We start from the raw sequence: 144,179 nt of genomic DNA, 5'->3' as shown, positions 1-144,179 counted from the left end.
GAGGTGCATGTATCCCTTCAAATTAATATTTTTGTATTTTGGGGGTAAACACCTAGTAGTGCAATTGCTGGATTGTTCTATTTTTAACTTTTTGAGGAACTTCCATACTGTTTTCCAGAGTGGCTGCACCAGTTTTCTTTCCTACCAACATTGTAAGGGGGTTCCACTTTTGTAACATCCTTGCCAAGGCTGTTGTTTCTTGTGTTTTTAATATTTTTAGAGATGATTCTTCTGAAGAAATAGGAGACACATTCTAGCTGGAAAATAAGTGCTAAAGGTACACAAAGTTTAAAGATTGAGATGATGGAAATATTGGTTTTAAAATAGGTTATCAATCAGAACAAAACCTTATCATTGACAACACAAGTCAGCCAGGGGGAAAAAAGGCTTAATTTGTTTATTTTCATCAGTAATGTGAAGAAGATAGGCAAATAACTTAGATTACACCAACTTAGACTTTGGAAGAAATTACAGAAATATGAAACATGTGCTCCCTTATACTAACACACAAACATTCTGTGGTAACAGCTTTTATATAGGAACAAATAATAAGTATTCATGCATCTGAGGGGCTGATTATGAATAAATAATTTAGGCAAATAGCAGCATTGGTCAGCTGTGACATGCTGTGGTTATTCCCTATCCTTACAGAATGTTCTAAGACTGAGAACAATTCTGTTCCTCTCCAGCATGAGAATGATGCCTATGTATATAGCTAAGCTAAAGGCCAAGGACAGCATTTAAGAGCACACCTGATGCAAACCATATATATTCCAAGGTAATGGGTGCTATGACCATTATTTCCTTGGGCTAAGGATGAAGGGAATGTAGACCCAAGCATTGGTACTATTTCTGTCATTTTCTTCATAACCACAACCTAATATACAAGCATCTATCATTTTAGCTATCTAAATGCCTTTGGTAAATATTTATTAATTCTGTTGAATCATATTCATGGCTAGATAGAAATGAAATAAAAATAGTATAAATCACTAAATTTTAGAAATTTCAAGCACATGGTTTATATCAGAGATAAGAATCAAAATTCAGTAAAGGATCTTGCAATTAATCGATTGTCATCAATATGTGGAATATTTAGGGACAGTAGGGTGGTTCAGTTGGTTAAGTGTCTGACTCTTGATTTTGGCTCAGGTCATGATCTCACAGTCATGGGATCCAGCCACACATTGGGCCTCCATGTGGGGTTTGGACCCTGTCAAGATTCTCTCTCCTTCCCTCTCTCTCTCTGAGCTTCCCTGCCCCCCATCTCTCTCTCTCAAATTACAGAAATAAACATTTTCAAAACATATATGTGGGATATTTAGGGAGAGATAGTTTTGCACATCCAAGTAAAATGTGGCCTAGAAAATAGATTTCTGTTTTGCTAGGGATGTACAAAGGGGAAGTGACATCTGCCAGAGACGCAGCACTACAACCCTATGGATGTCACATTGGCAAGAATGAAGACGATGATTCTCTGAAGACTTCCATGCCAAGGCCATATAATTTTTTTATCTTGATACTTTCATTCTGCACATTGTCTCCCTCAGAGCCTGGTGGACCTGCTTGTTCCGCAGAGTGTAGATGACAGGATTCAACAGCGGGGTCACCACTGTGTTCACAAGGGCAGCCTCCCTGTTGGAGTCCAGCTTGTTCATTTGCTTTGGTTTCACGTATATAAAGACACAGCTGCCGTATATCATGGAGAGGACAATGAGGTGAGACGAGCAGGTGGAAAAAGCTTTCTGTCGCTCCTTGGCTGATGGGAGTCGCACAATTGTGACTACTATGTTGCTGTATGCGATGACGGTTATGATAAGGGATGTCAAAAGGATCAACAAAGCAAGGACAAAGACCAACATTTCAACAGACCTTGTATCAGAACAGGAGAGATGAATCAGGGCACCAGTGTCACAGAAGAAGTGGGGAATGACATGGGGGCCACAGAAGGATAACTGGGAAACCATTACTAGTGGACCAGTGATGAGAATGAAGGCCAAAGTGAAGCAGGCAGTGACCAAGAGGAAGCAAGTCTTGAGGTTCATGATGGTTGGGTAATGCAGAGGCTTGCAAATGGCCATGTACCGATCCACAGACATCACTGCTATGAGGAGGAAACCTGCTGCTCCCAGATAGACAAACACAAAGGCTTGTATGAAACAGGCAAGAAAGGAAATGGTTTGCCGGCCTAAAAGAAAGATGACCAGCAACTTAGGAATAACAGCACTTATGAAACAACACTCAAAGAAGGAGAAAATGCTGAGGAAAAAGTACATAGGTGTCTGGAGCCGGGAGTCAGCACAGATGATGGTGACTATGACAGCATTGCCTGTAATGGATGCCAGGTAGGCCAGCAGGTGCACCAGGAAGAGGACCTTTCCCAGGTGTTGGATGGCAGGAAACCCCTCCAAGGTGAATTCTTGGACGGTGGTCCCGTTCCCCATTTCCATGGGCATCTCTTTCCACAGCATCATCCCTGCTGGTCTTAACCCAAAATCAGCAACCACAAGCTTTTAGAGGAGCATGCTTAAGGTATTTGCCTATCCAAGAAGGTGGCTAGACTGATGGCTAAGTAGTTTAGTCAATTGGTTCTTGAATCAGATGGACCTGAATTCAATACTAGTTCAACAGTGTGTTCTAACCCCTGAGATGGGTCATCTTTGGAAAGTTAGCTAACCTTGTGAACTTCATTTTCACCCTCAGCAAAATGAAACTGATAAGATCTACCTGTTCATGTTCTTGTGAGAATTAAAGCGTGTAACTCACTTGACATATGATGCTAATGTTTCCTGTTGCTCCTCAAGTCTAACTGTAATGCTATGATCTTTAATATAATGCTTAAATATAGCATCAGCCATAGGCAGGGTTATTGACATTTTTGTAGTTATATATTTTATTGTTTTTAATGATATTATCAGTTTGTAAGTAAACATAAGAGTAATGTTAGTAACATTCCTTTTGAATATCCCTTTTAATAATGCAACACATTCTGTTGTCCAAGCTGTCATCATCATCATCTGTTGAGGATCTATGCTTGTTCTGTGTTGGGTCATTGAAATTCAGTATTTCTATGACTCTTCACAATAACCATGAACCCCTTATTTTATAGAAGCAGAAACTGAGGTTTAGAGAGTTCCAGAGAACTTGGGTCACATAGCTAGGACTTTAGCCAGAATACCTGACTCCAGAGTACCTGCTGTTTCCAAATGCAGTGACAAAACATTTTAAAATGGGAGTAAATTTATTGTTGATGATTTCTTAACCTTAAGTGAAAGATTAGCTTCATAGCTTACTTGTTTCTACCCTTAGTTATAACCACTGATGAGTTACTGGCCTGTGGAATGACACAGGGCTTAGAGAGCATCTACTTTAGCTCAAGAATTTTATAGAAGAAACTAGAGACCAGAGACATTGGATGCTGCTCAACAACAGGACATGAACTGTAAGTCCAGAATTGACCACCCACCCCTTGGGTTCATGCTGGCCTGTGAGGGCAGTGGGACTGACAGTAGGTCACAGGATTAACCTACTTAAGAGGATATTCTGGGAACCTGGCACACATACACTGACTCTTCCATGAAACTCAGTGAACATTCTTCTCTCTTCAGTCCTCTCAATCAATGACTTTTCTTAAGCTTCTTGGCTCTAGTATCTCAAAAATAGGCTAAACACTGGGAGTGTGAAATGTGTCATTCTCACTAACCCACTGTGGGCCAGATCCCCTAAAGTGCTGCTTGTGAAACCAAAGTGCTCACCCCCAGCCTGAAGGAGCTTCTGCTTCTGTTCCAGTTGTCCCCAGTAAGTCCACAAATCACCACGGTCCCTGAGGCCAGTCACACATAGGAGTCACCTCATGGCAGGCAGGACTTCCTCCTCTTGCAACTATTATCTTCCAAGAAATCGAGAGCTTGCTGTGGGCTGAGAGGAAAGGAGAGAAGTAAATGCATTTATCATAGCCTGTTGTCCTACAGTAGGGTGAATATGCATCCCATGTTGCCAGTGTCTGGCTGACAAAGCTCTCTTTCTATAGCCCAAAATGTTTCGTACCACAGCAAGGCTACATGGCAGCCTACACCACTGAAACCCCAGAAAGGAGCAGCTGGAGTAAAACAACCACATTTCACTACCACCAATTCTGGGCTAGAGCTGGAATCTCAGACTTAGGGTTCTTCTCCCAAGTGGGTAAAAGTCCGCCTAACATGCAACATTGTGGTCTACCTCATTCACCGGCTTCTTATAGGTTTATCCCTGGGTCCTGAGACAAGGTCCTTCTGCCGTAGTGCTCCACTGTCACTGGTGCACCTGCTCCAAGATACCTTGTACTCCACCATGCTCCTCCATCATATCTTCACCTTTCCATATAGAGAAGCATCCTTGTTTTACTGCATTGACAATGAGAATCTGCTGACATGCAAGTCTGAGGCTCTCTGATATTTTTTATACAAGACTGGTCACCAAACCAGGATGGACCCAGCCAGTGAGCAGAGAGTGCAGTCCCCTAATTTTACTAGATGATGAAGACACAGGGGCAGAAAGTAAAGGCACAGCTGGTGTTCTGGGGGCAGCTAATTGGTCACTGTTGAGAACAAGTTACTAGGGCAACCCTTATTTATTTTATTTATCTTCTCATTATTTATGGTGACACTGATTCCCAGATGTCCACACTGTTCTCTGCCAAGAGTTTTCAAGAAAACTATATGACAATTTCCCAAGGGTTTCTAAAATCCCAAGCTGAATGTTGCTACTAATTTGAGGTACAAGTCCAGAGTACAATTTTCTACATGTGGTGTATGCCAGAGCATACACCCTGGCTTTCATCAGTCTTTTGGGAAGATACTGGTGAAGTCCACCTTTCTTGGTCAATCATTCTTCATGCTTCTACCAATGTTATGATTCTTTTCATTGCATATTTTCATCTAAAAGATATCTTAATTTTGTTCCACAATCTCCTTGAAAAGGAAAGCACACACTTCTTCCTCTTCGGGGAAGAAAAGGAATACTTGGTGATTTCTATAAAATCTCTAGCCTGGCAGGACCCTCTCTCTTTGAAAGTATCTGGGAAGTGGATCCTCAGATTCTTTCTAGATGGAATAGAGGAAGAGATGTGAGCCTTAGGGTGGAGAAGCTGTATCCATAGCAACCATTGGCTTGAAAAACTGCTTCCTCTCCTCGGTACCTCAGCTAGGCTGCAGTGGCAGGAGTGATCCATTTTTCCGTGGCCTTGGCTTCCCATTGAAATACAGAGAAGTGGACTACACTCCCAAATGTATTTGCAGGCAACCCTGGGGCATATGGTAGCTGTATGGAAATTTGTTCTGCTTGAATCTTCCCTCATAAGTATTGAACTTACAAGGTCAAGACAAATATTACAGAAACTTTCACGAGTTTCATGTGGGTTCCACCTTCCCACTAATAGACAAAATCGTTTTTATAACATCTCTCCATCAACACACTTTACTTTCAATCCAGGCCAAACCTGGACTCCATGGTAATATTCTCAGTTGGAAGTTAGGAAAAATAAAGAATATGGGAGATGAGTTACAGAAGCCAGAGCAAAGTGAGACTATACATTTTAATGCTCAGATAAAGGATCCTTTGCATGGGGTATTAATTTTATTCAGTGCCATATTCATGGTGCAGAAATACCTTACACCTGGGGAGCACCAATGCCAACATGACAGTGGGAGGGTGGGAGGAGAGGGTCTCCATGTGGTTTGATGGAAAGGTTTAGAAAGGGGACACTCAAAGAAATGAGCTGAACTAATTACACTTTGTATCTAGCATAAGGGGTGGTGAACTGACACCAACAAATATTTCAAATTGTTCCACTTTTCTGGATAGTGCCTTCATGGCTCTCCAATACCAATATTTCTTCATGTTTTTTGATGCAGTCTCAATGCAATATTTTTGCTTTTTTTACCTTGCCTCAGCAACATTTCTAGAAAGAAATTGCTATGGCCTATGTCAAAGAGGTAACTGCCTGTATTCTCCTCTAGGATTTAATGGTTTCCTGTCCCACGTTTAGATCATTCATCCATTTTGAATTTATCTTTTTGTATGGTGAAAGAAGGCGGTGCAGTTTCATCCTGTCGCATGTTGCTGTCCAGTTTTCCCAAACACCATTTGTTGAAGAGACTGTCTTTTTTCCATTGGCTATTCTTTCCTGCTTTGCCAAAGATTAATGGACCACGTAGTTGTGGCTCAGTTCTGCATTTTCCATTCTGTTCCATTGATCTATGTGTCTATTTTTGCTCTATTACCATATTGTTTTGATTACTACAGCTTTGTAATATAACCTGAAATCCAGAATCATGATGCCCCCATCTTTACTTTTCCTTTTCAAGGTTGCTGTGGCTATTGTGGTTCCATACAAATTTTAGGATTGTTTGTACTCCTCTGTGAAAAATACTGTTGGTAATTTCATATGGATTACATTAAATGTGTAGATTCCTATAGGTAATATAGACATTTTAACAATATTTGTTCTTCCAATCCATGAGCATGAATGTCTTTCCATTTCTCTGTGTCCTTTCAGTTTTCTTCATCAGTGTTTTATAGTTTTCAGAGTACAGGTCTTTCACTTCTTTGGTTGGTTTATTCTTCAGTATCTTATTGCTTTTGTTGCATTGGTAATGGAATTGACTTCTTAATTTCTCTTTCTCCTGCTTCATTATTGGTGTCTAGATATGCCACAGATTTCTATACGTTGATTTTGTATCCTGCAATGTTACTGAATTTGTAAGTCAGTTCTAGCAATTTTTTGGTGGTGTCTTACGGGTTTTCTCTATAGAGTATCATGCCACCTGCAAATAGTTAGTGAAACTTTGTCTTCTTCCTTGCCAATATGGGGGCCATTATTTCTTTTTGTTGTCTGATTGCTGAGGCTAGGATTTCCAGTACAATGTTAAAGAACAGCAGTGAGAGAGGACATCCCTGTCTTATTCTTGACCATAGAGGAAAAGCTCTCAGTTTTTCCCCATTGAGATTCATATTAGCTGTGGGTTTTTCATATTTGGCCTTTAAAATGTTGACGTATGTTCCCTCTTACCCTACATTGTTGAGGGTTTTTATTATGAATGGATGTTGTACTTTGTCAAATGCTTTTTCTGCATCTATTGAGAGGATCGGATGGTTCTTATCCTTTCTTTTATTAATATTGTATATCACATTGATTGATTTGCAAATATTGAACCACCCTTGCAGCCCCAGAACAAATCCCACTTGATTGTGGTAAATGATTCTTTTAATGTATTGTTGGATTCAATTTGCTATTATTTTATTTAGAATTTTTGTTTTTGTTTTGTTTTAAATATAATTTATTATCAAATTGGCTCACATACAACACCCAGTGCTCATCCCAACTAGTGCCCTCCTCAATGCCCATCACCCATTTTCCCCTCTCCCCCCACACCCATCAACCCTCAGTTTGTTCTCCGTATTTAAAAGTCTCTTATGGTTTGCCTCCCTCCCCCTCTGTTTGTAACTATTTTCCCCCTACCCTTCCCCCATGGTCGTCTGTTAAGTTTCTCAAGATCCACATATGAGTGAAAACATATGATATCTGTCTTTCATTATTTAGAATTTTTGAATCCACGTTCATCAGGAACATTGGCCTGTATTTCCCCTTTTTAGTGGAATCGTTGTCTGGGTTTGGTGTGAAGATAATGCTGGCCTGATAGAATGAGTTTGGAAATTTTCCTTCTATTTCTATTTTTGGAACAGTTTGAGAAGAATAGGTATTAATTCTTCCTTAAAAGTTTGTTAAAATTCACCCGTGAAGCCATCTGGCCCTGGACTTTTTTTGTTGGGAGCCTTTTTTTTTATAATTCAAATTGTATTTGAATTTTATGATTCAAATTCTTTGCTTGTTATCAGTCTGTTCAAGTTTTCTATTTCTGCCTGCTTCAGTTTGGGGTGTTTATATGTTTCTAAAAATTTATCCATATCTTCCAGATTGTCCAATTTATTGGAATATAATTTTTTGTAATATTGTCTTCTTTTTTGTTGTTCTAAAAAATGTGATTTATTTTATTTTTAAATGTTTATTTATTTTCAGAGAAAGTGCATGTTCATGAGCAGGGAGGGGCAGAGTAAGAGAGAGAATCCCAAGCAGGCTTCACACTGTCAGTGCGCAGCCTAATGTAGGGCTCTATCTCATGAACCATGAGATCATGATCTGAGCCAAAATCAAGTGTTGGACGTTTAACTGACTGAGTCACTCAGGCACTCCCATAATATTCTCTTCTGGATGGTTATATTTCTGTGGTGTTGGTTTTTATTGCTCCTCTCTCATGTGTGATTTTATTTATTTGGGTACTTTCTCTTTTCTTTTTGATAAGTCTGGCTGAAGGTTTATCAATTGTACTAATTTTTTCAGGGAACCAGCTCCTAGTTTCACTGATCTGTTCTACTCTTTTTGGGGGGTTTTCTATATCATTTACTTCTCCTGTAATCTTTATCTCCCTGCTTTTGCTGGCTTTAGGTTTCATTTGTTGTTCTTTTTCTAGTTCCTTTAGGTGTAAGATTTGGTTGTTTATTTGAGATTTTTCTTGACTCTTGAGGTAGGCCTGTATTGCCATATAATTTCCTCTTGGAATTGCTTTTGCTGCATCCCAAAAGTTTTGGACCACTGTGCTTTCATTTTATTTTGTTTCCATATATACTTTTTAAATTTCTTTTTAAATTTCCTGGTTGACCCATTGATTCTTTAGTAGCATGTTCTTGAACCCCCCATGTATTTGTGGGGTTTCCAAACTTTTTCTTGTGGTTGACTCCAAGTTTTGTAGTATTGTGCTCAGAAAAAAAATGTGTGGTATGATTTCAATCTTTTTGTGTTTGTTGAAGTCTGATTTGCTACCACTGTGTGATCTATTCTGGAGAATGTCTCATTTGCACCTAGTCTCTTTGTATTTGTCGAGGCCTTATTTGTGACCTAATATGTGATGGATTCTGGATACTATCCCATTTGCACCGAAAAGAATGTGTATTCTGCTGTTGTAGGATGGAATGTTGTGAATATTTCTAAGTCCATCTGGTCAGTGTATCATTCAGAGCCATTTTTTCCTTGTTTGTTTTCTGTTTAGATGATCTGTACATTGATGTAAGGGTGGTGTTAAAGCCCCTTACTATTACTGTATTATTATCAATGAGTTGTTACTGTATTATTATCAATGGTTGTTATTGTTTTATATATTTGGGTGTCTCCATGTTGGGTGCATGAATAGTAACAACTTTTATATCTCATTGTTGGATTGTCCACTTTGTTATGATATGGTGCCCTTTTTCATCTCTTGCTAGTCTTTGTTTTATAGTCTATTTTGTCGATATAAGTATTGCTACTCAGGCTTTCCTTTGATTTATATGCATAATAAATGGTTCTCCATCCCCTCACTTTCAATATGCAGGTGCCTTTAAGTCTAAAATGAGTCTCTTCTAGGCAGCGTATAGGTGGGTCTTGCTTTTTGATCCATTCTGGCTCCCTATGTCTTTTGGTTAGAGAATTTAGTCCAATACAGAGTAATTATTGATAGATATGTATTTAGTGACATTTTATTACTTGATTTGTCATTGCTGTTGGAGATTCTTTCTCGTCTTTGTCACTTTTGGTGTTTCTTTACACTCAAAGAGTCCCCTTTTATATTCCTTGCAGGGCTGGTTTAGTGGTCACGAACTCCTTTAGTTTTTGTTTGTCTAAGAAACTCTTCATCTCTCTTTCTATTCTGAATGATAGCCTTACTGGATAAAGCATTCTTGACTGCATATTTTTCCCATGCAGTACTATAAATACATCATGCCACTCCCTTCCAGTTGCCAAGTTTCTATTGAGAAATCTACAGCTAGCCTTATGAGTCTTCCCTTGTAAGTTAAGGACTTCTTTTGTCTTGCTGCTTTTAGGATTTTTTTTAATTGCTGTATTTTGCAAATTTAACCACAATACATCTTGGTGTTGGCCTACTTTTGTTTATTTTGATGGGAACTTTCTGTGCCTCCTGGATTTGGATATCTGTTTCTTTCCCCAGGTTAGGGAGATATTCAGCTATTATTTCCTCAATTTTCTGCCCCCCTTTCTCTCTTCTTCTTCTTCTGGGACTCCTATAATATGAATGTTATTGTGTTTGATGAAGTTGCTGAGTTCCTTAAGTCTATTCTCGTATTCTATAATTTTTTACTTCTCTATTTTGTTCAGCTTATTTTCCATTATTTTGTCTTCTATATCACTAACTCATTCCTCTGTTTCTTCCAGCATACTGTTCGTTGCATCAAGCCTGTTTCCAATCTCAGGTTTTGCATTCTTCATTTCTGACTGATTCTTTTTTAACAGTGTGAATTTAAGGTGGTGGGCAAGTGAATCTAATTAGTGTAAAGGGTGGATTGAAGAAGACACTGCTAGGCCCCACCCATATTACCTTGGATTCAACTTGACAGGCAGCCTATAGGTTGTTTACTATAAATTCCTGCAAACTCTGTCGGTGCACTATTTTTGGCCCTGGGAGCACATTTTTCTGAGCATAAGACAAGCCAGAAGGGCTAGCGAAAGAACACTCCCACAAGCAATCCTCAATGGATGATGGGTGCAGAATTGTTATATACATACCCCATCTTCTTTTATTCTGGGTTTGAATAATTCATAAGAATGTATTATACTGCTACACAGAATTCCACAGTGAGATTGGGCTCCAATTTCCCAGAAGGGTAACTGGCTTGGTAATACACAATTCTTTTTACTATAGCACTTTCCCTCCTCCCTACTGGTCATTCATGGAATAAACTCTCCAGTAAACTACTTGTCTTCAAATTCTTGCTTCTGGGTCTGCTTCTGGAGTAACTCAAACCAAAACATTGAATTTTTTTCAACTCCCTAGTTTATTTCTCCTGAAATTGACACCTTCTCTGCAAATTGTATACCTACTAATACTAAGAAGTTTCCTCTGTGAATCAATCCTTCAATTTTCATGGGCTGTCATATGAGAAACATCTTTAATAAAGTAATACTTTTCATTCTAAAATAACTGATTTCAAGGAGTTCATTAAGGACTTTCTGTTCCACCAAGGTGAAATAACCCTTCCCCCCCCCCCACCCCAGGTCTTCCCTCTTTAAATTAGAATACCCTGGACATAACACAACAAAGAATGATAGAAAGATTCTGAAAAATAGAAAGAAGATAGTAGATGGCCTAGGGACCTTGGGACTTGAGGAATGATATGGCAGTCGTTTCCCTGGGTTTCTTTATTGCCTTTCTTTTTTTTTAATTTGTTTATATTAAATATAATTTATTGTCAAATTGGTTTCCATACAACACCCAGTGCTCATCCCAACAGGTGCCCTCCTCAATGACCATCACCCACTTTCCCCTCTCCCCCACCCTCCATCAACCCTCAGTTTGTTCTCAGTATTTAAGAGTCTCTTATGGTTTTCCTCCTTCCTTCTCTGTAACTTTTCCCCTGTCCCCTCCTCCGTAGTCTTCTGTTAAGTTTCTCAGGATCCACATACTGAGATACCTCATTGCCTTTCATATATCCCAGACAGGGTGCTCCAGAACCCTCCAACTCAGAACCGACAGATTTTTTTAAATAGTTAAAAAAAAAATAAAACTTTTCCCCCTAACCCAAACTTGGAGAAGAATGCCCTAATAACAGAATTTTTATCAATACTAACCCTACTCCATCCAAATACCAACAGAAAAACCATACCTTCTTCTAGTGGCTTCATCTGAGTCGAGCAAGGAGTATCTTCCCTGCTCATTCATGATAAAAAACAAAAATAAACTCCTAATAAGCTAGGACTACAGGGTAACTACCTCAACTTAATAAATAGCATCTACAAAAATACCTAGAGGTTCATCTCCTACACTAGTCTGGTTCATGAGGTCAGGCTGTGAAAATTGGAAGAGGTGGCTATTTTATCTAATGCACAGAAACCAAAAGCAGAGAATTCTCAGGAGTTCCCTGCCTTTAGATTAGGTTCAGAAATTATCTTCTTCTTTGGAGAAAGGAGGGACATAGACACAACAGTCCTTGGAAGACCATAACGCCCAGGACAGTTTATAATCAGACCATTCCCAGACATAAAAATCTAAATCACTCAACATTCTTTGATAGTCTAAAGTTCTTCCTAATCAGAATATGCCTTAAATATAAGAAATTCTCAAATCAAGCAGGAAAGGAATATACACAATCAAATCAGACACAGTAAAAATCAAATGCACACCATGTACATGTCATGTCAGATGTGACAGGTACTACTTCCCATTAGGGCCAATTGTCTTCAGTGGGGAGGGAGCCACCTACTCCAAGAAGCTACAAACACAATAACTGACCCAATTTTAATCCATTTTTTAATTATCAATGCATTCATTTTCCTTTTAAACTTTCCTAATTAGGAGTTCTGTTAGTTTGCTGCATAAAATGTTGACCATAATTTAGCTTAACCTGAAAGATGGTGGCAGCTCCCACACCTAAAATCACATTGGGAGAAAATATCTCTTACATGTGGGGAGAGAATCTGGTAGTGGGATCACCTATTTTTCAGTAACCTACTGGGACCAAGGCTTGGCAATATCAATTACAGGGGGAAAAGTTGAACAAATTAAAAAGTTTTGCCTTTTATTTATGTTTCAAGAAAGAATTAAAGACAATTTTATTGGTTACATTTGATACACTAGAAGATGACAATGTCAAAGTGCCTAACCACCTCTAGGTTACCCTGAGCTACTTATGCCTCTAAAACCAATTGACCCAAAGAAAGAACCAGCTTACTGCTGGTTCATTTACATAAAAGATACAATTAATGAAATACCATTAATTTTAATTAGGCTATTATATGACTTTATGTAATTTTCAGAAACAATTTGTTTCTAAAATTTCAAACCATGAATACATAAAATGGTAATGTTTTCTATGTTTTCTTAGGTATCAGAAAACTCAAGCATAAGAATGTACCAGCAATTATTATTATTATTATTTTATTGATAACTTTTTAAATTCTTAGCTTAAAAAAATTATATTATATGATTTATGTATACTAGGTTCTCCATAGAGAACCTAGTTGTTTGAATTGAATTCATAAAAGACCACTGAGTAGAAAATCAAGATATCCTTCAGCATAATATAGAGAACTAAGATGAATTTTCAAATAGTGAAAAGTATTGCATTGCAAAGTAAGATAGTACCATCTAGATGAAATTAGCATATGCTAGATCACTATATGTAGAGATTCTATAGGAAAGATTTCTGCAATAATGGGAAATTGAACTAGAAGACCAAGAAGATCCACTTACCCTCCAAAGCTCTGTTTCTGCAACCTCACCCTGGACAGAGCATCCCTCAGAGCCTGATGGACCTGCTTGTTCCGCAGAGTGTAGATGACAGGGTTCAACAGTGGGGTCACCACTGTGTTCACAAGGGCAGCCTCCCTGTTGGAGTCCAGCCTATTTGTTTGCTTTGGTTTCACGTATATAAAGACACAGCTGCCATACATCAGAGAGAGGACGATGAGGTGAGAGGAGCAGGTGGAGAAAGCTTTCTGTCGCTCCTTGGCTGATGGAAGTCGCACAATTGTGACTACTATATTGCTGTATGCAATGATGGTTAAAATGAGAGATATCAGAATGACAAGCAGAGCAAGGAAGAGGACATATATTTCAACAGACCCAGTGTCAGAACAAGAGAGATGAATCAGGGAGCCGAGGTCACAAAAGAAATGAGAGATGACATTGGGGCCACAGAAGGACAACTGAGAAACCTTGAGCACCAGACCAGTGATCAAGATGAAGGACAAAGCATTGCAGAAGAAAGCCAGAAGGAAACTAACCCTCAGGTTCATGATGGCCGGGTAGTGCAGAGGTTTGCAAATGGCCAGGTATCGATCCAAGGACATCACAGCCATCAGGAAAAAAATTATTGACCCAAAAAACAGAAAAGAAAAGGCTTGTGTGAGACAAGAAGTAAAGGAAATTGTTTGCCTTCCTGAAAGAAAGATGGACAGCAGTTTAGGAATAACTGTGGTAATAAAACAGCATTCAGAGAAGGAGAAAGTGCTGAGTAAAATATACATTGGTGTCTGGAGGCGATGGTCAGCCCAAGTGATAATGATGATCACCATATTTCCTGTGATAGAGGCCAGATATGCCAGCAGATGCATCAGGAAGAAGATGTTCCCCAGGTACTGGATGGCAGGAAACCCTTCCAGAATGAATTCTTGGATTGTTGTCTCATTCCTCACCTCCATGTTTATCTCCATTTCTCTGTCATCAACTCTGTTGGATCTGTTAAACAGAAAACACTATCATCAAAGGATTCCTATCATCAAAGAATAAAAAATTTAAATCATGGCCACTATTAAAAAAATAACTACTACTTGCAGCTACAACTCTGAATGAGGGCTTATTTTGTATCATTTAAATGCTGTATTATAAAAGATTTTGAACTTTTTCTATTATTAAATTGTAAAAATTGAAGGCTTATTGTTTATTTTTGAAAATAAATTTTAATGTGCAACAATTGAAGGCTTATTGTTTATTTTTGAAAATAAATTTTAATGTGCAACTTTACTTTTTTGGAAAATATTTTTTTTAATATTTTATTTTTTTTTTTAATTTTTTTTTAACGTTTATTTATTTTTGAGACAGAGAGAGACAGAGCATGAACGGGGGAGGGTCAGAGAGAGGGAGACACAGAATCTGAAACAGGCTCCAGGCTCCGAGCTGTCAGCCCAGAGCCCGACGCGGGGCTCGAACTCATGGACCACGAGATCATGACCTGAGCTGAAGTCGGCCGCCCAACCGACTGAGCCACCCAGGCGCCCCATATTTTATTATTTTTAAGACAGAGAGAGACAGAGCATGAGTGGGGATAGGGCAGAGAGAGATGGAGACACAGAATCTGAAGCAGGATCCAGGCTCTGAGCTATCAGCACAGAGCCCAACGTGGGGCTCGAACTCAAACTGTGAGATCATGACCTGAGCCGAAGTCGGATGCTCAACCGACTGATCCACCCAGGCGCCCCGGAAAATATTTTTAATAAGTCCATAAGGTAAAGAATGCAAATTGAAAATTATTGTTTACACATAATGTATACAACTAACAGATAACAATGAAGATTATCATCCCACAAAGAATATTTTTATGGGGTCACAGTTTTAATTTCTATACTTCAGGTATAATATGCAATATATGAAGCTCTCCTATGTACTGACTTCAGTCCTCTGAAAATAGAAACTGTGGCGGGGGGGCACCTGGGTGACTCAGTCGGTTTAGCATCCAATTCTTGATCTGGGTTCAGTTCACGATCTCACAGTTCATAAGTTCCAGCCCCACATCAGGTTCTGCACTGATGGTGTGGAGCCTGCTTGGGATTCTGTCTCTCTTTATCTCTGCCCCTCTCCCACTTGTGCACACTCTACACATACAAGAAAGAAAGAAAGAAAGAAAGAAAGAAAGAAAGAAAGAAAGAAAGAAAGAAAGAAAGAAAGAAAAAAGAAAAGAAAAGAAAAGAAAAGAAAAAGAAATTGGCAAGGAGATCATTTTCCTATTAGCATGTTCCAAACCAGTTATTTTCCTGACCTGAAGTTGGTTCAGCCTGAGTTCTTTACCCAAGACCTTAAGAGTAAGCAAGAGAGTGTTATGCTAAGTGAAATAAGTCCTACAGAGAAAGACAGATACCGTATGTTTTCACTCTTATGTGGATCCTGAGAAACTTAACAGAAGACCATGGGGGAGAGGAAGGGAAAAAAAAAGTTAGAGAGGGTGGGAGGCAAACCATAAGAGACTCTTAAAAACTGAGAATAAACTGAGGGTTGATGGGGGGTGGGAGGGAGGGGAAAGTGGGTGATAGGCACTGAAGAGGGCACCTGTTGGGATGAGCACTGGGTGTGGTATGGAAACCAATTTGACAATAAATTTCATATTCAAAAAAAGAGTAAGGAGGAAACCTAGTTTAGCACAATATCTCATAACTACCCAGTCTTTGGGTTTAAGAGAAACTATGTCTAAAGGTTGGGGGCTAGAGGCATGGTTACATGACTTGGTTGTTCAGAATCAATGAATAAACATTTAATGGGTGAGTCAGTTTCCCTCTCACTCTACCCACCTGACAGAAAAATTCTTCCTTCTGCTCTTAGTCATAAATTACCCTTCAATATTGTTTTCTGGTAATATTTTTGTTACACCAGAAGATTTTGGTGTGATGGAATTACACCTGTATCCCCTTTGCAATCACTAGAGGAACATTGTTTTGTTTTGCTTTGTTTTGTTAATGCCAGTGTGTACCTAGAAGCCAGATGAATTGATATGTTATCTTTGGGGAACGAATCTGGGCATCCATTGGAAATCAGTGCTCTAGTGAGTAAGTCACCATAATTAAATTGTACTTTACTTAATTCTTTGATTTAGCTAAACCTATTACAGTAACTATGCATGACCCACAATACAAACTTAAACATAACAAGTCTCTGCTTTAAATATGTGACCTGTTAGGTTGCAAGTATCCTCATAGTCAAGTACTCACCAAGAAGCAGCTTACAGGAAACAGTTTCTTTGACAATATGCTTCTCTTTTCTTCTGACAAGCCAGGAATTTTCTCCTAGGCTAATGGAACGCAGGGTGGGGAAGAACACTCTTAAATGAGACGTACTTTTCCTTGAACTATTGAAGAAATCAATAAATGCCTTATGTCTTAAATTAATAGGAAATGATTAAGGCTGATTTTTTTTTTCATGGAAGACAGAGATTTCTAAACTCTGGAGGACTGACAGTCATAGTTTTCCCCTATAGCAACTGGACTGATAAATCCTAGATCAAGACAACAGAAAGTATCACAAATATGCACCAGAATTTGCTGATGCAACCATTTAAAATTCCTGAACATATTTATATCCAGTCTATGGCATACGATGACCCAGTCCATCATAAACATCAAATTTGGTCAGTTATGCATCCATACCACAAGAAAGTCAGGAAGAAGAGACAACAAAGGTCACTTTCCTTTGGACTCTTGTTAGTCACTTTCCCATCAACCAGTTGCTCCCCACCTTTCAGAGTAGCTGAGGATCATTGCAGTCATAAATGAGAATACATTCAAATGCCCTGATGATATATTTACTACAGGATTATTTACCATCCCCAATGAGACACACAGGGTCCAAAAGGACAAACCTCTGGAACACTGAGAATTCATTTAGAGGAGTATGAAAAAAGGAAGCAGGAACTAAAATCATAAGAGTCCCAGAGGACATTTAATTGTCCATATTTGGAAATGAGAAATTTCAGCAGAAATATAACATAATTGCCATTTCACTGCATATGGTAACATACAACTGTCATTACCAATAGCCCACACAATTCTTTGTACAAGTCTTCAAAGGTATATTTTCCATGAGTGGTCTAGAGTGGTAAAATTTACAAAATCCCGAATTACATATGTCAAGAAAGACAAGCTTAAATTTTTACAATTGTCTTTGCTTGTTTCCCTTTTTAACTTGGTATTTTATTGAATGAGGTATAATTTACATTCTGTAAAATGAACAAATTTTAATTGTACAGGTTGATAATTTTCTAAGTATATATAAATAGCCATGTAACCGCTGTTCAAATCAAACTATAAAACAGTGCCCTCCTTAATACCATCACCCATTTAGCCCATCCCCTGTCCACCTCCCCTCCAGCAACCCTCAGTTTGATCTCTATAATTAAGAGTCATTCTTATGGTTTGCCTCTCTTTTTTCTCTCTCCATATGTTCATCTGTTTTGTTTTCTTAATTCCACATATGAGTGAGATCATATGATATTTGTCTTTCTCTAACTGACATATTTCACTTAGCATAATACACACTGGCTTCATCCACATAACTGCAAATGGCAAGGTTTCATTCTTTTTTACTGCTAATATTCCACTGTATATATATACCATATCTTCTTTATCTGTTCATCAGTCTATGGACATGTGGGCTTTTTCCATAATTTGGCCACTGTTGATAATGATGCTATAAACATCAGGGTGCATGTATCCCTTTGGATAAATATTTTTGTATCATTTGGGTAAATACCTAGTAGTGCAATTTCCATGTACACATGAAAATAATGTGTATCTTCAGGTGCTAAATATAACAATCTACAATTATCAATTAAGTGCACTTAGTTGATAGTCATGCAAACCTCTATGTGTACTGATTTTTTTGTCTGTTGTATTAATTACTGAAATAATGATGTTAAAACCTCTATATTTGTGGATCTTTTTACTTTAGTTCTTCCAACTTTTCTTTCATGAATTTTAAGCTCTATCATTATGTGAATATACATATAAAATTATGTCTTCCTGGTGATTTAATTTCTTTATCATTATAAATTTACCTCTTAATCTCTGAAAATACACTGTGAAGTCTATTTTTTTAATATATATTACTATGGTCACACAAGCTTTCTTTTGCTTGATGTTTCTTGGAATTTCTTACTGTATATATTTAAATGTTATTCTTATAACCAGCACATGGTAAAGTCTTCCTTTTTACCGGGTGTAGTTCTCTCTCTCTCTATCTCTGTGTGTGTGTGTGTGTGTGTGTGTGTCCCCTTTTTTAATTGGAGTGCTTAGTCCATTTACATGTAATGTCATTATAAGGTTAGATATAACTCTACCATCTTTTTATTTTTGAGAGAGAGAGAGAGAGAGAGAGAGAGAGAGAGAGAGGAGAGGGGTGGAGGGAGAGGGAGAGACAGAATCTTAAGCAGGCTCCACACCCAGCATTGAGCCTGATGCAGGGCTTGATCTCATGACCATGAGATCATGACCTGAGACAAAATCAAGAATCAGTCACTTAACTGGCTGAGCCACCCAGGTGCCCTAACTACCATCTTGATGTTTCCTTTTATTTGTCCCCTGCTATATATTTCATATTCTTCTTTCCTATTTTCTTTTGAATTCACCATGCATTTTTAATATTGCATTACAATCAGCTCTATTATCTTTTAAACAGCTTTAAGTGATCATTGATATAAATGGACATATTTAAAGTGTATAATTTGAGGGGCGCCTGGGTGGCGCAGTCGGTTAAGCGTCCGACTTCAGCCAGGTCACAATCTCGCGGTCCGTGAGTTCGAGCCCCGCGTCAGGCTCTGGGTTGATGGCTCAGAGCCTGGAGCCTGTTTCCGATTCTGTGTCTCCCTCTCTCTCTGCCCCTCCCCCGTTCATGCTCTGTCTCTCTCTGTCCCAAAAATAAATAAACGTTGAAAAAAAAAATTTTTTTTAAATAAAGTGTATAATTTGATACATTTTGGCATGTTATTTTTTTAATGTTTTGGGTTTTTATTCAAATTCCAGTTAGTTAACATATAGTGTAATATTAGTTTCAGGAGTAGAAATTAGTGATTCATCACATACATACAACACCCAGTGCTCATCACAACAGTGCTCTCCTTAATCTCCATCACCCATTTAGCCCATTCCCCACCTATAACAACCCTCAGTTTGTTCTCTGTAGTTAAGAGTCTCTTTTATGGTTTGCCTAAGAGAGCCATATTGTTTTAAGGGCTTGGTGATGGGTTTTGAATTCAGTCAGGGTAATGAAACGCTTTATCACTGGAACAAATTGTACATCTACCGTGGATCATTTGGGATTGTCTTCTTTTCTGGATGGGTCATAATGGGGATTGTTTTTCTCAAACTGTGTGTGGTCTGGGTAAGCCTCTTTCATAAGCTTCACAAATTCTGTGATATCTGGCTCTTTGCAGTTGCTATGGTAGAAGGTTTCTCCCCCCCAGCTTCATGGCTTGAAGGAAGTTCCAGGCCTGTCCTGGTTGTTTTGAAACACCATCCCAGTATGCTGTCTGCTTGGACTGTGCTTTAAGATGCTCAGTACTTAAGTTTACAGCTACACCTTTCTCTGGTTGGCTGTCTGGCTCTGACTTTCATCAGCCAGTAACTGTTTAGATACCTCTCACATTTTTTAAGGGCTGATCTTCCTAGGGCTGAAGTTTCCTACTTTAGCTGATGTCTCTGCTAGTTTCTTCATCTTAATCTGTTTCCATGCTGGCCTCTTATTGTCTGGCCCAGCAGGCTCAGCAGCCCAGCCAGCCTTTTCCAGGGACTTGGCATGGCATTTTCACATGTTTAAGTACTGATGAAATCACCACCATAATGAATATAATGAAGATATACATCAATCCAAGTTTCCTACTGCCCCATTGTGATAATTCCATTTTATCTCTTCTGTTGGCTTCTTAGCTATAACTTTTTACTTTTATTTCAGTGGTTGCTTTAGTGTTTACAGTATACATCTTTAACTTATCATTACCTACGTCCAAGTGATAGTTTTACCACTTCACATATAAGAAACTTATAATAGTATACTTCTATTTCTACCCCCTCAGCTTTTATGATATTATTGTCATATATTTTCCTTCCACATATGTTATGAACTCCACACTGCATTGTTACTATTTTTGTGGAGTCTATTATCTTTCAGACATTTAAATAATTAAAATAAATACCTTAAATACCTACCATATAGTTACTATTTCCAATGCTCTTCATTCTTTTTCATAGCTCTGCATATTTTCATCTGGTGTAATTTTCTTTCTCTTGGAAGGACTGACTTTATCAGTTATTATTCTGTAGGCTTCCTAGTGATTAATCCTTTTATCTTTTGTAAGCCTTCATTTTTGACAGTTTTACAGGTATCAAATTCTAGGTTGGCAGATTTTTATTCACAGTCCTTCAAAAGTGCCTGTATCACTGAATTCTCATTCACTTCTCTCCAAAGAGAATTTTATGTCATCTTTATCTTTGTTCCTCAGTATGAAACATGTAATTTTTCCTTTTGGCTGTTTTTAAGATTTTCTCTTTATCACTGGTTTTGAGCAATGTATTATGCATTTTGGTGTGGATTTTTTCATGTTTCTAGTGCTTGGGTTTTGCTGAGACCTTTGGTTCTGTTCTCAGAAAATTTGGAAAATTTTGGCCATCGTGTCCTTAAATCTTTTTTTGTCATCCCTCTCCACATATAAACTTCTGTTTCAGAAATCGAATTATATGCTCGTTGGATTGCCTGAATTTGTCCCATATTTCACTGATGCTCTTATCATTTTAGTTGGATTAGTTTTTCTTTGTGTGTGTGTTTTTAAGTTTCTGTATCTTCGAATATGCTATTTTTTCATCTGGCATGTCTAATATTCTACTCATCTCATCTATTAAAACTATTCAGTAAAATTTTGAATCAAAAAAGTGCAATTTTCTTTTTAAAAGCCATTTTATTCAATTATGATTAACATACAGAAAGCTGTGCACATTTTCTTTATTCATTCATCCATCAATGGACACTTATGTCATCTCTATATCTTGGCTATAATAAATAACGCTGCAGTGAACATGGGAGTGCCGATATGTCCTCAATATCTTCATTTCAACTCCTTTGGAGATATATCCAGAAGTAGTATCATTGGATTATACAGTAGTTTTCTTATATATTTTTAAATTTTCAACCATTTTTATTCAAGTATAATTATCATGCAGTGTTATATTCATTTCAGGTGTACAATATAGTGATTCAACAATTCTATAGATAACTCAGTGCTCATCATGAAAGTGTACTCTTAATTCCCTTCATTTATTTCACCCATTCCCCCCCGCCACCCCGCCACCTCCTGTCCAGCAATCACCAGTTTGTTCTCTATTTAAGAGTCTGGTTTTTTGTCTCTCTTTTTTGTTCACTTATTTCTTAAATTCCACATATAAGTTAATTATATGGTATCTGTCTTTCTCTGAATGACTCATTTCGCTTAGCATGATATCCCCTAAATCATCCATGTTGTTGCAAATGGCAATATTTCATTTTTTGTGCCTGTGTATTATTCAATTGTGTGTGTGTGTGTGTGTGTGTGTGTGTGTGTGTATGCACCAAAGCTTCTTTATCCACTTATCTATGGATGGACACTTAGGTAGCTTCCTAAGGAACCTCCATATTATTTTCCACAGTGATTGCACCAGTTTAAATTCTCATCAACAGTGTCCAAATTCCCCTTTCTCCACATCCTCACCAATACTTCTTTTCCTTTCACTTTTTTATGATAGCCATTCTAACCTAGCTTAGGTGTGAGATAATATCTCATTGTGATTTTGATTTGTATTTCTCTGATGATTAATGATGTTGAACATCTTTTCATATACCTATTGGCTATTTATATGTCTTCTTTGGAAAAAATGTTTATTCAGGTCCTTTGCCAATTACTTTATTTGAGTTGTGTTTTTTTAATCATTGATTTGTGTGAGTTCTTTATATATTTTGAATTAGCTGCATGTGGCCCCAGATTTGGCCTTGAGTCCGTCACTAGCTTGCACCACTGGGCTCACCTTCAGCTAGGCCCCCAAGCTGCATGCTACAGCCCAACTGCCATCACCAGCCTCCACTGACATGTGCATTCCTATGGGGAGACCTTTATGCCGATAACTGTACCGTTAATTGGCCATTCTGGGAAAAATCATTGACAATGTGATGCTTTGAGCAAAGGGAATATACCAAATGTCATAAAAAGAGATAAGCCGACACAAAAAAAATACTTGGAAATTTTTATATGTGCATAGGGTGAACAAAAATGTGTTGTGTTAATTGAGTAGTCTATTCTTCAAATTCATTCGTAATTGTATGCCAGAAATCTTCATAACACAGTCAATTATTATGCCTGAAACCACAGAATAATGTGGTCAGAGCAAAGCATGATAGCCAGCTATGCCAAACAAACATCAGCTCCAGGACTTTTCTTACTGTGTCTTGTGTCCAAATCTATCCTTTCCTACCAAAATCTTGAATAACTAAATTATAGTTGTAATTCTTCATTAAAATATCTCATCACTTGCACAGCATAGGAAACCATCAACAAAACCAAAAGGTAACCTACTGAATGAGAGAAGATATTTGCGTATGACATATCCAATGAGGGGTTAATATCCAAAATATATTTAAAAACTTAACACCCAAAAAAACCCAAAAAATAATCTGATTTTAAAATGGGTAGAGGACCTGAACTGACATTTTCCCAAAGAAGACATACACATGGCCAAAAAACACATTAAAGATGTCATGCGTGAACTTAACACTAAACAAAATTAAAACAAACAAAAACATCTCATCATTTTCTCTTTTCTACACTCAAATTGTATTTCTATTACAGTGTGTCTTTGTGTCATGTTTGGTATCAGTAGTGTCATTTCACACTAGTACTAATAATGGACACCCAGAGATTATCACAATAAAGCTCTCATTTCACAAATAAAGATACTTGCTTATAGATTTACTTAGAAAGACTCTACAGTCACAATCAGACTCCTTTCCACCTTTGATTAGATTCCCCCCAATTCCTTTTCTGTAGTAGGGAAACAATCTTAACCACTCAATTCCTTGTTCCAGAAATCATAATGCTTCTCTCTCTCTGGTACTCCATCCTCGGGTCTTTAGTACTGAAATCAGTACTAGCAGATGAGCGTAACCAAAGGAAACTTTCAATTTCAATTAGAGACATTTATATGTCTTCATTATAGTGTAAACTAGAATTGTAAAGATTTATATTCTATTTATATACAGACAATGCACAATTGAAAGCAATTGCATTGAGTCATTTCAAGTAATGCTATTAATATCATGAGAGTTATGTACATGTGTCCTTCAAAAATCAATATAGTGACCATATTACATCTATCCTTGAGCCAACTTGATATTCTTAATTCTTGTGAATTTCATTTTCCATCCCTATGTACTTACCATAAGTAGATACATGAAACCACACCTTCTCAACTTTGAGATTTCACATGCATCAAACAGAATCATGGATATGTGACTCCTCATTAAAATTTGTTGAATCCTATCGAGTTAAAACTCGTGAACAGAAGATCACAGAACAGGAAGATAATTTCATTTCGATATGAACAAGAATGTTAGAGCTTTCAAGTAGTGGAGTACATTGGATTATAAGATAAATTGGCCCTTATTCTAAGAATAAACAAGCAGAAACTTTAAAAACACAGTTGCAAGACTATGTAAGAGATTCCAGAAATAGGATGGAGATTGCATTAGATGGAGAAGAGGCATTCTCCCTCTGACAGTCTATGGTTCTATTTCTGCAATCTAACCCTGGACAGAGCATCCCTCAGAGCCTGATGGACCTGCTTGTTCCGCAGAGTGTAGATGACAGGGTTCAGCAGCGGAGTCACCACCGTGTTCACAAGGGCAGCCTCCCTGTTAGATACCAGCCTGTTTGTTTGCTTTGGTTTCACGTATATAAAGACACAGCTGCCATACATCAGAGAGAGGACAATGAGGTGAGAGGAGCAGGTGGAGAAAGCTTTCTGTCGCTCCTTGGCTGACGGAAGTCGCACAACTGTGACTACTATGTTGCTGTATGCAATGATGGTTATGATAAGGGATGTCAAAAGGATAAACAAAGCAAGGATAAAGGCCAACATTTCAGTAGATCTGGTGTCAGAACAAGAGAGATGAATCAGTGGCCCAAAATCACAAAAGAAGTGAGGGATGACATGGGAGCCACAGAAGGATGACTGGGAAAGCATTATAATTGGAACCACCATGAGGAAAAATCCCAAAGATAAGCAGGCAGTGACCAGAAGGAAACACATCCTTGGGTTCATGATGGTTGAGTAATACAGAGGTTTGCAAATGGCCAGGTACCTATCTAGGGATAATACCGCCATAAGGAAGAAAACAGTTGTTCCCAGGAAAAGAAAGACAAAGGCTTGTGTGAAGCAAGCCACAAAAGAAATTGATTGCCTCCCTGACAGAAAGATGGCCAACAATTTAGGAATAACAGTGGTTACAAAACAGCATTCAAAAAAGGAGAAACTGCGGAGGAAGAAGTACATGGGTGTCTGGAGGCGATGGTCAGTCCAGGTAATGGTGATTATGAGTGTATTTCCCATGATGGAGGCCAGGTATGCCAGCAGATGTACCAGGAAGAGAACCTTTCCAAGGTTCTGGACAGCAGGAAAGCCCTCCAGAGTGAATTCCTGAACTTCTGACCAGTTTCGTGTATCCCCTATTACTGACTTTTCCATTTCTTCAACTCTCTGAGCTATTTTGTAGAATATCATGACTGAAGAATTAAGAACTTTGTGAAACATATAAAACAGTGTCATCAAATGGATGAAGGGGAGTGGGAGATACAGGCTTCCAGTTATGGAATGAATAAGTCACAGGGATGAAAGGTATAACATAGGGAATACAGTCAATGATATTGCGATAGTGTTGTATGATGACAGATGGTAGTTACACTTGTGGTAAACATAGCATAACATATAGAGTTGTTGAATCACTATATTGTATACCTGAAATTAATGTAACATTGTGTGTCAACTATAATTTTTTTCAAATTTAAGAAATGGGAAAAAACTAATAAAAAATAAAATAGTATAAGCGTGGTGACTGGATTTTTTAATTATTTTAAATATTATATTTTATGTCTAGTTTTTATACTTTATTAAGTAAAAATAAATTATTTTATCTTGAATATATTTATGTTAAATGATAAAAAAAAAGAACTGTGCACATGGTTACAAGTTTTCATAAAGGATAATGTAATTTTAAGAGTGTTAGCCATTTTTTCTGTACTCTATTGCCAAGCAGGAAAAAAAACCCCTTCTTTTACTTTTATATCTGATCATGCAACATATTATTGGTAAGATACCACTGATATCATCAGTATCATCAGGGTGAATATTGCAAAAGGAAAACTGTAGCCTTAGGGGAAAAAAACTTACAGTCATGAGTAGGTCATCCCACAAAAAGTTATTCCCCCATGATGTTCTTAGGATTTTTTATCCATATTTGATGTCGTAACATTACTTATAGGAAAACTTCCTATGGTCCAAGATGCAGCCCTCTAAAGTGAGAGTACTAGAGTATCAGATGGACTTTAATTATACTGTGGGAGATAGAAGCCAGGTCATTTTCCCACAGAGCTTGAGACCAGTCAGTAAGAAAGGAGAGTTTTCCCTTCCTCCTGTGCTAAGCGGTCAGTCTAAGGGAGAATCTCTATCTTCTGACCCTTTTAGTACATACTTTTAGAGATACTAGCCTGAGGACAGAAAGAGAAATTACATGCCTTGACTCTGGCAATTATTTTCTGATTCATTGTCTCTTCTACTGTCTACCTAAATAAAATACTCCATTACCCTTTAAATCCATAAACTTCTCTATGTGAGGCTTTGTCGTTCTGGTCAACTAGTGTTCATCTCAGATTTCTGAACTAGTTCTGATTTAGCCAAACCCCATTATTTTAAGTATAGTAAATCAGCTTGAAGAGGAACGGGTTCTGCTTCAATTTACAATAAATTTAATGGCAAAATAACTCAATCACACTAAGGCCATGAACTTACCCAGATGCAACCCACAGTAAGCAGAACTTGGTCTCCCTCTCCTCATTCTTCCAGCAAACCAAAAGGCTGGTCTAGGAACTTAGAAGTGTGTGTGTGTGTGTGTGTGTGTGTGTGTGTGTGTGTGTGAGAGAGAGAGAGAGAGAGAGAGAGAGAGAGAGAGAGAGAGAGAGAAGGAGAGAAAGAGAAATATTTGCATTTGAAATGACCCTAATTTGTCCTAGAGAAAAGTCCAAAATGTGCATCACGTTGACTAAGTATGCTTCTTCATACAAAATCAGAACTTACCAAAACTGGGGTAAACCAAAGGGAAAGCTCCATGGCAATCTTGCCTGATGAAATCCTGGGAAAGAAAGGAGAGCACATACATATAGTCCTCAGTGTTCTACTGGAATCTGGGAATGAGTTCATTTGGAATTCCAAAAACTTTCATACCTTCCTTGCAGGCTCCAGGTTCCCCAAACTCGCATTCTGCTCCTACATCAGCCACCACCAGCAGGAGACCCTGCTTGCTGGGCAAATGCTCTGGGGCATGGTGGAAGACATTAGCCTCCTCACTCAAACTGGTCTCTTGTACACGGTATTCTTCTTAAATGAATTCCAGGGCAGGTAAAATGCATTTCCGCTTCCTGACCTCTCTAGGTTGAGAAGAACACACATGTCATTGGAAGCCGAGATGAAAGTGAATTTAATTTTCACCATCATATTTTTAGCAATGGACTCTCTTAACACCAATCAGGATCAACCAGGGCCAGGGGGCGGGCCCCAGACATGCTAGGCCTCGTTAGAAGACAGAACAAAGCTATTTAGAGGTCAATGTCCCTCTAGGATCCCTATGGCTACTAATTGGGCATTGTTAAATAAAAGAAAATTATAATATAAAAATCATAGCTACCCTTTCATTACATACACAAATATAATAACATGGACTCCCAAATGTCCATTATCCTCCATGAAAATCTTCAAAGATAGGGTACATATAATCCTCCCAGAATTTACAAAGTAAATTGCATTATGTTACTAAGGTAGTAACATACCAACTTCAGTTACTCCCAACTGCATTATGTTACTAAGGTAGAGTTGAAAGCTCAAGTGGGAAATCCATCTGTAGTAATAAGATGAAGCTCTCTCTTACTCTGCCAGAATAGTGTCAAAGAACACCAGATAAAACCCAAAGTTTAAATAAGAGCTAAATGCCCAGGTTTCAGTTGGTAATAATTTGTCATACCAAGAACAAGGAAGAACTCAACTTAAATAAAAGAAGACAATTAATGTACATCAAGATGTTAGAATTACTTGACAGAGTGTGAAGCAGCCATCACAAAAATGCTTCAATAAGCAATTACAAACATGCTTGAAACAAATTTAAAAATAGAAATTCCAGTCAAGAGGGGCACCTGGGTGGCTCAGTTGGTTGAGTGTCCGACTTCAGCTCAGGTCATGATCTTATGGTTTGTGAGTTCCAGCCCCGCGTCAGGCTCTGTGCTGACAGCTCAGAGCCTGGAGCCTACTTCTGATTCTGTGTCTCACTCTCTCTCTGCCTCTCCCCCATTCACACTCTGTCTTTCTCTCCTTCAAAAATAAATACACATTAAAAAAATTTAAAAAAAAGAAAGAAATTCCAGTCAAGAAATAACAGGCATAAATTAGAATGAAAATTCCAAATGAACATTTTGCAACTGAAAAATATCATAACTAAATTTCTTAAAAAATTCAATGGATGTACTGAATAGCAGCATGCAGAAGATAAAGGAACAAATCAATGAACTCAAGATAGAATAATAGAGAGGCGCCTGGGTGGCTCAGTCAGTTAAGTGTCCAACTTCAGCTCAGGTAATGATCTTGCAGTTCGTGAGTTCAAGCCCCGTGTCAGGCTCTGTGCGGACAGCTTGGAGCCTGGAGCCTGCTTCTGATTCTGTGTCTCCCTATCTCTCTGCTCCTCCTCTGTTCACTCTTTCTCTCTCTCTCTCTCAAAAATAAATAAACATTTTTAAAAATTTAACAAGATAGAATAGAAATTACCAATCTGAAAGAAAATGGACTGAAAAAAAAAGATATAACCTCATGGACCTGTGGAACTATAACAAAAGAGCTAACATTTGTGTCATTGGAGTCTGAAAAAGAGGAGAAACAGAGTGGGACTGGAAAAGGACTTGGAAGAAACAAAGGCTGAAAACTTCTTAAGTTTGGCAAACAATACAACTTACAAATTCAAGAAGATGAATAAATTCTAAATAGGATAAATTCAAAGAAATCCATACCAATACATGTCATATTCAAATTTCTGGTAATTGAAGAGAAAGAAAAATTTGAAAGCATCAAGAGAGAAACAACACATTACCCAGGGTAAAGAACAATTCAAATGACAGTAAATTTCTCATTACAAACCATGGAGGCTAGAGGAAGTAGCACAATATTTTTCAAGTGCTGAAAGAAAAGTATTATCAATACACAGAATCCTACATCCAGTGAAAATAACCTTTAGGAATGAAGGGGAAATAAAGACATTCTCAAATGAAGGAAAACTAAAAGAATTTGTCACCAGTTTATCTATCCTAAAAGAATGACCAAAGGAAGTTTTTTAAACATAGGAAATGATACCTAGAGCAACCACTAAAAAGATATAAAAAGATACACTCAAAAGCATTATAGATAAATAAAAATTGAATTATTAAAAAATTCAAGTAACCCACATGAAGACAGGAAAAAGAAAACATGGAAATGAAAAACAAGCAGAAAACAAAATGTAAAATAGCACACTTAAACCCTAAAACATCAAAAATTACATTAAATATGAAAACACCAATTTAAATACTGATAAAATGGATTTTAAAACATCATCCAATTATATGATATCTATAAGCACTCACTTTGGTTTTTTTTTTTATTTTTTAAAAAAAATTTTTTTTTCAACGTTTATTTATTTTTGGGACAGAGAGAGACAGAGCATGAACGGGGGAGGGTCAGAGAGAGAGGGAGACACAAAATCGGAAACAGGCTCCAGGCTCTGAGCCATCAGCCCAGAGCCTGATGCAGGGCTCGAACTCCCGGACCGCGAGATCGTGACCTGGCTGAAGTCAGACGCTTAACCGACTGCGCCACCCAGGTGCCCCCATAAGCACTCACTTTGAATACAGCAATATAGGCAGTTTGAAAGTAAAAGGATAGGAAAAGACTTCCATGCAAATACTTATCAAATGAAGGCAGGAGTGGTTATATTAATATCAGACAGAGGACACTTCAGAGCAAAGAAAATTACCAAAGTCAAAGAGGGACATTACGCAATAATGAGAATGTCAATATATCAAGACACAGCAATCCTAAATGTGTGCACCAAACAAGAGAGCTGCAAAATACATAACCTAAAAACTGATAGAACTGAAAGGCAAAAAAGACAATTAATAATTACATTTGGATACTTCACCATCCTTCTCTCAACAATTGATAGAACAAGTAGACAAAAAAAGAAAAATGCAGTAAGGATATAGACAAACTCAACATCATCAACCATCAGGTTCTAACTAATAATTAGAATACCCACCCAACAACAAAGAAATCACATTACTTTCAAGTGCCTATAAAAACATGCTGATCACTTGATCTTGGTCAAGTTCTGGTGAGAGCTCTCTTCCTGGCTTGCAGACAACTACCTTCTCACAATATCACATGATAGAGATAACTCTGGTGTCTCTACCTCTTCTTGTAAGAGCATCAGCTCTAGCAAATTAAGACTGTACCCTTATGATCTCATTCAACCTTAATTACCACCTTAAATTTCCTGTATCCAATATAGTTACATGGGGGGTGAGGGCTCCAACATATAAATTTGGGGGGACACAGTTTAGTCCATATCATGCCCTGATACTAAAACGAAAGACAGTATATAAAGAAAACTGCAGGCGGAATTTCCTCATAAATATAGATACAAAAATCTTTAACACAAAATTAGCAAGAATTCAGCAATACATACAAAGAATTCTATACCATGGCAAAATGAGGTTTATTCCAGGGAATACTGCTCAGCTAGGTGGTTCCCACTCAGAATCTTTCATGCAGTTGCAGTCGAAGGTCTCATCACTTACATGACTGGTATCTGAACTACAAAGATTCAAAGAGCTGAAGGCTCCTCCAGTATCTAGGTCTCCATACAGTTTTTCTAGATGGTCTCTCTAGATGGTCTAGGTGGTGGCTTCAAAGTAGATATCTTATGTGATGGCTTAAAAGTGAATATCCCAAGAGACAGAACCAGACAGAATAAGCTATACTGCTTCTGTTCTCCTAGACTTGGATATCGTGCCACATCACTTCCACCATATTCTATTCTTTCCCTTTCTCTGTCTTTGATTATCTTTGTCATAGCCTTTTCTTAACCCCCTCAAAATTCCCTCTTCCATCCCCCATCAAACCACCAAATTCTTCTTATATTCTCAGACAAAGATTCTCTTTTTTCTAGTTCTTCTTTATGGATTTTGTTTGAGACAAAGTCAGAGGAAATAGGAGGTAGCATTCACCTTTCACAACTGAAAGAGGGTTATCAAGGAGGACCAGTTTATTATTCCCAATTCTTCACCTCTTCCCTGTAATAAGTATATATCCATGTCCTTTGCCATGTGATGTAGCAGTACTTGTTTCTAGAGCAGGCCAAGTATGTTTCCTCATCCCACTGATGTAGGGCTTGATTAGTGGAATGTTAGTAGACATGATACAAGTCAAGGCTTTAAATGGATTGGTTTGGTTTGGTTTAGTTTCTTGCAATACATCCATCCATCAGCCATGAGCAGATCATGCTCCAGTTGGCCACATATCTCTGAAATCTGAGAAGACATGTGCAGCACCCCTGAAGCTAATCTTCAGCCAGAGCCACGGCTATCATATCGCATCGTATCCAGCCAATCTACAACCTGTGTGTGAGTAAAAGACCTATTTGTCCCTGAAGCTACTGAATTTGGGGATTAGTACATAATATTGCCACAGAAAAAAATTACCAAAACCCATAGTAATAGTGAGGATTTAACTCCTCTAAGTGCAAAAGAGGATGACAGCAGTCTGTTTAAATTAGCAAATACTTCCTTTTATGTTTGTGGGTAAAGAATTATCAAAGTTCCTTCCTTTTCTGCATGTTGACTTGATCTTCTGTTTACTTTCTAGAATTGTTCCTCTGTAAATCTCATAAATTTGAAAAGCCAATTGTGACCCATGAGTGGTTGGCTGCTTCTCCATATAAGGAACTAATACCTGATGAGAAGCCATAATTTTGGGCTTCCCTTACCTTAGAAGTCACCTGTACTAGTTTGCAAGGGATGACATAACAGTTACCACAAACTGGGTGGCTTAAAGCAACAGCAACTCATTTTCTCATAGTTCTAGATGTTCAAAGTTTGAAATCGAGGTATCATTAGAGCCATGCTCTCTCTGAAGGCTCAAGGAAAGGATCTTTCCCTTTTATAGCTTGTGGTGGTTGATGGCAGTCTTTGACACACTCCAATGTCTTTCTCTCTCTCTTCATCTGTATGTCTGTATGAATAGACATACAGAAGGACGCCAGTCCTCTGTAGAAGGTCCTCTTCTTAGAAGGACACCAGTAATATTGGAGTAAGGACCCACTTACTCATCTTGACTATTTACATCTGCAACAACCCAATTCCCAAGTAGGTTCACATTTAAAGTCCCAGGATAAACATGAATTTTGAAAATACATTATTCAAGAGATATTGACCTTTGTGGGACATGTAGATCTTGTCTCCTTCCACCTGAGATGTCATCTTGGAGAGCCAAAGATAATAGCTCCTGGGTGACTATGTAGACTACCGCAAGGACAACTCCCACTGAAGAAGGATGCTTGACACTGCCCTTCAAGTAAGCTATGGTTCCTATTGTATCCTTCTAAGTGAATTCAGCCAATGATCTGAATGCTATTAAGTCTTACTTGATCGCTCAGTTGGGCACCGTTACAAGTTTAACTTAACAATGTTAAGAAATTACTTTTGTTATCCATTTTACATTCTGTACGTATATGAAGCAAATGTCCAAATTGACTACAGGAAAACTTAGGGGTGCATATGTTAGCACTGTATCAGTGGGAGGTTGAATGAGGACTTCAGTCATATATAAAACCAAATCCTATTTACATAGCAGTAACAACTAAATTGTGTACTTTTATCATAAGAAATCATATGTCCAAATATTAAAAAAGACTGGAAGGGGCGCCTGGGTGGCCCAGTCGGTTAAGCGTCCGACTTCAGCTCAGGTCATGATCTCACAGTCCGTGAGTTCGAGCCCCACGTCAGGCTCTGTGCTGACAGCTCAGAGCCTGGAGCCCGTTTCGGATTCTGTGTCTCCCTCTCTCTCTGCCCCTCCCCTGTTCATGCTCTGTCTTTCTCTGTCTCAAAAATAAATAAACGTTAAAAAAAATTAAAAAAAAAAAAAAGACTGGAAGATGGACCTTATTTCCTGTTCATTTACACTGGGCCCGGGGGGATAGCCATAGCAACTGCTCACGTACTATTAAGAACTATTTCTTTGTTTGCTATAGTTCTGTGAGTCTCATGGACACAAGCTTCACTGGCTTTCAGAAATAGGTGTTTTGGACCCCATCACTTTGGTGGGAGTCTTATAAATTGGGATACTAAATGTCGTCCTGTTTATGGTGAGAGTACGTCTTAGCTTTTCTACCCATTTTGCTGTGGGTATTTTCACATTTGCTTGATGTGTAGGAGTCCCTCAGCTACTTTTTGGATTTCTTTCACAGGGAATTTCTGTATGTGTGGCTGTACATTTAGTGTGTCTGTGGGAGGAGGGAAGTTCAGGAGCCTCCTATGTTATCATCTGAGTCAACTCCCACTATTCTTAATCTGGACCAACCATTCTTATGTTCCACAATCACTCTTGCCTGCATGTTCTTGCCAGGAATCTAAGCCTGGAATAGTCTCTCCTTTCTCCATTCTCACTCAAAAGTAGCCCTTCTAGCCATGACTTATCCTTTAGATATCAGCTTAAATGACATTTGTTAGAGGAGGCCTATAGGTGAAATCTCTTGCTGTGGTTAAGCCTTCCCTTTGATGACATTTTACTTTCATTATTTGTTAAACTGCCTTCCCAACCACATGGTAAGATAATGTTTACCCATCTTTCTCACTGCTGTATCCTCAGGAGGTATTACAGAGATTGATGAAGACAGAATAAGTATTTGTGATAAGAGAACAGGATGAAATGGAAGTCTATAAGGAGACAGAACTGAGATAATGATAACAGTTGATCCTAGCCAAATAGTAATACCAGCAGAAAAAGAATATTTTGGGAGAAAATTATGTAGGTTTTATAACACATATTGATCCAATTAATACCCTAATAGTTGGTTTTATTTTCAATTTGTTTATACACATTGCATAATAATCTCTGAGTCCTCTCAAATCTATAATTAGCCTCCAGCAATAAGAGAACAGTGGCCCTAAGTCTTTAACCAAAGAACCAAGGACACTGACATGTAATCATGTAACTGGATCCTAAGATTTATGAAAGACCCCCAGAAAGGATGATAAGGGAGACTTTAATTCACAAAGTACCTCCAAAAATGCACATGGTTAGGTTTCCAGATGCCAAGATAATTACCTCTGATTGAAGGAGAGATAAAGGCTTTCTCCCTACACCCAGCGGTAGGTGTACCAGGAAAACAAGGACAGTCATCCTGAGATGGGATAATAAAGATAAACGAACTACTCTGAAACCATGAATCAGGTCAGGATAAAAAGTTGTCTAGAGCATTCAAAGAGATTCCTCTCCAGCCCAGTTGTGCAATGAGGAAATGTGGACACCTTTTTTAAAAGGATCCTGAAATTTGTAAGAGGAAGACTGAAAGAACTCTTAATTCTTATAAGAAATATCACCTAAGGTCATGAGAAATAATGACAAAATCAGAATTATTGTCTCCTCACTCCTGGAGCAGAATGTGCTCTTTCCCTTGACCTGCTGTCAAGTGTCTGAGACAGAAACGGAGGGAGTAGAATTTAGATCAGAGCCCAAAGCACTCCTGCTGGAGACCATGGGAGCAACAGCAGCAGCTGCTGCATTAAACCAAACACCCAATGAAGGGAGGCCTCCATCAATCAATGCCCAAGTGGGAAACAAACTATATCACACAACTTCACAGAGAAGATTTAGTATAGGAATTGGTTAGACAAGTTTTGGAGGACCATAAGGGCATGAGGCAAACACTGAGATGATAAAGAGACAGCAAGTGCAGAAGGAAGCTTTATCTCCCGGGGCTGGAGGAACCAAAAGAGAGCTGAAAGCCATTGTAACTGAGAAGTCCAGAGAAGGTGCTCCACTGAGCTGGGTCAGAGTCCTCTGATGAGGGTGTGCTTCCTGGGTAGACTTGTTCTTCTTGTGGTGTGAAGAGACTCCACGGAGCTAGGACTCAGGCCTCTGAGGAACAGGCACTGCTCAGAGAGTGTTGCTTCCTTGGGACCTTGGACGAGACAGTTCCCACTGAGCTGGGATTCAAACCTCTGAGTAGGCAACATTGGTGAGCACATGCTAGTGTCTCTGAAGGGCTAATGAGGCTGCTCCTGCAAGTGGGAAAACTGCAGCCAGCTGATGTCCCTGGGCCCAATCACTACTGTAAAGTTAAAAAAAAAAAAAACAAAAAACCAGCATCAGGGCAATGCTGACAGAAGAAGGAAGCAAGTTCCTTCTGCATCTACTGTTTCAATCTTTCTCTAGGGACCCCTCTGGGCAGAAACTCACAGAAATTCAGCTGCAAACGTGAAATAGGGTTTGTAGAACCCCAGGCCCAGAGTCCAGATCTGGAACTGGAGCTGAGAGACAACAGATTAATAATGAACCAGTTGCTGCCCAAGAAACTTAAGACTTCCCCATCTAGACTAGCTCAAGTAGCTACCCCAGCACAGAGAGAAGCAGGAGAATGTGGTGTGTTTCCTGTCATGTACATCCACGTAAAAGTCATGCCGAGTAGATTAATTGGCATCCCAAGGAATCTGACTGGAGGTTGGATTAAAATTTGGGCTTTGAGATTTTACACTGTCCAGTAGAGGAACTATGGATGACAGTTTTGTTTTAGAAGGTACACATTTATGGTGCTACCTAATCACCATAATTCATTATAATTCAGAAAAATGAAGCATTCTGATGGGTCTCAATTTTCTCATAGGTCTTTCACAGCGAGGGCAAAAGCATTTAAAGTGGAAAAGACGGCATGTGGAGGACGCCTGGGTGGCTCAGTTGGTTGAGCATCCAGCTTCGGCTCAGGTCATGATCTCACGGTCCGTGAGTTCGAGCCCCGCATCGGGCTCTGTGCTGACAGCTCAGAGCCTGGAGCCTGTTTCAGATTCTGTGTCTCCCTCTCTCTCTCTGCTCCTCCCTGATCATTCATTCTCTCTCTCTCTCTCTCTCTCTCTCTCTCATTCTCTCTTTCTCAAAAATAAATAAACATTGAAAAAAATTTATTTTAAAAGACAGCATGTGGAAGCACAAAACAGCAGATCAACTCAGTATCCTACTACCAAGAGATTCAGACTCAGAGGTATGAGGAATCCCAGCCCACCAAAGACCTGAGGTTTGCTTACCCCCCAAAAAGGATGAAACAAGACGGAATCATGGCTTGGTCCTCAAATTTGACATGGGACCAATGTAAGGAAACACTGTCTTCCAAAGTCCAGATCCCTTCTTAATCTCATGTTTTTCTAGAGGATGCCAGGTGTACTCTCTAGCTGAGCTGCCAACACAGTAGGACCCAGCTATGGTGCCTGGCTAATGGGCAGAGCTCTCAACCAAGGAGGCTGCTGGGCTCACTCCAGCTGGTGGTGGAGGACTAGGGACTAGCCTTGCCTCTGTGCTCTGACCCCTCCCAGACAAGGCGGGCAAAATGCCTCTTGCTTGCCTTCAATGAAATTCACCCTCCAGCCTCCTTTTTTAAAACATGGGAGGCTCCTAGATTAAATTTAAAAGATAAAATAAGAATCTACTCCATGCAACAGAAAATTAAATGTGATGGGACTTCTGCCATCTTATGAATCCCTTTTTCTGGAATAAATGCCTGCCCCTGCCAGACAGGGCTCTAAGAAATCCATATCTGGAGAAATGGCTCAGGTCTCTCCTTTTGTTAAGCCTGTTAAGATTGTTAAGCAATCTTCAAAAAGACTGCTCTTCCAGGTCCACTGTCAGGTTGGACAAGAGCTGTAGTGGGCTTGCTGCTTACTTACAAAGTCTCTTGTCCCAACCATGTATGGTACCAGAAGGTGGAGTCCATGATAGGCCCTAAAGTATACTTTGGTGGGTAAGAGCATACACTTTAAATTCTTGGAGCTTTCATTGAAATCCTACCTCCACCTCCCGCTCATTATGTAAGTTGGACGTATTACCTAGTCTCATAGTGTTACTGGAAAACCAGAGATAAGTTGTGGCAGTACTTAATCCCCAGACCTGACATATAGAAGCTTTCACATTAGCTGGGGGCAATAGTGGTGGAAGTGGCATAGCGGCAACCACAAATCCCAAACGTAAGAGATGCTGGCTGACTCTAGTTCAGTGGTTCTCATCCAGAGACAATTTTGCTCTCTCCTCACCCTCAAGGAGATTTGGCAATGTCTAGAGACATTCTTGGTTGTCACAACTGGAGTGGTTCTACTGGCATCTAGTTGGTAGAGGTCAAGGATGCTGCTAAATATCTTATGATGCACAGAACAGCCCCCCACAATGATTCAGCCCAAATGTCAACAATGTCAAAGGTGACATACCCTGGTGTAGCTGTACCCAAGGATCAATTCCTAAACTGAAGATAAAGGAAAGCCAATATAAAACACAAGAATACAACTACCTCATTGTCTGGAGCCAAAGGATAGGAAGGTGGCTAAGACTTCAGTTCATAAAGCAGCTTCCACAGATGGGGAGCTGTATGCACCACAGGCTCATATCTTATCTCTCTCAGCCAGACCCCTTATCATATGGTTGTTGGTGTTGGCAGACCAATCTGGCAGAACACTTACACGAGATGTGCTTGAGTCAAGGAGGCCAAAAGGGTAAGGGCTTGTGGCTGGGGAAACATTTGAAGAAAGGATGAGCTTCCTTTAACTGATAGACATTATCAAAGACAAAAAGCAGAGAAATGGATAAGTTGAAGTTCTAACAGTTCCTCTCTGTGGCTCTTCAAAGAATCGATAATGTGAAGTCATAGTCAGCCAGTCATAGAAAATGTTGCCTGCTGGATGCCAGTGGAGTCATGAGTTTGTCTGCACTAAATCACAAGGACCAATTTTAAGAGATAACATATAGGGAAGCAAGATCTGCTTCTCTTTCTCAGCAAAGAAAGGCAAACTGGTGGTGGTTCCTACAAAAGGAGTCAAAAAAAAAAAAAAAAAAAAAAGAAGCTCAGCTTTGTTGAAGGAAAAGAATGCATCTGTTCCTGAGAAGGCAAACTCTAAGCAAGACAGAGCTCTGGCAGGGAGGGATGCTCTACCTGGATCTAGAGGCCACAGAGAGAAGGATCAGCTGCTCACATAGGACTCAGAGTACAGAGCCTGAGACAGGGTTCAACCGAACAGAAAAGAGAAGTGATCTGAAAACTGAAATGGACCCGTTTGCATTTGAAAGAGCAGGAAAAAAATTGGGGACTGAAAGATGACAGGCTCTGGGGAGCTGGGAGAGAATCCAGGACTAAGGAAAGGTGGAAGATCCATCAACAGGAACTCCTTCATTTGGCCTTTCCTGAGCAGAGATGGTATCACTCATGAGCCTGAGGCTTCCTGAGATAAATAGGATCCACTCTATATCAGAAACCACCACAGTGGCTTCTCATTTACCTATCCCAATGCTGCTTTTCACCAGGTCATTTTTAGAGAGTTGAATCCACCGCTGCCCCAGCAGCCCCTTTCTGTATCTTAACCCCCACCTACCCTTTCCAGCTAGCCACCACACACATCACCCTGAGCCAGGCAGGGGTGAGGGGCTGTGACATCCAAGTTTCTTTAGCTGCCCCTGTCCTCAGCGATCACTCACCAGCAGGATTATCTTAAACTTACAGAGCACTTGATATCATTGTCTTCAGTTCTCTTGTTCAGTCCGGACACATCTCTAGATTCATTTATTTTCCCCATTACACTTAGAAGGAAACTACAGCTGAAGTGAATTGAGTACTCTGAAAGAGTCTGAATTTGAACCCAGATCTTCTCCCCAACCAGTGTAGGGCTCCTTCCACACTACACATGTCTTCTCTGTACATCCACACCACACCCTGCAAAGCAACACTGTTATGCCTTTTCTTTTTACATTCATCATCATGAGTACTAGTGTATTCTTAACTGAATTACCAATTTTCTAAGGATATAGATCAAATGAGTTTTGTTTTTCCAGATGAGTAATGTGCTCTTAATCACTCAATACTCATTTAAGTACTATTTATTTTTTTAAAAAATCCATTACAAGATGCGGAAAATATAAAAATTGCAAGAAACCAAGACGATTACCAATAATTGCTCTACACAGCATGTTGAAAACCTCGTAATCACACTGGTTCATTAGTGGTAGTTTTCAAAGCCTTATTCATTGGAGAGTCTCTGAGGCCACCGTGGACTTCAATATGCAGTCTCCAACAAAAGTTGCAGAAGACAGAAATTAATTTCTGGTGAAGGAGAAAATCTTCCTGAGGGCTGCTTTGACCTCCTTGTTTCTCAGAGTATACATGAGGGGGTTGAGAGTAGGGTTCAACATGGTGTACAATACACCAGCCAACTTGCTCTTCTCTGCATTGTAGCTAGAGACAGGGCTTATGTAGGCATAGAAGACAGCAGTATAATACATACACACCACAATGAGGTGGGAAGAGCAGGTGGAAAAGGCTTTTTTCTTCCCCTCTACAGTCCGCATCTTTAGAATGCTGGAGATGATAAAGCCATATGACACGACGGTCATCAGGAAGTTCAATATGCCATAAAAGGCGTCAGCCAGGACAATCATGATGCTATTCACATAGGTGGAGCTACAGGAGAGAAGCAACAGAGGAGGGACCTCACAGAAAAAATGGGTAACGATGTTGGGACCACAGAAATTCAACCGCAGCATCAGCCCAGTGTGGATGGCTGTGTTGAAGGCACAGAGTACCCAGACACCTGTGGTCAGCTTGCTGCAGAAAGCCTTGCTCATCATGGTGCTGTAATGCAGAGGGTGGCAGATGGCTGCATACCGGTCATAGGCCATGACCGTGAGGAGGAGCAGCTCAGAGGATGCAGCCCATGTGAGGAAATAGAGCTGGGCCATGCAACCCCCATAAGAGATGGAGCTCTCCTCTGACATCAGACCCTCCAGTGCTTTGGGCATGATGGAAGAGGTGCAGATAATATCCATGGTAGCCAAGTTGAACAGAAAAAAGTACATGGGGGTATGGAGCCCAGAGTTGAAGCTGATGGCCAAAATGATGAGGAGATTACCTGTGAGGGCCACAGAGTAGAGGGAGAGGAAACAGCTGAATAAGAGCACATGGTATTCTGGGTGCTCTGAAAAGCCCTGCAAGATAAACTCTGTTACTAGCGTCTGGTTACTCATGGTCCTTGGGCTGAGAGGGGTTTCCATATCATCAGGTGAATCTCTACTCACAGCTCCATGTGATTTCAGGGCTAGAGAGAGAAATGAGAGGTATCCTAAGGTAGGCTGCTACTATGTTTCATTCATACCCGACATCATGGCATGAGCAATATTATACAGAGATACGAAGGCTTCTTAATGAAGAGAAACATACCGATATGACATTAAGCAAAGGGTGTGAACATGTAGCCCATAAAAAGTGAGTACAAATGGCCAATTCATAAAGCATCATTCAACCTCAAACAAATGCAAGTTAAATCAGTAATTCATTCTTTATGAACCATGTGGCAAAGTTTGAAAAGCATGGTTTTGACTAACACTAGCATGGGTGCCAAGATGCAGGCCTTTTATCAACGTTTTTTATTTATTTTTGGGACAGAGAGAGACAGAGCATGAACGGGGGAGGGGCAGAGAGAGAGGGAGACACAGAATCGGAAACAGGCTCCAGGCTCTGAGCCATCAGCCCAGAGCCTGAAGCCGGGCTCAAACTCACGGACCACGAGATTGTGACCTGGCTGAAGTCGGACGCTTAAGCGACGGCGCCACCCAGGCGCCCCAGGCCTTTTAAAATTCATATTCCATTTGAGCCAGAACTTTCACTTCTAGGAATTTATCCTGCAGCAATAATTAAGTCCATCTTCAAGGTGTAATCACAGCATTATTTATAATACTGAAAATATAAAAGCAACTTATACTCTTAAAGGTCAGTATATTACAATATGTTCCTATAGCATAATGCTCTATACCTATCAAAATGATGCTTTAGAGGTGTTTTACTGATGTTTACAAAAAAGCATGAAGAGGGGCACCTGGGTGGCGCAGTCGGTTAAGCCTCCGACTTCAGCCAGGTCACGATCTCGCGGTCCGTCAGTTCGAGCCCCGCGTCGGGCTCTGGGCTGATGGCTCAGAGCCTGGAGCCTGTTTCCGACTCTGTGTCTCCCTCTCTCTCTGCCCCTCCCCCGTTCATGCTCTGTCTCTCTCTGTCCCAAAAATAAATAAAAAACGTTGAAAAAAAAATTAAAAAAACAAAAAAGCATGAAGAAAGTTCAAAAGTAGTATGTACAATAGGATCTTATTTTGAGTTTAAGAAAAAAAAATCACGTTTGTACATATACCTATAGAAAAAAACCAACTGGTTCTGAATGATAAGCAACAGTGGAGACCGATTATAGTTGATTTAATTTCTTTGCCTTTGTTTCTCTGTATTGTCTAATTTTTCCATTTAAGAATCTTTCTAGGGGCGCCTGGGTGGCTCAGTCAGTTAAGCATCCGACTTTGGCTCAGGTCATGATTTCACAGTTTGTGGGTTTGAGCCCCGGGTCAGGATCTGTACTGACAGCTCAGAGCCCAGAGCCTGCTTCAGATTCTATGTCTCCTGTTCATGCTCTGTCTCTATCTCAAAAATAAACGTTCAAAAAAAATTTTTTAAGAAATCTTTCTAAAAGGCAGATTTGACAGAATAAAGACCCCCAACTTCTACTTCTGGATCTACCCACCTCTCTAGACAATGTTTTCCCTCTTGTCTCACCCCTCATGGCCAAAGCTCCAGCCACACCCAGATCTCCCAGTCTGGCCAAAGCACCAGCCATGCCAGACTTTTGTAGCTTTGTTCTTGCAGCTCCCTCAGCCAGGAACACTCTCCTTCTCATGAACCAGGTCGATCATCATCCCTCTCCTTTTCTAAAATCCCTTCCCTAGAGAGAAAGGACCACTCTCTCCTTCGTGGCCCCCAATTCTGTACTGACTTCTATCCTAGAATTCATTAACACATCACTTCACGATTATGGTACCCATCTCCCCTAAGATTGGGGCATTTGCCTCATTCATTTCTGAGCCCCTTTTCTTGGCTCCCAGCCCCATGTCTGGCATGAAACAGGTGGGCCCTAAAATACATTTGTTGAAACAAGAGCAAAGAACAGTCCAGTACCAATAAAAACAGAGTGGTTTCTATTCTCAACACAGTGCAAATTCTGTATTGTTTAAGATGAAATCAGCATGGTACATTTGCGTTTTCCTTCTTTTCAACTCTTCATTCATTAAAAGGCTTAATTTTAAAAAGATGCTCATTTTCAATTAAGAATTCTACTTTTTACCAAACTTCAATAAACGTATTTACCACTGAAGCACTAAAAGGTTTATAGAAAATGAGGAAACACCTCTGATCAAATCATATCACCATTTTGTAAGGTGAAGACTGTTCTTTGAATAGAAGAGCATAAAATTCCTCTGATTCAGGGCAATAGGCTGTGCTAGTGTAAAGTCTGTCCAAAGCTAATACAAATGGGGGTCCATCTGTATCTTCCCAGCAGCAAGGTGTCAGGTTGCTCAATTGCTTTGCTGACGATAATAAATGAGATATGCTTTCGCTTTATATGCAAATACAGTGAATGTTACTTTTGTACAGTATGAGATGTGGGCCTGAAGACTTTATTTGCTTCTTTGTCACTTTGTTGGCTCCTCAACACAGCCTGGTGAGTGACTCCTGTTTAACCCCAGGGACCACCATGAGACTGAAAAGCTGAGGCAGGCTGAAAAGGAACAGAGTTGGATTTGCCCCTTGGATGTCTCCACGTAAGGTTTCTGCACTTCCCACGAATGTCCTCCCTAGGATTCTCACCACCTGACACCCCCAGTCATCACTCACAGTCCACTCCGCCACACAGATTACAAGCCAGAGACTCAATGCTATGACCACACCTGGGAAGAGATAGACACCTCCATCGCCAAACACTGAGCGGTGGTGTGTGGGTCTGTCACAGAGCACTATCGGAGGACCAAAAGAACCTATTATGAAGGAAACTTTATATCTGGCCTTGGTCTTCACTCCACTCCAGAGTGAGGATAGAAAAATAAATAAATAACTACAACATAAATGGGAGTTTTGAACAGTTGCTCAGCACATGGAAATGTCAACAAACTGATTCACACTCAGGGAACAAATTGCCCCTCAGATAATTACCCTCGCGCTGTAATTTCCAGGGCAGGGGAACAGTCTCCTCATCCAATTGATCAACAGGGAGATCAGAGAATAAGGGAGCAGAGACTCTTTCTGTGAGAATGACCATGAAGTCTCTGTTGGACCTCAGCCAGGTGCTTCCTTTTCTGAAAATAACAAAGACCTCTCTCTCCTGAGGTTCATAGGGCATTGGCTTTAATCCTCCATCAAGCAGTGCAAAATTATTACCAAAGATGTGAGGGAAAAGAAAAAGATCTCAGTTACCAATTGCCAAGTTTAAACACATACTACCTGCAAACTACATGACTCTCCACATATGAGGTGACAGGACATTTAAACAGTGATTATTTTCCATACTTACCAGAACTTCCAGCCCTCAAGTTTCAAAGGACATAAAAATGCATCTGGGGCGCCTGGGTGGCGGAGTCGGTTAAGCGTCCGACTTCAGCCAGGTCACGATCTCGCGGTCCGGGAGTTCGAGCCCCGCGTCGGGCTCTGGGCTGATGGCTCAGAGCCTGGAGCCTGTTTCCGATTCTGTGTCTCCCTCTCTCTCTGCCCCTCTCCCGTTCATGCTCTGTCTCTCTCTGTCCCAAAAATAAATAAATGTTGAAAAATGCATCTGGGCAATTTGATCACTTTAAAGAAACAACATGAAGTGTCCTTAAATCCCTGAAATTAAAAAGTTCATTTAATTTCATTTCATTTTTCATACAAATAAGTTGAATTTCATGTGAAAGACAATTTACTTTCAGTGACATTTTATCTTAGTTCCAATTTATTGTTCATAATTTCAGAAGTGGAGAATTATTGCTGTCATAAGGCATTCAATTAATTACGGAGAAGTTGACTACTTCTATTATTATTATCTCTAAAGAAGTTTGAGAATTTTCAGACACAATCCAATTAATCCAAAGTCCATCTATTACATACGAAGGTAAATATTCCTATTGTAAACATAACTCAAGAGCAGAAAACTAAAAATCAGAAAATGCCAAAATCTCATATGTTCAGGTTTAAATCTGAAAGATACTTTAAAGACAACCTTGTCCAACCTATTCATTGTAAAGTCAGAAAGGTATCTAAGTGACTTATCCTACTCACACAGAATACTAGTGACAAAGCTAATACCTAGTCCCAAGACTTTGGGATTCAAGCCTAGAATTCTTTGCTATGTAACGTTATTGTCCCACTAAAACTAATGTCAAACAAATGTCAAATGTCAAAAAATGTCAAGAGAAGGAAAAATTAACCAAGAATCTAAATGATTCTTATTTTGATTGAGGTGTGAATACAAACCCTAAACTCTCAGCCAGTTTTTATATCCTATTTGCTCTATTATTCCATTTGCTGATCAAATAGGAATAATACAGAGTGAGAAATCTACAAATGTTACTAATTGTAGGTCAGCTAAACAAAAAATATCAGGTCTTATATATAGTTCATGATAAAAATTAAGCAGACTTAGAGTTATGGGCAGAATTTTTCTCATTCTTTTGTATCACCCAATAGAATGAGCCATCTTCAGAATACTCCTGATTACCTGGAAAAAATTCTTCACCTTTGTGGAGCTAATAGATTTTATGTATAGTCATCCTTTCTCCATCAATCATGATTGAGGTAGGAAATATGGTGACACTGAAGAAGTATGTAATCTAGGACGAGATCAGTACGGATAAAGGCTTTCTGCCCCTATTTAAGCTAATCCTGCCAAGAATTTGTGACTCATCTTCAGCAAAGTTTGTCACTGCCTATGGGGGACACCTGGGACACCTGTTCACAGCTATTACTCTAAGTGGACCCTGAAGGAGCAATTAAGTACCACTTTGCTAGGTACTTGGCTGTCGCTGGTGTTCATACAAAGGCCAGTTCAGACTTCTGATCCAAATATATGTAAAAGGGTGTAAGCTGGAGCAGAGAGCAGGTCTAAACCTCTCTCCCAGCTCACATAATCTGGGGCAGTGCAGACCCAGGTTCAGGTGCTCAGACCAATGTGCTCAGACATATGGACTGGGGAGGGGGGTGTCAGGAAGGCAGTTAGCATTTCTAGACTGCCTTTCATGGAAGTTTAGAGCCATGGAGCCAATGTCCCTATGTTTCCCAGCATAAACCACCCCTACCAACAGAGCTGGCCCACTCACTATCTTTCACTCATACCTTGGCTCCTTTACCAAGCTATCTTTCCTTCCCCTGTCCCCATACTTTCTCTCCCTATCCAAATCCTACCCAGATCTAACTCTATCACCTCTACCAAGGCTTCCCTGACTTCCTGGAGGAAAATGATCACTCCCTGCTAAATCTCAGTCACATTCAGGAGCTCCCCCATGTTAGTGAGCTTTAGAGTCTTTACAGACACAGAGTCAATCCCAAGCCTGAAACCTACTTGGGTTATGTGACTTGGGGCAAGTCTCTAACCTCTCTAGGACTTAATTATAACAATGACAAGACTTACCTCATTATCTCAGTACCTAATACATGAAAAGGGCTTGGCAACATTTTACTTCCTCTTCCCCCAGTGTGGCACCTGTTTACATATATATGTTCTTCTGCATGAGCAGAGAACAGGCTAGATATGTCTATTACCTTCCTCCTTATGAAAATGTCCTGAATATAGCTGACATTCAATGTATAACTATTGATTAAGTGACTCATTAGCTTGGCTATAGAGTTCAGTGGATTTGTTATTAAAAGGCACTTCAATCACTTCTAATTTTACTAAGCAGTGTGATGTACTAGGAACAAGCACTAAAGTAAATGGTTCCCAAATGGCTTTGAGACCTGACTCTCACTTAAGTAGCTGTGTGAACTAGTGTAAGTCTCGTAATCTCTCTGAATCCAAGTTTTTAATCTATAGAATGTGAACAATACCTACCTTCAGAATTTTTCTTTGAACTACATAAGAAGATATAGAGGACTCCATTTTAGAAACCATGTTAGAAGTTATTATGGTTGGGTCATTAATAGAAACAATTACCCAGAAAGACTGTGGCCTGGCAGCATTACACCCAAAAAGGTTATCTTTTTTCCAACAAAATAAAAGACACACAAAAAATTTCCTTCCCGTGATGTTAACGATATGTCACCATTCATGAATAAATGTGTATTAGTTAAGTTAAAGGCTAACCTGCTATGATGAAGAAACCAAAATATATGTGGCTTAATATTTTCTCTTTCATTCAATACTCTGAAGTGTGTATGAATGGTAGGGTAGTTTCCAGGGTGATGGGGTAGCCTTGTCCTATCTCATTAAGGGATCCGGGTTCCCCCAAGTCAATGATTCTTGATCTCCTAGGCCATTATTCTCTTCACCATCATGAAAGTTTCCATAACCTCCACATTTCAGCTTGTAGGAAGTAAAATGACAGGAAGCCCCAGAAAACCAATTTATTTCCAGCAAGTGAGGCATATTTGCATACATAACTTCTGCTCACATTCTATGAGCAAAAATTTAGTTACATTGCCCATTTAGTGGCAAGGGAAGCTGGGAAATATAATCAAGTTGGGAAGTCATACAGGAAAAAGGGATAGAAAATTTTTAGAAAAAAGTAATTTCCATACATATACAAAAAGAAACTAACGATAAGAGAATTTACAAAAAACGACTGGCAGTAAGAGTGAATTTTGTTACTCCTTAAAATAGAGATTCAAAGAAGAAAAGGAGAATGATCATACAGTTACACAGGTAGAAGGGAAAGGTGAAGGGAAGGTGAAAGAACAGAGAGGCAAAAGACCTACAGTGAAAGTTAAGAGGGGAAAGTCAAGGAAATGAACTTAAGAGTTCTAACATTTTTATGCAGTATCAAGAGTCCCACAGTGGTGGGGCTCTGAAAAATTATGTGTAATCCCCAAAGATGCCATCTGATAGATAAGAGTGCCAAGCAGAGCTGTGGAATAACTGAGTGAAAGATAGTAGGAACTGCACTGTGAGACTTAGCAGATAGGGAAGGCCTTCCAGCAAAGGAGATGCTTGGAAACTTATGCAAATTTAGGGATCGACAGGATGTTATGGGGAGTCCTGTCTAGGTAATACCATGCCCCCCTCTTTCTGGGCCCTGTGCCTTAACCTCAGGTGGAACCAGTTGTTAAAACAATCCAATTATTAATTTTTGGTTGATTACCCAGTTGTGGCTGGGAGCACACTTCATACTCTTCAAGTTCTTCTTCTTCTACTTGTCCCTCACAATTACTGGCCTTGCCTCATACCTTCCTGAAAAGGGACACATCATCCTACCAGAGTTCCTCAACCTCATTCTTCCCCATCTCAATCTTTTTACATCTTTTGTTTTAATGTTTATTTATTTTTGAGAGAGAGAGAGACAGAGACAGAGACAGAGCACGAGCTGGTGAGGGGAGAGAGAAAGGGAGACACAGAATCCGCAGCAGGCTCCAGGCTCTGAGTTGTCAGCACAGAGCGTGATGTGGGGCTTGAGCCCATGGACCGCAAGATCATGACCTGAGCTGATGTTGGACACTTAACTGACTGAGCCACCCAGGCGCCCCAATCTTTCTGCATCTTTATTCTCAGTCTTTGTTAAATCCTCCCTTCTAAACCAGCATAAAAACCCAAAACGGCTCACGTATCCCCACAACAAACTGTTGAACATTGTTATTTTAAAATATCCCCAGAATCTTATAATAATTCCCATGCCAGACATAATTGGCATACCAGACATGCAAAGAAGTGGGAAAATATACCCATATTGAGGGTGAGAAAAATGAATCAAAACCAACTCAGAAATGACAAAAGTAATAAAATTGCTAGACAGGAACCTCAAAACAGTTGTAATAACTATATTCCAAATACTCAAGAAGCTATAGAAAACATAATAAATGGAGACATAAAAAATACAAAAAGATTCAAACAATTTCTGAGATGTAACGTACAATGTCTTAAATTAATAATATGCTTAATGGGATTAACAGCACATTAGACATTGCAGAAAAAAAGATTGGTAAATTTTAAAAACTACCAACAGAACCTATCCAAATTAGGGGCACCTGGTTGGCTAAGTCAGTTAAGCATCTGACTTCAGCTCAGGTCATGATGTCACGGTTCATGGGTTCGAGCCCCACATTGGGCTCTGTGCTGAAAGCTCAGGGCCTGAAGCATGCTTTGGTTTCTGTGTCTCCTTCTCTCTCTATCCTGCCTCCCCCACACACTCACACTCTGTCTCTCCAAAATAAATGTTAAAAAAATAAAGAATGTACCCAAATTAAACACATATGAAAACATACAACATAAGAACAGTGTATCAGTGAGCAATAAATCCACTTCAAATAGCTTAATATATATGTGATTAAACCCCATAAGTAGATAAGGAGTGGGGTAGAGCATAAGAAATATTTAAATAAATAAAGGCTATTTTTTCCAAATTTAATAAAAAATATAACCTTACAATGTAATAACTTCAATAAATCCCAAGCACAATAAACAGTGAGAAAATCATATCAAGACTCATACTTAAAACCAGTAATAGTGGGGCACCTGAACTTCGGCTCAGGTCACGATCTCACAGTTCATTAGTTTGAGCCTCATATCAGGCTCTGCACTGACAGGGTGGAGCCTGCTTTGGATTCTCTGCTCCCTCTGTCTGCCTCTTCCTCCCCCACCCCCTTCTCTCAAAAATAAATAAATAAATAAATAGATAGATAGATAGATAGATAGATAAATAAGAAAAAAATAATAATAGAGGGGAAATCTCTAAAAACAATGAGACCAGGGCTTTTAGAGGAGCCAAGATGACAGAACAGCATGCGAGGGTTTTTTTGCATCTTGCATCCATGAAATACAGACAGATCAACATTAAACCATCCTGCACACCCAGAAAACTGATTTGAGTATTAACACAACAATCTGAACAACCTGAACCACAGAACTCAGCAGGTATGCAGCACAAAGAGATGAACTGGGGAAGAGAGAAGCCACAGAAGGCAGGGAACTGTTTTTGTTTGCAGAGACAGGACAGAGACAGAGGGAGAGTACAGGAGAAGCACCCTCCACCAAAAGCAGCTGGAGAGAAAGTGGAAAAGTAGAAACAGTCACAGGGACTGAACTAAAAAGGGAGAAAGGAGACGGTTTAAATTCCATTAAGATTCTATAAACAGGAGGACCACAGAGTCTGAAACTCCACAGTTCGATACCTGGCGGTCCTCTGGTGGGAAGGGCAAATCCTCAGGAGCAGAGTGAGATCCAGGGGTCCTCAGGCCACACAGGGAGAGGTGGTTTCCCTGCTGGGAGAATATTTGGTAGAGACTGCAGGCATCTCACAGGCAAAGGTGGCAGCAGACCCCAGAGAACAACCACACTCACTGGCACTGGAACAAGGTCGTTAAGGTGAAGCCTGCTGCCAGATGTGTGTTGTAATTTTCCATAATCCCTGAAATGCTGCTGCTACACAATCGTGTGAACTTTTTCTGGGGCAGGCTGGCACCCAGCCACAGTCTCTGGGGATCAGCAGCAGCACAGTCCTGCGAGTGTTCCTGGGTGCGGCTGGCACCCAGCCGTTGCTTGGTGAAACACCCCCCCCCCCAGAGCATCAGAAGAGGTCAAAGCTGCAGTCTCTCGGAAGTGAGGTCTTGGGAAACACAGTTGCATCTGAGATAAAACTCAAGAAGGAGGTGTCATCTGGCAACCTGACAGCTAAGTCACACACAGTATAAAAGTGGGGAGTGGGCAGAAGCCAGAGACAAAGGACAGGTGCGCAATTGCTGATTGGGGAGAACAGAGTTCCAATACTAGAGACTGGGTAACTGGGTGATGCCACTTTCACCCCTCCCACGCATGTGCATACACACCTATGTGCACCACAACAATCCACCCCAGTAAGCTAAGCAGCACCATCTAGGGGACAATGGACTGTTACACTAAGCCTCGCCCAATGGGCCAACTTCTCTCTTCAGGAACACCACAAGTCTCTCCGCCTGCTTACTTTATGAACTATAAAGCACTTCATAGTTTCACTTCTAGGGGAAAACGAAGCAATTTCAATAGTATTTCAGTCTGCTGGTCCATCTATTCAATTTTCCTTTTTTTTTTTTTGTTCCTTTTCTTTTTCTTGACTACAGAAAGAGAAAAATTTATTTTTATTTTCAATTTTTATTAAAAATATTTTTCTTAAATTTTTTTCTACTATATTACTTACTTTTTTGTAAATTTTACAAATTCTATTTTACTTCCATCATTTCATTTTATTCTATTTCAGTGTATTCATTTTTGTCAAATATTCAAATGTTTTCCTTTTTTTTTCTTCTTTCTTTTTTTTCCCCTCTTTTTTCTTAACTCTATCAAGCTGCTTTCAACAGACCAAAACACACGTGGGAATATAGCATCATTTATTTGATTTTTGTGTGTGTGCATGTTGTTTTAATTTTTAATTAATTAATTTATTTTTTCACATTATTAAATCCTTTTCTTCCTTAAAAATTATGAAGTGAAGGAATTCACCCCAAAGGAGAGAGCAGGAAATAACGAAAGCCAGGGACTTAACCAACACAGATACAAGCAAGATGTCTGAACCAGAATTTAGAATCACGATAACAATATTACCTGGAGTTGAAAATAGATTAGAATCCCTTTCTGCAGAGATAAAAGAACTAAAAGCTACTCAGGATGAAATAAAAAATGCTAGAACTCAGCTGCAATCTCAAATGGATGCCACAGCAGCAAGGATGGATGAGGCAGAGCAGCAAACCAGCAATATAGAGGACAAATTTATGGAGAATAATGAAGCAGAAAAAAGGAGAGAGACTAGGGCAAAAGAACACGATTTAAGAATTAGAGAAATCAGTGACTCTTTAAAAAGGAACAACATCAGAATCATAGGGGTCCCAGAATATGAAGAGAGAAAAAAGAGGTAGAAGAGTTATGTGAGCAAATCATATCAGAAAACTTTCCTAACCTGGAGAAACACACAGACATCAAAATTTAGGAAGCACAGAGGACTCCCAGTAGATTCAACAAAAACTGACATTCAATACAGCATATCATAGTCAAATTCACAAAAATACTCAGGCAAGGAAAAAGTCTTGAAAGTGGCAAGGGAAAAAAAGTCCTTAAACTACAAGGGAAGACAGAATAGGGTTGGAACAGACCTATCCACAGAAACTTGGCAGGACAGAAAGGAGTGGAAGGATATATTCAATGTGCTGAATCAGAAAAAATGCAGCCAAGAATTCTTTATCCAGCAAAGCTGTCATTCAAAATAGGAAGAGAGATTAAAATGTTTCCAAACAAAAATTAAAGGAGTTCATGACCATTAAACCAGGCCTGCAAGAAATTTTAAGGTGAACTCTCTGAGGGGATAAAAGATGGGGGGGGGGGGGAGACCAAAAGCAACAAAGACTAGAAAGGACCAGAGAACACCACCAGAAACTCCAACTCTATAAGCATCATAATGGCAACAAACTCATATCTTTCAGTACTCACTCTAAACGTCAATGGACTAAATGCTCTAATCAAAAGACATAGGGTAACAGAATGGATAGGAAAACTTTTACGTTTATACATAATTTATGTATACTTTATGTATAAACGATGTATATTTTGCAAAATATGTAAAATTATAATTTATAAACACAATTTATGTTTATACATAAACATATATGCTGTTTACAAGAGACCCACTTTAGACCTAAGGACACCTTCAGATTGAAAGTAAGGGGATGGAGAACCATCTATCATGCTAATGGTCAACAAAAGAAAGCCAGAGTAGCCACACTTATATCAGATAATCTAGACTTTTAAATAAAGGCTATAACAAGAGATGAAGAAGGCATTATATCATAAGTAAGGAGTCTATACACTTAAAGAAGACCTAACAATTGTAATCATTTATGCTCCAAATGTGAGGGAACCCAAATATATAAAGCAATTAATCACAAACATAAAGAAACTCATCGATAATAATACCATAATAGTAGGGGACTTCAACACCCCACTCACAGCAATAGACAAATCATCTAATCAGAAAATCAACAAAGAAACAATGGCTTTGCATGACACACTGGACCAGATGGACTTAACAGATATATTCAGAACATTTCATCCTAAAGCAGCAGAATACACATTCGTCTCCAGTGCACATGGAACGTTCTCCAGAATAGACCACACAATGGGACACAAATCAGCCCTCAACAAGTGCAAAAAGATCTAGATCATACCGTGCATATTTTCAGACCACAATGCTATGAAACTCGAAATCAACCACAAGAAAATTTTTGGAAAGATAACAAATAATTGGAGACTAAAGAACATCGTACTAAATAATGAATGGGCTAACCAAGAAGTTAAAGAGGAAATTAAAAAGTCCATCAAAGCCAATGAAAATGATAACACCACAGCCCAAAACCTCTGGGATGCAGCAAAGGCAGTTATAAAAGGAAAGTATATAGCAATCCAGACCTTCCTAAAAAAGGAAGAAAGGTATCAGATACACAACCTAACCTTACACCTTAAAGAGCTTGAAAGAGAACAGCAAATAAAACCCCAAACCAGCAGAAGACAGGAAATAATAAAGATTAGAGCAGAAATCAATGCTATGGAAACAAACAAGCAAACAAACAAAAACAAAACAGTAGAACACATCAATGAAACCAGAAGTTGGTTCTTTGAAAGAATTAACAAAATTGATAAACCCCTAGCCAGTCTGATCAAAAAGAAAAAGGAAAGGATCGAAATAAATAAAATCAAGAATGAAAGAGGGAAGATCACAACCAACACAGCAGAAATAAAAACAATAATAAGAGAATATTATGAGCAATTATACGCCAATAAAATGGGTAATCTGGAAGAATGGACAATTCCTAGAAACATATACACTACCAAAACTGAAACAGGAAGAAATAGAAAATTTGAACAGACCCATAACCAGTAAAGAAATTGGATTAGTAATCAAAAACCTCCCAAAAAACAAGAGTCCAGGGCCAGATGGCTTTCCAGGGGAATTCTACCAAACATTTAAGGAAGAGTTAACACCTATTCTCTTAAAGCTGTTCTGAAAAATAGCAATGGAAGGAAAACTTCCAAACTCTTTCTATGAAGTTAGCATTACCTTGATTCCAAAAACCACACAAAGACCCCACTATAAAGAAGAACTATAGACCAATTTCCCTGATGAACATGGATGCAAAAATGCTCAACAAGATATTAGCCAACCAGATCCAACAATACATTAAAAAATTATTCACCACGACCAAGTGGGATTTATATGTGAGATGCAGGGCTGGTTCAGTATCTACAAGACAATCAATGCAATTCATCACATGTATAAAAGAAAGGACAAGAGCCACATGATCCTCTCAATAGATGCAGAGAAAGCATTTGACAAAATACAGCATCCTTTCCTGATAAAAATCCTCAAGAATGTAGGGATAGAAGGATTATACCTTGAGATAGTAAAAGCCATATATGAAAGACCTAACACTAATATCATCCTCAATGGGGAAAAACTGAGAGCTTTCCCCCAAAGTCAGGAACACAACAGGGATGTCCACTCTCGCCACTGTTATTCAACATATTGGATGTATTCAACGTATTGGAAGTCTTAGCCTCAGCAATCAGACAACACAAAGAAATAAAAGGCATCCAAATTGGCCAGGGGGTCAAACTTTCACTCTTCACAGATGACATGATACTCTATATGGAAAATGCAAAAGATTCCACCAAAAAACTTCTAGAACTGGTTCATGAAATCAGCAAAGTGGCAGGATATAAAATCAATGCACAGAAATTGGTTGCATTCTTATACACCAACAATGAAGCAACAGAAAGAGAAATCAAGGAATCGATCCCAAATATAATTGCACCAAAAACCATAAAATACCTAGGAATAAATCTAACCAAAGAGGTGAAAAATCTATACACTGAAAACTATAGAAAGCTTATGAAAGAAATTGAAGAAGATATAAAAACCAGAAAAATGTTCCGTGCTCCTGGATAGGAAGAACAAATATTGTTAAAATGTCAATACTACCCAAAGCAATCTACATATTCAATGCAATCCCCATCAAAATAACACCAGCCTTCTTCACAGAACTAGAACAATCTTAAAATTTGTATGGAACTAGAAAAGACCCCAAATAGCCAAAGCAATCTTGAGAAAGAAAACCAAAGCAGGAGGCATCACAATCCTGGACTTCAAGCTATATTGCAAAGTGGTAATCATCAAGACAGTATGGTACTGGCACAAAAACAGACACTCAGATCAATGGAACAGAATAGAGAACCCAGCAATGGATCCACAAACATATGGCCAACTAATCTTTGACAAAGCAGTAAAGAATATCCAGTGGAATAAAGACAGTCTCTTCAGCAAGTGTTGCTGGGACAACTGGACAGCGGCATACAGAAAAATGAACCTGGACCACTTTCATACACCATACACAAAAATAAACTCAAAATGGATGAAAGATCTAAATGTAAGACAGGAAGCCATCAAAACCCTTGAGGAGAAAGCAGGCAAAAACCCCTTTGACCTTGGCCGTAGCAACTTCTTACTCAACATGTCTCCAGAGGCAAGGGAAACAAAAGCAAAAATGAACTATTGGGACCTCATCAAAATAAAAAGCTTCTGTACAGCAAAGGAAACAATTAGCAAAACTAAAAGGCAACTGATGGAATGGGAGAAGATATTTGCAAATGACATATCAGATAAAGGATTAGTATCCAAAATATATAAAGAATTTATCAAACTCAACATCCAAAGAACAAATAATCCAGTGAAGAAATGGGCAGAAGACATGAATAGACACTTCTCCAAAGAAGACATCCAGATGGCCAACTGACACATGAAAAAGTGTTCAACATCACTCATCATCAGGGAAATACAAATCAAAACCACACTGACATATCACTTCACACCGATTAGAGTGGCTAAAATGAACAAATCAGGAGACTACAGATGATGGTGAGGATGTGGAGAAAGAATACCTCTTTTGCACTGCTGGTGGGAATGCAAACTGGTGCAGCCACTCTGGAAAACAGTAGGAGGTTCCTCAAAAAATTAACAATAGAACTACCTTATGACCCAGCAATTGATTTATCCAAAGGATACAGTTGTGCTGTGTCAAAGGGACACATGCACCCCAATGTTAATAGCACTATCAACAATAGCCAAAGTATGGAAAGAGCCCAAATGTCTGCCCATAGATGGATGAATGGATAAAGAAGATATCCTTTATCTTTATACACACACACACACACACACACACACACACACACACACACAATGCAGTATTACTTGGCAATCAAAAAGAATGAAATCTTGCCATTTACAACTACGTGGATGGAACTAGAGGGTATTACGCTAAGCGAAATTAATCAGTCAGAGAAAGACAAATATCATATGACTTCACTCATATGAGGACTTTAAGACACAGAACAGATGAACATAAGGGAAGGGAAGCAAAAATAATATAAACAGGGAGGGGGACCAAACATAAGAGACTCTTAAATATAGAGAACAGAGGGTTGCTGGAAGGGTCTGGGAAGGGTGATGGTCTAAATGGGCATTAAGGAATCTACTCCTGAAATCATGGTGCACCATATGCTAACTTGGATGTAAATTTAAAAATAAATAAATAAATAAATAAATAATAATTCTAGTCATACCAAAAAAGCATAAAATAAGAATAACAGGAAAAAAAGTAGACAAGATAAAGAGAAAGCAAATAAAAACAGTAAATTTAAATACAAAGTTCAAGCATAAGGCACTCTCAAGAACAGTGGATGCTGTGAGGAAAGGCAACTGGAGGTAGATTCATGAGTAAAATAAAGATATAGCCTAGATTTAGGGCAGCTAGTTAACTGGAGAGATTCAAGGAGTAAGATAGCTGGGAGGAGCTATCCAGGGATGAGAACAAATATCAAACACTGACTTCAGAAACTATTTCAAGAAGCCACAATTTCACTAATTCGTTTCTAGAGGCATTTATACCCCCAGGGCATTGTTGAAAACAATACAGCAATCATCTTGAAATTAGTGGAGTTGAACAGCTAAGTATGAGAAGGGAAAGAGTAAAAGAAAGACCTATAGTTAACCACTGTCAAGCCCGTGGGGGATGGGTGAATGTGAGCATATTCAAAGCTGTGCTTCCTAAGGTTTATATCAGAGATTTCACACTGTGAGGTGGAAAGAGACTTCATTAAAATGATCCAGCCAGTCACTAAACAAATAAGCAAAGAATAATAATAAGTCCTGAGGTGGGGGGCCAGTACTGGCGTTGATACAATATATTATCCAAAATGTTCAGTTTCCAACAAAAAAATTACAGGTCATACAAAGAAACAAAATTATAACACACCAGAAAAAAAAGTAGGCAACAGAAACTACCTGCAAGAGTAACCAGATGTTGGATTTAACAGAAAGAGTTCAAAACATTCATTATGAATATGTTCACCCAACTAAAAGAAAATATCATCATATAAGAATGGTCTGATGACAATGTTACACCAAAAAGAACATATCAATAAAGAGATAGGAATTATTTAGAAGAAAAATCCACAGTAGAAGTGATGACATCAGAAAGATGGTAGACTAAAAGCTCCAGGCCTTCATTTACCCCATGGAGATACTGAGTTAGCAACAACAGATGAACCAAAATAGTTCTGTGAGAACTCTGGAAACTGGTTAAGACTTACAGTACCCAAGTGAATGCACACACAGCCAAGAAAAAAAATCTCCACAGAAGGATAGGAAAGTTTGTAGCATTTTGCTCACCTTTACCCCTCCCCCTGTCTGGGACAGAGCAGTGCAAATAGGAGGAAACCTCCCAATTTTCAGCTCATCATCAAAAGAAAAGAGTGGAACTTGTCTCCAGAGTTTTGGTTTGTCAGGGGGTTGCCTGAGGGAATGGTTTCTGTTTCATCTGCCTTGGAGCATTGATGGGAATGGCAGCATAGAGGTCACCAGTTTGGAGGCCACTAAAAACAGAGGCAGGGGCCATACCACCTTTAGAGCCATAGGAATCTGAAGTTCCACAGACAGGTGCTAGAGGAGCAAGAGATTCTGGACAGAGGAGTAAAACAGAAACCAAAACCAAAAGCTCCCGAGAAGCAGGGAGTTTCTTAAGGAAATTAAGACAGATGAAAGCAGTCATATATGTTTTGGAAGGAAGGTACATACAAAAACCTGGAGAAGATACATCCCCAGAAAATGAGTGAAAGGTCTAAAAACTTCCAACTGGGTTGATTGGTAAATGTCTTCCCCTGCATAAAGCCAGGACACAAAGAATGGGAGAGCACTATTTTCAAATGCCCAAATCTCAGCAAACGAGCACAAGGGATATAAAGAAGCAGGAAAATATGGCCCAAGCAAAGGAACAAATAAATCTTCAGCACCTGACCGTAAAAACAACAGATATCTCTGAATTGCCTGTCAAGTAATTTAAGACAATACACTTAAAGACACACAATGAGCTAAAAAAAGAAACAGAAAACTGAATGCAATCGGGAAAAGAAAAAATAATAATATCAACAAGGAGACAGAAATTATAAAAACAAAACAAACAAATTCTGGGGTTAGAGTATATAATAGCTGAATTCAAAAAATTCACTATGGGGGTTGGAGACTTACTGGGCAGAAGAAAGAATAAGTAAACTTGAAAACAAGTCATTTGAAATTATCAAGGTAAAGGAACGACAACAAGTAGAGACAGTCTAAGGGACATAAAGGACACCATAAAGCAGACCAAGATATACATTATGGGGTCCCAGAAAAAGAGAGAGAGAAAAGGGAAGAAAACATATTTTAGAAATAATGAATGAAAATTTCCCAAACTTATGGAAGGAAATGGACATACCCATTCCAGAAGCCTAAAGAACTTTAACTAGAATAAATTCAAAAAGACCCACACCTAGACACACTCAAACTGTTTAAAATCAAAGACCAAAACTGAATCTTGAAAGCAGCAAGAGAAAAGGGACTTGTCACATGCTAGGAACCATGTGTAAGATTATCAGTAGATTTCTCAGCAGAAACCTTGCAAGCTAACAGGCATTGGGATGATATATTCAGTGTTGAAAAAAATCAACAAAAAAATACTGTATTCAGTAAACCTGTCCCTCAAAATTAAGCATATATTAAGAATTTTCCAGATGAATAAAAACTGAAGGAATTCACTGCCACTAGATCTGCTCTACAAGAAATGCTAAAGGGAATCTTCCAAGTTGAAACACACAGATGTTACACAGCAACATGAAGCCATGTGAAAATATAAAGTTCTCCAGTAAAGGTAAACATATGGATGTATGGAGACTTGTATAATTTTGGTATGTAAACCCACTTGTGATTCTTGTAGAGTATTTAAAAGAAAAAAAGTATAAAAATAACTATAAATCTATGTTAACAGGTGCTCGATACATCAAGATACAATTTGTGACATCAGTAACATAAGGTGGGGGCAGAACTATAAAGGAGTAGAGTCTACATGTAATTAAAGCTAAATTGTTATCAGTTTAAAACATATTGCTAAAACTTTAAATTATCTTATGTAATCTCCACGATCTCTATAATCTCCACAAAGAAAATATCCATAGACTATACACAGAAGGAGATGAAAAGGGAATCAAAGCATGTCACTACAAAAAAAAAAAAAAATCAGCAAAACACAAAATAATAGAATAACAGGAAACAAGAGTCAAAAAAGCTAGAAGACATACATTAAATCATTAAAAGGCAAGAGTAAATCCTTCCCTATCAGTAACTACTTTAAATGTAAACTAATTAACTTCCCAATTAAAAGATATAGATTGGGAAATTGAATTTAAAATAGGATCCTACTTTATGCTGTCTATAAGCAACTCACTTTATATCTAACGAAACTCATAGGCTGAAAATGAAGGGATGAAAAAAGTTATTCTATGCAAATGGTAAATAAGAGAGCAAGACTATCAGATACTAATACTAATAGCGGATAAAATGGAATGTATATCAAAAACAGTCACAAGAAACAAAGAAGGATATTATATAATAACAAAGTCCAACTCATCAGAAAGATATAATAATTATAAGTACATATTCAGCCAATATCAGAGCTCCTGAATATATGAAGCAAACATGAAAGAATTGAGGGGAAAGTCGGAGAGCAACACAATAACAGTAGGAAATTCAATACCCCACTTTGAAAAATGACTAGAAAAACCAGACAGAAGATCAATCAGGAAATATAGGACTTGAACAACACTATAGACTAATTGGACCTAACAGACATATACAGAACACTCTACTCAACACTGGCATAATATATGTTCTTCTCAAATGTACATGGAACATACTCAAAGATAGACCACATAGTATGCCACAAAATAAGTCTTAATTGAAATCAATTTGAATCAATTCAAACTTGAAATCATACAATGTCTTTCTGATTACAATGACATGAAACTAGATATCAGTGGAAGAAGGAAAATTGGTAAATCCACTTATATTTGAAATCTTGTGATAAAGGAAAATAAAAGCACAACATCAAAAACATAGGATGCAATAAGCAGTGCTAAAAGGGAAGTTTATAGCTGTAATGTAATGTAATGTAATGTAATGTAATGTAACGTAAAAGAAGAATCTCTAATCAACAACCTACTTTTACACCTCAAGGAACTACAAAAAGAATAACAAACTAGTAAGGAAATGCTAAAAATTACAGCAGATATCAATTAAATATAGATTAGAAAAAAGAAAAAGATCAATAAAACTAGGAGTTGGTTTTTAAGAACAAAGTGACATACTCTTACCTAGATAACTTTAAAAATGACTCAACTAAAATCAGAAAGACAGGATATGACAACTGATCTCACAGAGGGAAAAAAGAAGTGTAAAAGAGTACTATGAATAACTGTATGCCACAACATTAGATAATCTAGTAAAAACTGATAAATTCCTAGAAATATACAACTTACCAAGACCAAGTTATGAAGAAATAGAAAACATAAAGACCTGTAGATAGTAAGGAGATTGAATAACTAATAAAAACCTCCCAACAAACAAACAAAGCCAAAACAAAAACGTCCTAACAAAGAAAATCTCAGATAGCTTCACTAGAGAATACTACAAAACATTTAAGGAATAATTAACACTAATCCTCCTCAAACTCTTCCAAAAAATTAAAGAGGAGGGAACACTTCCAAACTCATTTTGTGAGGCCAGCATTACCCCAATTAGATTAACAGCTGAATTTTCAGTAGAAACAAAGGAGGTCAGCCCATGATGAAATAACAGATTCAAGATGGTCAACAAAAAATCCTATATCCAGCAAAGCTGTATTTCAAACATTAAGGTGATACACTTTACCAGATAAACAAAAACTGACACAACTGACTGCCAGTAAACACGCTGAAAACAAGCAATCCCCAGATAGTAATTCAAATCCACATGAAAAAAAAAAAAAAGAGCCACATGAAAAAAGTAAAGATAATTACATAATTATAAAAGATAGTAGAAATGAGGTTTTTTTCCTGTCTTCTCTTAACTGATTTTTTAAAAAATTGTATAAAATAATATGCATAATATGTCACACATGATGTCATAAACATAACATGCATATGTACTATTGGAACTATAATATATACAAATGTAATATATGGATAATATATTTGCTAATAGCAGAAGGAGCAAAGCTGTTATAGGCTAAAGAAATGGCTACAGATGGTAAATAATTAAAACAACACATTATTGGCCTTGTAGCACTAATAAATGTTTAAACATATAACAATAACTACAAAAGGGGGAGAGAAGTAATAGAGTTATACTGGGTAACATTTCTGTATATTACTGATATTAAGCTATTATAAATCTGAAGTTAAAACTAATAAGTTAAAATGTATATGATAAATCTAGAGTAAACATTAAATTTTTTTCAAAAAGTCATGAAAAATATCATTAATGAAATTAAAATGCTATATTAAAAATATCCACTCAATGAAAATGAAAGAAGAAGAAAGAGAGGAACACTAAAAGATATGATACAGATAGAAAACATAAATAAGTTGGTGGAAATAAATGCAATGATATCAGTAATAACATTAAATGTGAATGGAATAAACAATCAAAGATGTTAGACTGGATAGAAAAATATGATCCAATTATGTGTTTTTTACAGAAGTAAACAAGACATACTTTAGTTTCAAAGACACAAATGGATTGAAAGTGAGAGGATGGAAAAGATATATCACACAAATAGCAACCACAGGAAAGTCTGAGTGGTTATACTGATATCAGGCAAAATAGACTTTAAAACAAAAAAAAATGTTACTAAGGACAAAGAGAAACTTTTTATAATGACAAAAAGAATCAATCCATTAGGAAGATATAACAATTATAAACAAATATGCACCTACTAACAGCACCAAAATAAATGAAGCAAAAAATGATCCAAATGAAAGGAGAAATAGACAAATTCACATAGTCTCTAACTATGTTGCTAACTAACTTCAATACTCCACTTTCAATAATGGATAGAACAACTAGACAGAAGATTAACAAAGAAATAGGAACTCGAACATTATAAACCAAATATGCCTAAAACACATAGAACACTCCACTCAACAATAACAGAATATACATCCATCTCAAGTACACTTGGAACATTCTAGAGAATGTTCCACGAAATATATAAACAAATTCTAAATAGAAATATGTTCTCTGGCCAAAATGGAATGAAACTAGAAATGAGTAACAAGAAAAAATGTGGAAATGTAAAAACACACTTTATAACAACCCATGAATTAAAGAAGAAATTAAAGGGAAATCATAAAATACTTTGAGATGAAGAATAATGAATATGCAATATATCAAAACATATGGGATGCTGCTAAAGAAGTGTCTGGAGTAAAATTAATAGCTGTAAATACCTACATTAAGAAAGAAGAAAGTTTACAAATCAATAACCTAACATTCTACCTTAAGATACACGGAAAAGATCACACTAAACATAAGTAAGAAGAAGGAAGGAAACAGTAAAGATTACAGCAGAAATTAATGAAATAAAGAATAAAAACAATATGTAAATCAATGAATCAAAAAGCTGATTACTTTAAAAAGTCAACAAAACTGACAAACCTTTATCTAGTTTCACCAAGAAAAAAAAGAGAGAAGAGTCTAGTTATAGAACCTAAAAGGAAAGATAGGCCATTACTACTGACCTTACAAAAATAAAAAGGATTATGAAAGAATACTATAAACAACTATATACCAACAAATTGAATAATCCATATGAAGTAGACAAGTTCCCAGAAAGACACAACTACCAAAACTGACTCAAGAAGAAATAGACTGGACTTGGAGGGGAAGATGGCATATGAACAGGAAGACCCTAGGCTCACCTGTCCTACAAATATAACTAGGTAATTATCAAATCATCCTAAATACTTCAGAAATTGACCTAAAGACTAGCAGAACAAACTCCACAACTAAAGGTAGAGAAGAGGCCACATTGAAGTAGGTAGCAAGTGTGGAGATGCAGTTTAGGAGGGAAATGGATCATGGCTTCTGTGGTGGGGAGGGAGCCACAGTCTCAGAGAAGGGTGAGAGATAGACTAGCACACAGGGGAATGTATGGGGAAACAAATCCCCATAGCAACTGGCTTGGGAACAGAGAGGAGCTGAATTTCATGAGTCCTTGCAACAAGCAGGGCTTAAAGCCTGGAGTTTTAAATGTCAGCAGGCTTGGCTCAGGGAGAGCCCAGAGGCTTTGGGGCTGCTCTTGGAGAGGAGGCAGGGCAAACAGCCCATGGATATATAGTATGGCAACAGCAATCTGAAGAATGTCTGGGGCACACAGTGGGGAGGTTATTTGTTCATATCAGAGTGTGTCTGAGAGAGAGAGGTAGCATTCATTGAGAGACCCTCCAGGAACAAAGGAATTGGCAAGTGCCATGTCCCTCCCCTGCCCCTCAGTATAAACACAGAGCCCCTGTAGGAACCAGCACAGTACTGACACTTGCTACCTAACTTGCTTACACCAAGCCTTGCTCCCCCATGCTCAGATGGAACTGCCCTTCCCAGTCACACTTGTCTCAGTCCCAGCATGGTGGCCCCTCCCCCAGAAGACCAACCCAAACCCCTGCCCACATCACATCTCCCAACCCACGAGTTTTGCAGAGCTTTGGTTCAAGTAGTGGTAGCAACAGGTCTTATTTCACAAGCAGACCAGAGCACATCTAGTTAAAACATTCAGGCAGGGCACAATACTGCCCATAACAGGCAAAGAGAGCCTCCACAAATAACTTGCCTGAAAGATAAAATAGCCAGAACACAACAGCAGGACACGTACAACACACATTGGAGAAACTCCTGGAAGTGCTAGGCCCTGGGGAACAGGGGACACTACACTTCAGGGTACTACTGGAACTCTCCATTTCCCTCAAGAAGAGGAAAAGTACTGACTTTCCTAATACAGAGAAGCAGGCACAGAGACTTAGAAAAAAATGAAAAGACAGAGGAATTTTTCTCAAATGAAAGAACAGGACAAAGCCATGGCCAGAGATCTAAGTGACACAGATATAAGTAAAGTAACATGCCTGATAGAGAATTTAAAGAAATGATCACAAAGATACTCACTAGACTTGAGAAAAGAGTAGAAGACATCAGTGAGACCATTAACACAGAAATAAGGAATAACATAGCAGAGATAAAGGGCTCAATAAATGAAATGAGAAGCATACTAGATGGAATGAGCAGCAGGTTGGAAGAAGCAGAGGAACAAATTAATGACCTAGAAGACAGAGTAATAGAAAGTAATGAAACTGAACAAAAGAGAGAAAAAAGAATCATGCAAAATGAGAATAGACTTAGGGAACTCAAGTGACTCCATTAAACATAACATTTGCATTATAGAAGTCCCAGAAGGAGAGAAAAGGAGGCATCAAATTTATTTGAAGAGATAATAACTAAAAACTTCCCTAATCTGGCAAAGGAAACAGATATCTGGATCCAGGAGGCACAGACTCCCAACAAAATCAACAAAAGCAGATTCACACCAAGACATATTATAATTAAAATGGCAAAATATGATGATAAAGAAAAATATTTTAAAGCAGCAATACAAAAGATACTTGCACACAAGGAAAACTTCATAAGACTATCAGGGGATTTTCAGCAGAAACTTTCCAAGCAGAGGGAATGCCATGATATATTCAAAGTGCTGAATGGAAAAAATTTGCAGCCAATAATACTCTATCCAGCAAGGTTATTGTTCAGACTAGAGAGAGAGATAAAGAGTTTCCCAGGCAAACAAAAACTAAAGGAGTTCATGACCACTAAACAAGCCCTGCAAGAAACATTAAAGGCAAGTCTTTGACAGTAAAGGAAATATCAAAAGTGACAATATGAAGGTAGGAAACACAAAACAGTAAAAATTAATATTTTTGTAAAACAGTCATCAAGGAACTTACAAAAGAAAAGGATGCAAAATATGACACTATATTTCTAAAAAACAGGGAGAAGACGGGCACCTAAGTGGCTCAGTTGGTTAAGCATCGAACTTTCGCTCAGGTCATGACCTCGCAGTTCGTGGGTTCAGGCCCCATGTCAGGCTCTGCGCTGATAGCTCAGAGCCTAGAGCCTGCTTCAGATTCTGTGCCTCCGTCTCTCTCTGCCTCTTCCTGGCTCATGCCCTGTCTCTCTCTGTCTCTCAAAAATGAATAAACATTAAAAAATTTTTAAAAAACAGGAGTAAAGAATGGATTGAAACTTAAATGACCATCAAGTTAATATAGACTGCTATATACAGAAGATGTTATACACAAACCTAATGTTACCCACAAATCAATAACCACTAATAAACATGCAAAGAATAAAGAGAAAGTAATCCAAATATATCACCAAAGAAAACCAGCAAACCATGAAAGAAAGACAAGAAAGGATCAGAGAAAATCTTCAAAAACCACCATGAAACAGGTAATAAAAAGACTCCTAACAGTAGAGAACAAACTGATGATTACTAGAGGGAAGGGGGTTGTGGGAGAAGTGAAATAGGTGATGGAGATTAAGGAGAGTACTTGTTGTGATGAGTAGCACTGGGTGATCTATGGAAGTGTTGAATCACTATATCATACACCTGAAACTAATATAACACTGTATATTAACTAATTGGAATTTAAAAAAAAACTAAAAAAAAAAAACTTGAATGGTTGAAGAATCGCTTCCTATGGATGAGTAAAGAGTGTGGTTTCTTAAGAATGAAATATACCCCTGGTGAAAATTCTATAAAGAATGTTGAAAGACAACAAAGGAAATAGAATATCATATAGACTTAGTGGTAGGGTTTAAGAGGATTGACTCCAATTTTGAAAGAAGTTCTACTGTGAGTAAAATCCCATCAAACAGAATCACATGTTATAGAGAAATAATTTAAGGAAGAGCAGATTGATGCAGCAAACTTCATTCTTGTCTTATTTGAAGAAATGTCCACAACTAAGCCAACCACTGCCCTGGTGAGTCTGGATCCATCGACATCAAGGCTACATCCTCCACTAACAGAAAGATTACAACTCATTGAAAACTTGGATGATGGTTATCATTTTTCTAGCAATAAAGTATTTTTTAATTAAAAAGAAGAGACCATCTGAATAGACCTAAAACAAATTAAGATGTTGAGTCAATAATCAAAAAACTACTCGCAAAGAAAAGCCTACACCAGATGGCTTTACTAGTGAATTCTATCAAACATTCAATAACTAATACAAATACTTCCCAAACTCTTCCAACAAAGACACACACACACACACACACACACACACACACACACACACAGAGAGAGAGAGAGAGAGAGAGAGAGAGAGAGAGAGGAGAGAACACTTCCCAATTCATTTTTTTTTAATTAACATTTATTTATTTTTGAGAGACAGAGACAGAGTGCAAGTGGGGGAGGGACAGAGAGAGAGGGAGACACGAATCCGAAGCAGGCTTCAGACTCTGAGCTGTCAGCACAAAGTCCGACGTGGGGCTTGAACTCACGAACTGCAAGAGAATGAACTGAGCTGAAGTCAGACTCCTAACCAAGTCACCCAGGCGCACCCCCTCAATTTGTTTTATGAGGTCAATATTACTCTAACATCAAACCCAAAGATATAACAACAAAAGAAAGCTACAAACCAATACCTCTTATAAAAATAGGCACAAAAATCCTCAACAAAATATTAGCAAACCAAATCTAGAAATATATAAACAGAATTATACACCATGACCAAGTGGGATTTATTCCAGGAATACAAAGAAGGTTTAACATCCAATATTCAATTAATGTAATACTTCGTATTAATAAAGCAAAGGCCAAAACCACATGATCATGCCAATAGACATGGAAAAAGTATTTGGCAAAATTCAACACTCTTTCATGATAAAAACACTCAGCAAATGAACACAAGGGAACTTTCTTAACATGATAAAGGTACTTAAGAAAAGTCCACAGTTAATATCATACTCACTGGTGAAAGACTATAAGTTTTACCCCTAAAATCAGGAACAAGACAAAGATATCCATGTTCACCACTGCTACTACACATTGTACGAGAAGTCCTAGCAGAGCACATAGTCAAGAAAAAAACATTAAAAGCATACATATTTTGAGGGAAGAAGTAGAATTATCTGCATTTGCAGATGACATGATTCTAAATATAGAAAATACCAAAGAATCCACCAACAAATTACTACAATTCATAAACAAATTCAGCAGAGTTGCAGGGTACAATATCAGCACACAGAAATCAGTTGTGTTTCTATACACCAGCAATGAACAATCTGAAATGAAATTAACAATTCCATTTACAACAATATAAAAAAAAATTCCTAGAAATAAATTTAGCCAATAAGGTGAAAAATTTGTAGACTGAAAACTGTAAACCATTCCCAAAGAAGACCTAATTAAAAACAAAGATATACCATATTCATGGATTGGAAGATCTAATATTGTTAAGATACCAAACTCCTGTAAAGGTATCTATAGATTCAATGCAATCCCTATTGAAATTCCAATGGCCTTTTGGCATAAATGGAAAAGTCAATACTCAAATTCATATATAATTGTAAGGGGCTCCAAATAGTAAAAACAATAGGGAAAAAGAAAAACATTAGAGGGCTCACATTTCACAATTTCAAACTTACAGCAATGCAACGGTAATTGCGACAGTGTGGGACTATAAACCAATGGAATATAATTGACAGTACAGAAATAAACCCACACATTTATAGATAGCTGGTTTTTGACAAGGGTGACACGACCATTCAAGGAGGAAGAAAAAAAGGTCTCTTCAACAAACGGTGCTAGAAAAACTGGATAACTACATGCAAAGAATGAAGTTGGATACCTACCTCATTCCATATACAAAAATATACTCAGGACAGATCAACAACCTAAATATAAGAGCTAAAACTATAAAACTCTAACAAGAAAAATACATACAGAGAAATCTTAATGATATTGAATTGGTAATAAATTCTTAGATTTGATATCAAAAATATGAGAAACAAAAGAAAAAAATAGACACATTGGACTTCAAAAATATTAAAAACTTCTATGACAAATATTATCAAGAATGTGAAAGACAACCCACAGAATGGGGAAAAAAACATTTGCAAATCTATGTCTGATAAGAGTTTACTATCCTGAATATATAAAAACTCACACAGTTCAACAACAGAAAAGACAACACAATTTTTAAAAAATAGACATTCCTTTGAATGAAGAGACCTTCCTTTTTTAGCCATTCTGACTGGTGTGAGATGGCATCTCATTGTAGTTTTGATTTGTACTTCCCTGTTGAGTGATGCTGAGTACATTTTCATGTGTCTGTTAGCCATCTGTAGGTCTTCTTTGGAAAAATGTCCATTCATATCTTCTGCCCATTTTTTCACTGGATTATTTGGTTTTGGGGTATTGAGTTTTATAGGTTCTTTATATATTTTGGATATTAACCCTTTATCAGGTATGTCATTTGCAAATATCTTTTCCATGCCTAAAATTAGCAACACAGGAAATAACAGGCGTTGGCAAGGATGCAGAGAAAGAGGAACCCTCTTACACTGTTAGTGGGAATGCAAACTAGTGCAGCCACTCTGGAGAACAGTATGGAGGTTCCTCAAAAAGTTAAGAATGGAGGGGTCCCTAGGTGGCTCAGTCGGTTGAGTGTCTGACTTTGGCTCAGGTCATGATCTCACAGCTTGTGAGTTCAAGCCCTGTATCGGGCTCTACACTGTCAGCTCAGAGCCTGGACCCTGCTTCAGATTCTGTGTCTCTCTTTCCTTCTCTCTCTCTGCCCCTTCCCCACTAGTGCTCTGTCTCTCTCTCTCTCTCAAAAATAAATAAACTTTTTTTAAAAAGTTAAAAATGGAATTATAATCCCACCATTGCATATATATATATATACATATATATACATATACATATGTATATGTATATATATGTATATATAATGAATATTACTCAACCATAAAAAAAGAATGAAATCTTGCCATTTGCAATAACATGGATGGAGCTAGGGAGTATTATGCTAAGCAAAATAAGTCAGAAAAAGACAAATACCATATTATTTCACTCATGTGTGGACTTTAAGAAACAAAACAAATGAACATATGGGGTTAAAAAAACAGGTGGGGGGGCAAACCAAGAAACAGAGAGAACAAACTGATGGTTACTGGAGGGGAGGTGGGCAGGGGAATGGGTTAAATAGGTGATGGGTATTAAGGAGGGCACCTGTGATGAGCACCGGTTGTTTTATGTAAGCAATGAATTACTAAGTTCTATACGTGAAACTAATATTGCCCTATATGTTAAGTAGCTGGGATTTAAATAAAAACTTGGAAAAGAAAAAAGAAAAAAAGAAGAGACATTCTTTCCAAGAAGATATACAAAATGGCCAACAAGACCATGAAAAAGATGCTCACCATCATGGTTCATTAAGGAAACATAAATCAAAACTGCAGCGAAATATGACTTCACACCCACAAGGATGACTAGAATAAATCAGTGAAATGACAATAAGTGTTGGCAAAGAGGTAGGGAAAACGGTACCTTTATATGTTGCTGGTAGGAATGTAAAATGGTATAACTCCTGAGGGAAACAGTTCAGCTGTCCTCAAAAAGTTAAACACACAGTACCATATGACCCAGCAATTCTGCTTTTAGGTATTTAACCAAAAAAAAAAAAAAAAAGAAAGAAACCAGATGTCCACACAGAAACTTGCACACAAATGCTTATAGCAGCATTATTCATAATATCCACAAGGCAGAAACAACCCAATGTCCATCAGTGAGTGAACAGATAAATAAAATGTAGTAATTCCACAATGGAATATTATTTACACAAAAAAATAATGAAGTACTATACATACTACAACATGGATGAATCTTGAAAATATTATGCTAAGTGAAAGACACCCATCACAAAAGACCACATATTAAAGGATCCTATTCATATTAAAGCCACCCAGGCACCCCTCAAGAAAAAATGTTTTAATCAAATATACAAGTAGGTTATCTGCCTACAATGAAATTAAATTGGAAATCAGTAGAGAGGTGTCTGGAAAACAGGCAAACATTTGGAAGTGAAATAATAAATTCTTAAATAACACATGAACATAGAAGAAATCAAGAGAGAATATAGGAAATATTTTAACTGAATGAATATGAAACTATATCAAAATCATGAAATGCAAATTCAAGCAATAATTAAAGGAACATTTATACTACTACATGCACATATTGTAAAAGAAAGTTCTCAAATCATTTATCTCAGTCTCAGTTTTTAAGAACTAGCAAAAGGAACAAGTTAAATCCAAAGGAAACAGAAGAAAGGAAATAGTAAAGAGTAAAGCAAAATCAATAGAATCAAAAACAAAAACACAGAAAAATGTATTAAACAAAAAGCTCTGATTTGAAAAGATCAATAAAATCAACAATTCTGCGGGGAGGAGTTAAGATGGCACAGTAGTAGGGGAACGCTATGCTTGCCTCCTCCCTCGAAAATGGCTACATAAATATGAAATCGTTCTGAACACCCAAAAAATTGATCTGAGAACTAAGAGACCAGACTACACAGCTAGAGGAAGAGGCCACATTGTGGAAGAAAGGAGGTGTGGAGATGTGATTTGGGGTAGGACAGAGGAGACAGAGATAGAGACAAAGACAGGAAGAGAGAGAAAGAGCAGCACACAGGGGATTGCACAAGAAAAACACTTCCCCAAAACCATTGACTGGGAAAACAAGAGGGGTAGTTATCATGAGTTTTTACAACCAGGAGAGCTCAAAAACTGAAGTTTTAGGGGTCTGCGCTGTGGCCAGTGTGGAATCTGGCGGGTGTAGCAGTTTCCTGTGGAAAATGAGGGCAGAAGCCCCACAATGGACTGTGAAACCTGAGAATCTCTTGGGACACCGGAGGGGACAGAAAGTTCCCTGTCCTTGGAGCACATCTGGGAATGGTAGCACTGCTCCCAGGGACAAAAGAGCCAGCAGGTGCCATTGTGCTGCCCTGTTCACTAGCATAGGGGCAGAGACACCTACTGAGAGCAGCTAACCTGGACACCAGCTTTTTGCTGTGCTTTACTCTAAACAAGCTCCTGTGTTGGTGTGACCGCCCTTCTGGGACAAACCGGTACCAGCTCCAGAGTGGGGAGGCTTTCCCCTAGAGGATCAGCATGGGTCCTCACCCTTCCAGAGCCCTAAAGTTTGGCGTTTTCAAACTCATCTAGCATGCTTGAGATAAAACACAGATGCACAGCACTGCTGAACAGGCAGACCACCCATACACAGACAGGGTGAGGGCAGGGATCTGAAGGATGCCTAGGACACACAAGCGGAGACTGTTAGCTCTTCTGTGAGGGCTTCCTAGACAGTAGTGGGTGGAAACTCCCCACTCCAGGATGGAGGGAGAGGGCAGGCGTCATGTTCCCCCCACCCAGCAGCATGGAGGGACTTCAGTAAGCAGCACAGTACCCACAGTGCTCTGCAGGTGCTTCTTTATTAGGACAAGTATGCCTGACAACCCAAATGGACTTAACATATATATTCAGAAATTTTCATGGGACATTCCCCAGAATAGATCACAAATCAGGCCTCAACAAATACAAAAAACTGAGATCATACAATGCATATTTTCTGACCACAATGCTATGAAACTGGAAGTCAACCAAAGGTAAAATTTGGAAAGACCACAAATACATGGACGTTAAAGAACATCCTTCTAAAGAATGGATGGGTTAACCAGGAAATTAAAGAAGAAATTTAAAAATACATGGAAACAAATGAAAATGAAAACACGATAGCCAAAACCTTTGGGATGAAGCAAAAGCAGTCATAAGAGGGAGGTATATACAACACAGGCCTACATCAAAACGTAAGAAAAATCTCAAATTAAAAAATCTAACCTTACACCTAAAGTAACTAGAAAAAGAACAGCAAAGGAAGTCTAAATCCAGTAGAAGGGAAATCATAAATATTAGAGCAGAAATAAATGATACCAAACACACACACACACACACACACACACACACACACACACACAGAATAGACTAATGAAACTAGGAGCTGGTTCTTTGAAAGAATTGATAAAATTGATAAACCCTTAGCCAGACTTATCAAAAAGAAAAGAGAAAGGACCCAAATAAACAAAATCATGAGAGAGGAGAGATCAGAACCAACAAAAATAAATACAAGTAATAATAAGAGAATACTATGAAAAATTATGTGCCAACAAATTGGGCAATCTGGAAGAAATGGATAAATTCCTAGATATATAAGTGACAAACTGAAACAGGAAAAAATAGATAATTTGAACAGGCCCATAACCAGCAAGGAAACTGAATCAGTAATTAAAAAAAAAATCTCCCAAGAAACAAAAGTCCAGGGCCAGATGACTTCCTCAGGAAATTCTACCAGACATTTAAAGAAGAATTAATACCTGTTCTCCTCAAACTGTTCCAAAATATGGAAATCGAAGGAAAACTTCCAAACTCATTCTATAAGGACAGCATTACCTTGATTTCAAAACCAGACAAAGACCCCCACTAAAAATGAGAATTACAGGCTAATATCCCTGATGAACATGGATGCAAAAATTCTCAATAAGATACTAGCAATTCAAATCCCATAGTACATTAAAAGAATCATTCACCATGATCAAGTGAGATTTATTCCTGAGATGCAAGAGTGGTTCAATATTCACAAGTCAATCAATGTAATACACCACATTAATAAAAGAAAGGATAAGAACCATATGATCCTCTCAATAGATGCAAAAAAGCATTTGACAAAATACAGCATCCTTTCTTGATAAAAACCCTCAACAAAATAGAAATAGTGGGAACATATCTCAACATAACAAAGATTCAATAAAGTAGAATCACAAAGACCCTAAATAGACAAATCAGTCTTGAAAAAGAAAAGCAAAGCAAGAGTCATCACAATTCCAGACTTCAAGCTAAATTAGTCAGAAAAAGACAAATATCATATGACTTCACTCACTGAGGACTTTAAGAGACAAAACAGATGAACATAAGGGAAGGGAAACAAAAATAATATAAAAACAGGGAGGGGGACAAAACACAAGAGACTCTTAAATATGGAGAACAAACAGAGGGTTACTGTAGGGCTTGTGGGCGGGTGAGCTAAATGGGTAAGGGGAATTAAGGAATCTACTCTTGAAATCATTGTTGCACTATATGCTAACTAATTTGGATGTACATTTAAAAACAATATTAAAAAAAAACAAAGCTGTTATCAAGACAGTATGGTACTTGGCACAAAAACAGACACATACACCAATGGAACAGAAAAGAAAACCCAGAAATGGACCCACAACTATATGGTCAACTCATTTTCCACAAAACAGGAAAGAATATCCAATAGAAAACAGATGGTCTTTTCAATAAATGGTTTTGGGAAAACTGGACAGCAACATGTAGAAGAATGAAACTGGACCACTTTCTTACACCATACACAAAAATAAATTCAAAATGGATGAAAGACCTAAATGTGAGACAGGAAACCATCAAAATCCTACAGGAGAATACAGGCAGCATCCTCTTTGACATCAGTATAGAAACTTCTTACTAGACACATCTCCACATACAAGAGAAACAAAATAAAAATGAACAATTGGGATTTCATCAACATAAAAAGCTTCTGCACAGCAAAGGAAAAAGGTAAAAAAAAAAAAAAAACAAAAAAAAAACAAAAAAAAAACAAAAAAAACCAAACCAAAAGGCAACCTTCAGAATGATAGGGGATATTTGCAAATGACATACCTGACAAAGGTTTGGTATTCAAAATATATAAAGAACTTATCAAACTCAACACCCAAAAAAACAAATGACCTAGTTAAGAAATGAGCAGAAGACATGAATAGACATTTTTGCAAAGAAGACATCCAGATGGCTCACAGACACATGAAAAGATGCTCAACATCTCTTATCATCAGGGAAATACAAATCAAAACCACAATGAGATACCACCTCACACCTGCCAGAAGGGCTAAAATTAACAACACAGGAAACAACAGGTGTTGGTGTGGATGCGGAGAAAGGGGAACCCTCTTACACTGTTGGTGGGGATGCAAACTGGTGCAGCCACTCTGGAGAACATTATGAAGCTTCCTCAAAAAATTAAAAATAGAACTACCCTATGATCCAGCAACTGAACTAGTAGGTATTTACTCAAAGGATACAAAAATACAGATTTGAAGGGAAACATGCACCTCAAGGTTTATAGCAGCATTATCAACAGGAACGAAATTATGGAGAGAGCCCAAATGTCCATCGACTGATGAATGCATAAAAGATGTGGTTTATGTATAGAATGGAATATTACTTAGCCATCAAAAAAAGTGAAATCTTGCCACTTGCAATGACATGGATGGAGCTAGAATGTATTATACGAAGTGAAATAAGTCAATCAGAGAAAGACAAATATCATACGATTTCACTCATGTGGAATTTAAGAAACAAAACAGCTGAGCACATAGGAAGGGAGGGGGAGGGGAGAGAAGAGAGGGAAACAAACCATGAGACTCTTAATGATAGAGAACAAACATGGTTGATGGAGGGAGGGAGGTGGATGGGAAATGGGTTAGATGGGTGAGGGGTATTAAAAAAGGCACCTATCAGGTGCACTGGGTGTTGTATATAAGTGATGAATCACTGAATTCCACTCCTGAAACCAATATTGCACTGTATGTTAACTAAAATTTAAATTAAAAAAAAAGTTTAGTCAATCAAATCCTACCAGTATATAAAAAGGATAATATAATATATGAAAATTAACCAATGTCACTCACCATATAAACAAACTACAAAAAGAAAAACCATATGATCATCTCAATAGATGCAGAAAAAATTGACAGAATCCAACATCCATTCACAATGAAAACCCTCAGGAAACCAGGAATTTAAGGAAACACCATCATCAAGATAAAGAGCTTCTATGAAAACCCTACAGCTAACCTCATACTTAATGGTAAAAGACTGAAAGCTTTCCTCTAAAGATCAGGAAAAAGACAAGGATATATGTGCTTTCACAGATAGTGATTGTATAAGAAAACCATCCTATGGACTATAAAACAAAAAAACAAAGAGGAAAAAAAGCTGCTAGAACAAGTAAGTTGAGTTTAGGAGTGCTGCAGGTACAAGATCAATTTATAAAAACCACTTGTATTTCTATGTGCTAGCAATGAACAATTAGAAACTAAAATTACCTAATTTATTACTAAATACATAAAATACAAACACATATATAGGGATAAATATATATATATACATACACACACACATATACATAGGGATAAATCTAACAAAACTACAAAATATTGCTAAAAGAAATAAAAAGGGACATAATGTAATGAGGAGGTATACTATGTTTGTGGATTCAAAGACTCGATAGTGCTAAGATGTCAATTCTCTCCAAATTGACCTATGAATTAACGCAATCCCAATCAAAAGTCCAGCAAATTTTTTGTAAATATTGCTAAGCTAGGTCTAAAATGTATATGAGGGGCACCGGGGATGACCCTTGATTTCAGCTCAAGTCATGATGCCATGGTTGTGATTTCTCTCTCTCTCACCCTCTGCCCCTCTCCCCTGCTCGCACTATCTAAAATAAAAAAATAAAAAATAAAATAAAATGTATATGAATACACAAAGGATCTAGAATTGGCAAAATAACTTTGAAAAAGAACAAAGATGGAGTACTACCATTACCTTATTTCAAGACTTATAAAGCTTCAGTAATCAGAATATGCCACTTGTGAAAAGATAAGTACGTAAATAAATAGAACAGACTAGTCAGCTTATAAATAGATCAATGTATCTATACAGTCCATTAATTTTGAACAAATGTGCAAAAGCAGTTTCATGGACAGTCTTTTCAAGCAAATGAAGCTAGAAAACTTGGACATCCATACGCAAAGAAATGAACTTTGATTCATACCATACACAATATACAAAAACTGACTCAAAATGAATCATAGTTCTAAATGTATAAAAACCTAAAACTAGGGTAACTTGGGTAACTCAGTCAGTTAAGCATCTGACTTCAGCTCAGGTCATGAACTCGTGGTTTGTGGGTTCAAGCCCCACATCAGGCTCTGTGTTGACAGCTCAGAGCCTGGAGCCTGCTTCAGATTCTGTGTCTCCCTCTCTCTCTCTTCCTCTCCCCAACTCGTGCTCTCTCTCTAATCTCTTAAAAATATATAAGCATTTAAAAAATTTTAAACTGGGGCACCTGGGTGGCTCAGTCGGTTGAGTGACCGACTTCGGCTCAGGTCATGATCTCACAGTTTGTGGGTTCAAGCCCCGCGTCGGGGTCTATGCTGACAGCTCAGAGCCTGGAGCCTGCTTCTGATTCTGTGTCTCCCTCTCTCTCTGCCCCTCCCGCACTGATGCTCTGTCTCTCTCTGTCTCAGAAATAAACATTAAAAAAAAAAAATTAGGGGCGCCTGGGTGGCTCAGTCGGTTAAGCGGCCGACTTCGGCTCAGGTCATGATCTCACAGTCCGTGAGTTCGAGCCCCGCGTCGGGCTCTGTGCTGACAGCTCAGAGCCTGGAGCCTGTTTCAGATTCTGTGTCTCCCTCTCTCTGACCCTCCCCTGTTCATGCTCTGTTTCTCCCTGTCTCAAAAATAAATAAAACGTTAAAAAAATTTTTTTTAATAAAATAAAATAAAAAAATAAAAAATTTTAAACTTAAAACTATATGATTTTTAGAAGAAAACATAGGAAAATAGTTTTTTTTGATCAGTTAGGCAAAAATTTCTTATATGCAATACCAAAAACAGCACAATCCACAAAAGAAAAAATTAATAAACCGTACTTCAAAATTCTGAAGTGCTGCTCTTCAAAATAAACTGTTAACGACAAGTCCCAGACTGAGATAAAATATGTGCAAATCACATACCAGATAAAGGACTTGCATACAGAATACAAAAAATACTTAAATCTCAACAATAAGAAAGCAAACACCCTGATTCAAAAAAAAAAAAAAAAAAGGCAAGAGAGTTGATCAGATACTTCACCAAAAAAGAAAAAAAAAAATAGACAAGTCACAAATAAGCACATGAAAATGTGCAATATTATTAGTCATCAGGTAAATGCAGATTAAAGCCAAATACTAAATGGGCAGCATCAAAACAGCTACACTACATGCTGACAAGTGACACATCTGGAACTCTCATGCACTGCTGGTAGGAACGTAAGTGACATGGATACTCTGGAAGACAGCTTGTTGGTTTCTCAAAGAGACACTTAGCCATCTGATCCAGCCCTTCTACTCCTGGTTATTTATTTACCCAAGAGAAATGAAAGTGTAAGTCCTCACAAAGACTTGTACGTAAATGTTGATACAGCTTTATTTCAATAACCAACTGGAAAACACTGAAATGTTCATCAACAGGTGAATGGATAAACTAGCAGCAACATACTCATACAACTGAACAATTCTCAAAATTTTTAAAAATGAGTTTCTCAAATTCCACATATGAATGAAATCATATGATATTTGTCTTTCTCTGAATGACTTATTTCGCTTAGAATAATACCCTTTAGTTCGATCCACATTGTTGCAAGATGAACACAGGGGAAGGGAAGGAAAAACAAGATAAAAACAGAAAGAGAAGAAAACCATAAGAGACTCTTAAATACAGAGAACAAACTGAGGGTTGCTGGAGGAGCGGGGGGTGGGTTAAATGGGTGACAGGCATTAAGGAGGGTACTTTTCAGGATGAGCACTGGGTGTCATATGTAAGAGATAAATCACTGGGTTCTACTCGTGAAGCCAAGATTATACCATATGTTAACTTGAATTTAAATATCGGACAAAGGGCTAGTATCCAAGATCTATAAAGAGCTCACCAAACTCCACACCCGAAAAACAAATAATCCAGTGAAGAAATGGACAGAAAACATGAATAGACACTTCTCTAAAGAAGACATCCAGATGGCCAACAACCACATGAAAAGATGTTCAACGTCCCTCCTCATCAGGGAAATACAACTCAAAACCACACTCAGATATCACCTCACGCCAGTCAGAGTGGCCAAAATGAACAAATCAGGAGACTATAGATGCTGGCAAGGATGTGGAGAAATGGGAACCCTCTTAACACTGTTGGTGGGAATGCAAACTGGTGCAGCCGCTCTGGAAAACTGTGGAGGTTCCTCAAAAAATTAAAAATAGGTCTATCCTATGACCCAGCAATAGCACCGCTAGAAATTTACCCAAGGGATACAGGAGTGCTAATGCATAGGAGCACTTGTACCCCAATGTTTATAGCAGCACTCTCAACAATAGCTAAATTATGGAAAGAGCCTAAATGTCCATCAACGGACGAATGGATAAAGAAATTGTGGTTTATATACACAGTGGAATACTACGTGGCAATGAGAAAGAATGAAATATGGCCTTTTGTAGCAACGTGGATGGAACTGGAGAGTGTTATGCTAAGTGAAATAAGTCATACAGAGAAGGACAGATTCCATATGTTTTCACTCCTATGTGGATCCTGAGAAACTTAACAGAAGACCACGGGGGAGGGGAAGGAAAAAAAATGGTTAGAGAGGGAAGGAGCCAAAACATAAGAGACTCCTAAAAACTGAGAACAAACTGAGGGTTTATGGGGGGGGGGGGGGGCGGGGGAGGGGGGGTGATGGGTATTGAGGAGGGCACCTGTTGGGATGAGCACTGGGTGTTGTATGGAAACCAATTCAACAATAAATCTCTCTTATTTATGAATAAATAAATAAATAACCTTTAAATGAAAAACTGATACATACAGGAACATGGTTATATCTCAAAGTAACCATAATAAGTGAAGAAAAAATCCAGACCCAAAAGGGAACGTACTATTGAGTTCAATTTACGTAAAAATTCCATAAAAATGTATACTAATCTGTAGTGACAGAATACAGATGAACGGTTGCCTGGGGAAGACACAAAGAGCGATTACAAAAGCATGAGGAAACTTTTCAGAGTGATGAATATTTCTCACTTTTCTTTATTGTGGTGATTTCACAAACTTTTCATGTTGTACACTTTATGTAAAGTTTGTTGCATGTCAAATATCTCAGTACAGTTGTTAAAATTGTATTTTTACTACAATAACAAAAAACCGACCTGACAGTAAATCACAGTCATTTAAGAGATGAATCAAAATAAAGGACTTGGGCATAGAGTAGTTCTATTAACTTTTTGAGGACTTCCATACTGTTTTCCAGAGTGGCTGTACCAGTTTGCATCCCCACCAACAGTGTAAGAGGGTTCCCCTTTCTCCACATCCTCACCAACACCTGTTGTTTTCTGTGTTAATTTTAGCCATTTTAACAGGTGTGAGGTGGCATCTCACTGTGGTTTTGATTTGTATTTCCCTGATGAGGAGTGATGTTGAGTATCTTCACAAAAATACAGATTCAAAGCGGCACGTGCCCTACCCCCAGTGTTTATAGCAGCAATATGAACAATAGCCAAAGCCCAATGTCCATGGACTGATGGATAAAGAAGATATAGTATATACATACAATGGAATATTACTCAGCCATCAAAAAGAATGAAAGCTTGCCATTCGCAACGAAGTGGATGGAGCTAGAGAGTATTATTCTAAGCGAAATAGGTCAGAGAAAGACAAATACCACATGATTTCACTCATATGTGGAACTTAGGAAACAAAACAGATGACTATAAGGGAAGGGAAGCAAAAATAATATAAAAACAGGTAAGGGGACAAAACATTAGAGACTCTTAAATACAGAGAATAAACTGAGGGTTGCTGGAGGGGTTTGGGGTGGCAATGGGCTAAATGGGCAAGGGGCATTAAGGAGAGAACTTGCTGGGACAAGCGCTGGGTGTTACACATAGATGATGAATCACTGGATTCTACTCCTGAAATTATTATTGCACTAAATGCTAACTAACTTGCACATAATTTTAAAAAATTTTTTAAATAAATTAAAATTTTTAAAAATAAAGGACTCAGAATGGAGAAGCTGTGGTTTAAAAAAACTGATGCTAAGCATCAAATCCATTCAAATACAGACCTATCAGTAAGCAATTGTGGAATTTATGGTTAGAGGACAGAATAAACACAGTAATATAAGATAAAGGTCTACAACTCTTACTGTGACAAGAGATTTTGACAGATGTTGTCCAAATTGCCAACCAAGGAAGTACTCTCACAACTATATACCCATACTATTTTGGTATTTCATCTTCACTGAGAAATATGTCTTTTATATTTTATTTTTTTAATTAAAGAGGTTGAACAACTTTACATATGTGTTAAATTTACATGGTTGTTCTTTTTCTCAGTTATTTGCATGGGTTCTTGATATATTAACAAATTATTTCTTCCTCTACCTCACATTACAAATAGCTTTTGTTTAGTGTGTGTCTAAATATGTGTCTATGGGTACATAAATTTTGAATTTTTTGTGTAGTCAAATCAATCAAATCAAGTGTTTCCTGTTGTGAGTTTTGGCTTCCATCTTGCTAAGAAGAGCCTTCTTTACTCTAGCATGGTAAACACATTTAGCATTTTTACTTGATAATTTTGAGGCCTAATATTTTACACCTAAAAGTATGAATCAGCAGTTCCTCAAAAATTGAACATAGAATTATTATATGAATCAGCAATTCCACTTGTGGGTATGTACTCAAAGGAATCGAAAGCAGGCGTTCAAACAGATATTTGCACACACGTATTCACAATAGTATTATTCACAATAGCCAAAAGATGAAAGCACCCCAAGTGTCCATTGATAAATGAATGGATAAACATTGAATGTATACATACAATGCAATACTACTCAGTTTTAAAAAGGAAGGAAAATTCTGGCACATGCTACAACGTGGATGAACCTTAAATACATTATACTAAGTGACACAAGCCAGTCACAAAAGCACTAATATTGTGTGATTTCACTTATGTGAGGTACCTAGAGTAACCAAAGTCACCAAGAGAAAAAGGAAAATTGCAGTGATCAAGATCTGTGGGAAGAGAGAAATGCACATAAGTGCAAATCCCAGGGATGAGTGCTGAGTGGTTGGTGATAGAGTCAGCTTCTTCTCAAACAGCAGGACGCCTCAAAGACACTTCTGACACCTCCAAGAGAGATCTGGGTGAGGATACCCTGTGGCCCTAATTGCATCCTAATTGTATCCTAACTGCACTCACCATACTCGCCCCTTTTGCTACCACTGCTTGGGGGCATACTATTGAGCTGAAAACGAGAAGGATTAGTCTCCAAATTCTGCCACTCCACTAAACTCATTCCAGAGCAGCTCTTAACTTCGCCACCAGCCTAGCTCTATAGGGCCCTTCCGAGATGGAAGATGTAAAGTAACTGTTCCCAAAGCTGGGGGAGGAGAAAGGTGTGCCCTTCCATATCCACTTGCTCCCACGTCAGGATTCCTTCTTCCCCTCCCTAAGACTTGGCCCCAGGGGGCTGGCATCTGGTACAAATCCCACCAGCCTCTAGTCCCACACAGGTGAGAAGATGATCGAGAGGCATTATGGCCACGTCATGAAATAGGCTTACTGGACAAGTCACTTCACGCTTCTGAGCTTCTCTTTCCCAACTGTCAGCTGAGAGTGACCACTAACACTCACCTCTCCTGCTCTCAAAGCTGTCATGAAAAGCACAATGACGTCCCACACAGGTAAATGCTTTGTAATGTGCCAGGTGCTATGCAAATGCTAGCTGATACTCTTATCACTAGTCTCATGGATCAAAAAGGCTGAAACTCTGAAAGGTAGAGTTTTAAAATTCATTCTACAGATCATGCCTCCCTTCTCCCCACATCTTTGGTTAAAAGCTGGGACCCTAAAGTTAGACGGCCAAGATTGAAATCCCAGGCCAAACACTTACTCCATATGCAGCCTCAGGAATGTTACTTGGTCCCCCTTTACCTCAGTTTCCCCATTTGTAAAATGAGGGTGAGAATGGTACCTGTCCAAATAAGATTCAGGTACAGTTCCTGGCAGCATGAAGCCCCCTATAAAGGTTAGCTAACATCACACACATAAATAACATTTTTGGGTACAAGAGATCTTTTTCCTTCTTTAAGAATTTTCACTGTAAGTGGCACTTTCTTGTAAACTGATTACAATCCTCACATATTTGAGACATTTAAGCACACATACACACACACACACACACACACACACACACACACACACACACACACACACCATGCCATTCAGGAGATATTTGAACTTGGGCTTCCTCCTCTGTAAAACTGAGTAATGGTATTTACTTCCCAGGGGTGTCGTGAGAATAAGTGAGATAGAGTATGTAAACTTTGTAGCACACAGTGGCTAAAACATTACTAGTGCCCTTTCTCCCCACCTACGTGTGACTACAAATTGTTGTTATGGGAATCACACACTGAAAGTGAACAGAACTAGGAAGAGCTCATGGTTCTCAGACTCTAGTGGGAGACACAGACAATAAACAAGGAAAGACCTAATATGATCTCAGGCAGCGATAAGGGCAATTATCACCAGTGAGACCCCCTGAACTCCGAAAACTCCTAGGAGCTTCTGCCTAGCTATCAATTTTATCTTTTAGAAACTAACTGGTTGCTGTAATAGGAAAAGAAACATTTTGGGTATGACCCCCAGGGTGAAGCCCAGGCAGATGAAACCATAAAGTGCCCAACAGTTATATCAGCTTCATGATACTGTTAAAATCCCCACCCTAGGAGGGGCATAAGCTTCATCAACAAAACATACAGTGTATGCATAGACCTGTCTTCTGAGTGGGCATACACAGCTTTATGTCTGCCCATTATATGCGATGATGGGACCTCCCCCTCTGATGTTCATCCCAAACCCTAATAAAAGGAACCTGCTTAACCCTGTCTGGGGAGTCATGGCTTTGGAAATTATTCCCCATGATCTCCTTATTGCTACAAATAAAAATGACTTTGTGAGACAACTCTACCTGGTGTAGGTTCCGTCTGTAACTCACCAAGGAGCAGACCCATATTGGTTCAGTAACATAATGAAAAAAGTTCACTTGTGGCTTAAAGGGAGTGGCCTTTTTAGACAGGGGATAAGGGCAGGCCTCTTTGGAGAGAGATGATGATGCTCAAACCCCCTGGAGTGAATTAGTTCTCTTGTGTTGGTTCAGTTAGGGCTCATAGAGATCATCTCTTGTGATTATCTAATGTTGGGATGAAAAATATCATATACTCAGCCTGAGTATGAGAACTCTTCTTCCTCTTCAAAAAACACACTCATCACAAATCTAACAAGTAAGTCTGTTTGAATCTTGCCCCTCATGGATCAAAAAGTATCTCTATACTCAGTGGAGAAGTTTGAAAGGGAAGAATGTTCATTAGCTTTGTCTTCCCAAGTAAAACAGTTGAATTGAGCCACAGCTGGTAAACCCTACCTGGGTTTTAGGAGAGTATATACCAAGGTAAGGTCGTATGGGGTGCCCCACCTCATTTTTTATATAATAGCCTTGAGGGATGGAAGAGGGACCAACCAGCAAAAGTCTGGTCTTGTTCTGAAAGACACAAAAAGAGAGAAAGGGGAGGCATCCATCCAAAAGTGTCTGAGCTCTGATCACAGGCTGGAGAAGGTGCAACCAGCATTTATCACTTTCCTTTCAGCAAGATCCTTACAAAAAATGCACACTTACAACTTAGCCTTATTCTTTTTTTTTTTAATTTTTTTAACGTTTTATTTATTTGAGACAGAGAGAGACAGAGCATGAATGGGGGAGGGGCAGAGAGAGAGGGAGACACAGAATCGGAAGCAGGCTCCAGGCTCCGAGCCATCAGCCCAGAGCCCGACGCGGGGCTCGAACTCACGAACCGCGAGATCGTGACCTGAGCTGAAGTCGGACGCCTAACTGACTGAGCCACCCAGGCGCCCCAACCTTATTCTTCTTATTCTTCCCCCGAGGGGAAGTCATCCAGACTATGAGGTCATCTATCCAAGGGCAAGGGTGGGGAGGTGGGGTTGTGCAGAATTTGTTTTTCTTTCTTTTTCTAAATTCCCAGTGAAGGGGCATTTCTTTTTAGTGCTCGGTGGTAGGCAGCCCTTATTTCCGATTAACTACGCAAATGAACCAGGAGAAACTGAAATGAGCTATAAATGTTTGGAAGTCACCAAAAAAGAAGTATCTTCCAGGTGACAGACGGATAGTGATAGACAGATACACGGATAGATGCGGTGAGCATTTTGTAATGTATCTGAATATCAAATCACTAAGTAGTATACCTGAAACTAATATAATACCATATGTCAACTGTACTTCCGTTTAAAATTTTTAAAGAGAGGAAAAAAAGGTATGACTCAATAAAACACCCTCTAGGGGAAAAGGACTATTCAGAAGGACCCTCCACTAGTTACTTCCCCGGCCAGCCAGGGCACCAGAGCCACGTTGTCCTGCTAGAGGGACACACTTGTGTCCTGCTGCATTTATAAGTGCAGTGGCTGTAGGCATTCCTGTAGACAGGCCACAAGTTTCACTCCATGAGTCAGGGGATCACGCGACCAGCTAGAGGGGAAGTTAGAACTGTTCTCTTGAGCTTAGGCTCAGGCTGCCAGTCTGCTTTGCCCACCGCAAAAACCAGACTTTGCTAGCAAGTTTCAGACTCTCCAATAACTCAACATACCTAGGATCTACTTAGGATCTACTTACAGCTTCTCTGTGCCTGACATCACACTGGAGACCAAGAGATGAATGAGATACAGTCCCTGCCCTCACGCTCTCCAGAATATGTCGGGGGAGATGGAGACAGAATCAAGTGCTAATGGGACGAAAGGGCAACATGCCAAAATATGAACATGCGCAAAATTTGTGGGAGCTCAGAAGATGTGCATGTAACACTACCAAGGCGGGCTCCATGAAAGAAGCAACGCTAGGGTAGTTTCTTAGGGGAGGAAACCAGGAGACAGAGAAGGAAGACAAGAGTATCCAGACAAGGGAAGGAGACATGCCAAGATTTCATGGGGATGAGAGGGAGTGTTCACGAAAGAGCATAGTAGTTGAAACATGGCATGAGGTCAGCAGTATGCTTCAACATGGCTAAGCTACAGTACCCAGTTATTCAATTAAACACTGACCGGGGGTGGAGGGGGGGGGGCGGGGGGGACACCTGGGTAGTTCAGTCAGTTAAGCACTGACTTCAGCTCAGGTCACAATCTCACCATTTGTGGGTTTGAGCCCCAGGTCAGCTCTGTGCTAACAGCCTGGAGGCTGCTTCTGATTCTGTGTCTCCCTCTCTCTCTGCCTCTCCTTTACTCTCTCTTTCAAAAATAAATACACATTAAAATTTTTAAAAAAAACAAAACACTGACCTAGGTGTTGCTATAAAGATATTTTGTAGATGATTAATACCTCTCATCAGTTGACTTTATGTAAAAGAGATTATCTTGGATTACCTGGGTGGGCCTGATCCAATCAGTTGAAAGGCTTTAAGAACAGAACTGAGTTTTCCCTGAAGAAGAAATTCCTCCTGTGGACCGCAGCATCAGCGGCTTCCTGAAAGTTTCCAACCTGCCATTCCTGATACCCTGACCTACAGATTTCAGACTTGTTTCCCCAGTCCCCATAGTCACATACGCCAATCCTTGCAATAAATCTCTTCATATGCTTCTGGCTCTGTGTCTCTGATGCAAGCCTGACCAAAGCACAAGGGAAGGATAGAGGGGTGAATGGATGAGGGCAGGAAGGGCAAGACTGTGAAAGCCCAGTGCACAGAGTGATCACTTTATCCTAAAGGCAAATGATTCTCAACAATGTTCCCACTTGTATCAAGGGCTTGGAGAATAAAGGTGAGGGGAGGTGAAAAGCCAATCGATCAGTGCTTCTAGCCCTTGTATTAGTTCACTTTATGTTCCACCAGACCATCTCTGCTTTTACCTGCTTCCTTGTAGGATTCCACTTGAAAGAAAGGATTTGCTTTGCAGGTTGGGAAGCAATGATGCAAGAGGCATTTCCAGAATGGACAGCATGAGGAGCTCCACAAACATTCTTCAGAGCGAAACAACCATAACTGGTGAAAATCAAAAAACAAAACAAAACAAAACAAATATTAAAGAGAGAGGAAATTGTCCTAAAGGCACACAACAAATGAAGAAAGATTTATTCAAGAAAATCTCCTAACCTCAGTAAGAATATTGAGAGTCTGTGGCATTTAAGCCTTGACCCACTCCCTCCCTCTCCTCCCACACAGCCCTGTAAAGCAGAAACTCTACTCTGAGGATGTGCAGTGAAGAAGACAGGACACCCTTGTCCCCTGGCCCAGTCTATGACTGTAGTTTCACCCCAGGAGGGGAAGACCACCAGCATTTCTCATTTCATCTGGCTCTATGTTGCAGAAGCTCTACTCTAGGCAAGTTTGGCCCATAGGTCTAAAGCTCTTTTCTTCCTCCCTATCTCTACTCTTAGGGCACAAGCTCTCTCCAAGGCACAGCAGGTCAAGAATACTGTGCTCTGAATGCCCTCACCCCAGGTGAGGGGGGGAATCCCATGCCAAGAGAGGAGGTTCTATGCCACAAGAAGCAGAAAAACAGGGACCACTGCCCCCACTCACTGCCCTACTCATAAAGAGAAGTCCTCTGAAAAAAGCATGCCACTGTCTCCAACACAGCTCCCGAGCAGTGGCATGGAGGTCCTACCCAGGGAGAGAGGCAGGCCATAAGAAAAGAGCCCCAAAGGTCCCCCTAAGGTGATTGACTTTATCTGGAAGCCAGCATGGAAATTTCAACCTAAGGGTGCTGTCAGAAAAACAGTGGAGATTTTGGTGGTAAGCCAGTAAGAGGAGGATAGTAGCTTCATAAGAGCAACAAGCTAAACTATAAACCAACTAGAAGTATACAGCAGAAACCAAGAAAGGCGACAGCTAAGGAAAGCTTTCCTAGGTTAAAACAAACTTCAAAGACAGGACTCAAAGACCACTGCTATAAAGGGCCCAAATTTATTTGAATCTGACTGTGAAGCAATTTATGCCCCAGGGAACTGTCAAAATCAACAGCAATCAGCCAGCACTTAGTGGAGGAAAATATTAGGATATAGTGCCAAGAGAGGCAGAAAACTTAGCAGATAGGGAGAGACACAAAGAGAGAACGGCTAAAAAAAACCTTGTCATCCCAGCTTAAGAATACACAGGCCCAAGGGGCGCCTGGGTGGCGCAGTCGGTTGAGCGTCCGACTTCAGCTAGGTCACGATCTAGCGGTCCGGGAGTTTGAGCCCCGCGTCAGGCTCAGGGCTGATGGCTCAGAGCCTGGAGTCTGTTTCCGATTCTGTGTCTCCCTCTCTCTCTGCCCCTCCCCCGTTCATGCTCTGTCTCTCTCTGTCTCAAAAATAAATAAACATTAAAAAAAAAATTTTTTAAAAAGAATACACAGGCCCAAGGCTGTGACCTGAGGAGTAACAGCAGACCTCCCCCCCCCAATGCAGAGGACATAGACTTCACTATAGAGACCAGCCAATAAAAAATAAACAATCAAATGACAGCAGCAGACACATAGACCAACCGAGCAGAACAGAGAGTCCCGAAATAAACCCATATATACAGTCAATTAATCTGTAACAAGTGTGCCAAGAAAACACAATGGGGAAAAATAATCTCTTCAATAAATGATATGGGGAAAAGTGGATATTCACAAGCAAAACAATGAAAGTGAACCCTTACCTTACACCATATATATAATCAACTCAAAATAGATTAAAGATTTCAATATAAGTCCTGAGATGGTAACACGCCTAGAAGAAAACATAGGGAAAAAGCTCTTTAACACTGGGCTTGGCAATTATATTTGAATATGATACCACACAGACACAAAAAAAAGCACAGGGCAACAAAAGCAAAAATAAACGAGTGAGACTACATCAAATTAAAACTCTGCTGCACAGGAAACAATGAACAAAATGAAACAACAACCAATCGATGGGAGACAATATTTGCAAACCATATATCTGATAAGAATTTAATCTACAAAATATATAAGGAACTGATACAAGTCAACTGCAAAGAAATAAACAAGCCAATTAAAAATGGGCAGGTGATCTGAATAACCATATTTTCAAAGACATACAAACGGCCAAAAGGTGCATGAAAAGGTACTGAACATCATTAACCATCAGGGAAATGCAAATCAAAACCGTGAGATACCACCTCACACTGGAAAGATGGCTGTTATCAAAAAGATAAGAGATAACAAGCGTTGGCCATGGTGTGGAGAAAAGGGAGCCCTTGTGCACTGTTGGTGGGAATGTAAATTGGTGCAGCAACTATGGAAAACAGTGTGGAGGCTCCTCAAAAAATTAAAAGTAGAACTACCATATTATCCACTTCTGGGTATATATCCAAAGGAAATGAAATCAGGGTCTCAAAGAGATATCTGCACTCCCATGTTTATTGCTGCATTATTCACAATGGCTAAGATTTGGACACAACCTAAGTGTCTGTCAGTGGATGAATGTATGAAGAAAATATATGTGTGTGTGTGTGTATGTGTGTGTATGTATATGTGTGTGTACATATATATTTATATGCATATACATATTATTCATCCATTTAAAAAAAAGGAAATCTTGCCATTTGCAACAACATTGATGACCCTGGAAGACATTATGCTCAATGAAATAAGCCAGACACAGAAAGCAAATACTGTATGATCTTACTTATGTGTAGAATCTAAAAAAGTCAAACTCAGAACCAGAGAGTAGAGCAGTGGTTCCCAGGGATCAGAGATGGGGAGACATTAGTCAAAAGGTATAAACTTCCAGTTATAAGATAAATAAGTTCTGGATTTCTAATGCAGAGCATGGTGACTTTAGTCAATAACAGTGTACTGTATACTTAAAATGTGCTAATAGAATAGATCATAAGTCATCTCACCGCACCAAAAAAAAAAAAAAAGGAAGTTTTGAGTTGACAGATGTCTTAATGGTTTCATTGTGGTATGGTAATCATGTCACAGTGTATCCATATATCGAAACCTCACATTGTATACCTTAAATATATACAATTTTTATCTGTCAATTAAACCCTAATAAAGCTAGGGAAGGGAGGCACATACATACATACATAGCTAGCTTTCCTTCAAAAAGAAGTAAAATATTCAAGAACAAATTTAATCACAAAAAAAAGTATATTGAAAACTACAAAACATTATTGAAAGAAATCAGAAAAGACTTAAATAAATTGAAACATATCACATGTTCCTGGTTCAGAAGACTTAATATTAAGACAGCAATACCTTAGGGCGCCTGGGTGGCTCAGTCAGTTGAGCGTCTGACTTCGGCTCAGGTCATGATCTCACAGTTTGTGAGTTCGAGCCCCACGTCAGGCTCTGTGCTGACAGCTCGGAGCCTAGAGCCTGCTTCGGATTCTGTGTCTCCCTCACTCTCTGCCCCTCCCCTGCTTACGCTCTGTCTCCCTCTCTCAAAAATAAACATTGGAAAAAAACCACAGCAATACTTCCCAAATTGATCTATAGCTTCAATATGATCCTTATCAAAATCACACCTTGCTTTTTTTCTTTTTTTTGCAGAAATTGAGAAGTTGATCCTATAATTCATAAGAAAACGCAATGGACATAAAATAGCCTAAACATTCTTGAAAAATAAAGAACAAGGGTGAATTCGCACTTCCCAACTTCAAAACTTACTATAAAGTCACAGTAATCAAGACAGTATGGCACTGACATATGATACACATATTGGTCACTGGTACAAAAGTGAAAGTCCAGAAATAAATCCCTACACTTATGCCGAATTAATTTTTTTTACTAAGGTATATAAAGACAATTCAATGAAGAATCATGTTTTCAACAAATGATGCCACAACTGGATATTCACGCACAAAAGAATGAATTTGGATCCCTAAGCCACATCATGCATAAAAATTGACAAAATGGATCATAGATCTAAATGCAGAACTAAAAGTATAAAATTCTATGACAGGAACACAGGAACAAATTTTTGTGACCTTAATAGAGGCACCAGTCTCCTAGATGTGGTACTAACATCACAAGCAACAAAAGAAAAAATATGTATATAAATTGGGCTTACTCAAAATTAAAACCTTTTCTGCTTCAAATAGTACCACCAAAAAAGTGAAAAGACAATCCACAGATGTGACAAGACATGTGCAAATAATATAGTTGACAAGGGACTTCTTTCCAGTATGCATGAACACTTGTGACTCAATAAAATAAACTAATTTGATAATGGGTCAAAGATCTGAATATACATTTCTTTAAAAGAGACATACAAATGGGCAACAAGTGTTGCTCAACATCATTAGCCATTAGGGAAGTCCAAATAAAAACCACAGTGAGATATCACTTCAGAGAATACAATCTGTTGAAGAGTACGTGGAGAAAATGAAACCTTACAGACTGCTTATCGGTAAGCAATATGGTTACAGATAGTAGATGGTGCAGCCACTTTAGAAAGCAATCTGCATTTCCTCAAAATTAAGTTACCATATGATCCACCAATTTTACTCCGAGTTATCTCCCCAAGAGAAATGAAAAGACATGTCTACACAAAAAATTTATACACGATGCATAGCATCATTATTCACAATAGCCCAAAGTGGAAACAACTCAAATTTCCATCATCTGATGAATGGATAAACACAATATGGCATATCCATAAAATGGAGGATTATTCGGCAATAAAAAGGAATAAAGTACTGATGCAGGCTGCAACAAGAATGGCTCTGAACATTGGAGGTTTTTACGGTAAGCAATTACTAGGAGGACACCAGCTCCTTTTAAGCGAAAACAGTCACAAAAGGTGTGTATTGTATGATTCTATTCATATGAAATGCCGGAATAAGCAAATCTATGGACAGAAAGTAGATTAGTGTTTGCCCTGGCTGGAAAGATGGGGGGGGGGGGCGGTAATGGGAAGTGACTGCTAATTGGGTGACAGAAATGTCCTAAAATTGATTGTAGTGATGGTCTCACAACTCCCTGAATATTACTAAACACCATTAAATTGTATACTTTAAATTTTTTTTTCAACGTTTATTTATTTTTGGGACAGAGAGAGACAGAGCATGAAGGGGGGAGGGGCAGAGAGAGAGGGAGACACAGAATTGGAAACAGGCTCCAGGCTCTGAGCCATCAGCCCAGAGCTCGACGCGGGGCTCGAACCCACGGACCACGAGATCGTGACCTGGCTGGAGTCGGACGCTTAACCGACTGCGCCACCCAGGCGCCCCCAAATTGTATACTTTAAATAAGCAAATTGTAGGGGCGCCCGGCTGGCTCAGTCAGTTGAGCGTCCGACTTCGGCTCAGGTCATGATCTCACAGTTTGTGAGTTCGAGCCCCGCATCAGGCTCTGTGCTGACAGCTTAGAGTCTGGAGCCTGCTTCAGATTCTGTGTCTCCCTCTCTCTCTGCCCCTTCCCAGCTCATGCTCTGTCTCTGTCTCTCAAAAATGAATAAACGTTAAAAAAAAATTAAATGACCAAATTGTATAGTATACTAATTACATCTCAGTAATGCTACAGGGAAATAACTCTGGCTAGAGAATTGGAGGGAGGGGGCAGTTAGGCTACATGTTGTTATAATCTGTGTAGGAGACGCTGAAAGCCTAAACTGGGGCAGAGACAGTAAAGACAAGATGTAGGAATATTCTGGAAACTACCCCACGATGGCAAAGTTTCCATGAAACCAACATTCCATGTTTTGCATGACAGTAAATGGCATGAGTATAAATTTCTCTAGTCCATGGGAAGGAAAGTAGCTTCATAACATGTTACAAACGTCTCAAAATGTTCATATAGTTTGGTCCATTTCTAAATCCCTATCTTAAGAAAAACTTTTTAAAATGTTTTAAGCACCAAATATATACTATAGCAATTAATGAGGGAAATCAGCCTAAATGCTCAATAATAGCAGACTAATTAAAAGAAATAGTGGTATATAATTAAATATTATGCAGTCATTAAAATATTTAAGAAGTACAATTACGTAGGAAAATACATGCTATAATATTAAGGAAAATCCAAATATGACTAATTACACACAATGGTGTGGTCCTGGTGGTGCAAAAAATGCGCAATGTAATGAATATTTACTACTTTTTCCACACGTTATGAATTTTGTTTCTATATCAATCTTTTCTCTGATTTCTACCACATATTACTTCTGTCCGAAAGAAGTATACTGTATGTACTTTTCAAAGAAAAGCAACAGCCATTTTGTTCTTAGATTTGAAGTGCAATTCCACGGCCATCCTTCCCACCGTGCCCAGGGTCTCCTGGAGCCCGTGTCTTGCCTGGCAGGGGTTGGACCCCACTTCTATCCCAGGGCTATTTCCATCTACTCATCCCAGCTGCGCCCATTCTTTCACGTCCTACTATTCCATTCCCAGAGAATCCCTCCAGTGCCTTTCCATGAATAGAGCCAGTCCCACTGAAATGTGCCCTCCTGTAGAAAGTGGACTGGCAGGTACCCTGCCTCTGCTCAGAGTGGCGATCCTGCCAGGCAGAGGAGGAAGCAGGATTTGCCACCAGGTGGAGCCCGGGTCCCCAGAAATGGGGAGCCTGCCTCTTTGCACGTCCCCGACAGAAAGCACAAAGCAGGGGACTTGACACACCCACCACCTCACATGGAATGAACTTCTATTTTAATCTGGTTCAGCTCATTACTGAATGTGTAGCACGGGCAGGTTCAGTTCTGAAGTTGGCGGAGCGGGGGTCGTGGGGGGCAGGATGAGACGTGGGGGAGGTGCAGGCGAATGCAGAAGACCTATAAGATCAGGTCTCAGCGGTAGGAAAGCTGACCACCCATGGGAAGCTTCCCTCGAGAACACAAAGCCTTCTAATCACATCTCTTTCAGGCCTCTGCTCACCGCCAGTTAGAAAGTCGACCAATTTACTCCGCTCAGCAGCCCGCTCCCCAGGTGCCGGCCCTCACGCTTGGAACATTCTTGCTGTGGAGTCCACATCTTTCTCCCTAAGACTCCCAGTCAGTGGTCCACACCTATGAGCCATCTCCAAACAAGCCTAACTCCTTCCCCACCATACCCCAGCCTCCCGGCCCCCAAGCCTCTCCCCAAGACCTCCTCCAGACAGCACCCAGGTGTTCAGATTTGCGTTTTCTTGTCCTAGCCTCCCTCTCTCTGCCCTGCTTCCCACTGTACACGGACAACTCTGGGCCTGAGAGCGGCTGGCATCTGACTCACCTCGGTGCCCACCTGCACCTTGCCGGGAGTGACATTCAGCCAAGACCGTGGAGGAAGCCACAGCTGACTGAAGTCTCTGCGTTCCAGATGCCACTCTCAGTATCAGCTCAGGTGGGGCTTCCTCCAGGAAGCCTGCCTGACTCCCCAGGTGAGTCCCGCTTCCCGGTGTAGATTCCCAGAGCACCTCTGGGCTAAGAAACCACGGAATATGGGTTATCGCCCGAGCCACACTGGAAACTTGGTGAGAGCAGGGACTGTAAGTCTCCTCTTCTGGGGGTCCCGGGAGCCCAACCCTAGGGCCTTCCGGGAGCCTGGCGCGGAGGCAAGCTGAGGGAGGAAGGAAGGGTGAAGGGTGAAAACAGGGAATAGGAGACTGAGTGAGTGCATGCACGGATGCCTGGGTGAGGGGATGGCAGCTGAGGTTGCCCGGGGCCCCAGACTGCTAAAACCGGCACCAAACCAACTGAGTGCGAAAGCAGGAATGCGCGACCCCTACCGTGTCCGCGGCGGGTCCCGAGGCGCAGAGCGTCAGGGGCGGGGCGGAGTGGGGGCGGGGCCGGGGGGGGGGGGGGTCGGCGCATGCAGGGGGGCGGGGCCGGGCGGGGGAAGAGGCTGCTGCGCGGGTCCCGGCGAGGTGCCGACGCGCGTGGACCGCGGCACCCCGGCTCTTGGCGCTCGCGGCCCTCCGCCATGCCCTCCTACACGGTCACCGTGGCCACCGGCAGCCAGTGGTTCGCTGGCACCGACGACTACATCTACCTCAGCCTCGTGGGCTCCGCGGGCTGCAGCGAGAAGCACCTGCTGGACAAGCCCTTCTACAACGACTTCGAGCGCGGCGCGGTGAGGAAGCGCGGCTGGGGACACTCTGGACCCGTCGGGGCGGCCGTGACCGAGGCAGGGGGCGGGGGAGGGCGCCCGAGACCCGTTGGGGCGGTAGGGCCCGGGCTTGGGGACTGTCCAGGACCCCGTCGGGACGGCTGGGACCCAAGTTCGGGGTGGGAGGCTTTGCAGAGTGAGGTCTGTAGGGCGCCGCGCTTCTCCCCTGGGAGCAGGAGAAGGTGCAAGGTCTGCTCTCCATTTCACAAATAGGTACCCCGAGGCTCTGAGAGGTCCCTAACTGGGCAAGTCCTGTGGGCAGCATTACTTGTGCCCCACTTCGTAGGGCTCCTTCCACAGGTCGTGGGGTGGGGTTGGAGGGTCGTGCGGGTCCTTGCCCGGCTGTGACGCCCAGATGGCACCTCGGAGCAGCCTCAAGCTGTGGTGAGAAAGCACAGGTCTGGGGGTTCAGAGGCTGGTTTGAATCTTGGCCTGACGGCTAGTTCACTCTGCCCCCTCACTGGGCCTCAGTTTCCCCAAATGTCAAACGGAAGGGATGACTTCAGGCTGGTCTAGGAATCTGGGTGAACCCAAGCCCGGCTGGTGGCCCAGAGTGATACTAGCAGCTGTCTTCACACCTGGGTAGCTCACATCCTCAGGACAGGTCCCCACAGGAAATCAGAAGGAAGGAACATGAGAACTTTTGCAACCTGGAGATCGTCTGACTCCCAAAAGAGTATACACTAGGGAACACTTCCACCCCAAGTGTGAGGGCTCAGTGGAGCAGGAAGAGGAAGGAGGGCTTCTCCTCTCCCCTTCTCAGTAGATACCCTGGAGCTGTGGGAGTCCACGGAGCAAAGGGAGCCCTGTGTACTGTACCTTGTGTCTGTGGTACCGAGTGCTATATAAGGCCCCATTTAGAAGCCAGCTCTTGACGCTGACCTGGGCATGCAGCCCTGTGGCTTTCTCCGTGAGCATGGCAGGTCATGGTCCTTACCGAGCATTTAGTGACTCTCCCAGTCCACTGCCAAGTGCATGGGAAATGTTCACTGTATGATTATTGTGACAGTCCCAACATGCTGCAAGTAGGTACCCAAGGAATGTTCCCTTCCATCACCCACCAGTTCCTGAACCGGACCAAAAAGATTCAGACTTCACAAAGTTCTCTTTTTCGCCACTTAGTTGATTATTAGGTTGAACCATATGAAAGTGCTCATAGTTGACCATTTTGAAAAAACAAAACTGGGAATTTCACATGGTTCAACTAAATACTTCTTGGATAAAATTGATGAGTTCAGTTTTAGGCCTGTAGAGGCTAAAGTAAGTAAATAATATTCCACTCCTTTTCCCAACTCCAAACTCAAAGTGGGCGTGATTCCTATCCAGGAGCCTCAGAACCTTGGTATAAGCCAACTTGGCACTTAGCCAAGTTCAGCATGTTAGCCTGGTTCAATTTCCCTTCAGGAAAAGTGAGGTGTTGAGTATAAAAACAACCATCTATTGTTTGGTTTCCCCCTTTAGGGAACTGGCCCTGGGGACAGTGGTACAGGAGGACTAATGAGACATCCATTTGGAAAGATGACAGCTGCCATTTCTGAAGCACCTTCATTTATTTCCGTTAGTTCATGGATTCCCCTAACACCTCAGGGAGGAAGACAGGGGACAGACTACCCCCCCCCCCCTTAATAGGCAGGTCGCAGTAGGCTCCATTGTCTACACACACACACACACACACACACACACACACAGCCCTGCCGCACAGGGCACCCCATGTGTGGCTTCTCCCAGGAGGAGACACTGTGGTGTGGCCAGAACAGGGTCATTGGAAGAGGGGTGAAAGCACTGTTCTGTTCATTATAGTCACCTTGGGAATTCATTCAAATGCCTCTATGACTAAACACCTCAGTGAGAGTCCCAGAAGCAAATTTCAGGAGAGGTTTGCGTGTCCCATTTCCATCAGGGTGAGAGAGGGTGAGCTGGGAGGGGCTGCGGTGCTACAGGGGAATCTGCTGGCTCCTAAAGTCTCTTTGAAAAAATGCACTTTTGAGAAAGTTCCTGTTGATGCAAAGTTACTCCACACTTTCTTGCACAGTCCAGAGCTACTTCCTCATTCTCCAGCTAGTGTCTCTTTAAGGACAGGCTGTCCCTGTTGGGTAAAGGTAAAAAAGAAACCTTAGAGAAAATACTTGCTGAGAAGAATCGGCCTTCCCATTTTACTTGGAAAAGTGCTCCTATCATTATGGTTAACAACAATAACAACAACAACCACGAAGTCAGTGGATTCAGTCATTTCCAGGTCTTTGGCAGGTGAACTCCCACACTCCTCTATGCACAGTTCAGTCAAATGATAAGACTGATTTTGTTGTCAATAAATTGAGTTGCAGACTCCCAGTTACTCTCATCAGAGTTCTACATACCGATTCAGGTCAGGACTGGGAATTGAAGCCCTCTCCAAAGGGGAGGTTCTCCCGTAAATGGTCACACCCTCAGTGGCTCCCCACTGCCTTCCTGGGAAAGCCCAGACCATGGACCCAAACAGCCCAGAGACTGGCTGCCCCTCCATGTCTCTCTTGTTCTCTGGGGAGCAAATATCTGAGTGAGAATGGGAGGCTCACTTGCAAGTCAGTCTGCACAGATGCACGCCATCCCGGAGCACCTGCCAGTCACTTGGCCAGTCACTGCCCGTCACAGTGATGCCAAGAAAATCAGACAAGCAGTTCCCACTACATTTGTGGCACAGCAGAAGGTTGAGGCTGGTCTTGCTGCTAGAAGGTGCCATTGCAGGCCATGTGCAGACTACCAGCCCGCCAGCTCCCCGGGACCGAGCAGCTCAGTGCCGTGTGCTGGCAGGCTCCAGATTCTAGGAGATGGGCAGGCACAGTGGCCGTGTTGGGCAACCCTTCCATGGCTTTTGGGGTTATCTGTGTATCTGTGACCCTGATGACAGAGGGAGAGAAAGGAAGAGGGTTCAAGCGGTGCATTGGGTGTTCTACAGGCCGCAGGTTTGGGAAGCCCTGGACTCGGTGCCTCCCAAGGTACTTTCTAAGCCAGATTTCACCAATCCTTGAACTTTTCCCTTCATGGAAGAATCTAGAGTTCTCCGTGTGATAGTGAGGTAAATGGAGGGGAAAGGTGTTCATCCTGCATGTGACCCCATGTATCTCTATTTCCACCCTCCTCCCACCAAACTGCCAGAGGAACCCCAGGAGGACTTCCTAAGAGGAATGGGAAGTTGGATATTTTCAGCAAGCCTCTTGGCTCTGAGCACAGTGAGCAGCTCACATATTGTGGTTACCAAAGATGCCAGACGCTTGTGGTTAGAAAGCAGAAGCCTCCTCCCTGTTCCCTGTGGCTTGGGCCAGGCCTTTATGCTGGGATGGCACATCTTGGTCCCTAAGAGGTGTGCAAGCTCATCTGTGCTGCCAGAAGTCACTGTCCTGCAGGTGAAAGAACCCCTCTACCGCACAGTGTGTCTTGTGGGAGAGCAGAATCCACAGGCGGGGTCCCGGAGGGCACTGACTCCCAGGCCTGCCTGAGGTCTGTATTGCAGTATGCTAATGCGAAGAAGCCAGGAGGCCCCGGGGTGTAGGGGTGGGAGAGGAGTCCCAGTTAGGGGCTGGATCATCTGAAGAGCTGAGAGGAGAGGAAAGGAAGGGCACAGCTCTTTTGGGGTGGCTTCTGGGGGTGGGAGAGAATAGAGACCCCCCTGAGCTGAGGCATGAGTGGGCTAGCAGGAAGGTTCTGGTGGGACAAGAGGCCCAGTGTCCATTTGGAGAAGCAGAGTGGGCACTGAGTGACCCACAACTGGACATCTACAGGGCCCACCCCCCACTCCAGGCCTCACCTGCCAGGGAGATCGATAGAGACCTCAGCTCTCCCCTGGAGCCAAGACAGAAATTCCCACCAAACACTGGGAGTGGGCAGTGTGGGGCAGAGGGCAAGGCCAGCCTATGTGACAGGGAAGCTCAGTCAGCCCCAGTCTTGAGGTCATACTCTAGCTCCAAAGTGACTGACCATGGGCCTCAGCAAATTGCTTTACTCCCTGAAGCTCTGTTTCTTCACCCAACAAGGGGGATAATGCCTAGCTTGCCGGACCATTGAGAAATCCAAATGACATGATGCCTGAGGGGTTCCTTTCTCCAAGGGTACAGGCAACTGGCTGCTGTATGCATCAGAACCAACCGGTCCTCCCTCCTGGACTCCTGAGGTCACTGCCTGTGAGCAGGTGTGAGCTAGCATGGGCTCCTTCACTGCGGCCCATCCCTGACTACACACAGCAAATTGAGTAGCCAGGAGTAGATGTGGGAGGAAGAAATTGAGCCCATGAGCTCACACCTCTTGGCTCAAAACCAGGAGAGAATTCCTGAGGGTAGAAGAAGGGCCGTGAGGCATTTTTGTTGCTGGCATTGCAGGCCAAGGAAAGGGAAGTCAGCGTGCGGTGAGGCCTGGGCCTGGACAGCTGCTCCAGGGAAGTGGCTTTTCTGTGGCTCCAAGGGGCTGGCGGGGGCTGACAGTGTCTGTGGTATTGATGGCAGGGGTAGCAGGGAGAGGACGGCCATTCTAAAGTAAGAATGGTCATGAACACCTGAGGTGGACACTCTCTTGGGAGGGATAAGCCCAGCACCTTGGAATAAAAAAGGAAGGGAGTTGGGGCCAAAGAAGCCTCTCCGGGACCATGTGATTCTCAGACGGAGGGCTAGATGTCCAGCCGGGGCTGGTAGCCGAGGAGGAGATGGAGCAGCTTCTCTGAGGGAGGGGACAGTGGAGTCTCCAGTCGCTGTGGCCCAATGACCCGCAGATGCCCTGGGATGGCGTGCATCTAGGCAACTTCGCTTGCAAGTGAGCCTCCCCATTTTCACTCAGTTGTTTGCTCCCCGGAGAACAAGAGAGACGTGGGGTGGCTGAGAATCCAGAAAGATCTGGATTAGAATTCCATCTCTGACAATGAATAGCTGACCTGGGATTTAGTAAGCCTCAGTCTCTTCATCTGTGACACGGTCATGACAGCCCTCGTCCTGACATCGTTAGGAGGGTTTATAGCAATCGTCAGCAAGCTATTTGCGAGCTGCAGAGGGCTGCCCTTCGTGCGAGGGCCAGTGTGCCCCCTGCATCCCTGTCGGGTGGAAAGGCTAGCAGCCCCCCTGCCCTCATCATGAGCAGAGCAGCTGAAGAAGCCCCTCACCCGGCAAGGCCCAGCAGAGGGCACCCCTGCCTGGAGCCTCCGTCTCCTCTGAGCCGCGTGCAGATCACAGAATGTCCTTCTCTGAGCAGCGCCGTCCATCCCTTACTCACCAGACCTCCATCTCCATAAGGGCAGAACCCAGGACTTGCCTCTGTCTCCCCGGGTGCAGCACGGAGCCTTACCGAGGGGAAGCATTCGGCAGACATCTAGGCTGGTGATACAAAGGCTCAGGAACCCCAGACAACCTCATTCGCCTTTTTTTTTTTTATCCTCTCAGGTGGATTCTTACGATGTGACGGTGGATGAAGAACTGGGTGACATCCAGCTGGTCAAAATCGAGAAGCGCAAGTACTGGCTCCATGATGACTGGTACCTGAAGTACATCACGCTGAAGACACCCTGCGGGGATTACATCGAGTTCCCTTGCTACCGCTGGATCACCGGCGAGGGCGAGATTGTCCTGAGAGATGGACGCGGTGAGTGGCCCAGGCCCCTTCCACTTCCTGAGCTTCCCAGGAACTCCTTCCTCAAAGGACTGTTTTCGTAGGAATAATGATACCGCCGCTGTGTGCCTCCGTGTACCTGCGGAGGTGTGACCTTCCTCAGGGTGCTAATAAGCCCCGTGCTAAGAGGGTGCAGGGAGAGGCCCCCGGCCACATGCTCAGCAGTGTCCTCCCTCTGGGCTACAGTCCTTCGGGGGCAAGCTTATGACCCCCTTTTTGTCAGAGGGTAACTACAGTCCCAGTAGCAAATACCTGTGGGACGTCCCCCTAGAGGGGCCGCTCTCCAGGTAAGTTCTCCAGTCCTCCTCTCTGTGAGGTCACAGTGGGGCACAGGTTCCAGGGCAACACGCACGGGCCTGGGAAGGGAAGAGGTTGACCAGGAGTGCCCCAAGTGGCAGCCTAGGGGGGCCATGGCCAGGCCTGGTGGTCATGGTCACCAGTTGTTAAACCTAAAGTCCCACATTTTGCTAAAAAGAGAAAAGTACCTAAAGTCGGCCCTCTTAAGCAAGACCCTCGAACGTGCCAATCTGGCACTTCCTCGGGAGACCACTCCCCATAAGAGACGGGCAGCTGGCCTGGTGTGGAGGAGCAGAGAGAGGAACAGATGGCAGAAGTCAGCTGAGGCCCTCTGTCCCTCCGAATGGCTCCCCGTCGTGCACTAACCTGTAAGCGTGTGGGAGTCAAATCCATGCCTCGGCAAAGTTCTGTCTGACTTCACGTTGTGGCCCTTCAGTTTGTTCACACTTTAAACCCAGAACAAGATGTCTCCAAAGCTGTGCACCACTAGAAAAGTGAGGGGGAACACAGGTGCAGTGACTTCCCCTTCACAGAGGTCCGGCAGGGTAGGCAAAATGGAAGTGATGATTAACCCCATTTTTTAGCTAAGAAAATCAAGACAGAGGAGGAAAAATTTCTCTACCTAGTGTTCTTAAACTGCCAGGCCACGTCCCTTTCTTTCTTCCTTCCTTCCTTTCTTTCTTTCTTTCTTTCTTTCTTTGAGAGGGAGAGAGTGAGCAGGGGAGAGGGGCAGAGGGGGAGAGAGAATTTTAAACAGACTCCATGCTCAGTGTGGAGACCAACACAGGGCTCGATCCCACCACGCTGGGATCATGACCTCAGCCAAAATCAAGAGTCGGACGCTCAACCAACTGAGTCATCCAGGCGCCCCCTCCCATTGTTTCTGACATGGAATTTAAGAAACCAATTTCCAAAAATATTTCTGAACGGAATGATTGGAGCTAGAAAGATTTTTGTTCCCTGACCTCACAGCAAAAAAAAAAAAAAAAAAAAAAAAAAAAAAAAAAAAATCACCAAATTCACTCTGTCTTGTGGCCAGAATGTGAACAGTTGTGGACAGGGCACTTCTCTTTCTCTAGTATCAGAAAAACACTAGCTCCAAGTGTCTCCCCTGCCCCTCCCACCAGGGGTCTTGGTTGTGCAGTCCTTCTCCTCACAGACCCCGCATCCCTTTCTAGCAAAAAATATATGGCACATTCAAATGAGGATGTTTAGAAAAGTATAGGCTAGGAGGCCTGGGTGGCTCAGTCAGTTAAGCATCTGGCTCTTGACTTCAGCTCAGGTCATGATGTCACAATTTGTAGGTTCAAGCCCCATATCAGACTCTCTGCTGACAGCACAGAGCCTGCTTGGAATTCTCTCTCTCTCTCCCCCTCCCCTGCTCATGTTCTCTCTCTCTCTCTCCCTCTCTCTCTCAAAATAAATAAATAAACATAAAAAAAGAAAGGTGTAGGCCAAACTTGGTTTACTCTGTGTATTAGTTTCTAGGACTGCCATAACAAATTACCACAAACTGGGAAGCCTTCAAAAAATATACGCTGAATTTTTTTTTTAATATTTAGAATTTATGGGTTTGGGATGAATTATTTCAAAACTGATTGTATTAAGACTTCCTAGGTGGTGACTATAGTTGATAATACCATACTGTATATTTGAAAGTTGCTAAGAGGACAGATCTTAAAAGTTCTCAGGGGCGCCTGGGTGGCGCAGTCGGTTAAGCGTCCGACTTCAGCCAGGTCACGATCTCGCAGTCCATGAGTTCGAGCCCCGCGTCGGGCTCTGGGCTGATGGCTCAGAGCCTAGAGCCTGTTTCCGATTCTGTGTCTCCCTCTCTCTCTGCCCGCCCCCCCCCCGCCCCCCGTTCATGCTCTGTCTCTCTCTGTCCCAAAAATAAATAAACGTTGAAAAAAAAATAATAATAAAAAAAAGTTCTCATCAGGGAAGGTGGGCGGGGGATGGGTGAAATAGGTGATGGGGATTAAGGAATGCGCTTGCTGTGATGAGCACGGGGTAATGTGTGGAAGTGTTGAATCACTACATTGTACACATGAAACTAATGTTACACTGTTTAGTGGAGTGAAAATAAAAATTTTAAAGTTCTCATCACAAGAAAAAGAAAGAAAGGTGTAGACCATTAGCACTGCCAGTCCTGGTGCACTGCCAGTCCTGGTGGGGTGAGGTGAGGGGAAGAATGCCAGAATAATCCAGATGGGGAGTGTCCTAGAGACAGAGCCCCCTTGGGAGTAGCTGTGGCCCCTAGTAGAGATGCAGACAGCAGGGAGACACTACGAGAGGACCTGGGGAATAAATGTCCTCTCCTCACTCTCCAGTGCCCTCCTCTCTCTGGTCAGGGCTCCCAGTGGCTGAACCCAACACAAAGCCCATTGATGCAATTCATTCAAATCGAGGACAAGATCAGGGGCCTTCAGGGACAGGATGAGGTGAAGGGTAGATTCTGAAGGGGCACATGGAAGCTGCCCATCCAGCATGTTTCGCTTATCAGTTCCTCTGTAACAATCTTTGTGGATTTAAACAGCCATTTCATTTTTTCATCATGGGATGGAAATTTGGGAAAGGTTCAGCTGGGTGGGTTGTCTGTGAGCCACGAAACATCAACTGAGGATGATGGGCTAGAAGGCTCCCTTCGAGGACGGTTCCTGTCTCACATGTCTAGCACCTCAGGGCTCCATGGCCTCTCTCTCCACTTGGAAGCTCATTCTGGAAGCCTTCTCCATGGAGTTGGGCTTCTCACGGCTCGGCCCTCACAGGGTAGTTGCACTTCTTATGTGGTGGCTGGCTTCCAAGAGCGAGTATTCCAAGAGACAGAAAGTGGAAGCTGCCGGTCTCTTCATGTTTGGGCCTGGAAACTGTCAGGGGGTAGTTTCTACCTTATTCTGTTGGTCCAAGCAGTCACAGAGCCCATCCAAACTCAAAGGGGGCATAGATCCCACCTCTCAATGGAAAGAATGTCAAAGAATTTATGGCTATCTTTAATCCACCCCATGGCACAATGACCAATCCTTTGGACAATCCGGAAATGAGGGGACCCTGCCCATGAGCGACATGGTAACCTCTGCAATCTAATGCTCCACCACTGCACCTGGGGTGAACATAAATGTCAGAGGGCTGTCACTGTGGTCCCAGGGATCGAGAGCACCTATGTGAAGAGACAGCTTCATTAAGGCACTCATGTCAGTCTTTTGGAATCTACCCCCCTCTCCAGAACTCTGGGGCATTCAGTCTAGGCTTTGTCACCTGCTGTGTTCCCAAAAGTTCCATCAGATGTCCAGCACCCTCAGGGCCAGGAGAAATGGAGCTGACAGCTTTTGAGACTTGGTATGTGCACTTCCACACGTTCTGACTTCTTCATACCGCTGAAATTGAAGACTCAATGCCTCAGAGCCAGGTGCCTGAGAAATAAGCTAATTCTTCGAGGTGGATTAGAGATGATGAATGTCGAGTGCCTACAACAGTGTCCCCTACAGCCAATGGCAGCTATTGTCAGTTAATATTCATCTTGCCTTCAGTGGCCTTAACCCTGCCCCCCGCTGGATGGCTTAACATCCCCACTGGAGAACAAAGAGGTGCCCCATTGATCTTCCTCTCTGGGCCCCAATTCCAAGCCCTGGACTGGAGCTTCCTCAGCCAGAAGGTGCTCTGAGTGTGGGCTAGGAACTGTTAGCTGTTGGTCTGTAAAGAGGTGGGTACCGAGACTGAGAGTAGGCATTTACAAACTTTTATACCAACTTGCAAGAATTATTCTGTGATCGTTGCATCTTATAATAAAAACAGGGTTTATGCTTTGAATGTCCTTGGTTTGTTTTTTATTTCTTTTCTAGTAGTTAAGTTTTATTGTAGTTTACAGAAATATCAGTCTGTGATTAAACAGAAATTTTTAAACCCACAGAGAGCTGGAGAAGCACTATTATAGGAGATGCTCTGGAATCTTGCTAGTCTGGGCTCCCACTGTGTTCACTGGCTTTACCCTAAATAACAGTATAAAGCGTAGTCATGAGCTGGCTTCTCCTGCTCTAAAGGCCCTCAGCAGCTTGACCTTGACTTTAGCCACTTGCCCCACTCCTGAGATGAGAGACAAGAGACCTTTGAATCTGGGCTTAGGGGGAGGAAGAGGAAGCCTAGGTCCATCATGATTGTAAGGACAATAATGTTAGTCATTGTTCCCACTTACTGGGTGCCAAGCATTGTGTGAAGTGCTCACTAAATCCCTACCATAACCCTGACATTGGCATTATCATACCCATTTTACATGTGGGGAAGCTAAGGCAACGTGCTACATACACTGTACCTTCCAGAGAATCATTGGCCTGCCCCCATAAATCCTGATGACCACCAAGCCTGGCTCATGTATGTGGACATGATTCTCAGAGCTCCAAGGTGCAGGGCCCCCAGCTTGCCAAATGAGCAGGCAGTAAGAGGGGGCACTGGATTTGTCTTTTATAATAGGCTAAGAGCATGGATATGAGTCTTGTGTTGAAAATCCACTCATTCGGTGTGTGACCTTGGGCAAAGTTCAAAGGCAAAGCTATTCAACCTCCCGAAGCCCCAGTTTCCTACGTATGAACTGGGGAAGTGCTCAGAGGCTTAAATGAGATGATGCATATAAAGATGATGCATGGGCAGGTGTGTGAGGGAAACCTGAATATTGGACGTTGTTACCGTTCTTCCTGTGGCTCTTCTCACACCTGTCCTTTCCTCACAGCAAAGTTGGCCTGCGATGACCAAATTCACATTCTCAAGCAGCACAGACGTAAAGAGCTGGAAACACGGCAAAAACAGTATCGGTGAGTTATGACGTCAGACCAGACAGCCCTGAATGAACTCTGCCCACAGCGTATGGCTGACCACTGCTGGTAAGCAATGGCCAGGCCACCAGTGCCCTGTAGCGCTCCTCGATCCCCAAGATCCACTTGACCTCCACTGTCCAGGCAGAGATGGTAAAGTGCATTATGGAGAAAACTGTGGGGAAACCATATCAGCATCTAGGGGGAATGGGGCAGCAAAAGCTTGAATTTACATTAATGTTCTTTCACCTCCTATTGTAGTGATTACCCCCTCACTTTTTATGTCTTCTGGTAATAATTCTATTATAAAAGTGATAAATAATCTCCAAAAAATTGGCAAATCTTTAGCTAACAGACCAAGAAAAAAAGAGGGAGAGAACTCAAATTTTTTAAAGTAGGAGAGAGGGAGCATCAGTACCCACCTCACACAAATTAAAATGTATAAAAGGGAATACTATGGACAGTTGTATACCAACAAATTAGATAACTTGAGTGAAATGGAGAAGTCCTAGAAAGATAGGAATGACCAAAACTGACTTAAGAATAAATAATTTGACTAGAACAATCACAAGCTAAAAGGTCGAATCAGTAATTTTGAAACTTCCCACAAAGAAAATCCTAGGCCCAGATGACCTCACTGATTAATTCTACCAAACGCTTAAAGAATTAGTACCAATCCTGCATAAGCTCTTCCAGAAAATACAAGAGGAGGGAACACATCCCAGTGCATTGAATGAGATCGGTGTTATACCAAAATCAGGCAAAGACATCGTAAAAAAACTATACACCAATGTCTCTTATGGATATAGATGTAAGCATTTTCAACAAAATGCTAGCAAACTGGATGCAACAGCGTGTAAAAGATATGATACAATATAGGATTTATCCCAAGAACGCAAGGTTGGTTTAATATCCAAAAATCAATTAATGTAATGCACCATATCAGTAAAGAACAAAGAAACACATGAGCATCTCAAAAGACATATAAGAGTGCATTTGACAAAATCCAACATTCTTTCATGATTGAATAACGCTAAAAAAAAAAAGGAATTAAACAGAAATTTCTCAACCTGGTAAAGGGCACCTATAAAAAACCTTACAATTAATATCATTTTTTTAACATTTATTTATTTTTGAGAGAGAGAGAGAGTGCGAGTGGGGGGAGGGGCAGAGAGAAAGGGAGACACAGAATCCAAAACAGGCTCCAGGCTCTGAGGTATCAGCACAGAGCCCAACGTGGGGCTTGAACTCACGAACTGTGAGGTTGTGACCTGAACTGAAGTCCACTCAGTCAGTGGAGGTGGGTAGGTGTCCCTGGTTCATATCATTCGTAATGGGAAATGACTATATGCTTTCCTCCTAAGATCCAGGAACAAGATAAGGATGTCAGCTTTTGCCACTTCTGTGTGACATTGTACTGGAGATTCTAGCCAGGGCAATTAGGCAAGAGGGGAGAAAGGGCACCCACGTTAAAGAGCGATAAGTAAAACCACTGCCTTTCACAGATGAAATGATCTCGTATGTAGAAAATCCTAAAACGTTCACCAAAAAAAAATATTGGAACTGATAACCCAGCAAGGTTGCAGGATAAAAGATCAATATACACAATTCAGTTGTGTTTCTGTATGCTAATAATCAATCTGAAAATAAAGATAACAAAACAGTTCCATGTGCAGTAACATCAAAAGGAATAAAATATTTATGAATAAACTTAGCAAAAGAAGTCTAAGACTTACGCAATGAAAACTACAAAACATTGTTGAAAGTAATTAAAGAAGACCTAAATAAGGTGAAAGACATCTTACATTCACGGACCAGAGGACTTAATATTATAAAAATAGCAGTACTCCCCAAAGCAGTGTGCATATTTAACACAATCCCTATCAAAGTCTCAGCTAACTTTTTTGCAGAAATTGACAAGATGATCCTGAAAATCATAAGGAAATGCAAGGAACCCATAATAGTCAAAATAATCTTGAAAAAAAAAACTTGGGGAACTCACACTTGCCAATATCAGAATTACTACACTGCTGTGGTAATTAAAACAATTGTGGTATTGGCATAAGGTTAGATATATAGAGAAATTAAATAGAATTGAGTCCAGAAGTTAGCCCTTGCATTTATGGTCAGTTAATTTTCAACAGAGGCAGCAAGACAATTCAGTGGAGAAAGAATAGTCTTTTCGACAAAGGGTGTTGGGACAACTGACTAACCACATGCAAAAGAATGAAATTGGACCCTTACCCCACGTACAAAAATTAACTTAAAGTGGATCAAATACTTAAATGTAAGAGCTAAAACTAAAACATTGAAAAAGACAAGGGTAAACTTTCATGGCCTTGCATTGGCAAAGTATTTTTAGATATGACAACAAAAGCTTAAACAACAAAGGAGAAATAGATAAGCTCATGTTATCAAATTTTAACTGTCGTGCTTCGAAGGATACCATCAAGAAAGTGAAAAGACAACTCACAGAATGGGATGAAATATTTGTAAATCATGGATCTGATAAGGGACTTGTATCCAGAATATATAAAGAGCTCTTACAAATCAATAATAAAGACAAATAATCCAATTTAAAAATAGAGAAGGATCTGAATAGACATTTTTCCAAGGAAGATATATACATGATCAATAAGTCCATGAAAAGATGCTTGACATCAGTATTCACTAGGGAAATGCAAATCATTACCACTTCACATTTACTATGAAAGTCAGATAATAACAAGAGTTGTGAGGATGTGGAGAAATCAGAACCTTCATACACTCCTGGTAGGAATGTAAAATGTGCAGCTGCTTTGGAAAACAGTCTAGTAGTTACTCAAGTTGTTAAATCAAGAGTTACTAGATAATCCAGCAGTTCCACATGTAGGCATATGCCTAAGAAAACGAAAATATACGTCCGCACACAAACTTGTATATGAATGTTTACATTATCCATAAGAACCAAAGGTGAATACAACCCAGATGCCCATTAACTGATGAATCTGTAAATAAAATGTGGTATGTCTATACATGGAAAATATTTTGGCCATAAAAAAATGAAGAAGCACTTCTCCAGAGGAAATATATGGCCCACAAGCATTTGAAAGGATGCTCAACATCATTAATCGTCAGGAAAGTGCAAATCAAAATCACAGTGAGATAGCATGTCACACCCGCTAGGATGACTAGAATCAAAAAGAGAAACTGGACCCCTCAAACATTTTTGGTAGAATATAAAATGGTACAGCCACCTTGAAAAACAGGTTAGCAGTTTCTCAAACCTTTTTTAAATTTTTTTTTTATTTTTTAGAGAGAGAGGGGGAAGTTAGGGAAGTGGGGCAGAGGGAGAGGGAAAGAATCTTAAGCAGGCTTCTCACTCAGCATAGAGCCCAACATGGCACTCGATCCCACAACCCTGGGACCATGACCTGAGCCAAAATCAAGAGTCAGATGTTCAGCCAAATGAGCCACCCAGGTGCCCCACAGCTTCTCAAATCTTGGACAGACTTCGTACTAGCAGCTCTATCCCTTTTTTCTTATTGTGCATGGTGGCTACACAAGAGTAATGAAAATAGGTTTCTACACACACACACACACACACACACAAACACACAAGCTTTATGTCAATATTCATAGCAATATCACTTATAATAGCCCAAAGGTGGAAACAACATAAATTCCATTACCTGATGAATGGATAAACAAAATGTGGTATATTCATATAATGGAATGTTATTTGGCATTAAAAAGAATGAACTACGGATACGTACTAAACCATGGATGAACCTCAAAAACATTACGCTAAACAGGAAAGTCATTTACAAAACACCACATACTGTATGATTCTATTTTACGAAATGTCTGGAACAGGCAAGTCTGTGGACACAGATTAGTAGACTGTTGGTTGCCCAGGACTGCAAGTTGGGGATGGACACGGACAGTGACTATTAATGGGCACAAAGTTTCTTTTTGGGGTGAAAATATCCCCAAATTAGACTTCGGTGAAGCCTGCACAATTCTGTAAGTACACTAAAAAACTTCATCGGATACTTTTTTAAGGGGTGAATTTTATTGTATGTAAATTACAACTCAATATAGCTGTTTTGGGAAATAACACATGATCTAGAGCGCTCATCTGGAAAACGGTGGTCAGTGGGCTATATCCAGCCTATAAATTTGTTTCATGGTCACTGTGGAGTTCTGAGTAAACAGGGCCCAGGTATCCTCAGTCCAATACCTGTCCGCTGTCTGTGTCAAGGCATCTTTCAGGTCCTGCTTTGGCCTTTGTAGACCTTGAGTCTGTGACTCCTTCCAAGGGAGAAGAATGGATGGACTTATGCTAACCAGTCAGCATGGTTACCTGGGCTATGGCGAGGCTCTTGGGGAGTGATGACCATGACAGCTTTCCACGTATGTCTCTATGGTGTAACTTCCTACAAAGAGTATGCAGTATGTCAGGCTTTTTTAATCCAATAAAGCAAAAGAAGGGCAGTCAAATGACCTGCTGCTTTGCAGAGCAACATAGGCAAACCTCACAAGTACAGTGTTGGATACCGGAAGTGAAGCACACCGTGTCTGACCAATCCATAGAGTTTGGAAGTCTGTTGTTTAGGGACAGTTACATAGCAGTGGGACAATAGACAGCAGCAAGGAAATGATTCTCATAAAAGGGAGGACGGTGATCAGGGGAGGCTAAGGGGGAAAGCAGGTGCGGTGTGGGGATACTGGTAACGTTCTGATTCTTGATCTGGATGTTGGTTATACAGATGTTTTGTGCATTTTTCTCCATGTGTGTGCATACATATACATATCCACACATACATACATGTGTTTATATGTTTGATTTCATAATAAAATTTTAAAATAAAATTTTTATGTCTTTATGTCAGGTGAAGGAGGGTAATCTGATTATACTTGAGTAATGTTAAAGATTTATGAATTTGTGGTTTATTTTAAAACTTTCGTGTGTGAGCCTCTGGGCTCAGACACCATGTGATGCGTTCTGGGACTTTTGTGTTTGGTGCAGTGCACAAGGCGTTGTCCGAAAGCTCTGCACCACCATTCCCGTCTTAAAACATTGTTATTTCTCAGCTCCTTCCTCAGCTTTCCTCCCCACTTCAGCCACCTGTGTCAGAGCCCCTACAGTGAGCATCCCATGTGCGTTTGGCCTTGTGGAAAGAAGGAATCCTAGTTTGCAGTGACATTAAACAGCTTTCAGAGAATCAGGCTAGTTTGTGTCCTGTTAGGAGAGTGGACAGGAAGTTTTATCAGTTCCACTGTCATTCAGACTAAGATGTTAATGGCTGATAAATTAGTCTTGCAGGCATGTTGTCTTAACGCAGTATTTTCCAAAGTGTGCCCTGGAGCAGCGGCCCCATAACTTTCTCCCCGTGGTGAGACAAGTTTGGGAAACTGTTCATCACCTCCTCCTCCTGGAGGTTCCCGATGCACATAAGCAGTGAGAATTCTGAGAAGTTCTGTGGTAGTGGACTGTGGTTAATTTTTTTCTCCCACCCAGTGTTTCCCAAGAGAGTTGGATGTACAATTCTTAACATCTCACAGAACAAGTACTCTGTGGAGCACCCTTTGGGAAGTACCCCTTTATTAGGGAGCAGTGGATTCAGTGGTGTGTTTGTTTCACAGGGACAGGGCTTTGACAGCGTCTAGGGAGATGGGGCCAAGGGCTTTTCCAGTGAAATAGTTATCCCTCTTCTTAGATCTAATCGTCATTGTTTCTTCCTCCTTCCACTCATCTGCCCTCTTCAGACGCCCTCCTCTGCTTCCGTTCAGGAAGCACTGAACTTTGCACCGTCTGCATAATCTAGGAGTTCCTCTTTCACACGAACTCTCGAGCTTCCAGATGAGAGTTGGAAGTAAAGTAAGAATAGTCTCCAATCTGTCAGGGAGCTGCAAGCCCAGCTGGCCTTCGTCCCTCAGTCAGCCTGGCAGGGAAGTGGAGAAGCCCACGCAGGTCATAACGCCCTGACCCCATTCTCACTGTGACCGTATGCACCTGGCTGGTGTGCACACACACACAGCAGCGGATAGAGTAGTGGTTTGTAACCTACAGCGTTTGATCATCTTGTGACTTGCTTTTTTTCACTCGTCATTCTGTTTTGAAGGGCAGCCGGTTGACACAGACAGGTGTCATCCATTCACTTAGCTCCTGTATAGCACACCATTGCACGAACAAACCACCAGGCTCACCCACTCTCCTGCTGATGGACATGTAGACCGTCTTTAATATCTGGCTGTCACAAGCCACACCAGAGTGAGCTCTCTCATCTGTCTCCTGGTGCTCTTATGGAAGAATTTCTCTAGGGAATATTCTTAGAAGTAGACCTGCAGGATAGCAGACCACACTGTGAGTTTTCTAGATATCGCCACTGGTATTCCAAAGGGATTCTGCCAGTTTTCACCCCTAGCAGCTGTTTCTTAGGGTTGCACTTTCCCTACATCATTGACACACTTTGCATCTTGAGACATTCTCATTGGTGTCGGTCTGATGTGTCTGAAATAGTATCTCATTGATTTCCTCATTCTTACGTTGCCACATATTTCTCACTGTATGTGAATTCAGCCATTCCCCTGTTGTTTGCTTCGTGTGTGTGTGTGTGTGTGTGTGTGTGTGTGTATTTGGCATTACCAACAGTGTGGCAAGAGGCAACCTTGTACAAGCAGCTTGATGTCCTGGTGATTTCATTACTGTTAGATTAATTTCCAGAACTCAGCTTGCTGGGTCAAATTAGCAGTTTCATTTTTAAAAGTACTAACAAAAATCCTTTCTCACAATGTTATAGTAATTTTTGGTGCAATTTCCCAGTTGTATATGTATATATATGACATACCTGATCATGTCAATCTTCTATATTTTTGACAATCTAAAAACCCCTAAATTGGACCCCATGGTTGTTTTAATCTGCATTCCCCTGACCACTGGTGAGTTAAGCCTCTGTGCATTGCCTCTTCTTTGAATTGTCTATTTATATGCTTCATTTTTCTGTGTCCTTGTTATTATTCATCTAAAGGAGCCCTTTGTGTGTTCGGATAGTACCTTTTCGTTATGAGTATGGTATATGTCATTTGTCTACTGTTGCTTGTGTCACAGATTTTAGTTCTTTATTTTCTTAACTATATGTATTGGTTTTCCTTTATAACTTTTGGGTTTCCTGCTTTACGTAACAAGGCCCTCCCCACCCCAGTGTTACATAAATATACCTATATTTTTGTCTAACTTTTACAATTTCGTTTTTTAACATTAGGCTTTTAACTCACCTGCCATGTATTTTTATACATGATGTGAAGTAGGGGGTCAAACATCCCGGTGTCACTTATTACATAACACATTCCTTCCTACTGCCCAGGGATGATGTCCATAGCACACAGAGCTGGCACAGCCTGGTGGGATGTGCATGGGCTCTGAAGCCAGTTTCTGAGCTCCACTCCCACTTACTCCATCCTGTTAAAGTTGTTTGGTCTCTGTGTGCCTCCTTCCTCCTCTCCCTCTCCCCCCTCTTCCGCCCTCCCCTCTCCCCCTCCTTCCTCCTCCTTCCTCCCTTCTCTACTTCTCCTCTCCCCCTCCCTCCCCCTCCTCCTTCCTCTCCTCTCCACCTCCCTTCCTCTCCACCTCCCCCTCTCCCTCTCTCCCCTTTCCCCTTCCCTCCCTTCTCTCTCCCCCTCCCTCTCCCCTCCCTCCCCTCTCTCCCCACACTTCTTTTTCCTTCCCTTCTCCCTTCCATCCCCTCCCTCCTTCCCTCTCCCCCTCCCTACTTTCTCTGTTTCCCTCCCTCTTTCTCCCCCTACCCCCACAGTCTTCTCTCTCTTTGACATTTTAATATGTAATAAGTATATATCTATACATGCCCTTTTCCCCTTTCTTTCTACCTAGGACTTACTCAGAAAATTGAGGTTTTTTCAACTTAAGAAAGTTTTTCTCTTATTTCTTGATTTTCACTTCTCTCTATATTCCTCTCTCTCCTTTTGGACTTCTTAGTCTCTGCATATTAAATCTTCTAGGTCTGCCTTTCATGTCTCTTGTGTTTTCTTTTCCTTTAAAGTTTTTTATTTTAATTCCAGTTAGTTAACATACAGTGTCATATTTGTTTTAGGTATACAGTATTCATCACTTCCATAAAACACCCGGGGCTCATCACAACAAGTGCCCTCTGTAATCCCCATCATGGCTTCCATTTCTTTGTGTTTTTGCTCTGTATTTGTGTTATGTTTTCTTCCATTTTGTACAGAGCAGTGCCTGGCACATGACAGGTGCTCAGTAATTACTTCCTTAATGAATACATTTTGTGCAGGAAACAAATTAGATCTCACAGTGACTCTTCTCTTTTCCCATTTCTCTGTTGAATTTTCAATTCAGAAATCATGTTTTGTGGCTGCAGAAGGTCTTTTTAGGGGCACCCGGCTGGCTCAGTCCGTAGAGCATCTGACTCTTGATCTCAGGGTTGTGAGTTCAAGACCCACGTTGGGCATGGGGTCTACTTTTAAAAAAGGAAAAAAAAGAAAATCTTTTTACATTCTACTGTATCTCTTTAACACTTCTTTTTTTAAGAAATTAAATGTCTTTTAAAAAAGAAATTAAATGTCTTTTTTGCATCTTCATTTCCTCTGCCTGGCGTGTTCAACTCCTTGTGGAGTGTGATTTTTTTTCTTTGCCTGTTTATCTACGGGCACGAAGATCTTTGGCCCCTGTGCAGGTCAGCCTGTCAGCTGTCTCAGGTAGCAGTGGCCTGCACTGGAAAAGGGACACAGGCGTCTGCTGGAGAGCTGGCAAACCGCACAGTCTCCACGCACTGAGAGGCGGTAGTCTCCAGACCACGGAAGGTGGGCGCGTCCATCCATTAGTGCTGCCACCTTCAGGAGGTGGGGGGGACAGCAGTGGGGCAGGAGGTTCCAAGAAAAACAATTATTTTCTAAAACAAAGGGGGAAAAAATCAGTAGATTAGTTGACGTTGTACACTTGTCTACATTTTATCAGCGTTGGTGTTAATACAAACAACAAATAGAGAAGATTTTCTTAAAGCCCAGGAAAATGGAATACTGTAAGTAAACCAACAGTGATAAATGACAGTGCCATGCAACAGAAAATGTTTTTCAAAATGCATTTGCTCCGGGCGACCATACCTAGCTCCTGTTCGCCTCTTGTGGTCCCAATGGGAGTCTTACCTGGCCAACAGGACAGCATGAAAAACCATGGGGATTTTGGGGACAGTAATAGCACAAGATGATATTAAAGGGACTCCAGACTTTTTCATGACCTCAACTCTCAGTGCTTTACTTTCTGTTGTGAGAAAGGTTTCAGAAAAGGAGAGTTAGGAATACAAGTGAAAAGCTGTTAACCCAGAATGTAAATTGTGATTTTTAAATAAATCAAACGAGATCGTTTTCCCTGCCCTAAAGGAACAGACACTTTGGGTTAGTTTTGGTTTTGCCGTAAGAAAAAAAACAGCAAAATTTAAAAAACAAAATGTAAGTGCCCAATGCTGCAGGATAAGTTTCAAGGACGCCGGTATCTGAAAATGTGGTCTGGATACAGTGCATGGCCTGTCTTGGGGGGGAGCTATTTTGATTTTAACAGTCACCAAACCTGCCACTGGCGGCAGTCTGTGTCCGAAGTCCAATCACCGTGCTGCCCTGGACACCTTACTTGGAAGGCGTGCCCACTGTCCCCTTTCCCCAGCCACCACACACAGTCCAGGGGCACGTTGACCGAGCTGGTGGGACACTGGCTGTTCAGTTCAGCCTGGAAGTGGAGCGGCCTCAACCCTTTCTACCTCCGGTGACCGGCAAGGCAACTCTGTGCCGAGGGAGACAGGCAGTTGAATGTCCCGTCAAATCCGTGAGGTCTTCTGATGCTTCCTTTTCAACTTCCTTTTACGCAGTGGCGCACACCTACTTCACTCACCACTCCTCTGCTGTGAGCCCAGTCTCAGGTTCAGGGGACCTCACACCTCCTGCTGTGAAGCTCAGGGCACAGCAAAGCAGGCTACTGCCGGACCCCGGGAGGGGTCCCAGTACGTCACGGATGTACACTCAGCTATAACGTCTCGGCCTGACGGAGGGCACATCCTCAGACCGCAGGGGCAGGCTTTAGTCTGAGGGGCCAGCCCAAAGGCCAGGCATTTTACACAGTTTTCTTCTTTTTATTCATGCTCAGATGGATGGAGTGGAACCCTGGCTTCCCCTTGAGTATTGATGCCAAATACCACAAGGATCTACCCCGAGACATCCAGTTTGATAGTGAGAAGGGTGTGGACTTCGTTCTGAACTACTCCAAAGCGTGAGTTTCCAAGAACCTAAGGATGCTGGGCAGTCCCTCCAGGGGCCAGGGCCGCAGATGGAACCCTCAGTCCTTTCCTTGTGGGAGCTCTGGGCTGGGGAGCAGCTCAGCTGGTCTTCCCAAATCACTTGGTTGTATCCGATGTGCAACCGCAGGGTAGCCTGTATCTAAACAAAGTTATAACCTGGATGGCTCCAGACACCAAACATAGCTCTGTTGTCAGCCCAAGGTAGAGGTCTTTACCTGGAGTGCCCACCCTACCCATATCTCATCCCCCTATAGCCGATTCGGGGTTGGAGAGGGTCCACGCTGTCCCCTGGAGAGAAGGGCTCTGCGGTAGTAATGGCCACCACGCCTGTGCTGATCGCTGACACCCATCCCCCCGGGTTGTCTATCACAACAACCCCTTGAGGTAGGCACGATTATCCTCCCTTTGCAGTTGAAGAATCTGAGGAATAAGGAAGTCACGTACCTTGCCCAGTGGCCCCTGCTAACAAATGGCAGAGATCCAAGTTCTGTGCTCCTTCTTTGCAGTTGAATAACGGCAGGGCTTTTAAAGTGTGCCAAACCCTGAGACTCCTTGGGTGCTTGTTAAAAACAGGGAGCCCCAGCCCCCTCCCAGGGCTAGTGGAGGAGCCTTTGAAGTTGTACTTTGACACTCTGGGGAGTTCCCGCAAGCATACAAATCTAGAAAACTCTCCATCCGTGGTTCTGCCACCTGATGGAGCCATAGAATGACCTGTGGAGCTTCAGCACTTCTTGGTGCCAGGCCAGCCCCACAGCCAGGAAGAGAGTCTCCCGGGACGGGGCCCTGGCCTCAGGTAGGCATATCCTGGGGCAACATTTGCTCAGTGCCCAGCTGCTCCCCTTGAGAAGGGCGTCTTCTGGTCAGACTTCTGAAAGGTAAGCACAAGAGACCACACTCAGGCCTGTGCCAAAGTCTTCTTCCTCTGGACATTTTGGAAGCGCTCACACACACACACACACACACACACACACACAGCCTCACAATCAGCCTCTGTAGGGAACCCCCTCACATTAGCAAGGCCGTTTGCACTGGTGTCCCTCAGGCTGCCTGAGAGGGAACAAGTGGTAGGGGTCTAACACTTAGCAAGCCTCTGCCGAGGGCCGGGCTCATAGGTGTGGCATTTTCTACTAGAATCATCTGTTTTCACTTTCACAGCCACGCTGGGAGGTAGATACTGTTCTTGAACGCTTCCAGGTAAATAACCTGGATCCAGGTCAAGGAATTTGCCTAAGGTCATTCAGGCAGAAATCAGCAAAACCCGAATTTGCATTCAGATCTCTTTGGGTCCAAAGCTGGGGATTTTTTTCCCCTGCTACAGTTGGGACCAACTGGGGAGAAAAATTAAAACCCAACATCTGGACTAGTAATGCAGTAGTACCCAACATCTGGTTCCCTGGAAACATCAGGGCAATTAAACATCTGATTTCCCACCCAGGGATCCTCAAGGGCAGGTGGCTTTGGTAGGGCAGAGCCCCGCGGGGCCCCAGTGGAGCTCCCGCGGGGATTCCAGTGTGCAGTCAGGGTTGAAACCACTGGCCTCAATGCCTCCCTTGGCCTCATCCTCCACTCAATTGGATGTGGGATCACGTCTATTTCCTGGGGTCTCCGAGTGCATCTCCTTCCCTCCCAGCTCTGTCATCTCTCCCCAGGACACTCAGGAACATCCTTCGACCTGCTTCCCCAGGATCCATCCCACACAGCAATTGGAAGTTCATTCTCAAGCACACATACAGTTTTTTGGAGGCTCCTTCTATAAGGGCAAATCTAATTCTTTTACTCCTCCATCTAAAATCCCTCAGTGATTACCCCAACTACAGGCGAGAGTCCAGACCTCTCTGCCCAGCTCCCCTGCCCTCTCCCTCGCCCCCAGATGCACAGGACGCTTTAGCCATGTGCGCCCAGCACCAGTTTGCAGGGCATCTTCGTGCCCTTGCTTTGCATGAGCTATTTCCTCCACCTCGAATACCATCCTTCCTTTCTTGGCCTGGAGAAATCCAACTCCTCATTTTTAAGGACCTGGATGAGGTGACCCTTCTCCAAGAAGCGCCTAGAAGCCCCTAGGCCTGAGTGAGGTCTCCTCCCCTGTGCTCCCCAGCACTGGCCACACAAACCACCGTTTCTCCAATGACACATCGACCCACCTTTCTCCACATCTGCCGTGTAACTTGGCCCCTTGAGCTATGGACTGTTTGGAAGGAACACAGCTAAGAAATCTTGAGATGGGCCCTCAGCCCCTCCTGGTACAGCACAGCTGGTCACATCAGCTAAGCCTCACTTCTGTTGGCTAAGGACCATGAGGTTCTAAGAAGGAGATAAGAGATGTGTCCCTGCATTCGAGGAGAGCACAACCTGAGCCAAGGGGACTAGACCTCAGGGAGGTAGCTCAAAGCACCCCACCCCCACCCCAGGGAGATGAGGGGTGCATGGGAGAGGGCTCTAGGCCAGTGGAAGGTGATCTTGGGAAGCTAACATCTCTGAGCCTCAGTGTCTCATCCACAGCTCCTACTCGGGGTCATTGTGAGAATATAATGGGGCCATGTGTCAACCCTGCACAGAGAAGTTTCTCCCTAAAAACAGCATTAATTTCCATCCATTTTTGGTAATGGGGTCAGGCCAGCCAGGACCTGGCTGAGCACCTGCCCTCAGATCAGCCTCTCCCCTCAAGGACTCATAGAGGGACTGTCACTACCGTCACTCTGTCTGGTGTTACCTTGTCACGGAGTCCAGGAAGGCTTCACAGTAGAAGGGCATCTGACTTGGCCTTGTCACCGGCCAGGCACACAGGCAGGGGCCTAGAGGGATGGGACAAGGATGCTCTGGCAGGGTCAGCTCTGGTCAGAGGTCAGCTGTGGCTGGGCCTGCTCACAGAACCGAGTGAGTTGTGACATTTCCTGGGGGCATCAAAGCAGGAGCAGCTTGTATGTTTACTCACTGTTTGCAGCCCCGGAGTTCGATTGCAGGAGGTTGGCAGGCTGATAAGGGAATGTACCTTTAAAGGAAATTGAGAAAAAGAGCTTCCTTCCTGGTAAGGTAGAACAGTGCAGAAATATGACTGAGTTCTGGGAGAGGTCACCAGCCTGGTGTCAAGACCAAGGTGCTCAACCCTTACCCACTGTGCATTTCCTGCCAGATGAGACCAGGTGGAGGCAGCTCCTTGAAGGAGCGTCCTTCTCCCCAAAGTCACAGGGGCACCTCGCCGTAAGCACAGACATCTTCCTGGGGGGGCAGGGGGAGCACGGTTACAGCCTTCATGGACTGCTCTGGACCTGCATTTGCAGTGCTCGGTGAGAAACAGGGAGACGGGCGAGAAGTCAGAGCCACGTTGCAGAAGTGTGGCCTGGCAGCCTTTGAGGGCCCGATGAGAGAGCCCAGAGGTGGGGAAGGGGCTGACTGAAGACGGGGAGTGGGAGAGTAGGGAAGAATGCAGGATGTGGTGTGGATGGAGCCGGGATCCCGTTGGAATTCATCAAAATGGGGAGAGACTGAGGGGGGCACCCAGGGCATCCTTGACGTGTGCATCTGGATTATTGGGCAAATGGAGTGATCGTTACAAAGGGAAGCTGATGAGGGGGCGGGGGCGCCTTGGTGGCTCAGTCGGTTGAGCAACCGACTTCAGCTCAGGTCATGATCTCACAGTTCCTGAGTTTGAGCTCCACGTTGGGCTCGGCACTGGCAGTGCAGAGCCTGCTTGGGATTCTCCCTCTCTCTATCCCTCCCCTACTTGTGCTTTCTTTCTCTCTCAAAATAAATAAATAAACTTAAAAAAAAAAGGGAAGCTGGGGTGGGGAAGAAGCAGGGGGTAGATGAGTTCAGCTTAGGGGCATTGCTGAGGTTGAAAGCCCCAGGCAGCCTCTGGAGGTGCCATCCAGGCTCAGGGCCAAGGGCCAGAGGCTTTGTGCCAGGGAGGGGCTAGGGGGAGTGTGGTCTGACAGCTGTAACCCCATTACCCCCTGCTCCCTGCCCCCTAGACAAGTCTCTGCTGCTTGTTTGGAGACCAGGCAAAATCACATGTACGGCAGCTCCTTGAGGGGAGTTGGTGGTGAAAAGAAGGGATCAGGTGTCTGAGATGAAGAAGGTCAGGAGCCTAGAGGGGATAGAGGGGATGAGTGGATGGGGCAGAGTTCCAGCGCAGGGGGGAAGAGGGGGAGCAGGGTGGTGGGGCCTGGCGTGGGGCTGTTCGTTTCTCCAGAAACCAAAGCCGTGATGGGTTCTGTGCAGGAAGAAGACCCCACGCCCTCTTAGTGTCATCCCAGCTCAGAAACAAGTCGGCTCCATGTGACCGAAGCACTCGTAGAAAATAGTGTTCTTCCGTTAACTTCACAAATGCTACCCAAAAGCCCCTGATCTGGGAAATTTTAAAAGCCGTGTATGCCCTCCTTCTAACTGATGTCTGGACGTCTATATATCAACCCTGTTTACCTCTATCAAATTTGGTAGACAATCAGACATGCGTCCCATTGGAAGATAAATATGTTGGGGAAATGTGGAGGGTGGGGGACCTCCCACCTAAAAGGCAGACGACCTGGGGAATTTCAATTATATTTGCTAAAGTAGCATTTTGTTGTTGTTGTTGTTAAAAATGGATCATAAAAAAGGCGCCTGGGTGGCTCAGTCGGTTGAGTGTCCGACTTTGGCTCGGGTCATGATCTCGCAGTTCGTGAGTTCAAGCCCCACACCGGGCTCTGTGCTGTCAGTACAGAGCCTGCTTTGGATCCTCTGTCCCTCTCTCTCTGCCCCTCCCCCTGCTTGCACTCTCTCAAAAATAAATTTAAAAAAAATTTTTTAAAAAGGATCATAAAAGAAGACGTAACAAAGCATTAAGTATGGTTTCCCTAAAAAAGGGTGTGTTCGGCCATCAGATTACTTTGGAAGACCTTGCAACGTCTTCAGCAGTGGTTCTCAAACCGTAGCTTGCAGCAGAATTCTCAGGGCGGGGCGGGGGGGGGGGGTGCGGCTTGTTAAAAATCTGGATTTCTGGACCCAACCTCCAGAGTTTCTGATTCAGGGGGTCTGAGGCAGGGCCTAAGAATCTGCATTCTTAACAAGGTCCCACGCATGCTGATGCTGTAGGTCTGGGGACCACTGAGAACCCCTGCTCTCCAGGACTGTTAGGCCTTGAGAAATCCTGGTGTAAAGAAATCTGTTTAAGGCCCCTGTGCTCTCCCAATTCCTCAGACTGGCTTGCCTTTCTGGGCGGGAGACCCCACGGAGCAGGTGTCCCACAGGGCACAGGCGGGAGGAGGACCTTTCCCCTTCTTATTTCCTCACTCCCCTGTGTCCTTCTCAGCTCTTCACTTTAGTTAGCTCCACTGGCATTTATGGAGTGCCTACTGTATGCCTGGACCCTGGAACTGTTCTCAGTACCAGTGGTCCCTGTCTTTTCTTTTCCTGTGCCCCTCCCCCACGTCTACCTCAAGCCTGCCCCGGGACTAGAAAAAGAAAACGCCAACTCCTGCCATGAAACAAACTCAGTAAAGGAAGATGCAGTTTTAACTGAAAGTGGCTGTTTTTGCAAGGCTCATTCTACAGTAGCTGAGCTCCTCCCGGACACTGGGCAGCTGCCCCAAGCCATCCTTGCTTAAGGTGGTAAGGACAAGCAATCAGCCAGGCTGCCCAGTGAGGGAACAGGAGTCCAGACACCTTCTCTCAAGCATTCTCATGCACATGGATCTGTGTGGGACATTGGTAGACACAGGTTTTGATCAGGGCGTCTGAGTGGGGAGAGAGTCTGCATTCCCAGCAAGCCCTCGTGCTGGTCTCTGGACCTGACTCAGAGCAGCGAGTGGTCGTACTTTGCTTTCCTGGGAAAAAAAAAAATCTACTCATCTATTAAAATTACAGTAACAAGTATCAACCCATCACTTGTTACCCTTCAAAGCAAAAGGTTGCCTCATTTAGAGCCTGGCAACCAGGGTTGATTCAAACTCTAGCTGTCATCTTGGGAGAGCTGTTTCGGTTTCCTCTCTGTAAGATGAGACTGATGAGGCCTAGCTGCTAGAATTAAGAGATTTAAGTGAGCTCCTGTTTGCAGTGGCCCCACGGTGCTGTCCGGCACACCATTAGGTGAGTTCCCTCGAGTGTCTCCATTCTGGATGCTAGGGAGGACTTTCTCCTCATTCCTGAGCCCGAGGCAGGAGCCGGCTGGGGAGCTGCCTCCTCAGGCACTGCCCCTGCCCATTTGCTAGCTCTGCTGGGCTTCCTCTACCCCTATGGGCGCAGGGCTGGAGGAGCCACTCCTGCTCCTCCTTTGACAAATGCTTATTGAGCTCCTGGTGGGGTGGGGCCAGAGAGGAATCAAAAGTGGCCTTTTGGTCCAGCTCCAAGAAACTCACAGTATAGTGGGACCAAGTTGTGGATAGTTCATCATAATAGCATGGAGTAGCTATTCCTTAGGAAAGGAGTGTAGGGGAGGAAGTAACTCGGGGGGGGGAGGGGGACTGCATTAGAAATATGCTTTCCAAGAGAGAAGATGCCCAACCTGGGTTTTGAAGGATGCATAGGAGTTTACTATGCTGATTGGAGGAGTAGAGGGGATGGCATTTTAGGCAGTGAGAATTCTGGTGAGCCAGGGGGACCAGAGTAGAGGTCTGTGTGGGGAAATGGTCAGAAGGTGGGCAAGGAGCCCAGCCTTTACCTGAGAGGGGGAGGGGGGAAAAGTACCGTGGTGGTCCAAGAGGCTCAGCATTTTAGTGTCAAGATGAAAGGAGCTGGTTGTCAGATGCACTAGAGAGATCGGGGGAGGTTAGGGCTGTAGGGCCCTTCGGATGCAGCCGCTAGGAAGTCACCAGTGCCCTGGATGAGAGCACTTTCCGGGGACAAAGAGGACAGGAAGAAAAGACCAGGAAGGAGGTGAGGATTCTTCTGTGAATTGGGTGTGAAGGAAGAAAGAGGATGAGTGAATGAGAGAGGAAGACCCAGTGGAAGGAAGAGGGTAAAGTGCTGTGCTGCAGACAGGATTTTGGACTTCTCTGCTGGTCCCCCAGAACGCCAGTACCTAAGGCTGCAGCCTTTAATATTAACAGTGAGTGATAATTATGGCACGACTTGCTAATGTTTGTGGAATTCTTTTTATGTACCAGTGTTTTCTGTACATCATGTCAGCCCTGCGAGGCGGGGGCAGTCATGTGCCCGTTTCATAGAAGAGAAAACCGAGCCACAGCAAGATTAGGGACTCGCCTAGGGCCACGTGGCCGGGAGGCGATGGGGCTGGGATCTTAGGCCGGGCCCTTAACCCCTGTGCTGGCCAGCACCATCTCAGCTGCCATCTGTCGGGGACTCCCAGCCCCATGCAGATTTGTGTCCAAACACAAACACTTGGGTCGGGGGTTCTGAGACTCCCTGGTCCGGCCCCCGACCAGTGCCTGGCAGTCCCCTGTGCATGGACAGTTCCTGATAGAACCCACAGACCCAGAGCCTCGCTAGCCTGCATCCCCACAGCCTACGCCATAGCATGACACTGTGCCCATGGTTAAACCCGGTCCCGCCTGCAGAAAACAAACTTGTTTGTGGCCGAGGTCGCCAGAGACACCCTCCCCGTTGAACCTCCAGCTCGGGGCAGTCATTTCCGTGCCACTTCTGGATAACTCCGGTGGCTTGTGTCCTCCGGGCCACCTGCTCTGCCTGGAACACGGCTAGCCCTCCTCAGGAAGCTTTGCCCCCAACTCCAAACAGCCCAACTGTGAAGTGGAAAATGGAGAAGCTGTTAGAAGGAAAGGGGCAGGGGAAGCAGAGGCGACGAGGGCTCTCCCCTGTCCTGCCTCAGAGCAAGCACGTTCCCGTCTGGCTGTGTGACCTTGCGTGAGCCAGGCGCCCTCTTTTGGGCAGGTCCTCTTCATGCCGTAACAGACCTTTGAAGCCCCGGTATTCCTGTTGCGATAAGCATGTGGAAATGTTTTGCCTGTAGATGACATGCAAATATTTTCCTCCTGATTCCACTTCTTTCTGAGTCTCTGGCTTCCTCCGAGTACTGCCACACCCCACCGTGTTGTCAGTGCCAGCTTTCTGTTTTGAAGTCAGAGAGACCCAGCTGGGGAGACCGTGAGCCACATGGGGCTGTGACTCACCCCTGGTTCCTCACAAGATCCCCCAGGGCCGAGGACCTCTTTCCTGGGCACCATCTCGTACTGGGCTGGGCTGGGGCTGCCGGGATTGTAGAGGCCTGGGAAGGCGTCTCCTCCCTCAGAGATGAGTCCTTTTCCATCTGACAGTGGGTGTCACAGGGACGTTTGTTCCTCTAGTTTAACAGTGGTTCTGTGCCAGGAGGCTCAGCCGACGGGGGAGGTGGAGGAGGAAGGGGCAACAAGTCTGAAAGAAGCTTCCCTGGGGGTCTGCCTAGCGGTGGTGAGGCACAAAAGCAAGTGTGTAAAATAAACGTGTGGGGAAAACCCCCAAAAAACCCCAAAACACAAAAAACAAGCACGTGTGTAAAAGGTCCTCCTTCCTGGGGAGGGGTTGGGGTAGAAGGGTTGAAGACACCAGCCTAGGGGAAGACACCAGCATCATTCTCCAGCCCCCCGGGGTGCTGAGCACCTGCTGTGTCTGCCACTCTACCCAGGCTGCACTCCAGCACCTTCCAAGGACTACAGCCTGTCAGTAGCCTGCAAGGCAGCTGGGTCATCCAACTCACAGAGAAGTCAAGGCCCACCGAGGCTACCAGGCTCGTGGCCCCTCGGCTCGCTCCTGGGCAGTGTGGGCTCCTAGGGGGTCCCAGGGTGGCATTTGTGAGACTGAGGGGGGATGCGGAGGGGAGTCATAAAGGCATGTCATGTTCTGCCTCGGGTGCCTTTTCCATGTCTGGCAGGGCTGGGAGGGGCCCCCTGAGTTTCCTGCTTATCTGCCAAGTCGCTGCACTCAGTCACAAAGACTTGCCGCCCTCATGCATGCTCCCTGGTGCCTCGCCTGCAATGAGACAGCCATCTGTCCCCATCAGCCAGGTGGACTCTGGACAAAACACCCAAACTTCAGTCCTTTGATTCTGCTGGCAAAGGTGTGCGGTGGCTTTGGGACTCCTGAGCCTTTCTGTGACAGCACTTGGGCCCCAGCCAGCACCTCCCCTATCCCCCTCATCCCCCAAGTAGTGAGTCCAAGGAGGTTCCCCGGGCCTGCATGGGCTAGGGCTACTGCTTCCAGGAGGGGCTGGGCTCTGCTTGGGAGGTGGGTGGATAGGAAGGGGAGTTCCCTGGCGCCGGCCAGCTTGGTCCCCTGCCCCAGGTATTTGCACTGCCCTGCTCAGTGATCCCTGCTGCCTGAGCCACCGGAGCACCTGGAGGTCTAGGCTCAGCACTGAGCAACGCAGACTCGCCCTTGCCCTCCAGGGGACTAAGGCAGACTCAGGTATTCGTGTTTACTGTACTTAATCTGCCATCAGCACTGCAGACACAGCATCACAGGCAGCCCGGTCTGGGGAAGGGGCGACTTCCCTGAGATCAAAGGAGGAGTTGGGGGTACTCCAGGCAAGCCCTCCAGACACCCGATAGGCTCAGGAGGTGACAAAAGGGGCACTGGGTATTCCATGAAAAGCCCCAAGTGAGGACATACAGGTAGGAGTCTTCGACTCTGGAGGAGTGGACAGTGAACATTGACAGTGGGGAAGAGACACGATAACTGCCTGGTATCCTCAGCGGTGGGTGTGGCCGAGAGAGAGAAACTAAGGCAGAGTGTGTCCCATGAGCACTGGCCAGAATTCCCTTGCCTCTGTCCTCCATCTTGCTTGAGTTGGTAGGGAGGTCTGGGACACCTCTCACTCTTCCCCACCTTCCCCAGGCCCATCCCACAGTCGCCTCCTCCAGCCAGCCCCTGGGATTGCTCAGGCCACTCAGATCTCACTCTTGAGTACCTGCAGCCTGCATTTTAAATTCATCAAGCTCCTGTCCTGGCTTATTTTGCTATCCTGTGTAACAAGCATTTGGAAAACTATCTCCCTCAGCACCAGGCACAGAGCCAAAGTTAAGCAGAAAGCAAAGGATATGCTCTATGGAATCCCTCATCCCCTAAAACCCCAGGAGACTAGGTAAAGCAGCTGCAGAGGAGATAACGGCGCTCTGTGCCTGGACGCTTTGCACCGAGGGGGGGCAGCAAAAGTTTGATGAGTGAATGAATGGAGGCATGGACGAAAGCAGGCGTGGATGGGACAGGAGGCACTGTGGACAGTTCTCAAGGGCAGCGGCCAGTCTCTTTCATAGGGGAGATGCCGTAGGGAGAGCATCGGTGTAGGTACCTGTTTCCGTCCTGGTTCCACAAAGCTGCCCCCTCAGAGCTGCCCTGGGTTCATTGATTTGCTGCCCAGGAGGTGTCTAGAGGCCTCATGAGACCACAATATGAAGGGGCTTTGCAGAGGGGGGCAAGGCCAGAGCGAGTGCCAGTGGGGATGCTGTCTCCTGGTCTGCAGGATGGAGAACCTGTTCATCAACCGCTTCATGCACATGTTCCAGTCTTCCTGGAGCGACTTTGCCGACTTCGAGAAAATCTTCGTCAAGATCAGCAACACTATTTCGGGTGAGTGTGCCTTTGGGGTCTCTCGTGGTGCTGGGGAGACTTGCCTGGGAACTGGAAAGGGCTGTCCCGCCCCGCTCCGACAGGCTGGGCACCCGTGCCCCGGGTCCCGCGTTCACTGGCCTTCACCCTCCTGCCCAGAGGTTTCTCCTCCTTTGGACACTCAAGACTGATCACCCTCACCCTCGCTTCATCAAGTCTCAGAAATATCAGAGCTTTGTGTTTACACGAATCGGCCATTTGTGGCACTTCTGAGCAGAGTAAAGGCAGAACGGAGCTTGTGTTTTAAGGATTTGCATGAAAGCGACTTTGGGTTCCCTTGGAGTAGGATGTGTTTGGTGAAGCAATAGCATTGTACTTGCCAGGGATAGCACGGAAGGAAAACACGGCAACAGAAACATAAGGAAATGGGAATGATGGGTGAGGGACGGGTACTGAAGTAAGCACCAGGTGAAAACTGCCTTTGTGGACTCCTCCCCAAGACTCCCCCGCCTCTGCTCCCCTCCATCCCCCTCCGTCTCCCTCCATCCGGGGTGGAAGGCCTTGAGTCCCTTTTTCCCCAGAGGCACAATGTTGTACAGCAGATCTCTAGAACATATCCATCTTGCTTAACTAAAATGTTACACTCACTGATCCGTATCTCCCCATTTCCCGTCCCCGGCCCCAGCAGCCACCAGCCCACTCCTTGATTTTATGGGCTTGACTGTGTTAGATAGCACATGTGAGTGGAATCGTGTGATATTTGTCTTTCTGTGACCGGCTGATCTCACTCAGCATAATGTCATCTCCACGTTCACCCACGACATTCATCTCATATTGCAGAATATCCTTCTTCTTCTTAAGGCTGAATGCTATCTCATCATATGTATACAACACACTTGCTTTATCTGTCCCTCTGTAAATGGACACTTAGGTTGTTTCCGCATCTTGGCTATTATGAAGTGTGCTGCGGTGACCATGGGAGTGCGGATTTCGCTTCCAGATCCTGATTTTAATTCTTTGGGATAAATACTCAGAAGCAGGATCATTGGATCCTACAGAAGTTCTATTTTTAATTTTTTGTGAAGCCACCCTACTGTTTGCCACATCGGCCAAGCATTTTGCATTCCCACCAACCCATGCACAAGGGTTCCAGGTTCCCCGTGTCCTCACCAACACCTGTTGTCTTTTGTTTTTATAACAGCCATCCTGTCAGGTGTGAGGCAATATCTCATTGTTCTGAAACGCATTTCCCTGATGATTAGTGACATCGGGCATCTCTTCATATACCTGCCATTTATTTGCATGTCTTCTATGGAGAAATGTCTGTTCAAGTCCTTTGCCCATTTGTTAATCAGGTTATCAGGGTTTTTTGCTGTGGAGTTGTAGGAGTTCTTTACTGATTTTGGAGATGATGCGTTATCAGATGTGCAGTTTGCAAGTGTCTTGTATTCTGCAGGTTGTTTTTTCACTCTGTGGACTGTTTCCTTTGCCGTGCAGAAGGTTTTTAATTTGACATGATCCCATTTGCCCATTTTTGGTTTTGTTCTTGAGAAAGGGATTCCTCGGAACCTTCTGAGCCGCGAAGGGCAGCTCAGGGACGACAAGGTGGTGCCATGGCCTGACCCGGTGGCCAAGCAGTTGGGCACAGCAAGCAGAGTTCCAGGTTGACCAGCTGTGCAGCAAACACCTGGGAGAAGGGACCCAGCAGCGACTCTGGCCCAACCAGCCAGGGTCGGGAGGGCTGCAGCCCGGGTTGCCCCCACTCAGAGCTCAGGCAGGGCCACGATCTTCTCCCCCATAGAGCGAGTCATGAAGCACTGGCAGGAAGACCTCATGTTTGGCTACCAGTTCCTGAATGGCTGCAACCCGGTGATGATCCAGCGCTGTACGAAGCTGCCCGAGAAGTTCCCTGTGACCACGGAGATGGTGGAGTGCAGCCTGGAGAGGAACCTCACCTTGGAGCAGGAGATCGAGGTAGGACCGGGTTGTCTGGTGATGCTGGCCAGGGCCAGCTCAAGTGGCCAGGTCACCCTCTGTCAAGCGGAAACCGCTTTCTGCTGGCCAGTGCTCGCCAGCCCACAGGCCACGATCTCCGGGCTTGTCTGCCGGGCCCATGGCGAAATCGGCTGCCCTCGGGGAAGCGATCTCTTCCCTTCCCTGGGCATTTATGGAAACTCTCGTGACTAGTGCCGGAGGAGGGATTGAGGAGGATACTTCTCAATGCTCAGGGGCTGGGAATGTATCCATATTTTCAACATCGATATCACTAACGGAAAGAACTCCCTCTGAGCAGGAGGTCAGTTGTGGGCCAGGCTTTGTGAGAGATGCTTTACACACACGGTCATCAAATTGTCACCCACCTTGCAAAGGTGAGGAAACTGGAGGAAGAAGCAAACCTTGTATCAGAACAGAAAAAAAAGGGAGAAAATGGATGGAATTTTTAACTTTCAAATTAGAAATGTTAGTGTCTCCTGGTTCTGCCCTCACCCTCTCCCCAGCCCTCCTCTTGGCTCACCTGCAGGGACTTAAGAGACAGGAATGGCCCTTCCAGTCACTTGACCTCTTCCACCAGATCCAGGATAGCGGGGCCCTCGACACCTGTCCCCCCAGGTGTCTAGGTGGCATTCTGTTTCCGGTCACCATGTCTTGTTTGCTCAGCTTGCCTTGGGGCCCAGCTAGAGAGGGATGGTCTGTGCCATCTGTGGACAGACCTGTTAGCCCCACATCCTGCCTACCTGACTCTGGAGCCACCTGCCAGGCTCACATCCCTTGGGAGTCCCACGCCCCATGGCAGGTGGTCCCAACCCCCTCGCCCTGACCCTGCCCTGGCCCCAGGACACTACCTGGTCACATGGACAGCTGACAAGGACAACACATGCCCCCACACAGGCACACACTCACACATGCATGCACACAGAGCAGTATTCTTTTGTAGACTTAATTTCTGGATAGATTTATATTGCTTCAGGAGCTATAGGTTTCACAATTCAAATCAGAGAATCAAAGAACCTTGAAAGCCACAGAATCCTAGAACTGGAAGGGACTTAGTAGCTCTCTGGCAGGGGAACAGCTTCTGCCTGGGAGTCCTTGCCACCTCCGGAGGTCGGGGGAGGGGGAGGGGGGCGGTGGCTTTCTTTGTCAGAATGGTCATCTTTCCTGTGAGTGATGGTCTTGAGGTTTAGCTGTGGTTTTGGTCATGAAGCAATAATCTAATAGCCGCCACTGACTAGAGTCTTACACACCACCCGTCTGATTCACACACACCTGCCATCTGTTACACACACACTATCCCATCTCTTACACACACATCTCTCATCTCCTATGGCACAATTCCTCATTTCCTGAGTCAGTCCTTAGGGCCAGAAAAATGGAATACGAGGACCAAAAAGAGAGGACAGGGACACCAGACAGACAAAACACCAATGTCTACTACAGAATCCCAGAACATCAGAACTAAGAGATAGGATTTTCCCCCTCACTTTTCAGAAGGATGAAACTGAGGCCCAGAGAGATGAGGTGGGAAAAATAACAGAGAAATGCCCCAGGCACAGGCCCAAATCCCAGGCCTCTCGGTTACCTGGCCTGGGTTCCCAGGGCCTCCTGTTAGCCTGGCATCATCATCTTAACCAACCAGAGTCTTCTCAAGATTTGATCGGCAGCCACTCCTTCTGTGCAGTACTTATGATGGTCCTCAAACTCCGTCCCCCCCACCCCTGTCCCACATGCACTGTGGACAGACTGCTCCGAGCTCATCACTGATGTCAGATGACGGCCATGGCCCTTAAGGAGGAAGGTGGAAGGAGGAAGGAGGAAGGTGGAGGTGGAAGGTCCTTAAGGACCAGGCCCTTAGCTCCTTTCTGGTCTTTGGTCCCCCTCGGCGGGATTCCTGAAGCATGTGCTCGGTGGCCCAGCTGGCAGAGTTGTGGACACACATCTCACCTGAGCACCTGTGGACCCAACCTGCCACCGGTCCTCTACCCAAATTCTTCAAGCTCTTGACTGAGCGGGCCCCAGCTTTGTGAAAGGAACCCTCACAGCACTCAGGTTGGGCCCCCTCTAGAAGATCCAAGTGTATTCCACAAAAGGTGGCTTTCTCCCTTCCCCAAATCCCAGGCACGTTCAATTTTTTTTTTTTTTTTTTGAAGTATAATAACCACAGAAAAGAGGGGCGCCTGGGTGGTTTGGTCGGTTAAGCATCTGACTTCGGCTCAGGTCATGACCTCACAGTTCCTGAGTTTGAGCCCCACATCAGACTCTGCGCTGACGGTGAGGAACCTACTCGAGATCCTCTCTCTCCCCCTTTCTCTCTCTGCTCCTCCCCCACTTGCACTCTCTCTCTCTCAAAATAAACAAACTTAAAACTTTTTTTTTTAATAACCACAGCAAAGAGTAGCAATCAGGAGTGTCAGCAAGCTCGATGCATTTTCACCAAGTGACCCCAGCATGCCACCAGCCTCAGACCAGGACACAGAACACCCTACCCAGGAACACAGACCCCCTCCTGCCCCTGTAGGCTCTCCCCTGACCCTGAAGAGCCCACCCTCCCCCAAACCCTGAGGACCTCCTTGGACCCTGCAGTCCCTGCCTCTGCAGACCCCGCCCCCCTGCCCCTTCAGCCCTGCCCCCCCCCCCAGCAGAGCGTCCACCCCTGCAGACCTGCCCCTGTCTCTCCTCCAGACGCTCAACTTTGCCTAGTTGTGAACACCATGTAAATGGAGTCCTGCAGCGTCATTCTTTGGAATTTATGTTCTCTTGTGTACTTTATCTGCACTCTCTCTTTCTTATCAACCTGCCGCTGTGGGTTTCAACATCTTTCACGAGGGTCTAGAAGCCTCCAGTTACAACAAATGCAGCATCCACCACTGCCATTCCCTCACATCCCCAGAAAACCACCGCAACCTCTGAAAGCTCTTGATGTGCATCAGCCTCGAGTCAGGGGCCAACACTCTCAATTCTGAACTCCATTCAGACGCTGGGGCCTCGAAAGCGCCTCTCCCTTCCTTAGGCCTAATTCTCGGCTCCGTCCCTGGCCGAGACTGATGTGGACATATTTCCCTTTGCCTCCCACAGCAGGGGAACATTTTCATCGTGGACTTTGAGCTGCTGGATGGCATCGATGCCAACAAAACGGACCCCTGCACTCTGCAGTTCCTGGCAGCGCCCATCTGCTTGCTGTACAAGAATCTGGCCAACAAGATTGTCCCCATTGCCATCCAGGTAGGCGGCCCACCCTGCTCCCTTCCCGGACGGCTCTGCCCTCGGCAGTCAGGGCCTGGGGAGGAGTTTTCTAGGTGTCCACCGGAACCTCCAGGAGGAAGAGGCCACTCTGCTTCTCATCTCCTCAGGAGGGTGCCAAGAGCTGAGGCCTCTGCCAGGTGGACAAGAAAAGCCAGAACTTAGGGCTCCCTGCCAGCCACGGGGAGGGCTGTCCGTGAGGAGCAAAAAGGGCTTCCCTCCCCCAAGATACACTGGACATCTTCTTGCAGAGCCAGGTCCTCCGCTGAGGACATACCCTGGAATAACACACTACACCCCGCCCCCACTCCCAGCATCCTGGGATTTGGGCGGGGGACACAAGTCCAAACACCAGAAGGGGCCAGGCAGAGGAGGCTGCAGGATGAGCTGGAGATTTAGGCCACAAGGGGGCATCATGGAGGCTGGCCTCACAAACCAGCCCAGTCCTGCGATGCTGCCTTCTAGTGTCCACGGGTTGTTCTCTACCAAGGAGGAAGGAGAAGGAGAGAGGAGCAGTCTGGGGAGAAGAGGCAGGGGCAGAGTGTCACCTCTCCCATTCCTGGCTGCCCTCTGCTTCCTCAGAGCACCAGGCACATTGTGGCCACTGGTATTCAGACAGCAGGAAAGAACCCCCACCCAGGACAACACAGATGTAGGTCTGTGAAGGGGGACTGCTGCACAGGGGCCCCCATGGGGAACAGGTGGACAGGCATTCAGCAAACTTTACTTTGAGCCAGCTGTGAACCGGGCATTGAGTGCTGCGGGTGTAATCACAGATGGTTTTGCCAGGTGCTCACCATGTGACAAGACTGTCCCAAAGGTGACACCGTCCACAATCCCTTACCTTCAATTCTGAAATCTAAAAAGTTCTAAAACTGCTAGGTTTTTCAAAAATTTGCAGCAAATTCATTGGCAGCAAAACTTGCTCTGAACTGAAAGGAGAGACTGTTTAGAAGCTTTGCCTCATTCGATGTGACAGGCGTGTGTAGCACTACCGAAATACGTGTGTTTGATTGTGAAATATTACAGGGCAGGGGAGAGAGGTGTCACATAATGAAGTACATGCACTGCCAAATCCTAAAAATTCTGGATTCTGAAACACTTGGCCGTCAGGGTTTCAGAGCAGGCCCCGCCTCTGTTCACGTAGTCGTCATTACAACTCCAAGGGCGGGGATCACTGCTGTGGATCATATTCAGCAGATGAGAAAACAGACGCAGGCCCACACAGTCCGTATAGCCGGTATTCACGCCAGGCCATCTGGCTCCAGAGTTCGCGCTCCCATCTCCTGGTCTCAGGAGCACATCTTCCCCCAGAAGGATTCCCAGCCTATCAGAGAGAAGCCCTGTGCTTCAGAAACTGAAGGGACAGGCAATGCAAGAGAAGCAAACAGAGCTAGGAGACCAAGGAGAGGAGCCATTGACCACGGGCGGGCACCTTGGAAGCAGCCTGTCCTCCAGAGACTTCTTGGAGGGGCCTGGAGTCAGGGGCCTGGCTTCAGTCCCAGCTCTGCCACTTGTTAGCAGGTGTGGGACCCTGGGCAAGTCACAGTGTTCCTGAATCTCTTCCCTCTACCGAAAACGCAATCTTTGCAAACTGTAAAGAACCACGAAAATGAAAGTAAGTAAATCCAAAATCTGGTTCTTCAAAAGGTCGAAGAAAATAAATCACCCTGTCATGAAGCTAATGAAAAGGGGGGGGGGGGGGAGAGCAAAAATATACAATATTAGGAATAAGAAGACATGATCGCAAGAGTCCTTTTTTTTTTTTTAAGAGTAATAGCATGGCAACAAATTTGAAGAAGCTGAAAGGGATGGGTAAAAACCTGGCAAAGTATAAATTATTAGAAGAAACTGTAGAAAACAGTCCAGTATCCGTGTAAGCAGTTGGGAAGCTGACCAAATGTCTAGACTGGTGAAAGGCCCATGTGGTGAGCAGCTGAGCTCCAGCTAGCCTGTAAACAGCACACATTTCCAGGGCTCTTTTCAAGTATTTCAGCTCCTGAATTCATTCTCTGAAACTGGCATAACTTTCATGCTGAAACCCAAAACAGGCAGGCTCCAAAAAAGCTGAACAGAAGACCAATCCAAGTTACAAAGACAGATTTTAAAGGAAATCCAAATACGACATTAGCAAAGTGAATGTAGCAGTGTCATGAATGACTAATGGGTCATAACCCAGCTAGGTTTATTCCTAGATGTTTCAATAGCAAGAAAACACAATAAGGCTTCTGACTGTATCAAGTGACTCCAACAGGGAACTCAGTAGCATTTAGCAGCCCCAACTAGTAAATATTAAAATGTGCCAGAAGCAATCTATTTCCCTGCGATAGAGATAGGAAATCTCATTCAAAAATGGTAAGCCTAAAGCCATTTCTGTTAAAATCATAAGAATGCTGATGTCACCACTGTCACTCAACATGGTCCTAGAGGTCCTGGAATCTGCGACAAAGAAGAAAATAATCAATGTGAGAAAAAGAGAGAGAGAGAGAAAAAACTATCTTTTGGTAATGATGTGATGGTGGACCTGGAAAACCTAAGACTCTCATTTGTCAAAAAGTTATTAGAATTAACACGTGGATTTAGCAATGCGTCTGGATACATATGCTCCTCAAAAGCACCAATTGCGTTTTGCCTGCTAACAATACAATATGATACCATATAAAGAAAAACTGTAACATCATTTTAAAGGCTGTAAAATGAAATCCTCACACGTGCTTTCTTTCATATTGAACAAGAGAAGTTTATGTCAGTCCTACCAAACGTAATCATATAAATCTAATGCACTTCCAATTAAATTTTCAATCAGGCTTTCTTTCTTTCTTTCTTTCTTTCTTTCTTTCTTTCTTTCTCTTTCTTTCTCTCTTTCTTTTTTTTGGGGGGGGGTGAGAGGGAGATGTGAAAACCAAATAGAAGAAATTAAAGATACATATGGAAAAAGAAGTGTCCAAGGATAGCCAACAATTCTTTGAAAAAGAAAAAACAAGGAGGGCTTTCCTTGCTTGGTATTAAGGAATACCATAAGGTCCCTGTTCAAGGCAGGTGCTATGCATAACAGACAGAGTGGGGGGAACGGTATATAAAGAGGCCAGAAATAAGGCCAATACATAAGAATTTAAAGCATGACAATGGTGGTTTCTCAGTAAAAAGGGATAGAATTTCAGTGGTACTATCACAACTGTCTTCGCATAAGGAAAAGATTAAATTGGACCCATATGTCATACTAGTTACAGAAATAAATTTCAGATGAAGTAAAGATTAAAATGGAAAAATAAAAGAGAATTTAGGAGAACAATGTATAATGTGGATGCTAAGGAGACTCCTTAAAGTAGAAACAGGAAACTCAGAAGTTATAAAGGAAAAGACAGGCATATTTGATGTGTAAAAAAGACATATGAATATCTATAATGTACACATAGTTGCTTCAAATTGACAAGGAAAAGGCAAATATCCCAATAGAAAAATGGGCAGAGAAAAGGAATAGACAATTGGAAGAAGAGGCGACATATGGAAAAATCAGCATATGGAAGAATCCCCCCCCCCCCATGTCACTAGTAGTTAAGGAAATGGAAATTAATTACAATGAGACACTACTTCTGACTCATTAGGTTGGAACCAAAAACCAGTGATAACACCCAACCTCTAGCAGGGACAGCGCCCCCCCCCCCCCCCCCCCCACTGGCCATGAGTCACTGAAGTCCGGGGCACGTTCACTCTCTAATCACAGGCAGGCCTGGGCAGCTCAAAGTCAGTACCTGGGCCTTCACGGGAGCAGGTCCTGCAGCACTTGTGGAGTGCGCCTCTTTGAGGTTCTGGATTGCAATGGGTGGTCAGAGGGTCCGAGGGAGGGGCCGGCATGGCCAGGGGGGTAGGAGGGGCTCAGGGCTGTGCAGTTCACTGAGCGGGTGTGTCCCAGCTGAAGGAGCCCACAGTAGGGCCTGCCTGTCCCTAGCACAGCCATTCCCGGCCCAGTCAGTAGAAATGAAGGCACTCACGGTAAGGACGCACGTGTGAGGGCATCACAAGGCATTGTTCCTGGAGGGAAAACAAACTTGAAGACAATCTGAAGGCAGTGGAAGATCGATTGAATGAAATCGTGTATGTCCAGACGACAAAATGTGATGCCACCTTTGCAAGGAAGGAGTTGGACGTATGGCAGCTGACCTGAGGGGCTTCCACAATGAGTAACTAAGCAGAAAAGCAAGACACAGGGCAGAGATCATCTCATATACAGAACCTGAATGCAGGACGCGGCGTACCATACACACGACAGGACCAGCACTCGTGTCCTGTGGGGACACGTGGGAAAGTGCAGAAGGGAACACTGGGATGGACTGGTTGGGGCACAAGTGAGCAAAAGAAAGAAGAGAAAGACATTCATTGTAACAGTGTCCAATTTACGGAAAGCTGAACAGACAAATATGCACCGAAGCCAAGAAGCTCGATGATGGGGGGATTTTTTTATTATGTTGTTCCGAAGTGACTGCAATTATTTTTTATCAGTAAGTTTCTAATCATAAACAAAAAGCGACTTTGTGAACCAAAAAACAAACTTAAAAAACAAAACCAACAAGGTGTTCGGGACACGTTCAGGCCACAGTGTCACTGAGCCTGGGCAGGAGGGGGGAAGATAGAAGAATGGGTAGGAGGGGGATGCCCAAATCAGCGCGGCCATTGAGGCCAGTGTAAGAGTTCAAGGGGAAAGCATGTGAGAGTCTGGATTAGGCAGTACAGCGGAGAGAAAGACTGAAGGCAGTGCCTGAGAAGGAACAGAGCACGGGTCCCAACCCAGCTCAGCTCTTTATCCACTGTGTGACCTGGAAGAAGTGCACAACCATTCTGAGCCTCAGTTTCCCCTTATGTAACATGGCAAGGAATACCTGACTTGCAGGGTGTTGGTATTATTTTCATGTTGAAATGATATTTTAGACATATTGGGTAAAATAAAATTACATCATTAGAAGAAACTTCACTTCAGTTTTTTTTTTTTTACTTTTATTACTGTGGCCGCCTGAAAATTTTAAATTCCACGTGTGACTCACATTGTATTTCGACTAGATAGCACTATTTTCAAAGGAGAGACAGGGAAATTACCTTCCAAAATACTTAGCGTGACCTTGAGGAGTCCAGCAGGTTTGGCCCCTCCCCACGGTCTCAGCAGCTGTCCTCCTGGGTCAGTCTGAGGTAGCCACACCGTCTCTAAAGAGCCCAAGGCCCAGCCCAGCCCCAGCCCTGGCCCGCAGTTCCAGCAGCCCGAATGCTGCTCCCTCCACTCCGGAAAATGCCTTCTTATCCCAGGAAGGCTAGGCCTCATCTCAAAGAGGAGGCAATAACAGAGCTCACGTGACATCACACTGTCAAGGCCTGAAGCTGTGCAGGCTGGTGGCTGTCATGGGCAAAGCTGGGGTCCAAGGATTGGTGGGCAGGGAGGGCTGAACATAGGGTGACTTCAGCAGAGGCGTCAGTGGCCAGATCATGGAGTTTGGGGGTTTTTCTTTTCTGGCTTTAAGAGGTGACTGAGTGTTTTCAAAGAGGAGATTGACATAACAGGATTTGCATTTTAGGAAAAAAAAACGGCACCCTGGCCCCACCTTGGAGGTGAAACTGGAAAGGCAAGCCTGGTCTCTCCTATAGGAGGCAACTGGCTGCGGGTCTGGGCTCAAGAGACTGTGACCTAGGCCACTGCATCCTGAGCGCCCGAGAGCCCTGGGAACTGGAGGCGCTCATCAAGGGCAAGAAGGGAAGTCAGGAACACCGGCCAGAGCCTGGGGAACAGCAGCCTTTAAGGGAAGAAAAGAGGAAAGTGTGGGCCATGGAAAAGCAGCAGTCAGAGCAGTGGGTGGAAACCAGGAGGGAGCAAGCCGACAAGGGAGGCGAGAGAGATGAAGGCAGGAGTAGAAACGCCAGCCGCCAACCTGCTCCTTGCTGGTGTTTTTAGCCATGTTGTTCACGTGCTGTAACTCTGGGAGGTAAGCAGTGTTGCAGATGAAGGAACCAGAGCTTGGAGAGGCTCAGGAAGGTGTCCAGCGTCCTAGTTAGTGATGTCGCTGGGGTGGGAAATGCAAACCCTGGACCCTCTGCCCTCCTCCGTGAGCCTCTTGTGACTCAGAGACCACTGTTGTAAGGCACTTGGATTCTTCTGGGGTTTCCTGAGAAGCCAGGCTCTCCTGTAAGCTATGTAGAATAAAACATTGCCATGTATTCTCTTTCTTTAATGTATCAGCTCAACCAAGTCCCGGGGGATGAAAACCCGATTTTTCTGCCTTCGGATGCAAAATATGACTGGCTTTTGGCAAAAATCTGGGTGCGCTCCAGTGACTTCCACGTCCACCAGACCATCACCCACCTTCTGCGCACACATCTGGTGTCTGAGGTTTTTGGCATTGCCATGTACCGCCAGCTGCCCGCTGTGCACCCCATTTTCAAGGTACGGCAAGCTACGGCCTCAGCCGGTGGAGGAGGGCGTTGGGATATGGGGGTGGACAGAGGGAGGGAGGTGGGGCACTGGCACCCCCACAGGACTGTGGCTGGGAGTAGCCAGCAGACACGGGCCCCTGGAGAGATGCTCAGGGGGCAGTGCTACAGCTCTGAGCCTACGGGCTCCTGAGCACATGAAGCCCGGGCCTGGCCTGGGAGCAGAGTTGGAAGAGGCAAATGAGGTCAGTGTGACCCTTGTCTGATCCTAGGCGGTAGCCCTGCCCTTCTCTCTTCCTGAATCCTCCTGGCACTGACTGCTGGGGTGATGCAGGCCCTAAAGACCTCTCTGGGCCCCTTTCCCCATCCGTAAAGCAGAGCAAATAATACATCTGCCTCCTTGGATTATTGTCAGAGTCAAAATAGTTAACAAATTCAGGGAGCTTGAAACAGTGCCTAGCACATAGTTAAGCTTTGTACACGTGTTCACTATTCCCATTTTTACCGTCATCACGTCACTAAGCATGGAAGCTGCACCCCCCCCCCACCCCACCCCCGCCCCCGGCCTCCAGCAGCTACTCAGCAGTGAAGATCAGCATGGCCACCCTCACTTCCTCCCTCGGCCCTAGCATCACCCCTCCTCAGTGGACGGGGGTGCGGGATGCCGAGAGGGCTCTGGGGGCACCTGGGAAGTGTAGACCTGGTCAGGAGGCCTGGGGGACCTTCTCCGAGGCCTTCTCCTTGCTCCTCCCTCCCCCAGCTGCTGGTGGCGCACGTGCGGTTCACCATCGCCATCAACACCAAGGCCCGCGAGCAGCTCATCTGCGAGTACGGCCTCTTCGACAAGGTGAGCACCTCCTACCCACCTCCGGCAGGACCCCACTTCTCCACGCCTCCAAGCCCACACCAGATTTCCTCTCGGGAGACGGGCCCCTCGGCACCACGACGGCGGTGGATGCCTGGGAAGGGTGGGAGGCTGGAGGAGGCGCTCAGAGGGAAGGCACCCCGGGTCCTCTGGCCAGTCTCTGGCCCCTTCCACACCAGGGACCTCTCCTCTCCCGAAGGCACTGCCTGCTTGTCACTTCTTCTGCTGCCCGGCTGGTGTGGCCCGTCGCCTCCTCCCGCTGCTCCGCCATCCTCTGGCTTGCGGTGTAGATCCTGCCTCCTGGCACCCACTGCTGCCCTCCTGCTCTGCCGCCCTCACTGAGCACCACCGCCCACCCTCTGCGCTTCTGGGCAGAAGCTCCCTCCCCTCCCTCCCCATCCTTCACCTGGCCCATTCCGACCCCCTGTGGCCTTCCCAAGCCTGGACCCTCCTGGCAGCCTTCACCACTGCCCTTCTTCCTCTTCCGCCTCCTGTTAGTGAGGCAGCCAGGTCACCAGTAAGCCTCAGCCATCGTTTGGGTTACAAATGACAAAACCCAAGTCAAAGCAGCTGAAGCTGGAAAAGAAGTGTACTATCTCAAAACCCTGGACAATAGTGAGGTGAGGGAGCCTCCGACCCCTCCCAAAATGAACCCAGGCACTCAAATGGCCCCAGGGGACAAGCACTCTGGCGGCACTCTACCACTCTTTAAAAACTGTGTTGGCCTCATTCTCCCAGCCAGGCTCTGCAGACAGACATGGGCGGGGTAATGGGACCTCATCACAGGGAGCTCTAGGCTCTCATGTTCCCATATGGTGACCATCACCCCCCATCCAAATAGTCCAGGGAGCAACTCTGAACAGTCCGGCTTGGGTCAAATGACCTGTGGCCCAATGTGTGGCACCCCAGTACCCGAGTCCTCCTTGAAGCTTCTGGGGCCTGACTGTTCAGCCACCATGAGTGCCTACATCTCAGCAGCTGGGATGAAGACCGGCATTCCTCCCTGGGCCTCTCTCCAGCCTTCACCTAAGCACACAACAGGCCCTCGAAAGACCTGTGTGGGTCCTGGCGGCTGGTATATGGCCCTCTCTTCACCCCAGGGCAGCCTGTGCTCAGAACCAGAGCAGGCCCCGCCCTCCCACAGCTTCCCTTCCACCCCCGGTCTCTGCACACTCCCCTCCACTGCAGCCCCTTGCATGAGATCGGGCAGATGTGCATTTCTAGAACCGCCTCTTTGGGCTGCCCTTGGCATTCTCGGAGCAAAGCATCCCTCCTACCCCACCTCCTAAACCCACAGGATGTGGGCTTGCCCCTCCATGTGCCTGGTCTCCCAGTGCCCGCTCACGGTTTCTTACGGTGAGCCCTGGGCAAGAAGGAAGAGGGGCGACTGACCTCAGCTCACAGCACTCTCTTCCCTCCCACTCAAGGCCAACGCCACAGGGGGCGGTGGACACGTGCAGATGGTGCAGAGGGCCATGCAGGACCTGACCTACACCTCCCTGTGCTTCCCCGAGGCCATCAAAGCTCGGGGAATGGACAGCACAGAAGACATTCCCTACTACTTCTACCGGGACGATGGGCTCCTGGTGTGGGAGGCCATCAATACGTGAGTGCACGCTGGGGCTGTAGGACCCACTCTGAGCGGGGTGTCCTGGAGGAGAAGAGGACCAGGGCATTGACAACTCAGCGGGCCAGTGGATGGCTCCATTGTCAGGGCACTGATAGAGGAAGGAAGGTGTGTGGGTGGGGGTGGGGGTGAGTGACCTGAGCCTGGACATTAAGGAATAAGTCACAGGGCCACCAGTGTAGCCCTGCCCTTGAGCTCAGGAACCCAGCCCTGCAAACCCTGGCCAAGTCACCCACTCCTAGCTGGGCCCTCCTCCTGAGCCAGGTTCACGGCCGAGGTGGTAGGCATCTACTACAAGAGTGACCAGGTGGTGGCAGAGGACCAGGAGCTGCAGGACTTTGTGAAGGACGTTTATGTGTATGGCATGCGGGGCAAGAAGACCTCAGGTACAGACCACCCCCAGCTCTCCTTCTAGCTGTCTCTTCTGCTCTTTCCTCACCTCTGACTTTCCTCGGGCGATCATGGCCCATGACATCCATCTTAGCACTTGGTGCTGGGGCCAGAGCCCCCAAGGGAGCCCTGCCCACCAATATGTCTTATGGGGACATCTCAGGGACTCTCTGCAGCCACTGAAACCAGGGTCAGAAACATCAGGAACACTGGGCCAACCCTTACAGTGTCTTGTCCATGCCTGGGCCCCTCAAGCCCTTGTGTGGGGGTGCTCAGGTCCTGGGATAGGGTTGGAGGGTGCCTGTGGGTCATCAGTCCCTCCCCAGCCAGCCTCTGACTCTGCCTTAGGCTTCCCCAAGTCCATCAAGACCAGAGAGAAGCTTTCGGAGTACCTGACAGTAGTGATCTTCACAGCCTCCGCCCAGCATGCAGCAGTGAACTTTGGCCAGGTAGGCAAAGGCAGGATGAGTCCTCTGGGCAGGAAATTGCCAGAGTCACCTTGGCCGCTCCTAAAGGGCCCAGGCAGGGCCGCCTCTCTTCCTAGTCTTCTGGGGCTGATCTCCAGCAGCCTCGGGGCCAGAAACTACGCGTTCCCTAAGTGTATTCTCCCCACTAAGCCAAGGGTGCCAGCTGGAGTGGGGAACCGTGGCCCAGTCCTGCTGGAGCAGGAGGAGATGGAGGAGGGTGGGAGGCACCTGGGCAGTTGCTCTGTCGGGCAGGTAGGGGCATGGCCAGCCGCAGATGGGTGGTGGCTGGCTGAGGAGGCACCCCCATGTGTCTGTGGCTGTCCCTACAGTATGACTGGTGCTCCTGGATCCCCAATGCCCCCCCAACCATGCGGGCCCCACCGCCAACAACCAAGGGTGTGGTCACCATTGAGCAGATCGTGGATACGCTGCCAGACCGTGGCCGCTCCTGCTGGCACCTGGGCGCAGTGTGGGCACTAAGCCAGTTCCAAGACAACGAGGTGAGCACTGGATGCCATTCTGCCCCTTCTAGGGGCAGGTCACCCAGAGTTAACCCATTTCTCCCTCTCTGGGCTTTGTGATTAAGGGCTTAGGCTGGACGCCTGCTCTCAGGGAGTCCTGACTTCCAGGGCTGGGGGTACGCAGGGGGTTCTTAGGTCTGCACCAGGTTGGAGCTCAGGGTGAGGGAGGGACAGGAGAGCACAGGCACTCTGCTCCACTGGTGACTCCCCGGAGGTAACGACTAAGAAGTTTCTGGGTATCCTTCCAGACATTCCCACGCACATACATCTTATTTAACCTAATGTCAAAGCTGGGTTTCTCAGTATCTCAAACACAACCCCATGGCATTTGCTCAGTGTTTCACAGAATGACTACCACTCCAACCACCCCCAGGCCTGTGGGCATTTTAGGGGGCATTTAGGTTGCTCTGGGGACTTTGCAAATGTGTTGGTCCCTCACTAACATCTTTTTTTTGTATATGTGTCTTTGCACACATGTTTAGTAGGGCCACAGGATGTGTTCCTGGTAGAGGAATTTCTGGGTCAAAAAACGTTGAGATTGATCTGCCTTCCACAAACTAAGTCTAAAATCCCACCCTTTTCAGCCCTGGGTATGAAACTTTCCAATTTTAACAATCCAATAATTTTTTTTTTTAATATGTCTAGTTTTAGTTTGCAGTCACCGCGTGAGTATACAAATGAGCACAGCCCCCCAACAGGGTGTGGCCATGGCTCTCCTGGGCTGGAAAGGCTAGTGCTAACCCCTGTGCCCCTGCTGCCCGGAGCCCAGATGGGAAGGCAGGGATGCTACACAGGAACAGGGCCAAGCAGGACTGCACAGCCACATTCCCAGCACAGCTGGGACCACTGACAGCGTCCGCATTCACCTGCCGCCATTACAAGCTGTTGTGGCCACCCTGCAGCACGGCAGTTATTTTGCCCATTCATCTGAAGACCCCAGCCCAGGAGCATTCTTGGGGTACTCTCAGCAGGGGGGCAGGTGGTGAGGGGGAAATAAGCAGGTGCTCCCTTGCTGACTTTCCAAGGGATCATCTCTGGGGGTGACACAAGCAAGGCCTGTCAGTTTACACGCCCTTGTCAAAGAGTAACCTGTCTGTGTCTGGGCCCTTAGCTATTCCTGGGCATGTACCCAGAAGAGCATTTCATCGAGAAGCCTGTAAAAGAGGCCATGGCCCGATTCCGCAAGAACCTTGCTGCCATCGTCAGCGTGATTGCTGAGCGCAACAAGAACAAGAAGCTGCCATATTACTACTTGTCCCCAGACCGGATTCCCAATAGCGTGGCCATCTAAGTGGCCACCCGGGCCAGTCTCACTTGAAGACGGCCGACTACCCGCGACCGGGCTCAGCAGCCAGACTCCAGCCTGCCCAGGTGGGCAGGCACACTGGGCGGCCCTGGGGCAGAACTGCTGGCAGCCTGCTCTTCTGAGGCTGCCAGGATTCCTGGCAATTCCACCCTCAGGCCCCAGGCTGACTGGCTTCAAACCGAAGGCTGCCCAGGTTGGGCCACGTTCAGCCTAAGCTTTGGTGCATTTTCCAGTTTGTTCCCTAGTTTTCAGTGAATCCCATACTTTGATCAATGTGGATACACCGCAGGGACGCGTCCTACACAGAGCAGGACTGTGTAGCTTCCTGCCTACGCCTAGCTCAGTGCTTGCACGCCACTCAGCAACAGCAAGTCAGGACAACTGATAGATGTTCGTTCTTACTGGGAGACATGGAATGATTATTTTCTGTTCTATTTATGCTTGGTCCAATTTCTTGCATATAGTAGGTACCCAGATGAATCCTTGTTGAATGAATTAAGAATTGGCTGTCATAAAAATAAAGGAGTTCATTTAAAATAGGTGTCCTTCCGTGTATTATGTTCCAGTCACCCCCAAACAGCTCACATCCCCTTGCCCCACAGAAAAAGCCACAATCACTGTGATTCCATCTAGGCAAGAGCTTCCCCCTCAAACCCCATCTGGATAGAAGGTGGTTCCCCCTCTTCTTTTCCCAGAAACTCCTGAATTTTCTTCAGAATACATCTCAAATGTCATCTAGTCTGGGGAGGCATCTTTGCCCACAGCTCATCTATCTCCCAGGCCGTTGTCTAAACTTCTGTTGTCATCCTCCACGTGGTCTCTCCCTTGGACCCAGAGCCCCTGGAGGACCAGGACCCCACCCACCTTCCTTGTGTGCCCCAGGGCTGGTTCCTCATTTTCCTCCTGCAAGGCACCTGACATGTTCTAGGCACTCTCTTGGAAGCTGGGGGATGTTTTCTCCAACAAGAGAGGACTCAAAATGACTTTTAAAATGCATTTCTTGGGGCGTCTGGGTGGCTCAGTTAAGTATCTGGTGCTTGATTTTGGCTTGGGTCATGATCTCACATTTGGGGAGATTGAGCCCCGTGTCGGGCTCTGCACTGACAGTGCAGAGCCTGCTTGGGATCCTCTCTCTCTGCCCCTCTCTCTCTCTCAAAATAAAGAAATAAACTTAAAATTAAAAAATTAAAATAAAAGAAAATATAAAATGAATTTCTTTCTCCACACCCAAGAAGCAGAACCAGCCCTGAGTTTGGGCATGGTGATCCATTGTGTCGTCCTCCTACACACAGACCCAACCTATAACCCCCAGCCCCTGGCTTCAGAATCACCAACAGGGTCTCCAGAGTTCCTGGAAATGTGCTGGGCCAGAAGCTCAATGTCTAAGTAAAAGGTTCCACCAGGGCCAATATAGCAAAGGAGAAGGCATGCATGTGCTCCTGAAACCACAAGACCCTCTAAGGAAACTTGACCATTGGGATGGGTACCAGAGTGAGGCCCAGACCCCAAACTCCCTTCCATCCCTCTGAGAACTGTCCACACTGTGAGTGACCTTGGTGATGGACTTCATAAACTATGGTTGTGGTAAAGGCACTCACTCGGCTCCATGTCCAACACACCAACCTTTAGAATCAGCAAGGCCACGTGAGCAAAGGAAGGGAGAGGAAGGGTGATGCAGGTCCAACCCTCTGGGGGGCAGGGGACAGGGAAGGAAGGACTGGGTAGAATGGGCTCCAGACTGCAGGGCACCTCCATGAAAGCCTCGCTCAAGCTAATGTGGAGTCCTCAAGCAAAAGTGGCCCATTATAGAAATCTTGCATCAGGCAGGAATGACAAAAATGGTCTTGACACGAATGAAGGTCACAATAGATCCAAAGGTGTGGCAGCTGGAGCTGTCAGTGAAATATGTTCTCTGCACCTGGCCCTGCCAGTTCCCCTGCAGCTGGATATTCAGTAGCACCACTCCAGTGCTGCCACAGGGGCGTTTCGGGAAGCCCCACTTCTGTGCAAACCTCCAGCGGACTCCTAAGCGAGCAGGCAGGGGGCAAACTGCAGACAGCTCAATGGAGGATGAAACAACTATCGTGAGATCTGGGCTTTTAATTTTTTTAAGTTTATTTATTTTGAGAGAGAGAGAGAGAGAGCACACATGAATGTGGGGTAGGGACAGAAGGAGAAGGAGAGAGACTTCCAAGTGGGCTCTGTGCTGACACAGTACAGAGCCTGATGCGGGACTTGAACTCACAAACCGTGAGATCATGACCTGAGCCAAAATAAGAGTCGGTCGCCTAATTGACTGAGCCACCCAGGCGCCCCAAGATTTGGGCTTTTAAGCAGTTTTCCATTTAAGCTCAACCAAGTTAACTGCTTGCTTAAAAAAAAAAATCCTTTTCAGAGGAATATAAGGGAACTCAGAATCTCTAAAAAAAGAACATTCAC

At 43.1% G+C, this 144,179-nt stretch overlaps 5 protein-coding genes, 1 long non-coding RNA gene and 1 pseudogene across 7 annotated transcripts; 1 reads left to right on the top strand and 6 right to left on the bottom strand.

Annotated features, from left to right (window-relative positions):
• Window positions 1-1,511: 1,511 nt before the first annotated feature.
• On the bottom strand, window positions 1,512-2,474 carry LOC125148325 (olfactory receptor 6C74-like). The gene has a single exon (XM_047826320.1). The coding sequence runs from the start codon at window positions 2,472-2,474 to the stop codon at window positions 1,512-1,514; it is 963 nt and encodes a 320-aa protein (XP_047682276.1).
• Window positions 2,475-3,790: 1,316 nt separating this feature from the next.
• LOC125148295 (olfactory receptor 6C74-like) lies at window positions 3,791-14,239 on the bottom strand. The gene is made up of 2 exons (XM_047826250.1): window positions 13,278-14,239; window positions 3,791-3,918 (listed from the first exon to the last, which is right to left on the bottom strand). Exons 1-2 carry the CDS (start codon window positions 14,237-14,239, stop codon window positions 3,852-3,854), a joined length of 1,029 nt encoding a protein of 342 aa, XP_047682206.1. The 3' UTR covers window positions 3,791-3,851.
• Window positions 14,240-19,493: 5,254 nt separating this feature from the next.
• On the bottom strand, window positions 19,494-20,083 carry LOC125147604 (thymocyte nuclear protein 1-like; annotated as a pseudogene).
• A 4,008-nt stretch (window positions 20,084-24,091) lies between these two features.
• On the bottom strand, window positions 24,092-25,129 carry LOC125148213 (olfactory receptor 6C4-like). The gene has a single exon (XM_047826043.1). It carries the CDS (start codon window positions 25,127-25,129, stop codon window positions 24,092-24,094), a length of 1,038 nt encoding a protein of 345 aa, XP_047681999.1.
• Window positions 25,130-38,989: 13,860 nt separating this feature from the next.
• Window positions 38,990-39,975, bottom strand: LOC125148368 (olfactory receptor 13A1). The gene is given in 2 exon segments (XM_047826393.1): window positions 38,990-39,942; window positions 39,945-39,975. Coding segments are annotated over 2 exon segments (984 nt in total).
• Window positions 39,976-93,151: 53,176 nt separating this feature from the next.
• Window positions 93,152-142,277, top strand: ALOX5 (arachidonate 5-lipoxygenase). Of its 2 annotated transcripts, XM_047826077.1 has the most exons (14): window positions 93,152-93,381; window positions 98,817-99,015; window positions 104,060-104,141; window positions 114,295-114,417; window positions 124,833-124,939; window positions 126,720-126,892; window positions 129,989-130,135; window positions 136,374-136,577; window positions 137,325-137,411; window positions 138,857-139,035; window positions 139,321-139,442; window positions 139,795-139,895; window positions 140,243-140,413; window positions 141,546-142,277. In XM_047826077.1, the coding sequence occupies exons 1-14, from the start codon at window positions 93,232-93,234 to the stop codon at window positions 141,723-141,725; spliced, it is 2,025 nt and encodes a 674-aa protein (XP_047682033.1). In that variant the 5' UTR covers window positions 93,152-93,231; the 3' UTR covers window positions 141,726-142,277. The 2 variants fall into 2 exon arrangements, 1 of the variants encoding a protein (XP_047682033.1); XR_007145461.1 differs by lacking the exons at window positions 139,321-139,442; window positions 139,795-139,895; window positions 140,243-140,413; window positions 141,546-142,277 and adding an exon at window positions 137,629-138,049 and having other exon boundaries at window positions 138,857-138,987.
• Window positions 99,022-100,002, bottom strand: LOC125148231 (uncharacterized). Its single transcript, XR_007145462.1, has 3 exons — window positions 99,706-100,002; window positions 99,295-99,398; window positions 99,022-99,121 (listed from the first exon to the last, which is right to left on the bottom strand). It is a non-coding gene; the product is annotated as an uncharacterized LOC125148231 (long non-coding RNA).
• Window positions 142,278-144,179: the final 1,902 nt, after the last annotated feature.

Source organism: Prionailurus viverrinus, chromosome D2 (assembly GCF_022837055.1).
Source record: "Prionailurus viverrinus isolate Anna chromosome D2, UM_Priviv_1.0, whole genome shotgun sequence".
Classification (NCBI taxonomy): domain Eukaryota; kingdom Metazoa; phylum Chordata; class Mammalia; order Carnivora; family Felidae; genus Prionailurus; species Prionailurus viverrinus.
This window is presented reverse-complemented; position numbering and strand designations above follow the sequence as displayed.

Bases quoted from the DNA above. Each gene is read 5' to 3' on its own strand.
- LOC125148213 (XM_047826043.1), bottom strand. From the start codon at position 25,129: ATGACACTGTTTTATATGTTTCACAAAGTTCTTAATTCTTCAGTCATG.
- LOC125148325 (XM_047826320.1), bottom strand. From the start codon at position 2,474: ATGATGCTGTGGAAAGAGATGCCCATGGAAATGGGGAACGGGACCACC.
- LOC125148295 (XM_047826250.1), bottom strand. From the start codon at position 14,239: ATGGAGATAAACATGGAGGTGAGGAATGAGACAACAATCCAAGAATTC. The intron at 3,919-13,277 runs GTAAGTGGATCT...CTTTCCTCTCAG, and splicing joins CAGAAACAGAGCTTTGGAGG to CCCACAGCAAGCTCTCGATT.
- ALOX5 (XM_047826077.1), top strand. From the start codon at position 93,232: ATGCCCTCCTACACGGTCACCGTGGCCACCGGCAGCCAGTGGTTCGCT. The intron at 99,016-104,059 runs GTGAGTGGCCCA...CTTTCCTCACAG, and splicing joins TGTCCTGAGAGATGGACGCG to CAAAGTTGGCCTGCGATGAC. The intron at 130,136-136,373 runs GTAGGCGGCCCA...TTAATGTATCAG, and splicing joins TTGTCCCCATTGCCATCCAG to CTCAACCAAGTCCCGGGGGA.